The sequence below is a fragment of the Rhipicephalus microplus genome, chromosome 2 (assembly GCF_043290135.1).
Source record: "Rhipicephalus microplus isolate Deutch F79 chromosome 2, USDA_Rmic, whole genome shotgun sequence".
In the NCBI taxonomy this organism is placed as follows: domain Eukaryota; kingdom Metazoa; phylum Arthropoda; class Arachnida; order Ixodida; family Ixodidae; genus Rhipicephalus; species Rhipicephalus microplus.
In genome coordinates, this window is record NC_134701.1 from 250,834,909 (window position 1) to 250,977,203 (window position 142,295).

The 142,295-nt window shown below is 44.6% G+C and overlaps 5 protein-coding genes and 1 pseudogene across 13 annotated transcripts; 4 read left to right on the plus strand and 2 right to left on the minus strand.

Annotated features, from left to right (window-relative positions):
- The first annotated feature begins 758 nt into the window (after positions 1-758).
- Positions 759-36,565, plus strand: LOC119170142 (uncharacterized). Of its 3 annotated transcripts, none has more exons than XM_075879350.1 (12): positions 759-868; positions 1,664-1,786; positions 4,644-4,754; positions 5,771-5,912; positions 17,305-17,432; positions 22,330-22,383; positions 22,838-22,948; positions 27,243-27,444; positions 28,955-29,134; positions 30,047-30,247; positions 34,514-34,738; positions 36,302-36,565. In XM_075879350.1, exons 2-12 carry the CDS (start codon positions 1,679-1,681, stop codon positions 36,484-36,486), a joined length of 1,647 nt encoding a protein of 548 aa, XP_075735465.1. In that variant the 5' UTR covers positions 759-868; positions 1,664-1,678; the 3' UTR covers positions 36,487-36,565. The 3 variants fall into 3 exon arrangements, with proteins under 3 accessions (XP_075735465.1, XP_075735458.1, XP_037277097.2); XM_075879343.1 differs by lacking the exon at positions 759-868 and adding an exon at positions 901-1,088; XM_037421200.2 differs by lacking the exon at positions 759-868 and adding an exon at positions 901-1,088 and having other exon boundaries at positions 34,514-34,734; positions 36,298-36,565.
- Positions 36,566-38,713: 2,148 nt separating this feature from the next.
- On the plus strand, positions 38,714-71,585 carry LOC119170141 (choline/ethanolaminephosphotransferase 1-like). 3 transcript variants are annotated; one of them, XM_037421198.2, is made up of 10 exons: positions 38,714-38,853; positions 41,615-41,765; positions 42,710-42,839; positions 48,190-48,334; positions 63,944-64,085; positions 66,288-66,372; positions 66,740-66,880; positions 67,562-67,708; positions 68,232-68,366; positions 71,027-71,585. In XM_037421198.2, the coding sequence occupies exons 2-10, from the start codon at positions 41,623-41,625 to the stop codon at positions 71,324-71,326; spliced, it is 1,368 nt and encodes a 455-aa protein (XP_037277095.2). In that variant the 5' UTR covers positions 38,714-38,853; positions 41,615-41,622; the 3' UTR covers positions 71,327-71,585. The 3 variants fall into 3 exon arrangements, with proteins under 3 accessions (XP_037277095.2, XP_075735488.1, XP_075735496.1); XM_075879373.1 differs by having other exon boundaries at positions 38,718-38,857; XM_075879381.1 differs by lacking the exon at positions 38,714-38,853 and adding an exon at positions 40,130-40,403.
- A 7,265-nt stretch (positions 71,586-78,850) lies between these two features.
- Positions 78,851-109,182, plus strand: Nf-YA (nuclear factor Y-box A). 5 transcript variants are annotated; one of them, XM_075879392.1, is made up of 10 exons: positions 78,851-78,869; positions 78,937-79,001; positions 89,375-89,592; positions 90,936-91,073; positions 92,395-92,442; positions 94,070-94,181; positions 94,279-94,394; positions 97,460-97,705; positions 106,511-106,708; positions 108,265-109,182. In XM_075879392.1, exons 3-10 carry the CDS (start codon positions 89,428-89,430, stop codon positions 108,355-108,357), a joined length of 1,116 nt encoding a protein of 371 aa, XP_075735507.1. In that variant the 5' UTR covers positions 78,851-78,869; positions 78,937-79,001; positions 89,375-89,427; the 3' UTR covers positions 108,358-109,182. The 5 variants fall into 5 exon arrangements, with proteins under 5 accessions (XP_075735507.1, XP_075735524.1, XP_075735528.1 ...); XM_075879409.1 differs by having other exon boundaries at positions 97,469-97,705; XM_075879413.1 differs by having other exon boundaries at positions 106,511-106,699; positions 108,265-108,469.
- LOC142776201 (uncharacterized) lies at positions 99,267-100,611 on the minus strand (annotated as a pseudogene).
- A 483-nt stretch (positions 109,183-109,665) lies between the features above and the next one.
- On the minus strand, positions 109,666-111,639 carry LOC119170140 (bifunctional peptidase and (3S)-lysyl hydroxylase Jmjd7). The gene is made up of 2 exons (XM_037421196.2): positions 110,826-111,639; positions 109,666-110,501 (listed from the first exon to the last, which is right to left on the minus strand). The coding sequence occupies exons 1-2, from the start codon at positions 111,502-111,504 to the stop codon at positions 110,239-110,241; spliced, it is 942 nt and encodes a 313-aa protein (XP_037277093.2). The 5' UTR covers positions 111,505-111,639; the 3' UTR covers positions 109,666-110,238.
- An 18,259-nt stretch (positions 111,640-129,898) lies between these two features.
- On the plus strand, positions 129,899-132,414 carry LOC119169288 (uncharacterized). Its single transcript, XM_037420400.2, has one exon. The coding sequence runs from the start codon at positions 130,368-130,370 to the stop codon at positions 132,285-132,287; it is 1,920 nt and encodes a 639-aa protein (XP_037276297.2). The 5' UTR covers positions 129,899-130,367; the 3' UTR covers positions 132,288-132,414.
- Positions 132,415-142,295: the final 9,881 nt, after the last annotated feature.

The following is a 142,295-nucleotide window of genomic DNA, read 5'->3' on the forward strand; positions in this document are numbered from 1 at the left end:
ATTTTTGCACATCTTTGCAGCTGTACCCTTTTAATATAAAACTTTAATTAGCCGTTTCTGAGCACCCCCCCCCCCCCCCCATTTTTATGCTTTCTTTTATAAATACACTTGACTTGCGTGTGTGTGTTTTGATGGGGGAATCTTGAAACCCTTCTGGGGCAGTAAAACAAACCCTGGTCTATGGAAATCAATCCATGCGAGTGTCGGGTATGGAACACTGAAATTCTTGCATGGTCCCACGTGCAAAGAAGAATGGAGGGGGGGGGGGGGGGGGGGACTTCTACTTTTTACCTGTGCTTGACAACAATATACATGGCAAAATGTCTGTGAAGCTGGTCTGTCCATGTAAGTTGTTTTCTAAGATGTCCTACATATTTACTTCTGTAACTGCAACTTTCACGCATCTTATGCCGCATAACTTGGCACCGGCTTGTCCTGTCCATTCTGTATTACAGTCACACTGGAAACTGTTTTTGTGGAGCATTTTAGCTGGTTGGCTGCCATGACATGTCTTTTGACCCTCACCCACGAACGCAAAACTATCGAAAACATCGCGAACACATTGTTGCAAGGAACGACGACAACTCGACTGCCGCACCTGCGATTACGCAAGAAAAATCGCGGGCACCGCTTCAAATGGGAGGCAATCGCCGTATGCAAAATGAGCCATTATGAAGCCAAGGTTTTCTTGCCGTGACAATTAAAAAAGTAGTCCACGCCAGCATTGTGCAGACGTTCAGTTTTCTGAAGCTGCTTTTCATATCTGTTCAATTTTGACAGCGGCCACCGTTTCGGCAGCTTCGCCTGGCCACACTGATGAGGCTGCCCTGTCGCCATTTTCTTTTCGCTGTGCATGGTGGGCAGGCAGGTGAGTTCCCAGTGTTCAATTTTTTACCCAAGATTCTTCGAGTGTCTTCGAACGCGTAGTTTCGCGGGTGTGGACCGTGGAGCGCGTTGAGGCGACTAGTACGGTCGATTTCCGGCAGGAAATCACCGATAACAACCGCTTTTATCACCGAAAATGCTCGAAAAGTGCTGGGAGGTCGCCATTTGCCGAAACGGGATGTCGTCAGCTCGTACTTTAAATGGTAAAAATGTGCTCGACTAGTCGCTAGCCCTGCTTCGTCTTGCACCGTGCGCTCAAAGTGCACCATTACGTTTGCCGGCACGCTGGGCAGGTGTAACGCCGCGTTTTTGTAGTCTGCGTCGTCGTTTGGAAGCACTTGGTCCATGTCAGGCGCGTAGCTTTGACAGCTGTACTACCGTGCCTCGCCACTAGTTGTGCTCCCACTGCAGGCTTTATCTGCCAGCCATGTTCTGTATGTTCTCAAATTTAATTCCTACTAGTTTTTATCGACGACGTGGATAGCGCAGCTGCATGTAACGTCGAGCACCTTCTACACTTGACTTTTTCATCCTCCGTATGTTTTCCATTGTTGTAGCACAGCCGCAAAACACGCGCAGCAAGTGGACCGCTCGTTGCTTTGTATATAATTACGCTCAGTGTCAACAGTGCACGAACTTTGTGTATGTCCTGCAGCCATGCTCCGCAGCAATGCCAATCCGCTTTGTGCGTCGTGTGTTTCAGAGGCGACAGTTGTCGTTTGTTTAATAAATATATCGAACGGACAATTAGTGTGTGGTCTTTCCTTACGTCGTGCAGGTCTAGCATCTTCGAATGGATGAGCAAGATAGCAATGAAGGCACCATTGGAGGGGACAATTCAGTGGCCGACAGTAATGTGCACGAAGTCGTCCGCTTACTGCTCACACCAAACGTGACCTTGGTAGGCAACGCATTTCCCCATAGCTGATTTGTTTACATTTGTAGTCCATTGATGTGCTTTTGTTCCAGAATGAAGTATTTTCTCACTGTGAATGTACTTGCCTGTCATTTTCAAATGTGCACCTATTGAGAACCACTGGCAATCCCACAACACATTTGAGAAAGGTTTTCTTTTAAAGAAATAGTTCATTAAATATGAACATTCATATAGAATGTGTTTTCTGCCACAAGTATTCTCTTTTATGCTATTTAATACTGACCATCGTCTGCTGTCATATTTAGTTACTAGTTGGCACACTTGAAAGCTCAACATAAACTTAGTTATCTTATAGAAAGTGCAGTAACTTTATTGAAGCAAAAAAGAGTGTTCACAGATAGATGGCGGTCAGGTCATGTCTGGCTGCCGCCTTGTCGGCTCGTTTTATGGTCCAGAGCTATATCTCCGCAATCCCGAGTCTCTAGCTATATTGCAGTCTATTTACGTGATTACAGTGTACACAAAATAATGTAGGAGGCTTGCCACTTATTTTTTAGGCAGCGATGGCTTGGGCCACTTTTAATATTACTTCAGCTTTTGCCAAGACATTTTTGAGAAGGACCAGGGTGTTTACATGCTACAGTTGAGGGCCACCACATTGCAAGCAAACTATGCCTTTGTAGTTTTGCAGCTGAGGCATATTGCTACTGTGCTATATGGCAGACTGTGGCCTGACTGATAGTCGGACTGTGGTCTGCCTCTAGTCATGGCAGCCACGTGTCGATAGGGAACACACACAAGAACACTCCTGTAATTTCAATCAAGTGCACGTTGAAGAAGCACCAGGCTGTCGTATGCAGTGCTCCAGTGTGGTGTGCTATGTCAAGTTTTGGCACATAAAATGCCAGAAATAATTTTTTTTTATTGTACAGAAGGAGGAACTTAATGTACATGATTGTTGAATATTCATTTCTTTTCAAATATAAGGTCTATATAAACATTCAAACAGTTCACGGAGCCTTGGGGGAAATATAATGTTCGGAGTGGATAGAGTGCAGGCATAATTTGTTGAGGAAAAGCCTGTTGCTCATATAGTCCAGTAAACACGCTTGGCAGGTTAATCCACCTTAGGAGCTATATCATTGGGTGGCTGAGTATAAAGGTGGTTGGGTTTAATTCCCAGTCACGTACAGTAGCCACATTTGAATGGTGACAAGCTGTGATAGTGCTTACATACTTGTATTTAGGTGCATGTTGGAGGGAAGTCAAAATTAATCAGGCGTGCCCCGCTATGGCATGCCTTATAATCCTATTCTATCTTGATTTCGGCGTGGGCAAACCACACAATTTAGTTTTACGCACATAACAGATAAGTCCTGCTTAATAATTTTAAAGTCATTCAATATTTATTTCTCATTTTTAGGAAGGCAGTGCAGTTGTCTTGTGGAACAGGTTCCTGAGGGAACATGTGTGTCAGATAAATTCTGGTAGTAAGTTCCCATCTCTTAATCATTACACCTTGCACTTACGGAAGCTAGAAAGTGGTTGCCTCAACTTGTGTTAGGCAGTATTTTTTTAACCACCCTCTCTTTTCGGCATTGTTCTGAATTGGTGCCTGATGGGGCTTCTCCAACCAGTGCGTCCTATACTTTTTTTCAATGCCAGCCAGATGCGCCCGATCCAGGCGTCCACCACTTTCTCCTCTCGCCCTTTCCTGCTTTCGTCCATCACCTAGCCTTCACGTGTGCTCTGCGGTCATGGGGGAGAAAGCCCATCATGTGGTGCCTCAAGACAGAATTTATATGAAGCAATCTTTTTGTTCAGTTGTGTACAGATCCATGGGGTGGCATCTTGCATTCTTCGTGTTCACAATGTTGGTGGTCTCGTTAGCTCTGTAAGAGAACGGTGTTTTTCGATAGCGTGTTACCATTCATGGCGCTATGCGAGCAACCACTGGGGAAGCGTTACTGCAACACTGTTGCATGCACCGACATCAAGAGCGGTGTGGCATTGCTTCGAGCGACAATGAAGGAGCACGAAGGAACAAATATGACACATGTATAATATTGGAGAGAGAAACACGTCCATCAGATCTCCATGGGAATGCGCTCGGACGCATGCGTGATGCAAGCAGCCCTAGCCTACATGGGGCGTCACATCACGACCACTCCCTGAACTAAGGCGGACCGATGGATACCGTTGAGAAGCGCTCATATGCCCCAGCATTGAAAGAAATAAAGGGGGCATTGCTTCTACAAACACTGCATTCCACTCTTCAACATGAGTGCTGTACCTCTGCTGATGAAGGAACCCTTGTTTTATTGATGCTTTTGTGGTTTGTTGTGTAACTGAAAAGAGTAATTTGTAATTTTTAGCTCCTTTATTAATTATATTACACTTATACATCTATGAATGTAAATGAGCTTAGTAAGGCTAGATAGACTGGCAGAATTGACAATTTCATCAAGTCGTGTTTTCCTTCATTTCTTTTTATTAATTAACCCTTTGTTGTCTAAAACCTTTATCCACCTTCCATCTGTCCCACTCTGAATCTAAAAGGAAGTATAGCTCAAGTAAAAAAAATTATTGTTATTGGCTCATAATGCAGTGAGGAAACATGTAGAAATCAATTATAAAGGGCTTGTTCAGCAGCACCTGACAACGGCGACTGTGGCCATGTTGTGTTGTTGTGTCCCTCTTAACAATGGCCTACACCGGACGAGATCATACAGCCTCCATGAATAGACTATTTGACCTTTCTGTCTGTGTGTGTGAAAGAGATATATTTGTACTAAGTTTTGTACTCAAAGGTTGTTTTTCTCCAACATTCGTATATGATTTGACTGGGAAGCTTCGATCACTGTGCTTTTACATTTATTAGGATGAAGATGTCGCAGAGGCGGAAGAGGAAGACGATGTAACTGACCAAGGCTTGTTAGACCCAGGAGGGGCTGAGGTTGCTTCAGCTGTGGCTACTCTTGGTCTCTCACAGGTCAGTGGTTCACCTGAAGTATCGTCAAAATGCAGCCATATCATGCTAATAGATAACAAAGCCAAGGAAAGCTTTGGGGATGCTGTTTGTAGCGCTTAATTGTGGTGTAGAATTGTTTCGGCATTGGTAAGTCGAGGTGGTATAATACAGAGTTTAATTGCTCAGCTCCCTCTAGCTGCAAGTCGCTTTGCCCACCTTGATTTTCCTTTATCTTGCCCATCATAGGTGCCTGTGGTGTTCCAGCGCTGAGCATGACAGTCTGGGTTCGATTTTTGGCTGTGGTAGCTGCATTATGATGGAGGGTGAAGTGCAATCACGTGCATGTACTTAGACATGTGCCCGTGAAAGAACTCTAAGTAGCCGAAATAAATGTGAAGCTCTCCGCTAGCATGTACCACAAATTTTAATTTTAAGTTAGGCGTGTAAAACTCAGAAATTTTATTTTTTTCTTCTTTTTTTGTAAGGCTTTTTACCCCTTTCTGCAAAGTGCAGTTAACTTTTCCACATTTTTTTTTTGGCTTCATAAGGCCGTGCCTAACAAAAATGAATCACAGGATCGATTGCATGTCTCATGTTTGTTTCAAGTATTGTTTTATTTTGTATTCTATTTTTTTTAAGTAGTCAGAAAAAGGTCTATTTGTTTACGGGGCATAAGAAAAGCGGCCCTGTTCCGAATGATGGGAGAAAAATATCAAACCATGAGTTGTGTGTCTTTATTCATGTCTGCGAAACTCGGCAAGTTGCGAAATGGGAGAGTTAGTATTTGCTACTTAAATATTTCATTGCATGTGTCAGTGATACAAATAATTGTGGTGTTCGTAGTTCATTTGCTTACTGGTTCCCAATTTTTTGTTATTTTTACTGTGTTCTGCGCATGTATAGTATTAGTTAACTGGAGCAACTGCCGAAGCCCTGACATTCATGGTGCTGGATCATGAACGCTGTCTTTTTGATTTCTCGTTGGTGTCACACTTATCTTCAAAAAGTTCTTTATTTTTCTCTTGCATTTGCTGCAGGAAGTAGACCCATGTGGCCTTGGAGTCAAACTGGAAGACGGTTCGACTGCATTTCTTCAGGGACTAGGTGGAACTACGCATGCCATCACGCTGGAGGATGGCTCCACAGCTTACATACAAGCCGGACCGAGGGGAGCCATAGGTTGGTTTTTTTATCACACGCGCCCACACACAAGTCCGTGTGGGATACATGTTAGTGATACTAAAGTGACACGGGAAGAACTTACAAACATTGTTATCTGCACGTGGCATATGCAGTTAATAACTGAAGGAGAAGTAAATAGCTGATAACTTCTTGTCATTGAATTTTGGAGACCATAAGCCTTCACGTTTCTGGTACTGAAAGACCAAAACAGCTACTTTTTAAAGCTTTATCAGCGTTTAACCTAGAGCATCATATAATCATTCGCAGCACAAATTTAGTGACACGCCGTGTACCAACGCGGCTATGGACAATTATATCATACCCTCCTTCTCACCTCTGCCAGGCCTCCTCAACTCATGAGGCACGCTGGCATCGCTGGAGATCGCGGAGCTCTCATGAGTGCACGAGATGATTTGAGCTTTGACCAGTCTATACCTCCGAGGTCGCGCGCAGTTTCTGAGGCCATCCCATAGTGCGCCCGGCAGCATGCACAGTGTTTGGCAACAGACACGAAGATCAAGAAGTGATTCATATCTGCTCCAACAGGTGCCGCCATTCTTACTTTCGCGCATTCTACAGCCCATGACAGCCAATCAGATCAGCAGCCACAGTGTCGTCTAATGGCCAGGGTATGCCGTTCTATGAATGGGTGGTTTAAAACGGGAGTTGCAGCGATCTGCAGCGATTCGCAGCTTCAAAGCATTGTAAGAAATTATACAGTTTACGCAGAGAGCTCATAATCGGTCTCTAAATGGCCCTTAGAACCTGGTCTACCAGCCTAATGTGTTCGTACAAAATTGCCGAAACCATTCCAGGGTCTCCTTAATTTAGTCTGCTACAACCACACATGCTATAACAAAAAGTATAGGAAGCCAGCAGCTGATTTTATTATAGCTCATGACGTTGTCCTAGTTGCTCCCACTCAGTGAACAAAAATTCACTTCGATTAGGATAACCTTTCAGAATTATATTTGATGTTTTCTATGACACTGTTAATACATGAAGCACACCAGTTAAAACAAGCTGAAAACAAGAAGCGAAAACGAGCTGTTAACACTGTTTGTTATAGAAGCTCTGTTACCATAGAATTGCTCTGCTGTGCCTGAAATCAGGGATTTGAGTCCCGCCTGCAATTTAATGGAAAGCGATGCAGAAACACTTGTGCGCTGTTTTAGGTGTGCAAGAAAGAACCTCAGGCGGTCCAAACTGGTTCAGAGCCTACTACTATGACTTGAGTCATAACTAGAGACTCGATTATAGGAAAATGCCTATTTTGTTTCTTGCATTTCTATTGTGCCACTGTGATATATCAGCATGAATTAGAGGTTAAGAAGAGCTTTTGTAGTATTTTTATTGTGCCTATAAATGCCTATTTTCGAGATCAGTGCCTACATGTATGCTATTTAACATCAAATTTTGCTCTCGAGTACAGTTGAAGACACGTATTCATGTTATCAGCCAAAGTTGAGCTTTCATAATTGTATGGGGTGCAACCTATATTCAATCTCATAAGTTCCTTTTAGTAGTATCAAGGCTACAAGGCTTCTTAGTGAATAGAAAGGCAAATTTGCCTCTACATATACCGTAATTACTCGAATCTAACGTGCACATTTTTTCCGGTTAAGCGAGTTCATAAATCACATTCGCGTTAGAATCGAGTACGGAAAAAAAATTAATACGGTCATTATATTGCCATCGGCATTTTCAAAATGGCCGCCCCCTACGTGCGTCGGCATGGCGCGTCGGCCATTTCTGCCTATGTGTTTCCCATGTGCGGCACTTTGTACCTGTGCTGAGGAGTTCGTCATCTTGTAGTGCATTAGCATCGATGGCATGGAAGGGCCGACTCGAAAAACTCGACAAGTGCACCACGATGCCGCTTTTAAAAGAAAAGTCATCGCGTGTGCCGAAACGGACGGAAATCTGGTCGCATCGCGGTTGTTCGGAATTCCCAAAACGTGCGTGCGGGACTGGCGGAAACAAAATCAGAAGATTGTCGACAGCAAAGATTCACGCAAAGGCTTCATTGGACCTGTTGCGCCTTTGGGTAGCGTGGTGCGGACTCGGGCCATCCGAGTCCCCGGAGAGGACGAGTAGGGAAGCCGGAGAAGGAGAAAAAAATGTTTATATACAGTATTTACATGGTAGCGTGGTACAACATGAAAAGAGAATCACCCACGAGCGCCTCTGCGCTAGCGTTTTTATACATCGTCCGCCTTCCCAAGATCCCTTGCAAAGAAAATTTATGCGCAGGATACTCCAATGAGATCGTCGTCTTCCTCTCCGTCCCCGAAGAGGGAAAGCCAAACACCGCCTCCCTCTGAACCTAGGAAAGGGGCAAGACATGCCCAGTTCGCTGTTTGGTGAGGGAGACCCCACGCGCCAGCGTGGCACCACAGTGAGATGACGTGGAATCCCATGCGCAAAGTCGCTCCCTGGTGCAGCCAGGTTGACTCAAGCAAGGCAGAATACCCCGTACAGCTGCTGGGTCGACGCTGCTTCGGAGTGTTGCTCTCGGCGGCTGACAAAAGCTTGGCCAACGACTTTTGTGTCAAGAGGAGCCGGCGACGTGGTTTTTCCAGATTGTCCGCGTCCGTCGCCGTCCCGGTGCAGGGTTGACTCATCAACAGCTGCCAGGTGCCAGCAGGCCGCGAAGACCACGTGGAACTTGGGCGAGGCACAACAGCACCCCCGCCGCCAGATGATACATCGGGAGGTCGAGTTGTTCCATGCAGCTCGGCCGGGTCGATGTCGGCGACGTTCCGGCAAGGCTCTTGCTTTCTCGAAGGGCCTGGTCAAACTGGAATGCTCCAAGAGCTGGCCTCTGCGCCCCGCTTCGGTGAAAAGTGGGTGACAAGCTCCAAGAAACGACCTTTGTCAGCCACACACAATGCGACAAGCACCGCGTGCACGCCACTCTCATCGCCAGGCCTCCGATTTTACAAAGCAAACATCTTATCTTAATAACTTAAGCTCAAGGAAACAATGTGCATACCAATCGGGACAAGTGTTCAGTAACTCTTTCATACGTAACTCCATTTGGAATCGAGATAACATTATAATCAAGCTAAACAAGCAAACTGTAGAGCTCGGGACAACGAGGGAGTCATTGAAAAATTTCTCTACGCCCTCACTGTAACACATTGAAAAAAAAGGTACACATAAACTAGGTAAAGGTAAACAAAAAAATCAAACAAACCTTCCGCGTCTTTTGACGAGTCAAAACGCTCGACTTAGGGCGTCTGCATTTGTATGAAGGCCACCTCTCTTGTAGCGCACCTCGAAATTGTGCTGCTGCAGTGCTATGCTCCATCTGAGCAAACGACCATTCTTAGGTGACATTTGGTGTAACCAGGTTAGTGGAGAGTGATCAGTTTCTATAATAAACTTAGAGCCAGCAACATAGCAGCCTAGTTTTTGTACGGCCCAAACAATGCAAGCACATTCTTTTTCCGAAGTGCTATAAGCCTCTTCCCTGCTGCTCAATTTGCGACTCAAATACAAAACCGGCCGCTCCTCTCCACTCTGGTCCGTCTGACATAGCACTGCTCCTAAACCGCGTTCGCTTGCATCACACTGAATAGTGAAAGGTTTTGCAAAATCCGGTGCCCTCAAGACGGGTTTCTCACTCAATGCGTGCTTCAGCTTCTGAAAAGCGTCTTCCTTTTTAGAGTCCCATTGAATGTTCACAGGTTCGGTCTTGCGTAAACTATCTGTCAAAGGGCTGGCAATCTCGGAGTAATTCGGGACGTAATGCTGATAGTAACCTGTGAGGCCGAGGAATGCTCTCATCTCGGTCTTAGTGCTGGGACGACGATAACCGACCACCGCGGCTACCTTGAGTTCGGACGGTCGACGACGCCCATTTCCTACAATGTGCCCTAAATAGCTTACTTCAGCACAGCCCAAATGACATTTCTCTCTCTTTACCGTAAGACCTGCATTTTTGACCCGTTCCAAAACCATCCGAAGGTGTTCAACATGGTCTTCCCATTTGTCCGAAAATATCGCCACATCGTCTAGGTAAGGCAGCGCAAATTTCTCGAGCCCGTGGAGAACCTTATCCATCAGGCGGCTGAAACAATACGGCGCGTTCTTGAGCCCAAAGCTCATCATCAAAGGACGAAAAGTGCCCAGGGGTGAGATAAAAGCAGCGTATCGACTCGCGCGCTCTGTCAAAGGGACCTGCCAATACCCCCTAACAAGGTCTAACGTAGAAATGTATTTCGCCTTAGACACTGTCTCTACCCTCTCTTCAATGTTAGGAATAGGGTAAGTCTGGTCGACTGTTACAGAGTTCAGGCGGCGATAGTCCACGCATGGCCTTGGATCACGGCCCGGAATCTCAACCAAAATCAAAGGCGAGGTGAAATCACTGTCTGCTTCGATGATAACACCTAGGTCGATCATGCGGCGAATTTCGGCCTCTAGTATCTCTCTCTGTCTAGGTGACACCCGATACGGCTTACAGCTGATCGGCTTGTTAACCGTCAGCTCAATGTCGTGCTTAATCACATCCGTTTTGCCTGGCTTCTCGGAGAAAACGGTAGCGAATTCCTGTACTAAAAGCTCTAAATCTTCCTCTTGAGCCTTACTTAGGGTGTTCCCTGTGTCTACCCTATCGGACAATGTGCTGCTGACCGTGCCATCGGAAAGACAAAGGATTTCCGCGCCCTCATCCTCAGGAACATTGAGTGCAAGGTTTACTACTGCTTTTCGTCGCATGTAGGGTTTCATTAGGTTACTGTGATACACTTTGGGGCATTTCCGGCCCCACTTTACCTCGTAGTTGGTGTCTGAAAGCACTGACAACACTGTCGCTGGTCCCTCCCATTGTACGTCCAGCTTGTTTTTTCTTGAAGGGCACAACAGCATCACCTCATCGCCCACTCTAAAGACTCGCTTTCGAGCTGACTTATCGTAACGGGCCTTGGAAAGCGCCTGTGCTGCGCGCATGTTGCTCTCCACCACTTCGCGTGCAGTCCCCAGTCGCCCCAATAAATCCAGTACATAGGAAACCACATTAGGGTCCTCCCCATATCCAGTCCATGACTCTCGTATTAAGTGCAGTGGACCTCTCAAGTTCCTGCCGTAGACAAGTTCAGCCGGACTAAAACCCGTACTCTCGTGTGGGGCTGACCTCAGAGAAAACATCGCAGCTGGTATACACCCCTCCCAGTCACTTTTATGCTCAAAGCACAAAGCTCGCAAAACGCGTTTCATGACCGAGTGCATGCGTTCCACAGGGTTCGACTGTGGATGGTGAATAGAGCTATGCGCGATTTTTATCCCGCAGCGTTCTAGGAATGTAGTCGTAAGGCAGCTTGTGAACACACTTCCGTTGTCACACTGTATCTCCGAGGGAAAACCCACCCGAGAAAAAATAGACAACAATGCGTCCACCACGCATACTGAACTCAACTCTTTCAGTGCGATTGCCTCCGGGAACTTGGTGGCAACGCACAGCGCGGTCAGGACGTACCGATATCCTGATTTAGATGGAGGCAGAGGCCCCACGATGTCAATCACGAGCCGACGGAAGGGTTCTGTGACTATTGGCACTAGTTTCATTGGTGCCTTCCATTTGTCTGTTGATTTTCCTATCCGCTGACAAGTGTCGCATCCACGGACAAACATCTCTACATCCTTCCAGCACCCGGGCCAGTAGAACTCCTGAGCCAGCTTAGCTTTCGTTTTCTTTATACCTAAGTGGCCCGCCCAGGCGTTGCTGTGGGCCAGGTCGAGAATGTTCCGCCGGTATTTTAGTGGAACTACCACTTGGTTGTAGACCCGCCCTTTAGCGTTCTCATACCTGCGATGCAACACCTCGTTTTGGGTGTAGAACGAAACGTTCTTCCTAGAGTTACCTTCCTTATGTATGGCATCTAGCAGCATAGAGAGTGCGAGATCCGCCTTTTGATCGACCACTAGCGTTGCACGGTCGGTTCTGGCTAGCTGACACCAACTGGTGGACGCGGGTGTTAACACCGAGCCTGTCACCAAGTCCTCGTTTTCGGGCGTTAGAGATATTTCCTCGCTGTTGTCGACCATAGCCCCAGTTTCCGTCTCGACAACTCGCATGGCAGACTCATTTTCCGTCGCAACTACCTCAGGTTTTCCTACACTGCCCTCGGACGTCTGTTCCCCAGAGGGTGAGCTGCTCAGCTGTTGCGTCAGCTCGCGCGCCTTCGAACGGGTAAGGGCCATGCAAGCTATTTCGGTGGCAAATGATTCTCCACGTGTTTTTAACATTTCCTCAGACTTATTTGAAAATAGGTAAGGGAAGTGCTCCGGAAGGTTGGCTGAAATTGCTGCTTCCGTACACAATTGGCCGAAAGGGCCCTCGATTACAACCCTCGCTATCGGTAGGCAGACGCTTTGCTTTTCTGCCACTTGCCGAATCCAGGTACACTCTCCTATATAGTCTTCGGAAGATACGCAACTTGGATGCGCTACATCCATTGTGGCCGCCGAGTCCCTCAATACCCTACACATTCGGCCGTTCACTGAGAGTGTCCTCATGTAAGGCTTCAACAGCTTTAAGCTATCCTCTGACTCCTGAATTGTGGCAAATGCCATGTGCCTCTTACAGCTCCTGGCCATGTGGCCCTTTTCTCCGCAGCTGTAGCAAACAACTGGCTTCCGCGCTTCTAACGCATGCGCTATGTCACCAGGCGCCTTTGAACCTGATGAAGGTGCCGCCTTAGTCCCCTCACTGTCCTTTCCCTGCTGATTGTCTAATAACTTGGAATTTTCGGGTTTCCAGTTATTTCTTGCAAACCTCTTGCGTCCCTGGTTTCCCGACCAGCTTTCTACCTTTTCATTTTTTTCCGAAGTTCGTGGTGTACTGCGGAGACTACGGCGTGAGCAGTAATCTTCGGCGAGTTCTGCTGCCCTGTTCATGTCTACGTCTTTCATCCTATCCTGCACCCAAAGCCTTACCTCCTCGGGAATTCCCCGGTAAAACTGCTCAAGTACCATCAACTCAATGACCTTGTCATGGTTGCCATAGACTTGCGCGCTTTTGAGCCACTCTTCAAAGTTGGCTCTAATTTGGTAGGCATAGTCTGAATGAGATTCGTTGCCCCTCTTAGAGTGCCTGAACCGCAGGCGGAAAGCCTCTGTCGATAGGCGACATTTTCGTAGCAATGCAGCCTTTACCCTGTCATACACCTCGGAGTCCTCTTTATTCATTCTTGCGATAACATCGGACACTTCGCCTGGTAGTACGCATATCAGTTTTTGTGGCCAAGTCTCCCTACTAAACCCTGCATTTTCGCATGCTCGCTCAAAATGCACGAGGTATAATGCAATGTCGTCACCCGCCTTGAAGGTGTGGATTAGATCCTTTATCTTTGATTCTCCACCCCCTGAATTTTGATTTCCCACGGACATACGAAGCTCCAGTTCTTTCAGACGGATTTCATGTTCTTTATCCTCGCGATCCCTCCTTATTTCCTCCTCTCTTTGTTCACGGGCTAAGCGCTCACGCTCCTCTTTCTTTGCCAAAATGGTTTCTCTGGCCTCAATGGCCTCTTCTAAACTCACTTCCTCTTTTCCCAAGTGCTCCAAAATTTGTTGTTTTCTTTTAACCGAGCCGACCGAAATATTCAGCTCCTGACAAATTTCGAGGAGTTCTTGGACCTTAAACTTCTCCATCTTAGATATGCACACCGTTTCTCTTCTAAGGTAATTTTGCCCACGAGCCACCCAATTCTTGGTCTGCGAATCAAAATTTACCAAAATCACCCTACCACGTTACCGACCATCTGCGCTAACGAGTCTGGCGAAAAGAAGAGCAAACACGCGGCACTCACCACTTCGATGCAGCCGACGCAGGCGAATCCCATAAGCTGCCAGCCACTGTTGCGCCTTTGGGTAGCGTGGTGCGGACTCGGGCCATCCGAGTCCCCGGAGAGGACGAGTAGGGAAGCCGGAGAAGGAGAAAAAAATGTTTATATACAGTATTTACATGGTAGCGTGGTACAACATGAAAAGAGAATCACCCACGAGCGCCTCTGCGCTAGCGTTTTTATACATCGTCCGCCTTCCCAAGATCCCTTGCAAAGAAAATTTATGCGCAGGATACTCCAATGAGATCGTCGTCTTCCTCTCCGTCCCCGAAGAGGGAAAGCCAAACACCGCCTCCCTCTGAACCTAGGAAAGGGGCAAGACATGCCCAGTTAGCTGTTTGGTGAGGGAGACCCCACGCGCCAGCGTGGCACCACAGTGAGATGACGTGGAATCCCATGCGCAAAGTCGCTCCCTGATGCAGCCAGGTTGACTCAAGCAAGGCAGAATACCCCGTACAGCTGCTGGGTCGACGCTGCTTCGGAGTGTTGCTCTCGGCGGCTGACAAAAGCTTGGCCAACGACTTTTGTGTCAAGAGGAGCCGGCGACGTGGTTTTTCCAGATTGTCCGCGTCCGTCGCCGTCCCGGTGCAGGGTTGACTCATCAACAGCTGCCAGGTGCCAGCAGGCCGCGAAGACCACGTGGAACTTGGGCGAGGCACAACAGACCACAGCAGGGTCGGTTTCCACAAACTGAAGAGCTGCTCGGCGAGTATGTGATTGAGCAGTGAGCCGCACAGCAGCCCGTGACGACAGGACTGCTCCAAGTGCAGGCTATGCAGTTAGCCTTGGAAAAAGGGCTAATGCGGAGCCAGTTTAAAGCGAGAAGGTGCAGGCTAACTAACTTTATGAAGAGGAAAGGCTTTTCCTTCCGAAGGCGAACGGGCATATGCGAAACGTTTCCGAAGGAGTACGATCAAAAGCTTCACAGTTTTCAGAGGTTCGTCCTAAACTTGCGTCACCACAACGGCTACCTGCTTGGGCAAATCGGGAATGCCGATCAGACGCTCCTTTACTTCGACATGCCTGTCACCACAATCGTCGAGAAGAAGGGCGCGAAGCAAGTTCGCGTGCTGACATCGGGCCACGGTAAAACTAAAGTGACGGCAATGCTCCGTTGCACGTCAGATAGGCACAAGCTTCCCCTGTACCTCATATTTCAACGGAAGACGCTCTCGAAAGGAGTCGTTTTCCCGAGTGGTGTGATCGTGCGGACCGAGAAAAATGGGTGCGCGTTGCAATCAATGTCTTACTTTTCTTTTTTTTTTTTTTAGTTGCGGAAACCGGGTGCGTGTTACAATCGAGGGCGCGGTAGAATCGAGTAAATACGGTATATTCATCCGCATCACGTCGTCTGCTTCGACATCTCCCCGGCATCTGCTCGCATGCGCATAGGGAACAGGAGGTGCTTCTGTGCAGGTACAGGATGATGGAGAATGAATGCGAAACCATGGAGCGTCATCCGGGGAAAGTATAGTGTAGATAAAAAGTAGCGACATCTTCTCAAAGATAACTCTGACTGCATGCAAAGCAGCAGCATTTCACACGGGTAACGTCACGGGTTGAATGGCACTAACGCCGGTGCTGCGTTGAGTGCTGGAAGATTTGTTTGTAGCGATCGGCCAGAAGACCGTTAGCTCGATGTACACTCGAACGTTGCGAGCGATGGAGAGGGTGAGGCGAGAACGATGACACGCGGCGACTAGCTAGAAAGAGAGTGATGTCAACATGCGCGTTTGTGAGGGAAGGCGTGACCTACACTGCACTGCCCCCCACACCTGCGGCCAGAGGAGCGTGGTGTGGACGGAGGGACAGCGTTACACAGGCTAGTCGAGCTGTTTTGCATCTAAAAATAAAAGGGTGTGGATGTGGGTTTGTTTTGTTTGTCATTTACTTAAAAGGTGCTTCGCTAGGTCACATAATAAATTTTACTTATACCTTGGAAGTGATTGTGTCCAATGAAATGCTTTGCACTAGTAGAATTTTTAATTGGTTTATTACAAGCCGCAAAAGGATGATGTGATGAGTTGAGCTTGAAACCTTTGCTAATTGCCCAGTGTAGACTTCGCAAGAACAATTCCTTCTTTGCCTTTTTCGGTATCGGAGCAACTCCAAGCCGGAAGATCACAGGATGCAGACACATCAACACATCATGTGCGCACAAGATTACATTTGCAGGACATGCCCATGCCAGGTCGTGCTCTCAAGCGGTGTCGTGTCGTTTCGATATTCTCGGCATTGCACTGCCTGTTACCGTGCGATGGATCCCTCCACTTGGCCCGCTTGGAGAGGCTGGCATGGGTCATGTATCCTTACCATAATACACAGCGTCGCAGTGCTGGAACTGGTGTAAAAGGCGATGCACCAAAAACACACCACGCTTGTAAATGCTGGCAAGGGCACGATGTGAAAATGGCAAGAACACCAATGCAAATGAAATAAAAGCAGCTTAGCCTAGCATCTCACTCAATACAAAGTTAGAAAAATAATGCACATAGATTTTATTTGACTGTTTTAATTTTTCTGTCAACCTTCATAGTACTTCCATTCAGGGCAACAGATTGCATTAATTGCACACGTCACCTTGAATGATTCTCGCTGTGTCACCTACTATTTTGACGTACGGAGGACCATCCCTTGTCGTGTACATCAACTCCACCATGTTGGGACACGCGCTCGTGAGATGGTCAAGCAGAGTTCAGTCCGGCATTTCACCTCTTTCCGGGGCGTGTAGCATTGCAAATCTTGGCAGATGAGATCGTGAGCACCCAGTGCATGTATTCCTCTTCCCTACTCGAAATTCTCAAACCTGGTGAAAGGCCCTTTAAGGTGTTCACAACCAGAAGAGAAGTCGACTCTGTGCGGTGAGACCAAGTTAATACGAGGTAAAAAGACCCTTCTGGCCTATTAGCGCTCTGATCATTTTGCTCCTGTGTTGCTCTTCTCAGCTATGCCGAAAACAAAGAGACCAGGAGTGTGTTTATTCGACCTTGAACTCTCAACTCACCATGCTGGACTAATAAGAGAGGGACCGTATTCTGCAAAATCTGCGAGAAAAAAAAAATGCATGGCCTCGCTAAACCATTGGCACTTTTGTACCATTCCAAACTGAAACATTTCTGTTGGCTTTTCCGTTGTAGACACAGATCCCACACGTATTTCTTCAGAAATGGGATTTTTGTCAAAGTTTATTGTGCCAATATATATGAATGGGAGGCTTAAAACAGTGTTTTGCCCTTCTGTTCCTGGCGCGTGAAGCCCGATTTTTAGTGCCTATAAATCTGGCCTCTAGTCATAACCCACTATTTAGTTTAATTTAATTTTTAGACCATTTAACAATATTGTGTATATATTGCCGTTTAGGACTTTGCGCTGAACTGCTTAAAGGGATGCACTGGTTTAGATATATTAGTCGGTGGTGCCTTGCATTCTCTTTCAAAACCATTTCTTGTTTAAACAATGAGTCTGTTTAATTCATTTTGTTTATTTGGTGTCTACTGAAATTCGCCATAGTCTTTAATTTCATTTTCTCCTTCTAGAGGGACTCCAGGCGGTAACCTTAGAAGATGGCACAACTGCCTACATCTCCACGACGACAACTGCTGAGCAGTTGTTTGGTTCTGATGTGTCCGAAGCTACCCTTGGTTTAGAGAGCATCACTACTCAGGCATGTCCTGCTTTTACCCGTTTCATTTAGTTGCATTCCCATGTTTAATGTAAGCATATGTATATGTTGGGGAGTTTTGTTAGCCACTGCTCGTGGGTCATCGATTGCATTGCACACGAAAGGGTAATTTACACGTGGCCAATGGCAGATTCTACACACTGGCCAGCCTATTGGTTGAATCTGTTGAGTAAATACAATAACAGAACGGATAATGCAGTAGAATTCCAGTGTAACAAACACACACACAAGCAACAAAACACACAATTAATCACCAACGTTTCACCTGCCTCTGGAATTTGCGAGAACGAGCTGCAGTATAGTCCCCACAAACACCCTGTGAAAGGCTACTGTCAACAAGTGTGCCAAGCCTCAAAAGAGAGTAATAGCTGTCCTGCGTGCGTTCGCCTAACTTCGCCGACAGGGTGCCGCTATAGACGTCAGACTCTGAAGTTTTGCAGACATGCAGTGCTGTTGGCGCAGTTTTGGTAGCGCAAAACCCGACTCTGTTGCACAGTTTGCTGCGCAACGAGGCGCAACTAGTGCGTGCGAAACAACGATTGAGCTGAATATTAGGTGTGTTGGCGCAATGAATCCTCATAAAAAGAGCTACGAATTTCTCCGCGAGTCGGACGCGTCACCGAACCACCGTGAAGTGCTTGCTGGTTCACTCGCCAGAAAGACGGTGAAAAACAAGAGCAGACACAACATCTCTGTGCTCTACGAAGAACGACGTCAGTTGATGCTACTGTTGCTTTGTGAATTGCCACGGACGTAAAGGACTTCAGCTTTATTGATTTTCGTAGCTTACACGAAGCAGAACAACGAAAGTGCTGGATACGGGCCGTTGCGAACGTGTTGGGTAAGTGAATTATAACCCGCGTTTTCCACGGCTGGTCATGTGAAAACAGTGTCATAATGTAGGCCTTCTGCTGTTGTTTTGAGCAGCCTTTGCGGAGAACTGGGGTAACTCTGTTTATGAAGCTTAACAGAGCGTCTTACCGCGGTGCGTGCTGTGCAACAGGGGACTGGTGACGTGTGCGATGACGATCGCACACGTCGCGACTACCGAAAATCTCACGTGGTCGCCACCACACAGCATCTCACACGTAGGCTTTGAAGGCTCTAAGTTCGGGCTTTAACTAGCAAATGTGAACACGCACATCATACAAGTAAATCACAAAATGTTGGTCGTGACAACAATCGGGTTCTTCCTGCCGTAGGTTTACGCGATTGCTGGACCTATAACAGAGGCCTCGGTTTTGCATTTCATTGTACAATCAGAAAGTGGACACACGTGTATCCCCATTTGCAGTATATGCAAATTTAAGACAACCGTCAACGGAACATTCTAGGATGCGTAATAAAACAGTTCAATGCACAAGAAGCAAGAGATGAATAGCGAATGCTACTGCAAAGGCGCTAATCGCTGGGGTCATTTATGGATAAAGCGAGCTTCGCACCACTGATTGTAAGGCACATTTATTTATTTATTTATTCATGTACCCTAAAGGCCTGAGGGCATTACATGGGGGGGGGGGGGGGGGGGTAATAGTATACATATTTAGAAACTAACAGGAACAATAAAGTAATAAAATGTATGAAGAAGTAAATAACAACGTATAAATAATGTACAAAATTGCGGAAAATCAATTATGAAGACAAAAGTACACTAAAAAGGAAGGCGTATAAAAAGAACAAGCGAGGCTGAACATTTATATGCTTAACAATGCTGATCATAGTCAAATAAGCGAGTTATACAGCGTGCTAAAAAACCGTTATATAAGCACATTTACATCTGGGTAGGTTGTATTAGATCATTCAAACACCAAGATCAAGCTTTAATTTGTGAGTGAATTCGTCAAGGTTTTTTATACAGACAATATCGTTGGGAAGTTGATTCCAGTGATTAACAGCAAGAAGTAATGGTGAATGTAAAAACAGGTTTGTTCGGGCAAATAAAGGTTCTAATTTGAATTTGTGGTCCAGACGAGCAAATATTCTATGAGCAGGTTTAATAAGTGCAGACAGTTGCAAATGGTTATGGTAGAGATTGTGAAAAAGAGACAGAAGGGAGAACAGTCTACGTGACTGTAGAGACAGCAAGTTTAGAGACTTTGCTCGTGTATGCCCAAATTGAACACATTTAGGCATTACAGAACACACATTGGGGTACTTGCCTCGAACATGATGTCATGCGATGCTCGCATGCACTTCAATTGCTAGTTGCAGTGCGTCGAAATTACTGAAACATCTTTTGTGTTGTACCGGCAGTTTCCTTCGATGAACTTTTTTTTTTTAATTGAGGTTGTATTGACAAAAGAAACTCGCCAGGTCTTTTATTTTCAGGAAACCGCGCCTCAACACCAACGAAAGAGGAGGGCCTATGCACAATCGCTTGCGGACGACTATTTATTTATTTATACTTATTTATTTATACTTATACTTACAGCGCCCTCTGGGGGCATTGTTGTAGGGGGGTTTACAAATTCAAAGTACATTTAAATCAGTAGGGACAAGGTGAATTGCACGGCACTCAAAAAATAAAAAACAAATCAAAAATACCAAAATCACAGCATACAATATCATTGTGTGGCCACATACTCCTTTAAAAGGGAAGGAAACGCTGTGGAAGGGGCGGTCACAATGTTTTTTGGAAGACTGTGCCATTCGTGAATAGTTTTAGGAAAAAAAGTATTTGCATACGTTGATGTTCGGCGCATATATTCACACACTTTCAAAGGATGGTCCCGTCGTGATGAGATGTATGTTGGTGGTCTGATGTATTTGTTTTTATCGATTCCAGTTTTGTCGTTTATTAGGTTGTAGAAAAGACATAGCCTGTTATATTTACGCCTTGAGGAGAGTAGGTAACGGCCAACCAAGTGAACTAACAATTTCGCTAGACCTTCTGGTGAAGTCGTAATCACCCATCACAAACCGGCCGGCACGTTTCTGAATGCGCTCCAATGCATCAATATTTAACTTTGTGGCCGGGTCCCAGACAGTGCAAGCATATTCTAAAATCGGGCGTACATTTGACACGTAAAGAACTTGTTTAAGAACAGAGGGGGCGGTTCTGAAATTGCGGCGTAGGAAGTTCAGCACGCGACTGGCTTTAACTGATACCATGCAAACATGATCATTCCACGATAGTGTGCTGTTGATGACAACGCCAAGATACTTGTGTTCATTTACCATAGATAATGGTATCTTTTCCATGAAGTAATTGGTGATAAAAGGCTGCTTTTTCTTGGTAAACCTAACGACACAGCACTTTGACATGTTAAGCTGCATTTGCCACGTACTGCACCATGCTATTACTGAGTCAAGGTCTTTCTGCAGTTGTTCGGAATCTTGAGTGCACCTAATTTCATGATATATGCAGCAGTCATCTGCGTACAACCTCACTTGACTTTCCACGCATTCAGCAAGATCATTGATATAAATCAAAAAGAGAAGCAGCCCCAGGACGGAGTTTTGTGGCACTCCTGAAATGACGTCTACATGTAACGACGCTCTATCGATGATGGTGCATTTGCCCTACCTGGCGATAAGGGCACTGGGGGCGGCACTTTTCGAAGTGCCACCTGGGCAGAGTTTCATGTCTATTGCGGGAACAGTGCCATCCCACATCCCATGCTAAAGATGCCGCAGGATGTACTGGCACCATGAGGCGAAATAGACTTTCAAAGGGGTGTAAGCACACCCCATCCCTCTATAACATAGGCAAAATATCAATGAACGCATGCATATGGCATGCTTATGGTTTTATGCTGCCTAAATGAGTCAACACTTCATCTCTCTTGCATACTCAAATTTAAAAAAATGGGTATCATTTTAAGGCTTTGCTTTCAGCCCTTGCAGTTGCTTAAGGGGCACTGACGCAAAAATTTCGGCCTCGTGTTTTTTTTTTGCTACAGTGTGTTTCTTGGGGCTTGTTAGTCATACATGGCGCATTGTTTGCTGCAGCGCATGACAGATAATTACAAGCTCTTCATTGCAGAACAGTGTTGGTTTGAGAGAGCTCCACAAATGACAAGCTGCTGGGTGCAACTGCAGAACTGTGATGCATTTCTGCACAGCGCGCACCAAGAAGTCGTTTCGAACAGAAAACTAGAAAGCAATGTTGCCAAACACAAGACTTTCAATTTGTGTGCTACGGCCATGGGTCGCGAGCAGTCACCGAGACATAGTCTGCCAATTCAAATGCAGCAAAAGAAAAATGGCAGCTATGACGTGGTGATGTCGGGGAAGTGGGGGATCACTTGGAGTCACTTCTAAGGGTGTCAATACCACGAGGCTCGACCGAACACGGAGCTTTTGCATTAGACTAGCATTGCCGGTTTTATTGTATATTCATGTAGCTATTTGTAACGAAAATTACTGCTGCTTTGCGAATCGTGGGCCGTGTTACTGATTGCGTGCGCTTGTGTGTCGTGACAATCTGTAAGCTTACTGCATTATTGCTTCCCTGTGTACTGCGGACCGTGTTACTGGTCACGTGTAAACTTTGTGTTCAAACTCTGCACTGTACCACTCCTGCCCTGGCTGCCAAAGGGTGGCTGGCAGTATTGAATAAATAAAAACACAAACTCAACCTTCCAAAATTAATGTAAAATACTTTCCAAGGTACATGCACTGTTGGTACTTTGCAGATGATATACGCATGTTCACGAGAGTCGATCCCACAGGCTATCTCGCCCGGGAAGTTGTGTGTCAGTACCCATTTAAAACTTTTTCTGTTTATCGGAGCTGCCCATAATAAGTTTCGCATGCATTTCAGCCGAAGCTATGACACAGATTCGACGTTGTTATCCCTGTTGGGTCAGAATGTCATGAAGACCTGGTTTTTCTGCGAGGGAATGGGTTTCACTTACAAGACCGTTCTTTTGTGCAGGCATCAGGCGACGACAACTGTGAGGAGGATGAGACTGGTGCAAGGTCTACAAACGTGAGTGAATTGTTTTTGCGAATGAGCAGTACAGTATGGTATACAGTCACATACCATAGATGAACACTTTTTAAAGCATGATTAACTCGACTTCTACTGTAATTTTGAAAGAGGCATACAAAACAAACTTCTTACCGTTAGTTAATCAACCTTTTGAGAACTTAATATGCTCATAGAATGGCAGCTCAATCGGTTTTTGTACTGTGGGGTATACTGTAAACGTACAAGTTGTGTCACAAGCTGTTGAAGATGTCTGTATATCGTGCATGTCAACTTCACATGCCACTGTGAAAATCTTGCATGCTTAATTTGCTTCTTTTTTGACAGCCATTTATTGACCGAAAGTGTAATGCTGAAAAACACACCGTGACGACTACGTATATGGTTTGTGGCGGTGTGTTTTTTTTATTATGTTTCAAACCTACCCGCACATGTGTTGCGTTCTCCTCCCCAGATCGTTCACATGTCAAATGGGGGCACCAACAATGGGACGCCCACTGAAAAGGCATTTATGTGCCGTGTGGAAGGCTGTGGAAAAACGTACACTACACTCCACCATCTAAAGGTAGGTGTATGTTTGTGGCTTTGTTTTTTATGGCAGTGCTATTCACCCCTAGCCCATGAATACTTGGGGAGTAGTGTGTGTGGCTCACGTCTGTATATAGTAGACAAAAGTGGAAATGGTAGACCAAGACAACATAGCTGGCTGAACACGCTCACTCCGAGGGAGAGGAGAGAAGAGAAAGGAGAGCAGAACGACGACTGCTGAATAACAAGGTGCGGCCTGTTGCATGCCGCCGAAGTGGCTGGACGGGCGTAGTTCTCCTCGAATCCTCTCTAGCCCCACCACTCCTCCCAGGAGAAACGCTTTCACACGCGTTTCTACACGGGACAGTAAGCCTTCAATAATGCGTTTCGTAGCTGCACATCACAGATTCGGTTCTGAATCGTTATTAGGACCACCTATTACAACACATATGTGAACAGTTTGCCCTAGGAGGGCCAATCATCCATAGAGTATAGGCCTCAATACTCTCCATAAATGCTCCCTGCTTGACTCACCTGAAATGAAGAGGGTCACTGAATCCGTTCATGGGGAGGCAATCGCTGGGCAGATTCCAAGGGCTGACATATCGGCCCACCGAAACGCACCGCGAAAGCACGTACAGTTTAAAGTAGGTTTTTTTAGTGCACCGAAAAGCCGGTTGTGGTCCAAAGGCCAAGTTAAAAACCAAGAGCTTATGACACAAACAAAATATGTATTGTCAGTAAAGGCAGCACACAAACTTGCACACTCGGCAGGTACCGATTGCAACTCACAAAATCACTTAGAAGGTATTTAAATCAACGAGAACAAACTTACCGGGCTACAAATGCAATCTCACACTTTTTAAACTGTGCAAGAACACTTGGCGGCCCCAAATATTCACCACACGCATCTACTCCACAATTCTTCGAACGTGTCTTAAACGTTTCTTTTCAACGAAACACTGAAACGAACTCCAGAGCTAGTCGTCGTCCAGGCGACAGTCTTCAACAAAGTACTCCAGCAGCATCATAACTCGATTCTTCAACATCGACGGACTGCACTCTTCCCGGACGCGCTCACTCATTGACAGCAACGCAGCGTGACATACTGCACCTTGTTTTTTATACAGCGGCCGTTACAGAACACGTCCTAGGAGACAGGTGGCAGCGCTGTTTTAGCAGTCAACTTCAGGTGTGTTGCTGTGACACCACAATGAAAGTACGATCCACAAGTGCATAATACTAACTACTGCCTTCCAGCGTGAGACCACATTAAACTGTGGACACCTTAAAGGAACACTATTTGGAACATTCACGACCTATACGATGGGTGGCGCGCGACTGTACATCCAATCTGGTGGTCGTTGAGGTGATCCTTCCAAAAGAGGCGGTATCGCAAGGTACACTTTTGGCGATGAGTGAAATTCTTGGCGCTACGGTGGCCCTTTAATTTATGTTTTTGAGAAAGTAGGGGAGCACTAACATGCTATATTAAGTAATTAAATGCCGGAGTAAAACTCAACCTTCTGCCCACTCCTTCTGTTCCCTTGAGCAGAGCTCTCTTGGATACGTAGTGGCTATTGCTATAGAAGGGAGTGGAAGGTTGGTTGCTTGGTGTCCGTCTTGTCTTGTCGTAGCTGCTCCTGCTTGTAAAGGATGGAGACCAGCGCCTTTCAATACGTTGCAACAACTTGACTTTATGTACAGGAACTCATGTACATATTTACAAGACTCTTTCACTGTTGGAATCGCCGCATGTTGCCTCGGCAGAGGCGATGATGCAGAGCACTCTTTGCTGCGACCAGAACCACCGTGAGGAATTGGGAGCCAGGTTTGAACCCCTCGGTTGCCCCTCCCGATCCTCCTCACGGCCAACCAAAGCAATTCAGTCTGTTTATTGGACAGACTAAATACTTGTTTTGTGTCCTCTCCTCTCGCTCTCCTATTCAAGCACTCGACTGCTCGGTCGGAGAGAGAGACGAAAGGACCGGCCTGCACACTACGTTCCGGGAACTGTGCGAACGCATGCGATGGTGTCACCGATTGGCTGCAGGCCCATGCCATTACTGCAGGATGACTATGCTGTCCAGCGTGACAGCCGTCCCGTGTACTCTAATCCAGATGGATGGGTGTCTATACACTGTCCTCACGTCGCCCGCCGGCAATCCGCTGGCCGGGGACCACCTAGCTGGTTGTTAAAAGCAGTGACCGACCACGGTCTTCTTACCAGAACAGTCCTCCTTAGGCCGGGATTATCGTCTCCCGAGAATCGGCTCTTTGGGAAGCGCGCCCTGTTGCGACAAAAAAAAACTCATCCCCCTTGGCCTGAGACGCCAGACCTTACAGCCGTGTAGCACATTAGGACATTGGGCAGATCAATATGCGCAAAACTGTAAATAAGGCCAACACGTACGCTGTTCACAATGCTGGCTGTGCGTAATTGCATGCAACGTTGGTGTCATGTTGTAAGAGTATTTTAATGGGCGCCTCGGTACAAATTTCTTAGTAATATCAGAAACATTTTCGGGGAGTCGCTTTATTTTAGTTTTGCTTGCATTGCATTGTGTGCGAAGCTGGTTCAGCTTACCTAAAACCACCAAGTAGAACAAACAGACAAAAAATTGTTCTTTTTCAATACCGAAGCACAAGAAACAACTGAGGCATGTCATAATACATCGGAATATGATTTCAGGGTGCTTTTTTGATAAACAAAAACAACAGATATATGAAAAGAATGAAGTCGCAAGCAGCGAAAGAAACCAGTGGTAGTATGCAATTTTCACGTTTAAGACGTGACGTTCCTAATACTAATTCTATGTTTTGGCATTTGAGAAGTATAAAAGGTAGCATGGTGCTGGGCAGAAATGACAAAAACAAAGCACCATAAGCAAGTTAGACAGAAAAAAAATTGCTGCAAGTGTGAAGGTCATGGAGGCACTTCGCAGACACCTCAGATGTGTGATGATGCAATGAACGTTTTGAAACCAGTTCCTTCATTCTATTCTAGAGACAGAACACATTGCCAATTTAGTTCTGGTACTGTTTGCACAGCAACTGTGTTGAGCAGACGAACTAAGTGCGAAAACTGCAAACCTGGAAGTTACTGTACTCGTACACAAATGGGTGCTGCATACATTCACGGACCTTGGTTATTTGCCTGCTAAATTTAACCCCCCTTAACCACTCATGGCCTTTTGGGGCACTAATTTGAACAGAAGGCTTACTTTTCCTCCCAATGTATATAGGCTGTGAGTATCGAGTCTTGCAGTGAAATGTCGGCTTTTTCTTTTTACACTTCCTTTAACTCTAGAAACTCAAAGGGTTACGGTAATATCGACGCCGTTCACAACGTTGAAAAAGGACCACAAACATGGGGAAACAAGCAGCAACATATGCTGTTTGACGCATTTCCAAAACTTCAGTCATCTCAACCAAGCTTCCGGCTGCTACAGCTGAGCGACGCCGCGGTACCTGGAAGTTGTGAATAGCGAAACAGAAAACTACTTTAGACGGATAATTTCTAAGCTGTAATTGGTGGTGGGGTTTATTTCACAAACGTAAGTTCATTATTAGAAGAAATAATCAGTCAAAAGTAGCACTTCACATTTTGCATCAAAATCTCCAATGGTGATGTCGGAGATTTAAAACTGTATTTTATTTTATTTATTTATTTTTTCGTATTTTGGCTGCATTCATTCAGAAAAGTTTTCTAAAACTAGGTAACTCCCTGGTTTACCCAGAAGACAGTGCACTTCATCTTTACTGATTACGAACTATGCTGGACCTAGCCGACGCAATCAAAATCTATGATGTCACGACTACTGCTGTAGGAATTTCAGGGCGGTGTTGCCATCTGCATTTTCTTTTGGTGTGTTTTCTCTCTTACCAAATGTCTTCTTGCTGCAAGCCTGTTTTCGGTCTTATGCCCCGCCGTGGTGGTCTAGTGGCTAAGGTACTCGGCTGCTGACCCGCAGGGCGCGGGTTCAAATCCCGGCTGCGGCGGCTGCATTTCCGATGGAGGCGGAAATGTTGTAGGCCCGTGTGCTCAGATTTGGGTGCACGTTAAAGAACCACAGGTGGTCTAAATTTCCGGAGTCCTCCACTACGGCGTCTCTCATAATCATATAGTGGTTTTGGGACGTTAAACCCCACATATCAATCATGTTTTCGGTCTTATAAAAGAGTAACTTGCCAATGCGAGAAAAATTGTTTCTCTTTAGTGTCCCTTTAAAGCATTGTAGTAGTTTTCTCGAGTACTGAATGGAGTGTTGTTTCGGCAAGCCTGTCCAAACTGTTCTTCCGATTGTAATCTATTGTACCTTATGGGGCAGGTACATGGGCGTGCACACACAGGCGATCGACCTTTCAAGTGCCTTGTGGATGGCTGCAACAAGAGCTTCGTGACCGGCTATGGCCTCAAGAGCCACACACGTGTCCACACAGGCGAGACTCCGTACCGGTGCACACACGATGGCTGCATTAAGACTTTCAAGACGTCGGGAGACCTGCAGAAGCATGTCCGCACACACACAGGTATGCCTCTATTGCTGCCTTGCAGTGCTCTTCCACCTGAATCATAGACGACCATCTTGGAATAATGCATAAGAATTAGTGCAGGACTAAAACTGGTATTTAATTGCATCTTAGACAATGTTCGCTCGTGTCGGCGTTCATTTTACTGTGCAGTTGTGTTCGTAAAATTAATTGTAATGAAACATAAATTGTACGATATCATTTCTAGTGGGTCATTTCTAGTGAGATGCTACAAGCTTGCTACGATTCCTTACATTTGCAGTTCCTATTGCTTGTTATCGGCTCTCATGAACGTTTGAATCTTGTGAAAGTCAGTAGCCACTCCACACAAGTGACCGTAAAAAAGTTTTTGAAAGGGTTTAAAACGACTACCGTATTTACCCAAGTAAATACCCACCTGACTTTTTTTTTTTTTTCAGCAAAGTTGACGCCAATTTGGGAAGAGGTTTCATTACGTTGGACCAAAAAAAAGTAATGGGGGCTATAACGGCAAACATTTTGCATGACGGTAATAAGAAACACGCTGTCCAACCGATGCTGGCAGGAACTTAGTAGTGGCAGGAATTATGAAGCACCTATTCGAGAACTTCGCTCTCCACAAGAAGAGACTGTCCTCGTTTTCGCGCACAAAATGCATTACGAACCTTTTTTGTTGCCCGATGCTTTTTTTATCCCGCAACGAACACACACGTACTGACGCCGAAGTGTCGTCCAGCCGCTCGGTTCCCATGCTACTTAGCATACTTGATAAACTTTAAGTTTAAAACCTGCCAATCGTGCCCTGCGCAGCAGATTTCCAACGAAGTTCACTACGACAAATCTGACATCAAAAATGCAGCGTCGGATGTTGGTGCACGCATGCTGCGGCCTTGTGGGCGAACTTTGTCAATGCAGCAGGTTGCGCTTTGTTTGTTGCTTTGTTTTCACACCGCTGTGCTTGTGTGGTGCTACTATAAGCAAAGAGGTTTCTTCTATGCTCAACAGATGGTGCGACTTTTAAATTTTGATTGACGCCGTGCGTGCTTGCGCTGCTCGCAACTGTTTAGCATCGATATTAAACTATGTTTTTATTTTTACTGTGTCCTTATTTTGTGATATAATAGTGTAATGTAACGTTGTTTCGATCGTAAATGGCACTAGTTATCTCACTGAAATAAAATGAACATACATGAATAAGTACTTTTTTTTTTTTTTTTTCAAGGACCAAGGTGGCGGTGGGTTCATTATGTGAGTGGGTTCATTAAGCGAGTAAATACGGTATATTACAGAATGCTTTTTTAGTATTTCTCTGGTTGTAGGCATTTCTTGGACGCATAAGTGCACCATTTAATGCTATTTTCACTTTCACCTTTTACATAAATCGGATGTTAACTGTATTGTTTGCAAAGTTAGTGCCGGGTATGTGTTATCTAATCAACTGCAGATGGTGTTTATTTAGGTTTGCTTGCACTTCTGAGCGGCGATCATTCATTGTGAATTGCAAATGTTGTGTCACTGTTTACTTTTGCAGGGGAACGGCCTTTCAAGTGTCCTTTCGAGGATTGCAATCGTGCCTTCACCACATCGAACATCCGAAAGGTGCACATGCGCATGCACACAGGCGAGCGACCGTACGTCTGCAAGGAGGAGAACTGTGGTCGTTCATTTGCCAGTGCAACAAACTACAAAAATCACATACGAATTCACACAGGTCAGTGTTTCCGGAGGCCTGTTTCACCTTTTACACCTGTGACAGGCTTTTTCCTGGCCTAACGGTGTGCAGTGCAGTCAACTCTCGTCAAACGAAACATGAAAGGACCAGGAAGATACGTTCTGTGTAACAGGAGTTTCATCTACTGAGGGAGGAAAATGGATACGAAATCCAATTATGAAACCAATCAAGTTACTAGCAGTTTCATTTAAGAGATAACCGTGAACTGAAAGTTTACTATTTATAGAATTTAGAAAGACGAATGAAATGAAATTCCGGAGTTTTGAATGCCAAAACTACAATTTACTGATAAGGCCATGTTGTAGCAGCGGCGTCCAGCCTAACTTTAACTGCCTCGATTTATTCAAATGCACCCAGGTTGAAATGTGCAGCCATTTTTACGTTTCATTCTTGTTGAAATGGGCCAGCATTTGATTAGGGCTATTTTACGTAACATTAAAATAATCACTGTAATTGTTGTTCTCTGCGTATACTTGGTCGATTAAAGCATTATTATACAGCTGTAAAATGGTTGGTTTTTGTAGCTGTGGTTTGTGTGTTTATCTAGCCCTTCTGTTGCCATTCAGGACAATATTTTAGTTCCATAAAGTGCTTGGAAGACCGCATGAAAAAGTTCTTGAAACACGTTCAAGCATACGGTAGACTCCTTTTAAATGAAACCTGAAGGGACCAGGAAAATGTGTTTCCTTTTTGAGGAGTTTCCTTTATTGAGAGATAAACAGGAGTACAATATTCAAGTACCAAACCAAACATATTACAGGCAGTTGTTCCATTTAAGCAGCAATTTCATTTAAGAGAGTTTCCTTTAATTAGGTGTCTACTGTACTTGGGCAAGCTGTATCACGGGCGTCCTGGCCAACTTTAGCCATTTGCTTTGTGCTGCACGTGCAGGTGAGAAGCCTTACGTGTGCACAGTGCCGTCCTGTGGCAAGCGCTTCACCGAGTACTCGTCCTTGTACAAGCACCACGTGGTGCACACGCACAATAAGCCATACATGTGCAATCTGTGTGGCAAGAACTATCGCCAGACCTCCACCCTGGCCATGCACAAGCGGACAGCGCATGGCTTGCTAATTGACGACGCCCGCCTTGGTGAGCCATGACTCACGCTTTCTTTTTGTCTCCCTAGATGCCGTACATTACATTGTGCATTACTCTTCACCTTTTTGAAAATGACTCTGCATATATATGCATGCAAGGTGCATGCATATATATTAAAAGGATCTTAAGTCGAGCTTATGTCATGAGCTTGAATTGAAATTGACGCTTGTGTAATGTACGTATTCCATTGTGTCAGTGCAGAAATCAAGAAGCAACCACAAAATTCATTCTAAACACAGTGAACAGCAGTTACAACAGACCATAATTACCTAGTGGGACTGGTTCGTTCTACGGTTAATCCTCAGTATAATAAAATTCTCTACATAGTAAGGTACCTGTTTTAACTTTTTATAACTTCATATCCAAAGAACACCGTGTAGCTGTAACCTCAATATAGTGAAGCATGTTTATCCACAGTTGCAGTGTACAAAAGTTTCACTGCTATGGTTGGGTAAAATGGAGACAATAAATTGCAACTTCTGTGAATGCCAGTCGTTAAACTGCACATGATTTTCACAAATACGTTTATTAAAAATGAGTGCCTAGCAAGAGGGAGAGGCTACTGAAGCAGAGCAGCATCCTTTCCAGCAATGGCTAGGTGGGCAAAGCTTTATATCGGTGCTCTTCCTGCCTTCAAAGCATCGGAGAGGCAGGGCATGCGGGAACGCTGCCATGTCGTGTTGCTCACTATTCTACTGTCTCTAAACAGTGTAGTTCTGTATTTTGTACCATGTATGCCATGCATCAGTGGCCGATTGGGTATGTCTATTATTATCGCATGTCAAGTTACAAGCACAACTGTGAAAGCTCGTTCACACTGAAAGTGGGGCATTCAAAGTGGCAAGGCGGCAAAGCGGAAAGCAGCGAAAAGCTCCTCTCCAGGCGGTGAAAGCGGGATGGGAAGCGAAGCGGCAAGGGAAATCGCTCTCTGAGCAATTTTTTGCCATCTGCCGGAACTCGCCCCTTTGCCGCCAGCCAATCACAACACACACACGGCATTTGCGCTGGTGTACCTTGTGGAAACCCGTTGCCGTTACGATTATTCAGGAAGCAGTTACGATTGTTCAGGAAGCATATGTTGAGACGTCCCCCGCTACACCACCGATTACCAAAGAGAGGGAAGACCACTCAGCCCCTTGCCTATCCAGTTCCCTCTTGGCTATGTGTCTCAATCACTTTCCACATACAGGGATTCGTGCTGGGGCCGGGAAGTAAGAGACGCTACGACCTGTTTCTGTTTACTGATTCATTAAATTTAATACTAACTGCAAACATCGTATACCCGCATACATCAACCACTACACAAAATTATAACACATGATTTAGACACTCGGGACGTTCGACACAGAGCAGGCACATGAAGAAACTGCTACAATACAAGGGTATGCATATAAAAAAAACACACAACGACACAAATGATAAAGTCATTAATTAATAAAACTGTGCAATGTCTCAATATGCCGCATCCCTTCCTGCAAAGCTCATTTAAGTAAGGGAGATGAAGTTCGTCTCACAGAATGTCCATGTAGTTGGGGCCTCGGAGCTGGCTGTTCGAATCGGGGCCGAAGGTTGGTTCTTGGCATCGAGGTCTGATCTGTCCAATTCGTCAGCGTCTTCATCGTCTTCGTCATCGTCGCCTAAGTCGTGCCTCTCAGTGATTTCCATCTTAGCCCTCTTTCATAACGCTTCATTCACTCGCCTCCTAACCCTAACTGCCATTCCTCATCGAACCGTCCTTGCCCCAGTCATCATCTCATCGCCTCTCATCTCTATCTCTTCGCTCCGTTCTGTTTCTTCTCCATTCTGTCTCTCTACCATCTCGAGCTCATCGCATTGTATCTTTCTGACTCCCTTCACATCGTATCTCTGACCCTGCTCGTATCGTCTCGTAGTCCCTTTTCGTAGGACCCGACTCCGCCCTACCGGGGCACCAAACCAATCGCCACTATCGACGCGGCATATTTTCTTGTCTGTCGGAGTGTGTCGTCTTCGACGGCCGCTCCCGTGGCCCACATCAGTAGAAAACCCTTTCCCAAACAAAGCCGAGCAAGTAACAATATACAAACTCAAGCCTCGTGGATAGAGATGGGCGAGCCGTACGAAGACACTTTAATTACGGGCGAACAATGGTCCTGATGCTTCCGGTACATGGTGAGCCGCTGTCCAGACCAAGTCTCAACGTTTCCATGCAGCTCGGTGTCTCCCGCGAAATTCTGCGTAGCCGCCGCTTCTTCGTCATTCACCGCCGCGGGCGGCCATCCGCGCAGAGCGCAGTAATGAGTCCTGGAGCCAGGGAGGCTGACGGAAAGTCATACTGGACCCGGCACAGGCGCTGCGCTAGCGTCGCATTCCCCGAACCAACAAAAGGTGCTCTGCTGCTCCCCCATGCCACAAATCTGAAGGACGCGCGCGGATTATCTCCACTGTACACTGTCACACGGTCTGTAGACGACAAGGCGCCGCCTGGTCCTCGTGTTTGCGCGGGGAAGCCCGTGAGAATAGTAGAAATAATCCTTCCAGGTACTCCACTCCGGAATGCCTATTCGTTACACCGAAGGTTGTCTTTTCCCCCTTTTTTTTTATGCGTGGGTTTGAGAAACGAGCGAAAACATCTTGAAAGGACCGGGGTTCAGTCCGTGTTTGCGGGGACGTCACAATGTCATTAACAATGCTAGCATCTAGCAAGCGATCTCAGTTGGCAAGAAAAATGACATCACTGCTTGTTTCGAGTTAACATGTAGGGCTTCGCTGGCAGCGCTTGACCACAAAACTCACTTTAACTGCAAGTAAGAGAAAATGCAGTCTGTGTAATGTCATCGAGTCGCCTTCCGATGGAGTGGTGAAATGAAACACAATAAACTGGACAGCAAAAGTGAGAAATATAAGACGAAGTGCTACAGCTTTGAATATTGGCCACTTTACAAGCTAGTATCCCCGTCTGTAGCACTTTGTCCTGTTTGCCTCCACCTTTTGTTGTCCCATTTATTGCACTTCATTTCACCACGTATGCATCACCAAACGGCCTAACTTCTAATCTACTAAAGTTCATCTTTCCGATTATGCTTTTGCATTTTAGGCATATTTGTAGGCAAAAAATAGTAGCACTGTCTGTGGGTCTTTAATAGGCAGTGAATGCTTGTGCATTGTTATTCTGTTGCTTGGAGGCATGCGAATTGGATTTAATTTGTATTTGTGTGATTGTGCAAAAGTCAAATGATGTTCTCATATGGAATATTTTTTTTTTGCATGAAAGCTGGGCTGTTAAGTTTTTGAAAGAGTACTTTAACAATGTACATTGACTTAATATTCATCAGTTGTGTCCTTTGAAGAAATGGTGCATTTTGACACATTGTGTAAGGGGCTTGAAGTAGCTTCATAAAGCGCACTGCTGCACGTACATGTCACCGCAGTACCGGACATTGTGCTAAAGCCATTTCAACTAATTTTGTTACGAAACTTGTATATTGTAGTGGGTATCTACTAAAGCAGAGTCTATCAAAAGTTAATTTGACTGGAAAAGTAAGCAAACCAAATTGAAAGCGATAAAGATGGTTGGATGCATTCATAAGTATATATTCTATATCGACTCAATCCAACAGGTACAGTGTACGATACTAAATAAAATGATAGTCCAGTATGCAGTACCACCATGTTAACCCATCACATAATGCATATTCATCTCTGTGTTTACATTGTTGCAAAAAATCAAGGCGAGTGAAAAAGTTATTGCTGCCTCTAATGGCAACCATGGTAACGCCATCTATAGGCGTGTGTACGGTGGAGACAAGGTGGGTAGTTTTTCCACCTGTAATCACCGTAGGAGGGCGCCAAATCTGCCCATTACTTTATGCAGGTTCATGATGATAATGGTTCCTGAAGACCACTCATATTATACCAAAACTGTTTACTTCCAACTTTTATCACAAGAAAGCAATAGTAAAATTGGAGGTGGAGTGTGCTGTGCTAAAAGCTCTGCCACTTCCCTCCCCCCTTCATCGTTAATGAAAAACCCTGTGCACATTTATGGCCATTCCTCTAATATTCATATCGCTCACTTTTTTAACGATGTTCTTTTGCAGCAGTACATTCTCTCATGTCTATGGATGTGTACGTCCAGCCTCTGTACATGGTCTTTCATGCATGGTTTCTCTTTTGCTGGTTTCGCTTTACTTTAAGGCTTTTCTTTCCCATTCCTTGAAGCACTTGTGCAAGCTTAGTGATTGATTGTTGCTTCTATTTCTTCCTTATCGCGTTCAGAGCTCGGAGTGGAAGAAGAAGAGATGGAAGGAGATCTGGACGAAGCAGGAACGATACAAGATGCAGCAGGGATCATGGAGGAGACGAGCCCGACAGGGAGACGCCGCCGGGCAGGGGGCATGTCCAGCATACCCAGCACTACAACATTGGTGGTACAGCAGTCGCCAGCTACAGCCGGTGACAATACTCTGCGCCTCTCATTCGACCCACAGACATTACAGGCAAGTTCTTTGCGGATTTCACCGCTTTTTACGTACATGGCAGTGCTTCTGAAATATCAGCTCTTTCTATGGCAATAAAGATATGTTGGGTGAAGCTGTGAAACTAACATATGCTGCTTGTGAAAAAAATATAATAGATTTTCATAAGTAGAACTGCTACAGTGCATGAAGCATTTACTAGTATGAGGCATATGCATAGGAGCACACCTACATAATCTTAGTAATATACGTTGTATTTAGTCTGGATGCCAACATTGCCCAACAGGTCGAGTACAACCAACTTTTGGTTATACAGTTACACCTATTTATAATGTACTTCAATAGTATAATGAAATTCCCGATATAATGTGTTATATCACTTTACACAACCTGATGTCCATGCAACACCGTGTATTTTGAAGTTCTCTATAATGAAGCGTGTTGATCGGCAATTTCGATGGAAGGAAGTTTCATTGACGTTACAGAAGAATTTCATTGACGCTAAGGCGACTGACTGAGACTTCTGCTGGAGCCTGTGATTATATGGCTAATACGCATGTAGTTACGGGGCAAACACATTTTTTCAATGTGCGCTGGGTGATAGTCAATGACTGTTGAATAGTAGTCGCTCGCCACCCCAATTTTTGACAGCAGTTTCAGGGCATGCTGCGAAGTAAATGGGACAACTTCGAAGCGGTGAAGTGGAAAAAAAGAAAGCATACGGCTAATTTGTCGCATGCGAGGACTTGTGTTCACTATTCTGCATTCTCTCTGCAGTGTAATTTTGTATTCTGTGCCACAAGTGGCATGCATCAGCGCCCGACATGGTGCTTTGATTTTCAGCAGGCGCGGTGGCTTTGGTTTTTCAGTGTTACTACAACGCATTGCGACTGCATTTTTCTCAGGTTTACTCGCGATATTTGGCCGCTGTGATGAAGGCTTTGCCAGTACGTCATCAAGCAAAGCATGCTCACTGGATCTTAGATTTAAAAAATACTTGTTTTTCAAGCGAAACTCATTTTATTGACTGACCTGGTGGTAGCTGGTGTTCATCCTTTTGTTTGGTTGTTCAGCATGCTGATGAACAATGGAAATAACATGAATGACGCTGATTCCGCCAGAAAACAGCATTCAGGGGATGGCCGCTACCTGTAAAGAGAGAAGGATAGGACAAAGAAAAAAAAGCAGTACGTCAGACACGCACGTGCCAAGCTTTGCATACCCTAATTTTCCTGGTTGGGGAAGAGCTCCTGAATTTTTTTGGAGGGGTTGTTGAAATTAGTTTTCTTTACCGCTGCATTATTAAAAGATTCTTCTGCCGCTTCCTAAGCACAAATGAAGCAATCAGCGACTATACTACCTTACTTAAAAAATCAAATTTCAATTTAGCAATGTTTTGATGGGACATAGTATTGCTGTCATCACTTTCTTTGTTATATCGAGGTTTAACTTCATGAGGCTCATCCATAAAAAAAATCACTCAGACAACTCTTCTCAGACTGCTCATCTCTATTAAAAAAAAATTTTTTTAAAGGACTTGGGAGAGTGAGCTTCAATCCGGCTGTACATTTTCTCTCACTCCAGGAAGACGGCACGCTGGTTCAGACGCCATCCGGCCAACAAATCCTGCTCGTGGCTAACCCTGCGCAGTTGTTAGCACTGCAACAACTAGCACTCCAACAAGACCAGACATTAGCCTTAGCCGACCAGCAACAGGACAGTCTTGAAGGAGAGGATGTCGTCATCGCTACAGCCTCCCTGCCTGACAACTAAGCAGTCATGCGCTCTCTGTGTTCATCATCTGTGTTCATTTTTTTTTAAATCTCTGTACATACATTAGCCAGGCGTTTCAGTGAAGAGTTCTCACTAGCTGCAGATTCCTCTTACGAACGATGAGAGAACTGCTGAAAGTAAGGAATTTTGAGACTGGGTCATAATTTTTGTTGCTAAAACGCTGTAGCGGGAAGAATGCAATAGTCGTCATAACTTGACTAGAGCTCGTAAACTTGCCTAACATCACAGGGATTATTGCAGTTGCAGAATTGAAGATGATCGGTGCTGAATGCACATCCATTCAACAGGAACTCGAAGGTTAGATTGCGCTTTAAGATGTCCATGTCTAAGCTAATGACAGAACTCGCACGTGTCACTCCTATAAGTTAACAATACAGAACTTTTCTGAGGATAACGGGGTGAAATTATGCGAAATATTTTCATGTTTTGTGTACAGATGTCTGGGACAGGTGTTCTAAACCATTCGGTACTGTTAGCTGCTTAGCAAAATAGAGCATTTAATGGTCTTGAATTATGTAATTGTAGTACATGCAATACAAAAAGACCCTCATAAACATTGGTTAGAGCTTACTTACTTTATTGAAGAATTATTAGCAAATAATTTTCAATGTAAGCCACCATAAAAATATGAAATTACAAAAATTATTGCCTTGTGTCAACTTTCCCTAGTGAATTCATTCACTGTAGGAACATGTCAACTGTAAATTTATATACAGGATGAAAAAGTGCTCTTCAGCACATATTACTGTATGAAAGTTATGTTGAATGAGTGACTTGTTTTGTATAAAAATGCTGAGACATTGCTGATGCTGTGCATCAGAATGCATCTCTGGATGTAAAAATAAAGAGCATAAGCTAACAATCTGTCTGTGTATCTTCGTGTTATCTTTATTTTTCTTAATTGTCCTGTACAAATTTCTAAGGATTACATTGTGTTGTCACTGGGAGTGGGTGCACTGATTTCTTTGCTAGATGACCTCTGGGATTGTTGGGATGCTATGCTTAGTCTCAGAAGTGATTAAGTGATTGCAACTGTATCGTAAATACAATGCCAGGAATATGCCACACTTATTGACCTGCACGGAATAGCATGTAGTATGGTAAAATAGTAAATCAATTTAGACCCACAATTTTATTTTTAGAACTGTATTGCTGCCGATTTCATGGCATTGTTTCATTAACACACAAAAAAAGAAAAGTTTAACTTCATGATGCAACGCCAATGCTGCTACTTTGGCGGGATGCCTCACATTTCAATGGTATACTATTATTTTTTCTTTGGTCTGCTTTTGCTTGGTAAAAGCAACCAAAACTTGCCATGTTCAGTTCTCTAGAGAACCAACTGTCCTTGTATCAGTTGTTTTATTTCCCTGTCCTTTCCATCTCTTGTTCACTATACAAAGAATTAAAAAAAATGGATTGCTCCCTGTAGAAAATAATGCAATCCATCACTGGCACATAATGAATATGGTGTAAAAATTTTAGAGGCTTTGTTGCCACCTCTGTTTTCTTCTTTTTCTGGTCTACAAATGTCTTCATTAGTAAGAGCTTAGTTTTAGCATTGTGAAAGGCTGATTTAGCTGCTAATACATGTGAAATAATTTTCTCTTGGGTATTTATTTAGGTAATGATGCAGTACCTTTGTGTTAATTGAGAAGATTACATTTATAGTGATGCCTAGTGAATATGTGCAGCTGATAAGGTGTGTTACAAGTTACTAACACATCTGTCATACTGTCTGAGCCATTTTAATGCGCTCACAAAATCAGAAATTTAATGGCCCGAACAAAGCAGATCATTTGATTGTGATCGGCATGAAAATCGAACTTGTGCACCAGCCCCGTAGCGTCAATTTTTCTTTGGTCGCAGGATCATTCTGGGCAAATTCAAATGTGTTAATCTCGCGCTTTTTTTTTTTTTTTTTTGCTTTTGCAAAAAGCCACGGCTACAGAATCCACAGCGCAGCTGCGGGGACAAAATGCATAAATAACAGCCGACCGAATGTACTATCTGTTATCTAGTCCGTCCCAGTGAACGTATGCCTGCCTGTTTGAGCCATATTTGCCTTCTCTTTGAAGGAATATTTTGTTAGAAGTCCTTTCCGCAAGGAGCGCTAGCCTCGCCGATGCTCTCTGCCTCTCTCCGATTCCATCTTCTCTCAACTATCCTCTACCTCCTCCTCTATGAATCCGCCAGCCAGTGGAAACGAAACCTCCGAGTGGCGTGCAGCGTGTATGAGCGTTCAGAATTGTATATGTTTACGTCGTGTGGTCATTCGTTCGTGTCAACTGCTGTGATCATCAACCAACGGTGGAGGATTGTTGCTTGCGTGGATTGTACTACTGCGTAAGTGCGTATACAAATATTTTTTGCTGTATTGCGGGGCACGACCGAATTTCGAATTTGGTACCACTTCGAGTTACGTTTTCTGCAGTCGCCGTTTGTAGAAACTGCGCGTTTAATTTTACCCGACGAATGTGTGTAGCTGTTTCTATTACCCGAACTGCAGGAGCACATTGACGTTTTACATCAGCGTTTAATGATCGGATTTTGCCAGAATCGTGGCGAGGAACTTGCGTGGAGAGCTGTGACCATCGCCATAAATAAAAGCTTTCGATCGCTACTGCGGCGCGTTTTGTAGCTGCAAATTTATGTTGCTTCGTAGCATGTCATGGTATTTGTAAGTTGTCAGCCTTACGAGTTGCTTGGAACGCGTTTCATATATGTGCTTCATAATTTACGTTTTCTCCATCGCGAGAGCGATCGTTCTTGTTTCCGGCGAATACGCGCGAAGTCGATCACATGTGAGATACACGGATACCTTGACCCGGCAGCAGCAGTTCGCGTAACATTCGCCAAAGTGTTGAATAAAATGTAGCATAGCGAGTACTTCTGTCCATTGAACTTCAGTTAGTGAAGGGGGATAGCGCGCGCCATTTAGATGGGGTAAAGATCGTTATAAAATGTGAACACGTTTGTAAAAACGCTGTTGTCTTTTGGCAAACGGGTCAGAAGAAGCGACCGTCGTAACGCCTGCAAATGCTGATGCAGGCATCTCAAGCTAGCGTATATCGTTTCTACCATCGAGGTCCACATTCTGCAGTCCGGGACACTGCGTGAATAGCCTTGGTAGCCTTGAACGCGTGCTTGTTTTTCATATTGCGACCGTCTTGCTTCGTGTGTTGCGCAAGTGTTTTGAGAAATCTTTCCGCGCACGTCACGGTTTGGCTCCTGCCGTTCGAGTACGCACACGGGATCCAGAGAGAGGTGGAGTTTGTCTATCCCGGCAGTCCGCCCTCTCTCTCCTCCGAGGAAATTTCACATGCGTGTCCCACGTGAGCAGACGAAATGCTGAGCCCGCGGCTACTTTCCACGATAACACGGCCGCTCGCGTCGTGCCAGGACTTGCGAGATAGAGACTACGCGATAGTTGCGACTAGTGCCAATCTGGTTGTGACCTTTCCTTCGTCCAGTTGTGCGCTCTTTGCACGCGGAGCGGCAGGGCGGATGTCGAGCTGTGATCTGTGGAGCGCGCATTCGATAAGCCATTGAGCTCCTGTGGTGCCAACCCGAGATAAGACGGTGCGCATTGCCCCGCGGCGACACAGTTGGGAACCGATAGCGAACGCTCGTCATTAGAGGTTTTTAGCAAGCTACCGAAACACGTTACGGAAAGGAACCGGCTGACGAACGCGCATGCGCGAACATTGTACGCGCGCACGGAAAGGAACCGTGTCGTATTTCTGTGAGGTTTCCGTAGCTTGACAGGAAACGGTTTATCCTTTATTGCCGTTCGCCGTGCGCGCATTTTTCGCAGCGCTGTTGAGCACCTCTAGTTCTGAATCGCATTTGGCTGCGTTGCTCTTTAGTCTGGGCTCCAAAGTAGCTTTTATTCGGTAAGCATTACCAGAAAAAAAAAAGAAAAAAATTAGGCAGAACCCACGCCTTGTGGGAATCAGTGTCATGTAAAGCCGGCCAGTAGTTCTGTGCTGCATTTTTTGGCTTAAATTGTATTAAGCGGTCCGAGGTGGATTGAGATGTGTGCACACTTAGGTTTTAAACACGCCGACTACAATATGTTCAAATGGTAACTTATGAAACATTGGTCTGACATATCAGCACTCACGTTAGAGCACGGTCATCGAAGCAATGTGCACGCTACCGGGCGATAATGAGAATATTCATACATAATTTCTGTTCATGTATTATTGCTCTGCGGTCAAGCAATGCTTGGATATAGCTTGCTGAATCATAGGAATGAAAATGATAAATTTATTAGACTGCAATAAAAGCATAACAAACAAACCCAACATGAGTGCTTTATCGTAAGAGTGCATATAGTGTTTATTACTTTCTTATGAAATTATATAGCCAGCACTACAACCACAGTTAAAATTGCACCGAAATGCCGCCTGCATAAGGTCTTTTTCAAAAGCAGTCACTAGACCTTGCGTGGCCTTGTGATGAATACCTGAATGCCATGCTGAATACTTGGGTTTGATTCTTGCTAGGGCCCTAATTTTTATTCTTTGCATTCGTCATGTCTGGGGTTACGATGTAAGCTCTTCTTAGCGCTCTCACACTTAAATTGCCAATGTCTATTCTCACTGTTCATGGGTAGGTATAAACTGTCAATCACCTGTAGTGCATACCTGTATACCACAACCCGTGGGATATGAGTATGTGTCTGGAGGAAAGAGTTTGGTGACAGACGCAGCAGGATTTTCACTTTATTCATGTTGTGACCAGACAGTCACATTCGTCAAACTGTCTTACCCTCCCATGTCAATTTCGGTCTACATCATGTTAAGTAGGCGATCGCGAGAGCACTCCGGTAAAGGTGGCTAGATACATAGATTGGTGTGTAGATATAAATGTGCAAAGTTCCTTAAGTTTGCTAAAAAATGCCTTGCATTTAAAGTAGGAAACAGCTGAAGTTTGCTAAAAGTTTTACTATTGAGATCCTGGGAATATACAGCATATAGGGGACAAAAAAAATATATTCCTAAAAAATGATTATTTATTTAGCATGGTCTTCTCCTTTTCCCTCGCATCTACATTGACTTGATACTAGCCATTAATTTGAGCTATTTATTTTGCATTGCAGCACTCACCATGCATCTAGAAAAAACAACGAAGACCCGAGAGAACTTTGGTGGCTGGGTGCTGCCCGTGGAGCAGATGGACAATCTTAAAAAGAAGCCATATTTGTATAATGCAAGTGCTGGCTCGGTATTGGAACTTCTGTTCCTACAGAGGTTGGTGGCACCATGTGACCCTTGATAAGTGCCAAATACAATTTTAGGCCAGTTTATGCACCTGTATATCAGTAACTTTTGGGTGTGCATTTGCATTGCATAATAATGTTTGGCACAACGTCCTACAGGAGCGAATAAAGTCCCATCTGCTGGCTATTCAGTTAATCAGACAATGAAAGCAATATACATCAACAAGGTCAACTGAAAATATAATCCTGAGTAGGACCTTGTTCGTTTTACAAAGGCTGGGAAGGTATAGCCAAATTATGGTATACCATAATTTGGCTATGGTATACCAAGGAATAGTTTTTCTTTGTCACAGTACACTTAGGGTTGTACTGCTTAATTTTTTTGTGGACTTTAAGCATTGTAGTGTGCACTAAACTTTGTGCTTTACATTTCTAGTATAACTTTCAGCAAAGGTATCGACATTCTCATGCAAGCATCAGCTTAACCGCACTGCAGCATCACTTTGTCAGTCCATTAAACCTTGAGAAACTGATTTTCATAGTGGTATCACGCACACTGTGCTTTGTGTGTTTTGCGTTTTTTCTAATGTCATACATGCTGTAAATAGAAGATGACATATTGCCTATCTGCTCTAAATTTAATCTCCTCATTAGAAAATTTCGAGCCACTTTATGTCATGTAATCTGATCTTAAAAAACAGCACAAGCTTAGTAATGGAGTCAGGAAAGTCATCAGATAAAAAGCCAAATTAGTGGTTTAATATCACATGATTTTCTTTTTGTATAATAACACCGTAGATACTGAAAATAAAAGTATGTACATACTTAACCGTAAATTTTTGCGTTTTGGTGTGCGAGTACTGGACATAATCTCTGCTAGCATTATTAATTTCAGCATAAAAAAAGTTCATCGTACTAGCAATGAATCAGCATCATATTGTTTTACTAAGCAACATGTTCAATATACCAACATAGGTTCTGGATGTGGTGCCTGAAGTTTGTGCCTGAAAGGACGGCACCGTGTCTTCTCACGTGTTCAGGACTTGTAATAAATGTGTGTTGCTGTTTACTTCTACTAAGCTACAGCAGTGATCTTCGCTCAGAGGTAAGCTTTATTCTTTCTCTTTTTTTTTTCTTCCCACGTAATTCTGCCTGTGTTCTTGTTAGCTAGCTACCTTGCTTTCATGGAGTAGACTGATCCCAACGAAAAGTTGTATTCCTCTACAAAAAATCTAATGCTGTAAAGAATTTTAGAATAAAGATATGATCAGGTTGTTTTCTACTTTTTTACTTTTTTTAGTTGTCATAAAAAAGCGAAATCTAGTTTTTTATTTTTTTCATTAGCGAGTGCCTGCGATCAATGGCAAAAATTTTCCATTTGATAAAATTCATTGCCTACCTTGTACTCTTTAGGACTCTGCAGTTTTCTTTTAAGATATTTTCAAAAGCAATTTCCCAGCAGTAAAAATTTTGTTTAGGGGATGTCTCTTGAATACTTATTGCTTTTACCTCACTATATGTGTTGTATATGATTGCACAACACTTTTTCTTCCATAAATTACACTGAAATAAACCGCGCTGTTTTTCTTGCACTGCCCCGCCGTGGTGGTCTAGTGGCTAAAGCACTCGGCTGCTGACCCGCAGGTTGCGGGATCGAATGCCGGCTGTGGCAGCTGCATTCACGATTGAGGAAAATATGTTGTAAGCTCGTGTGCTCGAACTCGGGTGCACAGTAAAAAACCCCAAGTGGTTGAAGCTTTTGGAGCCCTACACTGAGGCGTCTCTTATAATCATATGGTGGTCTTTGGAGGTTAAATCCCAGATATTATTATTATCATTTTCTTGCACCGATGTTCCAAAACAATTCATTACAACTCAATTATAACATAAAACAGCATAAATTTGTTTCTGTGAACAGATGCTAAGTCTTGTAACACCTATCCAGGCTTATAAACATTGAATCGTCGCGAGTATATCATGTGCTGTTATTAAAAACTTAGTTGTTTCCTTCCAATTTTTCATGAGAATACCATCGGAAACTCTTGCTGTATATATATACACATATACAATGTCACTGCTGACAAAGCTTTGGGCTGGATTTCTGGAGTCTAAAAATAAAATATATAACTGTGACAACAGGACTTGATATTGCATGGATATTGCATGGAAGCACGCACCTGAACTCTCATTAAGCAGCAACTGGGGGGGGGGGGGGGGGGGGGCAAGAAATATGCTCGGTTATAGAGTTTACTGTTTAATGAGGGGCAAATATGGGTGCAGAACACAAGTACAAAACCAACAATATCAGAGACAGTTGTTTCATTTCAGCACAAGTTATGCTTAAGAGATTTTTGTTTACCGAGGGTCAACTGTAATAGGCTTTTATAATGGGCATGCACAATTATGTGAGTCTGTTACTTAGCTGACATATTATATCATATATCTTAGCTAACATAGACATGCTGTCAAAATCGCATAAAGCTGCACCGACAGGTTTTGTAAGTGTGGAAGAAAGTAGGCGCCAAAAGTGTTAAATTGTACTATTTGGGCTTGGCATTCTTCCGAAGTCCCCGAGTTAAATGGCCAAAACTATTGCCTCAACTAAAGCATACACAAACACTTGATATGCGATATGATATATGTAGTGCAAAGCTTCAATGTCTACTTTTATATGTGTGTAGTATGAAGGGAAAGTTCACTCGGCCTCATTTGTACAAGGAAAGGAGTGGCTTTAAGCTGTAAAGTTGGGTACAAAAATATTGCTTTCTCATTTGTGTACCTGCTTCTTTTCTTTATATGTGTGTGTGTGTTTGCCCATGTGTTCACGCACCGTAAGTAGAGCCTGACCACCTTTAAATAATAATAATATTAATAAAGAAACCTTTGTACTTGAAATTGGCAAGAATAAAATGAAAGAGTGTTGTGAATACCTTTTTTTATTGTTTATTGTATGAGTAGCCTTTTCTTTTCCTGCTTTGACCACTTTTTTTTTTTTTTTTTTTTTGTTCTGATACTGTTGCTTGGTGGGGGGCTTGCAGCTTGTTATTCCTGTGCGATGTATAAATAACCCGTCGGCCTCTCTGTTTGTTGCTTATGTTCGCAGCACGTGGGTGTTGTTTGCAGAAACATGTGGTTGATGCATAGCGTGCTGTGTTTGCCGAGGTTAGTTTTTTTAGATTTAAGTGAACATTTGAAATTACGTGGGCTGAAACTGCAACAACTGGGGGCATCGCTTCATTTCTGTGCATGAAATTATTTAGCGCAAATTTGTAATAGTGAACAAGTAGCAGCATCGTAAGAAAAAAAAATGTGTCGTTCACATGAAGTCATTGGATTTGGCTGTAAATATATAACTGTGATGCCTTTGAGTTTAGAACATGGTGCGTATCATCCGAGGGGATCAAAGTTGTGCTTTATTGAAGCGATTGTCTTCACTCACGGTCAAAACTAAGCAACAGCTGCTTATAACATCACGCTGATCTCTCAAAGATAAGATGTGAAAGAGGGAATTGCTGTTTAATTATTCCCTTTCAGTGTGACCCATATTTCTAGCAACTTTATAAAAAGATTATGCAATGTAAAAAAAATAAAGCTGTTTTCTCTTGCTTGTGTGTTTTTTTTTTTGCTCTTGTGCATGAAGTGGCTTTTTGCTGAGGAAGTGTAGTGTTATCTTATGTAGTGTACAGAAACAGTTCTGCATGTTTTTATTTTAATGCATAGAAACTTTGACATATTTCCACTTAATATGCTGCAACCCTTAAGACTGTGTTAGTCAAAAGTGAAATTTTACCTCTAAAAAAAGACTCAAGATGTAAACTATTTTTGTCATGTTACTAAGCTTCTCTTTCATACTTACAATATCACCAATCTTGCCATGGTAAGATGTTTGGTAACTGACTAAATGCACTAGAAGAAAATGTGGGTGGCAATACCACCTTGAAGTTCCACACCAATTGTTATGTTGTAGATTTGGACTGCGTGACTAATTCTTGTGTAGTTATTAGTAAAAATATATACATTGTCCCCTGCTGGGGTCATAGACATAACATACTAAGTTTCAAGAAATTTCGTAGAGCCAACATTGCCAAAATGCAAAAAATACACTGTAGAGTCTGTGATGTCACATACAGAGATTTCTATGAAAAAATTTTAAATTAGACTTTATGTACTTGATTCTAACCAGACTGCAATTAAAATGCAAGGGGTAACTTTTCATTGTACCTAGGGAAAAAAAAAGATGATATTTTGGCATTCGATTGTAATGCGAGAATTGACTGCAGGTCACAAAAGTACGAGAAAAAAACTTTTGCTATCTTGATGTAAATGTGGTAATTTTACCTTGAATTTCTCCTCTATTAGCAAACCTATGATGGTGAAAGTAACAAGTTCTCTGAGTACAATCAATCAATTTAAACCAATTGAGTGTTTTGATTCATTGTCCCCTTTATAAGCTGACAACTTTTATCCTATCAAAATCCATGTTAATTGAGCTGGAATCATCCTAGCTGATATAGATTGTGACATCTCTATGGAGATGTGATTGTTCAAGGTGGTAATTGCTATACATTGTACATGGTAATAGCAGCTAACCTTGCCAGCATCCTCTCGGCAGAAATGAAAGCTGGGCAATTCAATTGTTATGCATTTCATGGGAATTTGAAGGCAAAAGTTGTCTGCGTTATATTAACAATAGTGTTCTTGCATGCCTGTTACAGTTTTGATATTGAAAACCACTGATAAGAACAAATTTTAAAAACCTTTATGGGGGTTTTGCTCGCTTTTACCATTCTTTTATTGGTCCCCATGCTTTCATTTGTCTTAGTGAGCACTATTAAAGATGTAAAAAAAGTTCACTCAATATTACTCTGTGTTAAGTAGCACGTACGGCCACCATATTTTTTACAGTTGCTGCTTTTTATTTATATAAGCAGTGGCTTGCTAAGCCCAAAATATGCGGCACATGTACATACAAGGACATAAAGGAAGGCACTTCATTAATGCATCATTACTCAATGGAAATTCCTGTCACTGTTTCTAACTGCGGTTTGCTTTTCTTTTGCCAATATGTCAATGTTTCATGAGCCATTGTTAACTTTGCCATTTCTCCCCTGTTCTAACATGAACAAACCAACGAGACATTGTTGTGCTCATTTGCTTCTTGTGCTCGTTTTTTGTGCATCTATCATCACGCTGTACCCTAGACCAGCCATCAGTGCTACTTTTGTATCTCATTGTAGGTATAGTTGAGGGCAACTATTGAAATCTGTCTTCTTATCATGGCCAGGCAAGCAGCAAAAAAGAGTGAAAGAGAATCGATTGCATTGTTCATCTTAATCGTATGTTCCAGCGAAGTAATTGTTAAACTGCCGTGCTCTTTCTTTCTTATCATCTTGCACAGGCTTGACAATGTTGGGGAGATGTAGATCTGGCCATAATAACTTAGCTTGGCTCACTTAACAATCCTATTTCACTTGCAGAGCAGGTTTTAGGAACATGATTATTTATTTATTTATTTATTTATTTATTTATTTATTTATTTATTTATTTATTCAAAATACCTTACAGAGCCAACAGGGCATTGTGTAAGGGGAGCATAAAAGGAATAAATACATGAATTGGTACAATTTTCATACGTACAATAAAGATAAACTAATTGTCAATTTTTATACAAGTCCTAACAGGAATAACAATGACAAAATATGAATATTAATTTTAACAGGAATAGAACGGCAAGGAAAATCCTAAAAACACTGGGTCATGTTGGTTTCTTTAAAAATTTAGTGGAGTGCCACTATTGATTGAATCATGTCATTAAACTGAAAAGCCCATTTTTTCCTCCAGTGAACTGTCACATTAGGCATCATGATTTTTTTGTAAAAGATGAAGTTAGTTCCGACATGGGCCTTTTGCTATATATATGTGACCTAGTGCATACATTTCAAAAGGCACACAAACATGCCAATCTTACAAATGCATCTCAATAGTCTGTATTTTGCATTTTTTGATGTTACAACAGCTTCATGTATTTCCATTTCTAGAGCATTCCATTTAATCTTCCTTTTATCCGCAGTTGTATTACAAACTGATTAAACTAGTTGGTCAACATGCCCTTTAGAAGAACCCCCTTACATTGTCAAGGAGATTGAAAAGTATAGCTTACTTTTCTGTACTTATGTGCTTCAATAAAAAGAAATGTCACAAGATGTAGCATATTGTTGTTTGCTGCAACCAGCACTGGTATTAGCTTGAGCAAAGAGCTGTTGCGTAGACACATGTGCTGTGGAAAAGTCCTGCTGCTTCCTGCCTCTGAAAAAAAAAATAATAATTAAAAAAAAAGTGGGCTTCACAATATGTGATCTAGGGAACAAAGCAACAAGTTTGACTTACAAGCAGAGGGCTGCTGTGTGTTCTTTTTTTCTCTCTACTCTGCCCCTCACCGTTACTCTGGTAACTAGGCACCATGGTGGACCTTTGTGCTGTGTGCATTGTCTTTGTTCCTGTATCAACTGTTGGACGCTTTAGATGGCAAGCAGGCCATCAAGGTACAGAATACCCCACTGGAGGAAGTTTACGACCATGGTTGTGATGCCCTGTCTACTTGTAAGTGTGCCCTCCTTTTCACTCAGTGCATTATCAATGCTTCATTGATAGAAAGAAATGTGCATGTTTGTTTTAGTTGTAGTCCTCTCTTTTGGCACTAAGCATTGTGCCGAGCACTGTATCTGCGTTTGATTACTTTGGGCGACAGTTGCACAGCTCTTTGTTGTGCGCGCCCTGCCGACGTGGTCTAGTGCCTAAGGTACTCGGCTGCTAACCCGCAGGTCGCGCGATCGAATCCCGGCTGCGGCGGCTGCATTTTCGATGGAGGCGGAAAGGTTGTAGGCCCATGTGCTCAGATTAGGGTGTGTGTTAAAGAACCCCAGGTGGTCAAAATTTCCGGAGCCCTCCATTACGGCCTCTCTCATAATCATATGGTGGTTTTGGGATGTTAAACCACACATATCCATCAATCTTTGTTGTGCGCATAGTAAAAGTGATGGAAATGTCTTCCCTAGGAGTAAACATCTGCAGTTATGTTCGATCTTGCATAGTTCGGCCAGCTAGTGTACGTGAAAAGCGATCAGTTGAAAATGTGGCCCCTGATTTGTGTTGAAACGTGCATTTCATGAGGTAGCTCTGAGAAATTCCTTCATTTACATCTCTGCCACGTTTACTTACTTATGAATGTTACATGTCGACCAGATGCAAGAGCTTTTTAAATATGCCTTCAGCATTGCACACATTGCTGTAAAAGTATTGGAGTTTCACTGCATAGTGTTGCAGATTCGTTATAGTGGTAAACCCTGTGACATTCAAAATTAACCAGCTTAGTTATGTCCAGTACTTCCGTATGTGAAGTAAATATGAAACTGTTCCTTCTTCGACTCAAAAAAAGTGAACATAACCAAGTCTTTTCACTGGCACTGCCATTTACAGAGACAAAATAATATATTCAGGACGTAAACCAGTAGAATAATAAGTCCTTGATCATTACTTTTTCTAGGCTGGACAATACTAGTACAGTTGAACCCATTTATACGAGGCACTGATGTAATAGATTATTCAGCATGAGAGGCACCAGTGGGCCTACATCAAAAAAGGGATTGATCACGAATTGATAATGTGGTACCTTGATTATCAGAGACCCCTCATGTAAAAAAAAAAATAACTACTTTTGGGTCTGTTTCTCATATAAAGGGGTTCAAGTAAATAATGTTTCTGATTTGTTTTCAGTGAGCCTAATGCAAGCATAACAAGTGCTATAAAATCATTAACTAGGCTTCTTAACTAGCTTTGTATCACTGTGCAAAGTTTTCACACAGTCCAGATTATAAAAATTGTAACAATGAGTGTTTAGGTAACTATGTTTTCAGGTTTATTTTAATGTACACTTTGCCTTGAGCCTATATTTTTATACAAAACCAAATTGTAACAGCTATAGAAAGCACTTTTTGATAAGAAAATCACCACTTCTTTGTGCAGTTATAGTGGAAATCTTGCGTATAAACTGCTGTAGTGTTTCATGTTTTTTATTGATAATCTACCTATCAATAAAAACAGGCTTTACCTCTCATTTTGTTGAAATGTTCTAATACCAATCTAAAATGCTGTTGTTCTGTAAACGTGTGTGAATGTTATAGCACCGGATTTAACTTCAGTATGCAGTAAAACCTCATTAATTCGAACTCTGTTATTTTAAAATCTCACTCAATTGAATATATTTTGGCATTTTGCAATGAAAGTTTCAGTGGGTAATTTGAAGAGACTGTCAGCTCCAGTCCGGTAAATTCGAAAACTTCGGGGGGGCATGTGCCTATTCCCGATCCCGATTTCGCTGCTTATCCGTGAAACAACAGCTCTTAAGAGCCAAAAAGCAATGCAAAATAGTGATACTAATGAGTGGCAGCTAAAAAAAGAAAAAAAAAATTGTCTCATGGTCAACCGAAACGAGCTTCTTCAGAAAACAAGACATGTTTCACTGCAACACAGCAGTGACGCATGAGCAGCATATTGCATGTTTTTTGCTACGCCAGCACGTGATGATTTGCCTATTCTTACTGCGATTGTGAAGAAATTTAATAAACAGTTTGGCGGAATTAGCAATGTATGCAAACCTCTGATTGCTGGTTGCTCCAGCAATTTGCGCATTCGCACTGCTAGCTCAGTTCTTGCCTGCACCGCCTACTTCAAAAACTGACATCGAAAGTTCAGTGATCATGCTTGCCAGCCAAACATATTGCAAATTTCGTCACACTGGCCATCATTTAATTCTTTGTTTTACTAGAAAGATTAGGCGAACAGTCGCACCATGATGTGCTGACGCAGCGAGGAGCAGGCGTCGTGCTGCCCACATGCAACTACTGTCTTGCTTTTCGCAAGCGCACATTTCAGTTGTTGCGACATAGTCTTTTTTCTCTCTCTTTCTCTCTCTCTCTCACTTTTTTGTTGGTGGCAGCAGTGAGACCTGTCATTTCTCTGTCTTTGCGGCAAAGTTAAGACTGGGTATTGTGGGAAAACATAACCTTTGAAGACGCAAACTAGCCAGCACAGCAAATGACCAGCCCTGATTACTTTGAATGATTGCAAGTTCCTTGCATCCCACTTTTTGTATGTTCTGTTCATTCAAAAACCCGCCTAATTCAAAAATTTCTCGCGGTCTCAGTGACTTTGAATCAATGAGATTTTACTGTATCTGGATTTTTTCCATTGCTGCATTTAATGCTGTTAAACTCATTTTCATGTTTTGTATTTTATAAATGCTGTTAAGGCATGTTTTCTCTTTTTGTGCTTAATATGAAATTTGTTAGTACTGCAAGAGAATGAAGCTGATTATCATTCCATGTGCGGCAATGCTTGCTTGCCTCCTTTTCATAAGTTTGTTTTGCTACCATAGTCGTACTATGTTTAATTTTGGCAGTCGTAGGATACGAGTAAGAACAATATTTTGGGGGAGCTTTGTTTTAATGGTACTGCTATATTTATTGGAGCTTCTTCACCCAATGTTATCATTGTTGCCTTGCATGTGCCTCTCAGGCTCCATGGCATTTTCGCTTTCACAGAAAATGGTTTTCTGAGCTCACTGCTCCACAAGGATGAGGTGAATAAACAATTTTTCAGACTGTTGATATATGACTGTTAAAAAATTGCCTTGCATCTTGAAAGCTGTTGTACATCAATAGATTGAAACTTTTAAAACCTGTTCAGGTTATGGAGCAGGGTGTCTAGTGGCTTGGAGAACACTGAAAAAAATTTATCTTCGAGGTGCTTGGAATAGTGGCGTAATTAAGCAAGCTGTAAAAAAAAGGCCATATGGAAAGTCGAGTTAAACAGAGAAGCACTGGTTTTCTGAACCTTTGTGTTTCAGCTTTGTGAACTATTGTGGGAATGCAAGGGCATGCTGAGCATTCATTTCATTCGCGAATAATCAATTTTTTTTCTTTAATGTAAGAGCAGATGAAAACATTAAAGGACAATAAATCACTCTAAAGTCGCTTATCGTCTTTTTTCACTGCATACTAAGCATAAACTGCTTGGCATAATTGTCAGAGGAAAGATGATGGTCAGGATTTCTTAGCCATGTTATTGTCTTATCTGTGCTCGTGAATAGCAGCCGATAAAACTATGCTTAAAGTATGCACACTTTTCGAAACTGTCTGTTCTAAAATCACCGGTAGTTGTATTAAGATTGTTGACAGAAAACCTCGAAAAGCAATGAAATATTCAAAACTGGCGATGGAACTAAACACAGCTGAAAGAAGACAGTGCCAAACATGTAGCACAAAAAAAAGAAAAACGCAAACAGTGCTGACCTACAACAAAAGTTTATTTGTTCATAATGCTCAATACTATATGTTTGCAAAGTACTAAACAACAAAAAAGCAGGAATGGTAGGCGCAGAAAGTGCTTAAGAGTGCAAACGGCAGAAGGGGCGCTGTCGTTTGCGCTGTTAAGCACTTTCTTCGTCTACCATGCAGCGTCAACCAGCCCAATCAAGCACTTTGTTAAAGCATAAATCACAAACAAATATTATATGAACAAAGTACCAGAATTATCAATGTAAATTGTGTACATTGCATGTATAGCCATCTGAGAGATAATCAGTCTCCTTAAGGAGCCTGCCAAGGCATATTTCTTTCTTCTTATTTTTATTTTGGACAGCACAAGTAGGTATTTATTCCACATTGTTGACAAATGTATCTTTTTTTAAAGTCAGCGCTGTTTTTTATGTTTTTCTGTTTATTTTGCTCTATCTTTTGTGCTATTTTCCTTCAGCTTTGCTGTACCAACACACCCAAGCATTTACTTTAGCAACTAAACACCCTGCAAACATTTTCAACATGGTGGTTACTGAGCATCAGCTCAAATACCTGACAGTTGTCTCAAAAACCCTCGGCAGCTTGTGAATGTGGTGTGATGTAAGCCATGAGAGGGGCAAAATAATGTAGTGAGTCTCTGTTTTTATATGTTAGAACACAGAAACCTAGGCCATGTCAGCATTACTTATCTGAAAATTGTGAATGCATTACTCAAGTAATAAAATAAGCTAAGAAAGAAAGCATTTGGAAGTGCTATACATACATGAATTCGAGAGCAGAAGTATTGGCTGTGGTAAAATTAACAGCAGGTGTCAATACTAATGACCAGCTTGCAAAAGATATTAAATGGTGGATACTACCATATAATCTCAGATGAGAGTTACTAGACTGTATGGGATATTAAAAATTTCTCTGCAACTGTGAGATTTGTTGGTTTCTCAGTAAATTTTTCCGTTGATCATGGTTTCGTTGCGGAAGCCCACTGTCACTAAAACTAGAATTGTAACTGATATTTGCACATCACTACACTTGCCTGTAACACTTTCTTTTTATATTTTAAACAATTTATTTTGTTTGATATCTCCTGAAAGCAGTTATTTGGATTGCGAAATTTGAGGCATTAGCTGAAACTAAGCATTGCTCTGCATGTTATATTTCATTTAGAATTAGCTTTGACCACACATTTCAAAGCCAGAACAGCATTTTTTTTTTTTTAATTCGTGAGTAGCCCATCATTTCTATGTGCTGTCATAGCTATCATACCAGTTTGCATGTCGAAGAAGGTGCCAAACTTTTGTCTAGCACTCTGATCTTGGCATTCTGTAAATTAATCCTGGTGAGTTTATGGTCATAGACAGTTGCTACATTGTGACATTTTTTTTCAATTGGAGAAAACTAACAAATGCAAATACTTGTCATGCTCTCTATTTTGTATAGTAGCCTATAGTGGTTTGAGGCTATGAGTGCTCATTTATGCAATTCATATAACGGAACATGGCCTAGCGACATGGCAGGGTGGGGGCATGTAAAGGGAATAAAGAAGGGAAAAGGAAAGAGATTAAGAATACCATTCGATGCTTGATCTCTTTATGAAGTTGAACCCAATACATTTCATACAGGAGGAAGGGGCTCTGCTACTTTACCATAGTTGAAGCATTTTTTGTGAGAGGGGGAGGAAAAAAAAAGAAAGGGGGTGGACACCCAGAAAGAGGGTGAGAGAACAGTGTCCACAGGTGACTGAATCGATGCTCTACAGGCTTCATAATTATTTTTCTGTATATAATTATGAGTACTTAATTATCTGATTGAGGCCACTTATCGCGTTAAGTCATACATTAAGCAGCTCATAGTTAGCTTAACTTTATTCTCAAACATTGGTAGTGGTTTTATGCTTTTGTTTGCACTTGAGGCAAAAAGAAGTGAAAAAGAAACCTTTATGTTTTTGTTAGAACATGACATGGAATACAGATGGTCGCTGTTGACTTGCTTGAAATTGAAAATAGCCAGTGCTTACTACTAAATGCTGTTGCTCATATGTGTGGGACGTGGCAATGGGAATGGCAAATTTGGCCAAAATTTTTCAATTTATTTTTTTTTCCGCAATTTTGACACCATGTTTTACATCAAGGTGAAATATTAGACAAAAAAGCACCAGAATTCGAGAAAAAAGCATTTTACTGGTAGGCTGTCGTCAAAAGCTACGTGAAAATTGGGCTTCAGAAAATGCAAATCTGCAGCTTTCCCTTGGCACAGTGCCACCATATTAACATCATCGTAAAGAGGACAGATCGAACCTCAAGGTTGCCAAAAAGCTGCATTTCTTGAACGAAAAAGTCGGCTCCCTTCCGAGTTCTGTTTTCTTAGATTCTAGCTCTATTTTCTCAGCTTTCATTTTTCAAGCAGTTGCTGTCAGTCATCATTGTGCAACGAATGAGGATATACTGCACTTAGATCATAATCTTTGGTGAATGCTGTAAAGCTGTCCATATTTGTGTGTACGTCATAGAGATTTTTATAATTGGCATTTTTGTTAGAGTTGTTAGTAAGACAATATGCCCAGGACATTTCAAAAATATTTTTGTGTGCTTACTTAAATATTAAAAATAAACCAATAGCATTAAGACACACAATGAGCCTTTGTGAATATCCTTTTGCAAAAATGTTGATGAGCCTTTGTCTAATTAATTAATAATTGAAAGCGAGAGTCTATCAAGTTTTGTAACTCGAAAACTACATTAGATAGCTCAGAACTGATTTCGGTTATGATATGAGCATAACAAATGACATTTCTATACTGAGCTTTATCACTTCATTGTCATAAATAACAAAGATAGCTTTCATTGCCACGTTCCCTTTTAACATGTGCTTATGCTATTCATTTGCAAGTTGCCTGAATGCAAACTACCTTTATCACTTGCACATGCTGGTACTAAATCTAATTAGAAACATATTATATCATCATCACTTTTTATTATTTATGTCCACTGGTATTACTCAAATTATCAAGCTTTATATTCATCACTAGTTTAATGATACTGTACAACCTTTTTTCCGCAATCACGCTGAAGATAAATGTTTTTCTTTGCAGTTCTTGAGGTGCTTACAATAAATATTAAAAGGTGGGCGACCAATTGTATCTGTGTCTGCATAGGCCCCCTTTTGTACTGCGTAAGTGCAAGTTGTTATCGCTGAATGGGCAATTTCTTTACTTTATTAAACTAATAAAGGTTTATCATTATATGGCGAGGCACTACATGCATCGCCAAATTAAACTTACAAGGTAACTGAATGCCAAAATAAAAAATACCACTTGGGGTTGATAATATGTGTAGAAAAACTGTTTCTAGATTTTATTTCTGCTTCAGTGCTCAAACTTCTTGTTAAGGCTCTGCAGGGCTATCTGTGAGTAGCAGAGAATGTGTCTGGTACTGAAGGATGTCTCGTGAAACATTTTTTCTAGTTTTCATCGTATGAGCCCCTATAACTTATCAAACAATGCCCCTTCTAATACATTCATACTTTTGTTCCTATTTAAAATATTTAACGTGCTAGAAATGGCCTGATGAAACCATGCAGTATAAAGCCACCAGTGCAGTCTTCCATTGTTCCCAGCTTTGGCATTGCCTTGGCTTCCAAGATAGAGCAGCAAAACAACCTGTTTCAGTTTTCAAGACAACAATGTTGACACAGCAGTGTTATTGTTTCACATCAACAGGTTGTACCGGCTCCTTAAAGCAGCTGTATCATTTATCTGTGTTGTCATCTGCCAAATGCAGCAATTTTTTATCTAGAATGATCTAATGAATATCAGTCATATTTATTGGTTCACAACATACATGCAGATTATAGCTGAAAAATGCAGAGTGTATCTCTAGCTACAGTCAAACCTCAATATATCGAACACGGATATATCGAATTATCGCCTATATCGAACGGTTTCTATATCACGCGGGAAATTGCATGCATTATTGATTTTTTATTTCGAACAAAGTTTGACATATAATGGATATATCGAACTCAGCCACCCCAAACCGCCCGCGCTCTATTGACAGGCGGCGAGCTTTCCCGCAACTCTCGAATGTAGCGGTAGAGTGGCGGATGTTTACGAATGCTGCACACATCGATTGCGCCGAGAGCGCCACATTAACGTAGCGGCGTACGCGCGCCGCAGCCTTCCGGTAGAGGTTCTTGAATGAGGAAAGTAAAGAGAAAAGCGCAGAGCTGTTATTGTCTTTTAATACGAAGGCACCGACACAACTTCGCGCGGGGGAGGAGGGAGTGGGAGGTAAAGATTGAGGAGGAAAGTATAGGAGGGAAAGGACGCAGACGACTGTCTCGGACGCGGTCCGCGCTGCCGCCGGGAAAGAGAAAGCAGTCAGGCGAGCCGGCATGGGCGCGCCATGTGTGCGCCATGTGCGCGCTTTACACCCGGACTCACGCCGCAGCCTTGCAGCTTGCAGTCGTTGCAGTCTCTATGGTGGCAGCGGCACACTGCGCACTTGTTGCAAGCTCCTCCCCCGTAGCATCGGCAGGCATCGGTCGTTGTGCTCGCAGTGTTCGTGCATTCGGAGTTAGGCCTGTCGCGCGCTGTCGGTGCGACAGCGCGCGACAGGCCTAACTCCGAACGGCGGAGTTCACAACGGCGGAGCTCACGGATATGGAGATTGTTGCCGAAGCTACTGCTGAGCAGCCAAATGAAGACTCTGCCGAGGTGGATCCCGCAAGCGCTGATGGTGCCCCGCTCCCGACATCAGCTGAGGTCGTAGCTGCCTTGGCCGGCCTATCACTTATGGATCGCCTGGACAAAGCCTCCTCTAGAAGATGCCTGCTGCATGAGAAGAAAAACGGCTGCCACACCCTTTCCCTCCTTTATTTTAGAATGTTCTCGGTCGCTAGCGTCACCTGTGGCGGACGGTGCAACAACGCAACACTTTGCATAGCCTCCGAAATAGCGATGTACAGGTCTCGAACAACTCTCCGCTGACGCACCCCTATGGGCCGCAGATGAAGAACGCTTAGCTGGTACCGTCCGTCGCCGTGATAATGGATGCATGGATGGATGGATATGGCTGTACCCTTTAGATCGGGCGGTGGCAAGCGCCCCAAGCTGTAATACTTAATGAACCAAAAACTAGATTTTTTTTTTCTTTAAAAAGTGAGTTTGAGGATTCGTACTTTGCAGTGAAGGGTTTAATTTTCACTCGTGCCTTGACTTTAGCCACCAATCAGATAACCTCCTTCTAGTTAAGTCTACCCGCTTAAAGTCTATTTTGCCCTCCCGTTCCCTAAACCCCAGTGCATTGAAAAACTCTGTGCCATCATCCTGAACTATAGGGTGAAGCCCTTTACAGAACATTATCAAATGTTCGGCAGTTTCTTCTTCCTCTCCACACACACTGCATACTGTGTCTACCCCTTCGTATTTGGCCCGATATGTCTTGGTTCGCAGTGCTCCCGTCCTGGCCTCAAACAGTAGAGAACTACCCCGAGTATTATCATAGATCCTTTCCTTGGTAATTTTCTGCTTAAAAGTTCGATAGATCTCTAGTGCGGACTTCTTAATCATGCCAATTCTCAGCATATCGGTCTCAGCTTCCTTCACCTTCTTCTTAACCGATACTTCTTTTTGGTTTGGCCACCTGATGTTTTCTAAGTATTTACCGGTCAATTTCCTGGTTCGCTTCCTTCATTTTGTATCGACATTCTTCGTGTACAAGTAGCTGAAAACCTTCCTAGCCCAACGCTCCTCCCCCATTTCTCTCGATCGCTTCTCAAATTTTATCCTGCTGCTAGCTTCCCTGCCCTCAAATGATGTCCATCCCATATCACCTTGTACTCCCTTATTTGGTGTATTCCCGTGAGCTCCTAAAGCAAGCCTACCTATTCCACGTTGCTTAATTTCTAATCTTGCTTGAACTTCTGATCTCATGCACAAGACCGCATTGCCGAACGTCAGCCCAGGAACCACGACCCCTTTACATATTCCTCTCACAACATCATACTTATTGTAATTCCACAGTGCCCTATTTTTCATCACTGCTGCATTCCTGTTACCTTTAGTCGTCACATATATTTCGTGTTCCCTCAGGTACTCGGTCCCATTGCTTATCCATACACCCAGATATTTGTTTTTATCTGTTATCTCTAGCGTGACCTCCTGTATTCTAAGCTCACTACTTTCGTTGTCATTGAAAATCATGACTGCTGATTTTTCCTTACTGAATCTAAAATCTAACCTATCTCCCTCATTACCCCAGATGTCCATCAATTTCTGCAAATCTTCCTTGTTGTTGGCCATTAGCACTATATCATCTGCGTACATTAATGCTGGTAGTGCCTGATCAATAAGTTTTCCTTGTTTGACTAAAGAGAGGTTGAAGCCCAGTCCACTTCCCTCTAATTTGGCCTCTAATCTTTGTAGGTACATCATGAATAATAAGAGTGACAGGGGGCACCACTGCCTAAGCCCCCGTTTTACCTCTGCAGGCTTGGATGCCTGTATTTCCCACTTTATAACTACCTTGTTACCTTTATAGATATCCTTTAAAAGATTAGTGACTCCATCTTCTACACATAGTGCATCCAGTGTTCCCCATAAGTCATCTTGAACCACGCTATCGTACGCTCCCTTGATATCCAAAAATGCTAGCCACAGGGGCCTGTGTTCCTTTTCTACTATTTCGATGCACTGCGTCAGTGAGAACAGATTGTCTTCCAACCTCCTGTGTTTCCGAAACCCATTCTGCAGTTCCCCAGCACCTCCTCATCCTCTATCCATGCCTGCAGTCTTTCCTTTAAAATCTGCATCGCCAGCCTGTAGACCACTGATGTCACTGTTATAGGACAATAGTTGTTTATGTCAGCTTTGTCCCCCTTTCCTTTAGAGATCATGCTCATCCTGCTAAGTTTCCATCCATCGAGAACTTCACCATCGATTATTATTTTGCTCACTGCCTCTCTCAAAGCCTGCTTAGACTTCGCACCTAATGTCTTTATCAGCATAATTGGAATGCCATCTGGGCCTGTTGATGTACTACTAGGAACCCTTTTCTCAGCCCTTTCCCACTTTCGTTGTGAAAACGGAGTCATTGCACCACTTGATTCATCCTTGTCTATTGTGGTGCATAAAGTACTTCTTTGTTGAAGTTTTTCTGTCATCCTATTTCTTATATATTCAATAGCTTCGTCCCCTTTTAGCCTAGCACCTTGGGCTGTAGTTATAAAGCTCTGCTCTAGGCTCGTCTCATTTCTTAGGGAGTTTAGATGGTTTCGAAATTTCGCAGCTGCCTTTCTATCTTTTTTATGTACTTCTGCCAGCCACTGAGCTCCCTTTCTTCTAATCTTTTCATTGATCAGAAGGGATGCATCTTTTCTACAGCTTAGAAAGGTTTCCCATTTTCTTTCAACATCATCTGTCGGTTCACCCCGCTGCTTAGCATGCCTGTGTTCCCTAGAGGCTTCCTGACGTTTTGCTATGGCTCTCTTAATTTCCTCATCCCACCAACTTTTGGGTTTGTGTCTTCTTTTCCGGGGTGACTTGTCACGCGTCTTAGCAAGCTCTAGCTCAAAGAGTCTAATTAGATTCGTGTATGTCCACACTGTCTTATTATCCTCCGTGATTACTTTCTCAATTTGTTTAGTGGCTATTTCAGTTTGCCTTTCTGGATAAAAATTTTCCTGTAGTTGCTCATCTTGTCTCCTTCCCACTTTTACTGCTCTTCCAAAACTTAGCTTGATACGTTTGTGATCACTACCCAGACTTCTGGAGCCACCTTCATCTATGTGCATTCCCCTGAGCTTATCATACATCCTATGTGACATCAGTGCGTAATCTATCGTCGACTGCAGCCTTCCTACCTCCCATGTTATTTGCCCTTCACACTTCTCGGTACTGTTGCAAATGATCAAATCAAGCCTTTCACACATATCCATGGTCATTTTGCCTGTCGGCTCGGTATACCCATCTATATCTTCTATGTGCGCATTCATGTCTCCTAGTATAATTATCTCGCCCTCTCTTCCTAACTCCTGAATGTCCTTTGATATACTCTCTACCATTGCCTGGTTTTCCTTTCTGGCCTTTGCTCCCGTCCACAAGTACACGAAACCAAGGAGTGTCATTTGACCTGCCACTTTCCCTTTTAGCCATAAATGTTCTTTGCACTCCTGCTTGACCCTTTGCCAGTCTGTACTTTTATGAATGAATACCCCAATACCACCCCCCTTTCTGCTGCCTTCTGTTCTATTACAATATTCCCACGCATAGTCCGGATTGTTCGGAGGTTGTTCCATGACCCTGAGGTGTGTTTCTACAAAACCGTATACCATCGGCCTCTCTTCCCTTAGCTGTTCTTCTATCTCTTCCTTTTTCAGCCTGTTCCTACCACCCTGCATGTTAATATACCCTATGTCTGAATTGGCTCGGCGCTCGTGGCTACGTCTATTTTTCCCCGGACTCTACCTATCTTAGATATTGGTGCCACTTTGAAATCGTATCTGTCCATACCACCTGTCGAAGAGTCTCCCTGGTTGTTTTCCTCGTTACTAGCTATCCTGCACCCCGGAGGGCACACTTGCCCCCCAAAAAAGCTACTGCGCGTCCTGCAAGTCGCCAACCCACCTCATGACCTAGCCGCCCATCGAAGTGAATTCAGTCTCGTTGAAAACCATCCCACCTATGCACGTCTTTGTTTATTTCCACCACCTCAAAGCCTTTCTCGCGACTCATCCGCCATATCTCTTGGTTTGCGTTGACAACCGCTCTTTGCAGGTTGCTATCACGCACTGGTAGCTCCGGTATCGTGCATATCACTACCTGTACCTTAGGAGAAGTGGCGCGCATGTCATCGACGCCTTTCGCCAGTGTGGTTGCTAGTCCTGCTGTATCTTCATTTAAGACATTGTTTAAACCGCCTGAAATTATCACGAGGTTTCGTCTATCAGCTGTAGTTTTGAGTTTCGCGCTCGCTTGCCTCATGACTGCTTCAAGCTTGCGTCCTGGGAACGCCACTACTGCAACCCTCTTGTCGCCTCTTACCCTCTCTTTGATGGCTTCTGTGCATCGATTTAAATTCGAGTCCCCGGCGATTATCACATGCTGTGACTGTTCAGCTGGAGCGTCCTGCACCTGGGGGCTACTTGCACCTGTGACGCCAGCTGCTTTGTCCCCTCCCAGCCCCACCACTACCTCGCTGAAGCTGGGCCTTGCGACAATTGAACCAGCTGAACCTGCTTTTTCCAAACTTGCTTGCTCTTCCTTGTCCACCGTTCTGGTTGCCGGTTCCCTACTGTTCTCTCTGTAGGCCGCTTCTTTGTTCAGCTTCACTAGTGCTTCCTCGGCGGACTTTAGCCTTTCTCCCATTGCCCTCGTTTTCTCTTGCTCTGTCGCCAACGCAGTCTCGAGCTCGGCGATTCTCATCAGCCGTTCACTCTGGGCAACCATCATTTTCTCCATTTTTTTCTTGACCTCACATTGCCTACACTTCGCGTCAGCATCTTCTCCATCCGCTTCTACACTTGGGTTCACTTTCAAACCCACTCCACATCCTGAACACTTTACAGTCTTTTTAACCATGTCTTTCTGACATTAATTGTCCCTATACTCAATAATTACTAAACTCGAGCCCTGCACTACGAAAATAAAGAAATTCTAAGCCCTACTACAAAAATTTGCGTGTTCAATGTACGCGCACCTCCCCCACGGGGTTGCAAAAGAAAAAAAAAACAAAAAATTCAAACAGACACACCCGCACTAACTAATAAATACCTGGTCACTGGCCCCCGAAAAAGCCGTACCATAAAATAAGTGCTGCGAAAATTTCAACCGCTGCCTTATAATTATAAAGACAAGCTCAAAACATGCAAAAACACTTATCTGCGCAGTCGATCCGGAGCGCTCATAAAACATGTCCATCCACCGTGACAGCCCGAACTGAACATCGGTCTGAACATAACTGAACTGAACATAATAGTCTCGGTCGCGAGCGCCACCGCGCGGCGCTTGCTCAAAACTGAAGGCAGGCCAACTCCGCTGGGAGTGCGAGCCATTCCCCAGGCATTGTTTAAAGGAGGCGTTGGCCTGGACTATATTGAAGACGCAGTCGTCAAACACGCCATTGCCAACAAAAAGCAGGCTACTCTTTTTCAATATTTTAAACCAACACAATAAATACTATGTTTGAATCTTCAAGTGAGTATTTACTGCACCACGCTTGAACGGTTCGTTGGTTGTTTTCAGCAAGCTGTTGATGCATTTTTTTCGTGATTTTTTAATATCGAATTCTGGATATATCGAACTATTTCGCGATCGCCGCGCCGTTCGATATATCGAGGTTCGACTGTAGTGAAATTGTGCACTTTGACACGTGCACAGAAAAAATAGATACGAAAGCTCAGGACATAATTGTGTAGTGACCTATCACATTTATATATCATGTATAGCATTAATATTAGTTCTGCTGCAATACATGAATATTAATGTACAGACGCAGAGTATTACGAGAACTGCTTCCTTCTCACTGGAATTTCTGCATATTGTGGTGCTGTGAGAAGCTTGAGTCAGGTGTATTTCATTATTTATTATATGGCATTGATGTGTTGAAGTAGCAGAGTGCTAAAACAATATCAGCCAGGAACTCAAAGCACATTTTAATAATTGGGATAATCAGCTGCAGACTTTAGTAATCGGATGAAAGCTGTAGCTTTCTTTGATGCTTATGTTTTATTAGGCTCAATCAGTCAGGAGAGCCTAAATACGCTGATGTAACAAATACAATTTTTTTGGGTACCTCAATCAGTGAAAGCGAGTTCGTGACTCTGCATGATGCAATAAAGCAGGGAATGTTCTGTATTGGTTTACTTATATGAACAACCAGCTTTCCATGTGCATCGTGCATACATTAGGAGCTGCCATGGTCATGCCCTGCCTCCAGCACCAAAGTGGTCACAGCAGTAAATGTGAAGGGATACGACAGCAGACGACGCAAGCAATGACAAGCCCTCTGCTTGCGCTTTGGTGCTTCAATTGCTAGAGGTGTTTTAGTTTTCATTTGGTTTCAAAAGACGTTAAATTGTTAGCAGCCATCAGAGAACCATAGTGTTAGTGTGTGTGCTTTTTTTTTGCCAGACCTAGTGCACCCTCAGGCAAACGTGGCAACATAAAATGCACGAGCTAAAGAAAAACGTGAACAAAAGTGATGAGCCTGTTGAGCAAAACTGTGCGCGTATAACCTGGGCTGTTTCACTCACGAAACAATCACGGTTTATCACTCTCCGGATAACATGGCAGCAAACTCAGTGGCAGATTGAAACAGATTGCACCAGCCATTGCTCTGTCGTGGCTGTTGCATAAAAGAGGTTTTTCAGTTGAGCGACTGTGGCATTGCATTCACTGCTCCGATTTCAACCAGCCCAGCCGAGCTTGTCGTTACGGTGCATGTTTTGCTAGCCATGGCAGTGCAAAGTGTGCCAATTACTATTACATTTGGGTTCAGGGAGCTACATTCGCATTCTGTATTTGGAAACCGGTAAATTTATGTGCCCACGGAATGGGCGTAGATGCTACTGCCCCCAAAGAGGCAGCAATTATTCCTGGAGTTTGGCATTTCTACAAACAGAGAAACTGACACAAACGAACTGCCCCTGAGAATACCTTGCACTGTCACAGTGACATTGTGGATTGAGGTGGGGTGGTATCGCAGAAAGATGCCTTATAGTATGCTATTCTTATCATCCACCATTCGTGGCTGATTGCGTTGAACAAGTTTCGTCGAAGTTACTTGCAGTGCCGTCATATTGAGCGCACAGGACTAATTTTGGGGTGGCCTGCAAATCTGATGGGCATTTTCCTTTGCAGTTTTTGTCACTACATCTATTTCCATCGCCATGCAACTGGGTGATTCTCCCGCACTCTTGGTCACCTTTTTTTTTCTGTCTGTGGTGGCGTTCTACTCCACCCACTGGCAGGACTATGTGACTCATGTGATGATCTTTGGCAAGTGAGTTGTTTCACAGTTCTTACATACTTTTACCAATGCTACCTTCTTACCACTGATATATATATATATATATATATATATATATATATATATATATATATATATATATATATATATATATATATATATATATATATATATATATATATTGCTGAGCATAAGCTTTCTTTTGTTAGGCGATGACCGCCCTCTGGCCTGTTATCATCGGTAGAAATTTCTTGAGCAGCAATTTGAAACCATTGTTTTGCTAATGAAATGTGATATCAGAACCCACATTTGATGTTGAAACTTTCCTGACATATCTGGAGTAGAATAACATTGAATGCATTGTTTCAGTATTCACCTTCTGAGAGCAAAAGTAGCAGTCTTGCAAAAAAAAAAGTCTGCTGTGCACCGATTGTAGAGTCAGCTATGGAAAGGAGTATGATAAGCCTCTAGGTCTTTTTTTCTCTTTTCAATTATATAAAGGCAGTTTGTAAGTATTTCTTGCAGTCAGAATAATTGAAAGTGAGATTGACATGAGCTAGTCATGAACAAGAAAAGATTGCTGTTCTAGAAGAAATTGTAAAATGAAGTGTATGGTCAGGCGAAACATGTGATATGCACCTTAGTCGATTGGCCTCTCAAAGTTGCAAAAGAGAATAAAGAAACACAGGATGGACGTGATAGACACTGAGATGCAGTGCTGAGATGGAAACGTAAGATATATACTGTGTAGATGTTACTTTAGCTCGTGGGGTCATTCAACTGTAGAGAATCAGAAAGCCATACATCGGAACCAGAAAGCTGTACTTTACATTTGCCCTACTTTGAAATTATTAATAATGACAGTGCTGATATACAGGTTTATATAAGCCTGTCAAGGTACAATTACAGGAAATCCTACTTGTAGGATTTCATTTTCTGGACAATTAGGCTAGAGGTTCATTGTAAGATTGCACTTCTCAGATAACAAATCAACATAAAACGTAGCTGAGAACCACCCAACCGGAGGATGTAATACATTAGGATGGGTGTAAGATTAAGGGACAGGTAGTTGGCACTGTGCATTAAAATCCACATGGGAAGTAGGTGATATCTTGTTCAAGAATATAAAGCAAAGTGATGTTTGGCATGCCTTGGAATCTGTTAAATTAACTGACTTGTTTATGATAGTAACGTTAGAGCAACCTCCCAAGTTAAAAAAAAAAAATTAATGAGGATTCCTGGAAGTTTATTGATGTCATTTATGCCGGGGTTTGTATTCCGAATGTGAAAATAGAAAGTCTGCTGTTGTGTTTCTTGTAACTTTTCGTTTCGTTGCCTCTCTCTCTCTCTTTTTACTCCTCTGGGGTTGCCATTGTTGTCGCAAGGTCAGAAGAGGCGACTGAGGCAACACCAGAAGAGTGCTCTGTAGCCCACAAATGGGTTGCACTGGCAGATTGTGGCACCGAGGGTGGGAAGGGGCTTTCTTTAGGGGCACAAACAGGAGCGCGTGGCACTGTTCGGCCAGTTGCAATTAGTGTACCAAATGAACGGCTCGGTTTTTCTCTTCAACTCTGCCCAGCGTCTTTGTGTCCCTTAGCGAAACAGTTTTAGTCAGTCTTCTGTTTTTACATCGTTCCTGTTTACCCTAATAAACAGTTTTTACTATTTAAGACATTCAAGAACTGTTTTTATGCAAGAGTGTTTTATTCTAATAACCACTGCCACTTCCAGTTAATATAAGCAAATTAAGTTACAAAGAAGTATAGACAGCTTATTCATTCTTTGTGATTCCCTCTATCTTTATCATCAAGAGGTTTTAAGAGGATTGTAACTTTTGAAGAAGAGATATAAGGGAATGTGTAATAGAACAATGTGTCTCAGGAAGATGGTATATGGACCAACTTATGACACTTATTGTGCACATGACTCTGTTGGCATCATTATATATAAAAAGTGAACTTTGAGAGCCAGTAGAGGTGCAGACAATTATTTTTAGTGCCTAAAATGGTTGTCAGAAGCTCTAATAGAGTCAGTCCGTAAAAATTTGCAATGAAGCCTTTTCATTGTGTATTATTTGACCTCTTCGCAAATGTGCTGGTACCCCTATCTTGATTTTTCGATTCTTTGTACTGTTGTTCCAATGGTATAATGCATGCTTGATCAGCATACCAGTTCCAAGTGCACTTAACATAGCTCAAGGCAATGACACTGTGGTCATTTTCTTACCTTCAATAGGATTGATGTCTCCGAGTGCCAATGTTCTATGATGGCTGTGCACCTTTTGACAGCTATCTATGGCCAGAAACTATGGACGCAGAATGTAAGTAACCATGTCAAATCTGTAATAAAAGGGAACTTGTTGTTGTGACCATGGTGAGCATGAACAGCAAAGGTCACTTATAGTTTGGGAGCAAATAGTTTCCTCGGAACCTTTCACTTCAATTTGTAGTCATCCACTAACTGCATCGCATATTGAGGATTTTTGTGGTACACTCTTTCATGAAACATAAAAGAACATGAAAGGGAATTGGTAAGTCAAGTGAGGGATGCCTTCACACTGTCCTGCTAGAACTGCAAATACTTTTCTGGCCTCTGCTATTATTACTACATTGCTATTACCTTTGATCTATGTTTTTTAATATGGCTAACATTGTCATTCTAACCTAGTTATTTTCTTCATTGCTCAGGTATTTTATGGTATTCAACTACGTGAGATTCTGATGTTTACGTCCTTTTGCTGCCTGGTTGTTGCAATATTCGGCAACGTTCGTATCGTCCTTGGTGGGAAGACTCCTCTTGATGGCCTTGTTAAGATTCCTCGTCGTACGGTATGCAACTACATTCTAGTATCATTTTCCTTTCTGCTATTTTACCTTTATAAGGGTGATTGCTTGCTATTGTCAAAAGTTTGTGCTATATTGTGGCTTGTGTTATGAATGAATCTAGCTGAATTATAGCGAGTAGGAATTACGATGGTTGCATTATTTTGCCCAAAGGCGATGCACTAATTGCTTGCAAACTTATTGCTCTTTCTTCAAATTGAGTTTTGCTTAACACTTCACTGTTTTGGTATTTCTAGAAGTTTTCTCCTTAAAGTAGTTGTTTTTCTTTTTTCATTCGGTCGGTTGTGAGAGTTTTTCCTCTCAAATCAAGTTTTTTTTGTGAAAAAAAAAAAGAGCGCATATGAAGTCAAATTAGCTTTAAAAAGTTTATTGTTATTTACTTGTTGAATAATTACCAATAAAAACAAAAGGAAACGTGAATTTTGTTAGAAATGTTTTTCATTCTAAGAATGGCTTTATAATTCTTGATCATTCTGACAACAACAAAGAGCTCTTCCATCAAGCGGATGAGCTGCACTTGTCCAAAGCAGAGGAGGGGCTTATGCACGCACTGTTTTGCGATTCAAAGCAGAGTTGAGCTGCGCTTGAAATTATTTTTTACGTGGTGTCAACCAATGCTAAGCAGTAATGCAGCGATAAATGTCTTCGTTTCTTTGTTTGCTATAGGAGCGCACATTGTACCCTATGGCTGCCCTTCTGAGCCTGTCTACTTGTCTCTGGGCTACCTTCAAGACTGGTCTCATGATTGCCCACCCTGTGATGTTCCTGGTTACGTATGGTTTTGCTTTTGCAAAAATCACCATCAGGCTAGTGGTAAGTGAAATCTCTCTCTTACTTTGTAGGTCATTTTGCATTGTGTCCATGTCTTCAGAACCATTAATAGAATGTAATGAGATACAGAATGTTGAGCTTAGTTAGCAAATTGACCTTCTAAATTCTGAAAACAAAACAAACCACTTGTTTCATGTGAGGAGGCTTGCCAATTCAAGAAAAATTTCGGAACAAGATTGTGAAAGCACTGTAGGCTTGCCATGATGAAATTTTGTGTTTAACTTGAGAACAAGAGGTTACTTGCTTAGTTCTTTTCATAAAAGGGCAGGAACACATGAAGACTGACCGCACACTCACTGGTGTGATATAAAGGGGACACTCGTAGCATTCATCCATCGGTCTGTACCCAAAGCTCATGATGTGGCTTCGTGAGAGGTCCTTTAATCTTGTTTTCCTGACCTGCAGGAAAAGACTTGTTGGAAATGTATACCTGTATTTCAATGCTTTGTTCCAAGTAGTTGTACCTTGCAGGATTTGTTAATTTCATTGCATGGTACACTTGCAGCTGACAACGGTGTCTTACGGGGAGTTAGACCTTTGGGACAGCAGTCTGGTTGCACCACTGTTCCTCTGCCTCAATGCTCTGCTCAGTACAACTCCCCTTTCACTACCCATCTCTTCAGCACTTATGTGCGCTATGGTAAGGCTCCATGTGCTCAGCTATCATGTTCGTACACAGAAGCAGACACATTCACGTACACTCTAACCTCATTATAAAAAAGTTGCATAAAAGTTGCATCTTACACATCTTACACAAAATATAAGTTTGTTACTTCCGAAAATTTTTTTATGAATGTATATTCCTAGCACTATATTTATTGCCAAACTATTTTTTCACTTACTTTATTATAACTGATATTTCGTAATATCCGGGTTCATTAAATCAACATGCGCAGCATTACAACTACTAATAGCACTTTAACAGTTACTGACCAATTATTCAGACATTGGTGTTCTGGCATGCTTCATTATTTTGGCAGCTCTGTGCACCACCACTGTCCTTATAGACTTAAAGGGGCCCTGAAATACTTTTCAAGTAACCATGGAATGAATTCACCGGAAGAGCCTATTGCCTCATGAATTCAACGCTGCAGAAATTTTAAGAATCCGTTCAGTGCGAGGGGCAAAGATTTGCCACATGCTGCTATTGCATTCTCTCCTCTCGACGAAAACGCTGGAAGCTAAGCGGGAAGGGATGGCAAGAGCAAAGAAATATGTCACGTGCCCCCTGTGACCTTGAACACTTTTTCTTTTCTTCTTCGAATGCGCAACTTTTTCAGTGTGATCGCACGTGCACGCGTGGACAACTCGGGGCCTCCCGCGGCGATCTCTGTAACGACCAAGTGCGCCATGTTCAAGTCAGCTAATGGCTGATAGATGGGCTTTTTAGGAGTGATTTTAGTGATTTTTGAGTGTTTTTTGTGATTTGTCGAGAGAAGAGAAAGCAATTTGTAGCTGACTTTGATAATTTATTGTGAATTCAAGGCCACGTGCTGCGCTATATTTGGGTCGCATGTGGTCGGGAGCCTCTACATAGTACTGATCGGCAGCGTTTTCTGGCCATGCTCAAAAAGTGTTGCAGGGCCCCTTTAACGCCTATAGATGACAATAACTTGATGCACTTTACAATGAACCTTGCAACAATCCTAACTTTGACTGCACGACTGGGTAAACATTTGATCACGAAGTATAGGGGTATGCACTGAGTCTTCATCCGCAAGGCAGCGATGCCATCTCCACATCGTTTTGTAGGACCGTTTGTACGTGCTGTCTGTGCGTCGATGTGCAGAAGGCGTCTCAGCTGTTTATAGTCATTCTTAACACCGTACGAATCTTGAACTCAGTGCGTTCAGCGAGTTTCCTGTGCATACAAAGAGTGAGCGAACATGCAATATGGCAACCACACTGCTAGCACTCCTAGTAGATGATGTCAAGTGCATACCTCTTATGGCAAAAAATAGCACTGTCTTCCGTGCATTGCATATTAGCACAAAGTGACATAGCCGAGAAGATGTTCTGGTAAGCTTGAGCTACGTTCCTGGCTTATCCTCATAACTGAGAGTAATGAAGATTCCTTCTTCAAGTACTAGTCAGAGATCATGCGCTAACAATATGGCAAATGAAACCACTAAGCCTTAAAGACTGCATTTCTTACCTGTGCAATTTGTCTAGCAAGTTAAATTTTATGCATCCAGCATTAATTTGTGCGCTAAATACTAGCAACACAGTCCACATGTTTTCACATTAAATATTTGTAATATCATCCACCCAATGGGAATGCCTAAATAAGGGAAATACAAGGTGAAGGCACAGGCATTGCACATTAATAGAATGGTAGCTTGGGCTAGTTGGTCATTTAGCATAGACATAGTTTCACGATCGCAATATGAATGAGGACAGATGAGAGAACACAACACAGGTGTTGACTTCATTTAAATTTTAGTATTAGTGAAAGCGGTAGTAATATATCAACATTACACTGCACACATCAGGGCAATCACGTGATCCATTGCTCTATGGCCAGCAAAGCACTTAGCTTTTTGTGTGGGCAGCAGGTGTCATACTTATACAGAGGTCGCCCATCTGTTTCATGTGGCACATATTTCACGTTTGAGCTGCTCACGATGTTTGGCGACAACCGTGCACTTTTCAAAGTCCACTTTAAAGCCGCAATCACTGTAGTGAACGCTGAGGTGTCCTTGCATAGCTGTGTTAACATGACAACAATGCTCCTTTCAAATGCTAGTTCAAGCTCTGTCTGTCTGTCTGTCCGACATACTCCTTACCGTGAGTCAGTGAGATCACATAAACAATGCCCTCTGCACATGCCGCTAAGAACACTTACAGAGCACTGATTGATTTTCCGGAGCAGAGAACACAACCTTGCCGTCTGTTCTGTCGCCTATCTTTTTCAAGCTATGTGAAATGTTACGCAATTAGGGGAGCACCAGAACCTGCTTGTTATCGCTGGCAGCATAGCTTACTGCCGCCTCACCTACTTGTTTAACGATCCTAAGCATTATTTCTGCTACCGACACCAGTACGAGTTCAGAAAACCCTGCTCTTGTCAGACGGTGGTTAGCTCAATGAAGTTGCATTTTAAGGAACGGCTGCAAAATTTCTTAAGGCCATTGGTCAAGCAATGTCCCATTTTACCAGCTTTTACCGGGGTTTACTGTGTCCTCTTATCTGTCCTCGTTTATTTCGGCCCGTGCAAATATGTTGAGGCATTGTACTACTTCTAAATGCTAAATGTGAAAGGGTTTTCTCCTCTCTAATTTATTTATTCTTTATCTACAGGTGTACAGCGTGATGGACTTTGCCCGTTACTTCACCTACGCCAGTTGGGACATGCGGGATGCGTTGGACGTGTGGATATTTTCTCTCAAGTACCCCGTTGGAGACCCACGCTGTCGCAATGGCAATAATGGCGTCTACCTCACAGGCCTCAACAACGAGGAGCTACTTAAGAAGACACTTCCAGAAGCATCTGCCGCTGGTGTTGGAGCAGTGTCGTCCAATGGCACAAAGCAGAAGGGTGGCAAGCTGAGGCTACGAAAGTACCTTGGCCGTAGCGTGGGCAAGGAGTGCCTCAACTAATCAATCGAGAATGGTCATAGCACACAGAAAATAATGCAAAGAAGCGGGGTGGCATGATGTTGAGGTTCTGTGTAAGTGCTAGTCCTCAACATACTTTGCCAATGGCATGTGTACTAACCCACCAACTCATTGTTATCACATTGAGCCGGCTATAGGTGGTGCCCGAGCACAAGGAATCAAATCAAGTAGAAGGAATCAAATTGTGCCAACCTTAAATATTAACAGCAACTGTAGCTGTTGCCTCGCAGGTTATGCCAGAAGGTGTCTGAAAGTTTATTTTTGCAGAAAATAAAAACAAACTATTGCGTGTTTGTGCCAGGCCTAAAAAGCTCAGTGTTATGGCACTGGTGGGAATGACTCTATAAAACGAGGTTGGCTGTTTGTGCCATATACTATATATAAGCTGCACTGTAAGTATGTAAAAGCTAGCACTGTTGTGCCTCATTTGCATATCCTCCTCTCGGCGGGGGAAACCACATCTCCAGATGTCAGTGCATTCAGTTTGCCCAGCTATCCTGGGCAAACGGTGATGGACAGGTTCCTGTCGCTAGGTGCAATTTTCGAAAGTGACTGTTATACTTAAATGGGTAAATGCTGTCAAGTAGGGAAAGTTTCTGATTGAAGCCTTCAATTGGAGAAATGCATCATCAGGGCTTGTATTTTGCACCTTTTTGAAAGGAAACATCTGGTAGAGATTCATTTTACATGAATTTTCACTAGGCTTGTTCGAAGTGAATTCGAAGCGATAAGTGATTTTGGTCAAATAATTACGAATCGAATTCAAATAGCTTATATAATATCTTATGGAGAACAATGGGCATATTTGTGATGACCCAACCAACCTGCACAGTGTTTTTTGAGAACTGAAACAAGACGTGTGCAAATTCTTTTTTATCAGTTCAAAAAAAGTGCAAACAACTTTGAACAATAGCAGGATTTTACTTTTGGTAGAATGCAAGTGATAACCCATAAAATGTGTTACATTTTAAGATTTACTACAATTAGAGCATAAGCCACTATAAGAAGCTTTTAAACTTTCAAAATGATGGCTTGATGCCAGAGTATTGTGTTCATTTAACCTTGAAGTGGGGCTTTGTAGCAATGTGGATTTTTTCGGATAAGTGTCTTCATGGCTTTGCCCTCCTTTACTGTAGCAAAACCACCTTTACAAAAGTTGCATGCAAACTTGACACACATTTAAATATGTGTTTTCACGGCAAAGCACTCCTCCACTGAAGTGAAACCATCTTTACAGGGGGTTACATGTAATTACTAACATTTATTTGTTTCAAATACTTCAAAATTTCTGAAAATTTAAATTGACATGTGAGGTTTAACATCCCAAAACCACCATATGATTATGAGAGACGCCGTAGTGGAGGTCTCCGGAAATTTCGACCACCTGGGGTTCTTTAACGTGCACCCAAATCTGAGCACACGGGCCTACAACATTTCCGCCTAAATCGGAAATGCAGCCGCCGCAGCCGGGATTCGAACCCGCGACCTGCGGTGAAAATTTAAATTCAAATCAAAGCGAATTTGAATTCTGTAATATTCGTTTGAATATTCAAACCATTCGAATATTTGCACAAGCCAAATTTTTATGTACAATTTTCTTGGTCTTCGTTGTCTGTTAAGGTATGATGTTCTGGCAACTTAATTATTGCCTTAAGTTGAAGCATACAATCAAAATTTTTGTACTTTGAAGGAAATCAAAGACTAAATTAAAATGATCATCACATTGGTTATAATGCCCCACACAGCAGCTATGTGAAGCAATGATGAATGATTGAACCTTTGTTATGGTCCAATATTTTAATGGCATTGTCAACGAATCACATAGAGGCACGTTGGTGCACCATCTCATCCCATCATTGTTCATCCAGTCACCCCGGTTTGATTTGTCAGAGATGTCACAAGACATCTTTGACAAATCGAGCTGGAGTGACGAGATTAGCTTTTGTTGTTTATAAGAATTTACGTGTGCAACGTTTTTGTGTTCTGAGTGAAGTGCACAAACCAAGTCAAGTCTCTAGACGTAGTGAAAAACAATTCACTTTAGAAAAGTGATTCAACGGACAGTATGAACTAACGAGTAGGCTCACATGTTGAACACGCTCTAAACACTACCGGTTGAAGATCGTTTTCAAAATTTAGGTGTTGCATGTTAAGCATCATTTAATCAGGAAGTATATGGGGCCAAAGTATACTTCTACAGTAGTATTCATTACTTTCATTACATGACAAAATCCTGAATGGTTAGTGCAGATTATTACCTACAAAACTAAAGGACACCAACTACACATGTTACCTTTATTAATATCTGTGAGCACGATTTTCATTTGAGAACATAAGGGGCAGTTTTACTGTCTGTGTTGTAGCTAGCACCTTTTTCCTTTTGCTTGTTCATTATTTGGGAAGATTTGTAGTCCTACGGAAGCAGCAAAAAACTCGACAGATTGCCAATTACAGTGAGGTATGTTTTAGTATTGTGCTTGGTCTTGTAAACAGCTCACTATTTTGCTTATGGACCATCTGTTTCTGCCGCCAGTGAAGTATCGCGGGACAACGGGGTGAGTCGCATAATTTGTAACGTACTTATGCGCCCATCTTTCTTCTCATTATGGAGTTTAGTTTTTCTTATGCCCTTGCATTTCACAAATTGTTTCTCAGCTTGAAGTTGCTCTGGTGAAATGTTTTTGGTATTCAAAGTAGTGAGATGACGATTTGATCATCGTATGTGTTGTTAGTGTCACGCTGAGGTTTTTGAAACCACTGCCATCAGGAACTCTTCTGGCGGGCAAATCAAAGACATGCTGATAAATGTGACTCCCGGTGTATCTTACTTTCTTAGACCTGTGTTTTTGTTATCTGAGTTCATTACCACAGCAGTAGTGGCAGAATCGTGCCTTGTTTGCTTAATGTATTTACATGTATATACATGTTACTTTTTCATTTTCTGTTTCAGTGCAGCTTATCGAGGTTATATGCTTATTGCACCTAAGCAGTTTGTTTAAAATGATGCCAAAAGCGAAGTGCATCAAGCTGTGTTTTGATTACTATTGCATAATGTCTCTGACACCACATTAATTCAAGTTTTATAGGTTATAAAGTGGTGTAAGTAATACAAGGCTGATATTATCAACGTGAAAATGTGTATTTTACTTATGAAATGCGAGCATTAATATCATACAGCACTCTTGCAGAATGCCTGCTGTTCCTGATGTCCGTATGCTACATGGTAACTGGTGATTGAGGGGTGGTTATATTGCATTTCACCTAGAAAGACAAATCTAGTCTGGCTGAACTTGCCTAGGTTTGCCATTCGGAAAATTCATCGACATATTTTTCTCTGCACTGCTGTGCAGGGTCTCACTGAACAAGGGTGCTGCCCTCTTTGTGCACCTCTGTTGATCAGAGGCAATAGTGCTTGGCAGATCGCTGTTCTTTGAGACTGCCGGGCCATTTTTCACAGAGCTTATCATTTTTACCGGTGTCACGCTTGGGACTTCAGCAACATTATACGAAAGAAGTATTTTAAGTATCATTGTTGATTCTTCAAGCAAACGTGTGCCTTTGGCGATCCTCTAGTGCAAAGGAATATAGACTTGGCTGATAATGGTATGTGATATGTAATCCGTGTGGCATATGTGACTTGACGCAAAGAAAGCTATGGAAAGCCACATGTTTTGCCAGCAATCAAGTAGGCTGCAGTTTGTACCTGTGATGCTAGTTTGCAACATGCAGCAAAGGTTGCTGATAATGCTGTAGTAAGCTGCATGTTCGAGTTGGGCCAAGTGTAGCCCAAAGTCTCGAAACATTGCTCATACAGTGATTCCAAGTTGCTGTGGAGACTGGTTAGTTCAATTTGCTAGTCAGTGATATGTTGCAGCAAAATATATAGTGCATTCTTTTCATGAGAATATTTTTTCGAAATGTATCTACTGGTCAGAAGCCTGTTTAGATAATTTTATTCCTAGAGAAAAGACAGCTGCTATATCTGTAATTTAGCCTAATACATTTTTTCAGGTGCATGCTGCCCTGCCTTTAGCAGAAACTGTACAAAAGCAGCTGTAGTAAGCTGAAGTTGATAATTAAACTTAATACGTGCCACGGAGCTCTTGATTTGTGCAAATAGTCTAGGGTAATTTTAAGGTTCCACTGGGTGTTTAAACCAATGGATTGGATTTTTAATTTCAACAGTGAAAGGCAAAATTCATCTATTAAAGCAGCTTACCTTATTTCTAAATTAGCAATAGCAGTATGTACATTATTACTGCGCTCTGCAGTGATGCACAATTCAAAGAAAAAGGAGCTGCCAAAAAATCGAAGCAAGGCATGTACTGTGTGTGGTTCTGAATTTCATCTTATGGCCATTGCAACTTCATATCAGCCACTACTTGCGTGATGTCTGCTGCTTGAATTTTTAGCTCATAAGCTCTTTTCCGGCATTGTTCTCCCCTTCATCCTTTCCCAGTACAGGGTAGCAAACCGGATGTGCGCTTGGTTAACCTCCCTGTCTTTCCTAGCATCTTTATCTCTCTCTCTCTTGTTTTACCCAAGTGTTTTTAGTTTTTGTGTTTAGTTGTTCTTAGAACTTGTCAATAGTTTATGATATACTTGTTTTTGTTTGTCCAGAGATGTTAATTGTTCGCATTGCTCATTTTTCGTTAGTTGTTTACAACCTCCAGTCGTCTTGTCTGTATGCCCCAAATAAACGTGAAGAGTATTATATGTGGCAGGGGCCAGGTGTTTGTTACAGAGGGCCTTGCCAAAATTTTTTTTATTAGCTATTGTTACAGATGCTTCAAGTGCCAAGTTATAACGACTGGTGATAGGGAGTGTACCTGAACTTGCTTGCCTTTCCGATGCTTGCTTTTCTGATGCACAAGTGGCAGGAAAGATTCAGAACTGTCTGCATCAGCAATACTTCACATGAAAGTGCACACACATATGATTTCTCCTCATGTTACATGTCAATATTTGATATGCAAACACAGTATTAGCATAATATTTACACTCTTGCAAGATTTTTTGGCACATTAGAATGTAACAATTTGAAACACGTGCTGCAATAGCCAGACATGTGCGAAGAGTAGCAACAGCAGAAATGGCAGTACATATTTCGCTGCTGCAACTGGCTATGACACTGAAACATTCTTCTTGTGCTGAACCTTTGCTTCAAACCTAATTGTACAAAATAGCCCTATCATGATTGCATCCAAGCAAGGAGCAATGAAGGTGCATAATTATTCCAAGCAGTACCAGGTGTTTTCAAAGTAGCGCCACAAGATATCCGTGTTGATACTTCCACCTGCGTCAACAGTTGTTGGTGCACGTCTGCTCTATGCTGAAATGTTTGCCTTTGTGCGCAGTGTGCCAGGTGTCATTTGTAAGGACACGACGGATCTCACTCAAGCATGGCATACCACTTTTTTCAACAAACAAGCCTCGAATGCAGGAAGTTTCAATAAGGTTAACATAATTGAGAACTTCTCTGAAAGTTGCTGATCTGTAGATCAAGGTCAGGGCAACACCGTGGTCAGGGCTCAAGGTTGACGAATGTAATGTAATGGCAAGCTATTTAGGAGCAATGTGCAGTTGAGACTTGGATGTTGTTGTGATATATGCAGAACAAATGTTTTACATTTTGTACATGTGGTCACTTCACAAAAACAAGAAAAAAGTGTTTTTCTTTTTTTGAGCTTGCTGTGTTTGATTGTGCATTTGCATGGAGGAGGCATATTTTACTGTTCTTAGCTTCACACCGTGCTGCTGTGCTTTTTTTGTGTTTTTTATATAGTGATTTATTGTCAGTGCACAAGAGTGCCGTGTAAGTACTTGTTAATGTACTGTTTGAAATAAAGCAAAATGTCTGTTACTTGCTTTGCACATTCATTTTACTGTAACTACTACTACGACCTTGAAAACTGCATTTGTGATTAATGTTCGCAGCATAGTACACAGTGAGTGCACAGACCTGAAGTAATAGCAAAACAGTGAGATAAGTAATTTAACATAACTCCTGATAAATGCAGCATTGGTCTCTTTCTATTAAACTCTGCGACAGAGGTCCAGTTTGCTATTAAGACAGCGGCTAACTCGTCTGAGCAAAGGCTTGGCGATTCTTTTACATTCTATTAGGCAGGAACTTCAAACTTGGCAATACCATTCTACGCTAATGCAAAAGCCTCGCATTTCTGAGCTTGCAGCAAGAATCGGGTACAATGGTGGTTGGTTTAGGTACATTATTGTCGTAGGCTTATTGGCTTTTCTTAAATGATCGCTTACTGGCTCGCTCCTGTGCTAGTCGATTTTATTTTATGCCTGCCAGTTTTTTTTTTGTTATTGCTCTATGTAACCTTAAGCCATAGACTGCGCTACCCTTATTTCGATATTTATTACTACCCATTCATTGAATATATATCTGTCCTCATGCTGTTGCCTGCCCAGGTGTATTTATTCTGCCTATCAACTAGTATATCGGCTACTCCTGTTTTGTTCTCCGATTCTTTCTCCTTCCATCGCACGCTGAGTGGTCCTTAATTTGTAAGAACTACGTAAGAACTGGCACAGTTCACTAACTGCATTTGTGAAAACCTAGCTCTGAGGATTGCCAGTTCTAAGCACACGCATATGTATTTAATGCAAGTCAGTCATTTTTTTTTTTTTTTTTTTGATGGTTGCAACTTTTGCATACTGCCTTGCATAGGACGAAGATAATGGGCAACGTGGCACGGGCATAATTATTTTTAGAATTGAAAAATGTCGGGGTGGTCATGTACCGCCGCATCACTGCTACGGCTGCGTGGTACTACACGGTCACGCTGGGCCGTATCTATAGAGTAATTTATTTCTCCTATATTGGTATCTGTCGCGCCGATTTTAGAGCCTGGTTATAACGACGGCGCTCGAGACAACGAAACGAATGAGTAAAGAACCGTTTTAAAATTCACGTCTGAGAAGTTGTCATCTACCGCTGGACAACAGACGCTAGCGGAACTGCGTGCATTTGCATATATGCACAATTTCAGTGAATGATTACTATTTCTTTTCTTGAACAAAATAGAGCAGTACTACTTTGTTGCCGTTTCTTTACCGCGTCGGCTACAGAAGGCTCTACGCAAGAAAGCCGATTCCGCAAGGCGTCCTGAAGAATAAAATCTTAGAGCGTGTCGCAAATGACATACGTACATCTACTTCAAACTGCTTTCAGCAATAACGTATGCACGTAAATACGTATGTACACAGCTGAAAAGTAAAGGCAGTAAGGAAGCCCATGATAGCGCTACCAAGCTAACCGCGAACCATTGCGATCAACCAGTTGTTCCTTCCTATATGCCACCCTCCACGCGATCAACAACCGCAACCTGTGCGGCGCCATCTTGGCTGTTCCGTGAATCGTTGGTTGCCCCTTCCTCCGTGGCGAGCGCAATCTAAATCTTATTATACAAAGCTCAGGGTAATTCATGCTGCGCTGATCACCTTATTTTTATCGCAAAAATATTTCTTTTTGTTGTTCGCGCACGACCGAAGCCGGCAGGTTGGTCGCCAATAAAGACGAAGCTTCTTGTTTTTATGACGAATGATTTCGTTGTCCATTGGCGCAGGTTTTCCGTAGTCAACCGGAGCCAATCAAGAGAACCTCCTGGTGAACCAGTGCGCTTCTGCGAATGTAAGTTGGCAAATTATCTTCGATTTAGACCGCGGGTGCTTGGCTCGGGATTCGCTGGCGCCGTGTTTGTGTTTTGGTCCACGTTTTCACGTGTGGAACCGAGTATTTTGATCCGAGGAACCCGGTTTCAACTCCCGGGGCTAATGGCGTTGTTTTCCCCGTCTAGACAAAGCATGCGATGCGCTCACTTTCCGCAAACTTTTTCGCTTCCGTGCCGCTTGCTTTCGCGTGCGATCGGACTATCTTGCGCCGAGTTAAAACCCCCGGTGTTAGTTTTCCGTCTTTTCTGAACAACCCCGCGAGTCCAGGCTGTACCATCGAGTTCGTACGAAGACTTTGCGGAATCGGTGTGGCGAGATTTTTATCCATTTGCATGTTGTTAGGCCTACCTCTCCCGGGATATTTTTTTTCTCGCTTCGTGGCTACTACTGTGTACTTACGGAGCCGTTCACCTCGCCCTTGCGTTGGACAAGGTAGCCTTTTCTCGATCCGTAATTATCACCGACAAAGAGCGAAGAAGTGCTGCAATCAGATGATCACTTTCGATTGTCGTGGCGCGCTTTAAAACATAACAAAAACAAGTGACCCATCTCGGAAAGGCGACGTGTGCCGCGTATTGCCGTGTCCCGTTATGTCGCAAAATAACACCTCTTTGCGCCGCAGCTGTAATGTAGATGGAGGATCGCGGATCTGTTTGATACAGTTAAGGCGCGATCGTGCGAAAAGCGAATGTTTCCTGTACGTGCTAATCTGATGAGGAAGAACCACAACCTGGTTTTGCAAGTGGTGTTGAAGAGCGCCTTGGTTCGTCGTGCGTCGTATTTATTCTTGCTGCTGTTGATGCTCATCGGTGCGCGCTGTTGCGCCTTTGGGTAGCGTGGTGCGGACTCGGGCCATCCGAGTCCCCGGAGAGGACGAGTAGAGAAGCCGGAGAAGGAGAAAAAAATGTTTATATACAGTATTTACATGGTAGCGTGGTACAACGTACATGAAAAGAGAATCACACACGAGCGCCTCTGCGCTAGCGTTTTTATACATCGTCCGCCTTCCCAAGATCCCTTGCAAAGAAAATTTATGCGCAGGATACTCCAATGAGATCGTCGTCTTCCTCTCCGTCCCCGAAGAGGGAAAGCCAAACACCGCCTCCCTCTGAACCTAGGAAAGGGGCAAGACATGCCCAGTTCGCTGTTTGGTGAGGGAGACCCCACGCGCCAGCGTGGCACCACAGTGAGAAGACGTGGAATCCCATGCGCAAAGTCGCTCCCTGATGCAGCCAGGTTGACTCAAGCAAGGCAGAATACCCCGTACAGCTGCTGGGTCGACGCTGCTTCGGAGTGTTGCTCTCGGCGGCTGACAAAAGCTTGGCCAACGACTTTTGTGTCAAGAGGAGCCGGCGACGTGGTTTTTCCAGATTGTCCGCGTCCGTCGCCGTCCCGGTGCAGGGTTGACTCATCAACAGCTGCCAGGTGCCAGCAGGCCGCGAAGACCACGTGGAACTTGGGCGAGGCACAACAGCACCCCCGCCGCCAGATGATACATCGGGAGGTCGAGTTGTTCCATGCAGCTCGGCCGGGTCGATGTCGGCGACGTTCCGGCAAGGCTCTTGCTTTATCGAAGGGCCTGGTCAAACTGGAATGCTCCAAGAGCTGGCCTCTGCGCCCCGCTTCGGTGAAAAGTGGGTGACAAGCTCCAAGAAACGACCTTTGTCAGCCACACACAATGCGACAAGCACCGCGTGCACGCCACTCTCATCGCCAGGCCTCCGATTTTACAAAGCAAACATCTTATCTTAATAACTTAAGCTCAAGGAAACAATGTGCATACCAATCGGGACAAGTGTCCAGTAACTCTTTCATACGTAACTCCATTTGGAATCGAGATAACATTATAATCAAGCTAAACAAGCAAACTGTAGAGCTCGGGACAACGAGGGAGTCAGTGAAAAATTTCTCTACGCCCTCACTGTAACACATTGAAAAAAAAGTACACATAAACTAGGTAAAGGTAAACAAAAAAATCAAACAAACCTTCCGCGTCTTTTGACGAGTCAAAACGCTCGACTTAGGGCGTCTGCATTTGTATGAAGGCCACCTCTCTTGTAGCGCACCTCGAAATTGTGCTGCTGCAGTGCTATGCTCCATCTGAGCAAACGACCATTCTTAGGTGACATTTGGTGTAACCAGGTTAGTGGAGAGTGATCAGTTTCGATAATAAACTTAGAGCCAGCAACATAGCAGCCTAGTTTTCGTACGGCCCAAACAATGCAAGCACATTCTTTTTCCGAAGTGCTATAAGCCTCTTCCCTGCTGCTCAATTTGCGACTCAAATACAAAACCGGCCGCTCCTCTCCACTCTGGTCCGTCTGACATAGCACTGCTCCTAAACCGCGTTCGCTTGCATCACACTGAATAGTGAAAGGTTTTGCAAAATCCGGTGCCCTCAAGACGGGTTTCTCACTCAATGCGTGCTTCAGCTTCTGAAAAGCGTCTTCCTTTTTAGAGTCCCATTGAATGTTCACAGGTTCGGTCTTGCGTAAACTATCTGTCAAAGGGCTGGCAATCTCGGAGTAATTCGGGACGTAATGCTGATAGTAACCTGTGAGGCCGAGGAATGCTCTCATCTCGGTCTTAGTGCTGGGACGACGATAACCGACCACCGCGGCTACCTTGAGTTCGGACGGTCGACGACGCCCATTTCCTACAATGTGCCCTAAATAGCTTACTTCAGCACAGCCCAAATGACATTTCTCTCTCTTTACCGTAAGACCTGCATTTTTGACCCGTTCCAAAACCATCCGAAGGTGTTCAACATGGTCTTCCCATTTGTCCGAAAATATCGCCACATCGTCTAGGTAAGGCAGCGCAAATTTCTCGAGCCCGTGGAGAACCTTATCCATCAGGCGGCTGAAACAATACGGCGCGTTCTTGAGCCCAAAGCTCATCATCAAAGGACGAAAAGTGCCCAGGGGTGAGATAAAAGCAGCGTATCGACTCGCGCGCTCTGTCAAAGGGACCTGCCAATACCCCCTAACAAGGTCTAACGTAGAAATGTATTTCGCCTTAGACACTGTCTCTACCCTCTCTTCAATGTTAGGAATAGGGTAAGTCTGGTCGACTGTTACAGAGTTCAGGCGGCGATAGTCCACGCATGGCCTTGGATCACGGCCCGGAATCTCAACCAAAATCAAAGGCGAGGTGAAATCACTGTCTGCTTCGATGATAACACCTAGGTCGATCATGCGGCGAATTTCGGCCTCTAGTATCTCTCTCTGTCTAGGTGACACCCGATACGGCTTACAGCTGATCGGCTTGTTAACCGTCAGCTCAATGTCGTGCTTAATCACATCCGTTTTGCCTGGCTTCTCGGAGAAAACGGTAGCGAATTCCTGTACTAAAAGCTCTAAATCTTCCTCTTGAGCCTTACTTAGGGTGTTCCCTGTGTCTACCCTATCGGACAATGTGCTGCTGACCGTGCCATCGGAAAGACAAAGGATTTCCGCGCCCTCATCCTCAGGAACATTGAGTGCAAGGTTTACTACTGCTTTTCGTCGCATGTAGGGTTTCATTAGGTTACTGTGATACACTTTGGGGCATTTCCGGCCCCACTTTACCTCGTAGTTGGTGTCTGAAAGCACTGACAACACTGTCGCTGGTCCCTCCCATTGTACGTCCAGCTTGTTTTTTCTTGAAGGGCACAACAGCATCACCTCATCGCCCACTCTAAAGACTCGCTTTCGAGCTGACTTATCGTAACGGGCCTTGGAAAGCGCCTGTGCTGCGCGCATGTTGCTCTCCACCACTTCGCGTGTAGTCCCCAGTCGCCCCAATAAATCCAGTACATAGGAAACCACATTAGGGTCCTCCCCATATCCAGTCCATGACTCTCGTATTAAGTGCAGCGGACCTCTCAAGTTCCTGCCGTAGACAAGTTCAGCCGGACTAAAACCCGTACTCTCGTGTGGGGCCGACCTCAGAGAAAACATCGCAGCTGGTATACACCCCTCCCAGTCACTTTTATGCTCAAAGCACAAAGCTCGCAAAACGCGTTTCATGACCGAGTGCATGCGTTCCACAGGGTTCGACTGTGGATGGTGAATAGAGCTATGCGCGATTTTTATCCCGCAGCGTTCTAGGAATGTAGTCGTAAGGCAGCTTGTGAACACACTTCCGTTGTCACACTGTATCTCCGAGGGAAAACCCACCCGAGAAAAAATAGACAACAATGCGTCCACCACGCATACTGAACTCAACTCTTTCAGTGCGATTGCCTCCGGGAACTTGGTGGCAACGCACAGCGCGGTCAGGACGTACCGATATCCTGATTTAGATGGAGGCAGAGGCCCCACGATGTCAATCACGAGCCGACGGAAGGGTTCTGTGACTATTGGCACTAGTTTCATTGGTGCCTTCCATTTGTCTGTTGATTTTCCTATCCGCTGACAAGTGTCGCATCCACGGACAAACATCTCTACATCCTTCCAGCACCCGGGCCAGTAGAACTCCTGAGCCAGCTTAGCTTTCGTTTTCTTTATACCTAAGTGGCCCGCCCAGGCGTTGCTGTGGGCCAGGTCGAGAATGTTCCGCCGGTATTTTAGTGGAACTACCACTTGGTTGTAGACCCGCCCTTTAGCGTTCTCATACCTGCGATGCAACACCTCGTTTTGGGTGTAGAACGAAACGTTCTTCCTAGAGTTACCTTCCTTATGTATGGCATCTAGCAGCATAGAGAGTGCGAGATCCGCCTTTTGATCGACCACTAGCGTTGCACGGTCGGTTCTGGCTAGCTGACACCAACTGGTGGACGCGGGTGTTAACACCGAGCCTGTCACCAAGTCCTCGTTTTCGGGCGTTAGAGATATTTCCTCGCTGTTGTCGACCATAGCCCCAGTTTCCGTCTCGACAACTCGCATGGCAGACTCATTTTCCGTCGCAACTACCTCAGGTTTTCCTACACTGCCCTCGGACGTCTGTTCCCCAGAGGGTGAGCTGCTCAGCTGTTGCGTCAGCTCGCGCGCCTTCGAACGGGTAAGGGCCATGCAAGCTATTTCGGTGGCAAATGATTCTCCACGTGTTTTTAACATTTCCTCAGACTTATTTGAAAATAGGTAAGGGAAGTGCTCCGGAAGGTTGGCTGAAATTGCTGCTTCCGTACACAATTGGCCGAAAGGGCCCTCGATTACAACCCTCGCTATCGGTAGGCAGACGCTTTGCTTTTCTGCCACTTGCCGAATCCAGGCACACTCTCCTATATAGTCTTCGGAAGATACGCAATTTGGATGCGCTACATCCATTGTGGCCGCCGAGTCCCTCAATACCCTACACATTCGGCCGTTCACTGAGAGTGTCCTCATGTAAGGCTTCAACAGCTTTAAGCTATCCTCTGACTCCTGAATTGTGGCAAATGCCATGTGCCTCTTACAGCTCCTGGCCATGTGGCCCTTTTCTCCGCAGCTGTAGCAAACAACTGGCTTCCGCGCTTCTAACGCATGCGCTATGTCACCAGGCGCCTTTGAACCTGATGAAGGTGCCGCCTTAGTCCCCTCACTGTCCTTTCCCTGCTGATTGTCTAATAACTTGGAATTTTCGGGTTTCCAGTTATTTCTTGCAAACCTCTTGCGTCCCTGGTTTCCCGACCAGCTTTCTACCTTTTCATTTTTTTCCGAAGTTCGTGGTGTATTGCGGAGACTACGGCGTGAGCAGTAATCTTCGGCGAGTTCTGCTGCCCTGTTCATGTCTACGTCTTTCATCCTATCCTGCACCCAAAGCCTTACCTCCTCGGGAATTCCCCGGTAAAACTGCTCAAGTACCATCAACTCAATGACCTTGTCATGGTTGCCATAGACTTGCGCGCTTTTGAGCCACTCTTCAAAGTTGGCTCTAATTTGGTAGGCATAGTCTGAATGAGATTCGTTGCCCCTCTTAGAGTGCCTGAACCGCAGGCGGAAAGCCTCTGTCGATAGGCGACATTTTCGTAGCAATGCAGCCTTTACCCTGTCATACACCTCGGAGTCCTCTTTATTCATTCTTGCGATAACATCGGACACTTCGCCTGGTAGTACGCATATCAGTTTTTGTGGCCAAGTCTCCCTACTAAACCCTGCATTTTCGCATGCTCGCTCAAAATGCACGAGGTATAATGCAATGTCGTCACCCGCCTTGAAGGTGTGGATTAGATCCTTTATCTTTGATTCTCCACCCCCTGAATTTTGATTTCCCACGGACATACGAAGCTCCAGTTCTTTCAGACGGATTTCATGTTCTTTATCCTCGCGATCCCTCCTTATTTCCTCCTCTCTTTGTTCACGGGCTAAGCGCTCACGCTCCTCTTTCTTTGCCAAAATGGTTTCTCTGGCCTCAATGGCCTCTTCTAAACTCACTTCCTCTTTTCCCAAGTGCTCCAAAATTTGTTGTTTTCTTTTAACCGAGCCGACCGAAATATTCAGCTCCTGACAAATTTCGAGGAGTTCTTGGACCTTAAACTTCTCCATCTTAGATATGCACACCGTTTCTCTTCTAAGGTAATTTTGCCCACGAGCCACCCAATTCTTGGTCTGCGAATCAAAATTTACCAAAATCACCCTACCACGTTACCGACCATCTGCGCTAACGAGTCTGGCGAAAAGAAGAGCAAACACGCGGCACTCACCACTTCGATGCAGCCGACGCAGGCGAATCCCATAAGCTGCCAGCCACTGTTGCGCCTTTGGGTAGCGTGGTGCGGACTCGGGCCATCCGAGTCCCCGGAGAGGACGAGTAGAGAAGCCGGAGAAGGAGAAAAAAATGTTTATATACAGTATTTACATGGTAGCGTGGTACAACATGAAAAGAGAATCACACACGAGCGCCTCTGCGCTAGCGTTTTTATACATCGTCCGCCTTCCCAAGATCCCTTGCAAAGAAAATTTATGCGCAGGATACTCCAATGAGATCGTCGTCTTCCTCTCCGTCCCCGAAGAGGGAAAGCCAAACACCGCCTCCCTCTGAACCTAGGAAAGGGGCAAGACATGCCCAGTTCGCTGTTTGGTGAGGGAGACCCCACGCGCCAGCGTGGCACCACAGTGAGAAGACGTGGAATCCCATGCGCAAAGTCGCTCCCTGATGCAGCCAGGTTGACTCAAGCAAGGCAGAATACCCCGTACAGCTGCTGGGTCGACGCTGCTTCGGAGTGTTGCTCTCGGCGGCTGACAAAAGCTTGGCCAACGACTTTTGTGTCAAGAGGAGCCGGCGACGTGGTTTTTCCAGATTGTCCGCGTCCGTCGCCGTCCCGGTGCAGGGTTGACTCATCAACAGCTGCCAGGTGCCAGCAGGCCGCGAAGACCACGTGGAACTTGGGCGAGGCACAACAGCGCCGCATTCTTGATACGTCGTTCTACCGTGTGCTTTGCTCCAATAAAGTTTACGAACGCTTGTATTGTGAAAAGCAGTTTGTACGCACGCTTTTGTTGACATCACATTTCAGCCAACAGGTGGCTTGAGACATCTACGAAAGGTGAATACAGATTGAACACTTCGAAGGAATGGAAATAACCTTCTGCTGGTCATGCTCACACTTAATAAATTCTCAGAATTTACGTTTCCACAACTGTGCCCAGTGTATACCGGTGTACTTTGGCACTGGCGCACTTTGGCACCAGCCTCGTGATGCATTTTCTTTTTTTTTTTGTGCAAATAAACCGGCTACCACATTCGCAAATACTTAAGCAAGCTGTGCATTCTGAAGGTGCTTGCATGTGACGTTCATAGTAGAACTATGCAGCGTGAAGCGTTGCAAATAACGTGCCCATCAATCAGGCAAGTACGGCATGTGTCACGTTCTGCGTTAGAAACCCATTTCTAACTGTTTACAATGTTTTAAGTGCGTGAACAGTGACATTTCGCACTCCATCATAAAGTAGCACGTGCACTGCTTGTGAAGTTATTCAGCGGTGTGTAAAATGCAATATGTGGCTGCTGGCAGTTTAATTTATAGCTGTAGATCTCGCACAGCAGTACAAAGAGCTGTGAAATGGCCAAATATGTATGGTTGTAATTCGGTCTACCAAAAAATGTTGAAGGGCCCTTTCGAGCATATTCCTGTTTCAGTAGGTGTGTCTTGCTGATTATACCCATTGGTGGGTGAAGCACGTTGGTGCATATGCTCCTCTACAAAGTTAATAATTAGGTACACTTATTTAGTGATTACCGAGATGTGCTGCTTACTCTTATTTTTGTTCTTTGTAAGCACAAAGCACGAGAGAGAATGAGCGCTTTATATTACTTTCTTTTTTTCTAATTATTACTGTACTCATGGTAGATTGAACGAAAGTTTCCATGTGTCTCAAGAAGAACATTTGTCGTGTCGTGCTACTGCCTGCTGTAACGGGAGTGGTAACACCCCCCAAGTATTTTTCTTTTTTCATCAACGAAACATATGGTATTGTATTATTCAAAATCAGAGTTGATATCCAGCATATGTTCACATACATGCTACTCTGCTGGGAATGAGACAGAGGGGAAAGGTCCTAGGGGAATGTTGGAGGGCAGAAAACAAGGAAATCTTGATGAAGCCTGGTGGTTAACTGAAGAGACCACTGACTTCTCGTTTTAGTCAATTACTCCTTCGTGATACCATGAAAACCCCACTTGCTGCGAGACGGGGACTGCTAAGTGAGTAAAAAGAAAATGCCGCCTTGGAAGTTCTCACACCAGTTACTGTGACGTCATAGATTTCAATACTAGGGCCTATGTAGTTCCCAATCAGTAAATATAAAGTAGACTGTCTTCAATTTTGTTGAGCCAATGTGGCCAAAATATAAAAAAAAAACACTTAGAAATTCATAATTTTGCCATTGGAGATTTAAAAGTGAAGCTTTTGACATTCATCCTCTCATCTATTAATAAACCTATGGTGGTGAAATAATTACCCTAGAGTTGCATTATTTATCAGTCTAAATGAATTCACTGTTCCACTCTAATTTCCCTTAATTAAGCATACACTCACATAAAACATTATTTGTTGAGTTGGTCACTATTTACATGGCAAGTCTATTGATTAAGTGTACAAAAACAATGTCAGCACTCTTCACTATTTCAATGTACAAGGCGAGGTACCTAGCATCCGTGTGAAGGGGCCTTGAGCTTTTCCATAGTCAACTGATCAGTTGGGCACGCAAGTGAAGTGCACCTCAGAATCCACGACAGGGTCTCCAGTATGATTCAATTTATAAAAAAAAAGCAATTTGAAGGTGAAGACCTACGTTTAACTTTATGCATAACAGTAGGTGCAGCTGGTTTTGATCATTAGATAAATTTTATGCCATATTTTTCTATAAATTTCTCGATCTTGTGTAAAGTTTCTCCTCTGTTAAGAGTAAAATTTTGTCAGTTCTATGGCAGATGACTCACACTCATGTTTACAGATTTGTGAAACATCAACAGAACTTCTGTTGGCATTTGCACGTAGAGAATCCGGAAAACTGAGCTGCAGGCTATGGTTCTTTGATTAACATTGGGCCACATATTAGGGGTAGCATCAAATGAACCGTGGAATCTTAAAAATAATTCCTGCCCCTGGCCACACCGCCGTGGTTTTAGAATTTTCAACTTTTACTGCTGTAAACCCTCATTATGAACATAGCACTGCCCGTAAGTGACTTCATTATATGCATTGTTCCATAATAGGGGAGAAGCTAAAACACTCGCAGACTGTCCACAAATTGGACATTTTATTTGGTCCCATGGTTCATAATGTTTTAAAGGGGCCATGAACCACTTTTCGAGGTAATCATCCAATGTCTTCAGTATTGTGGTTTATTGCCTCATGAATCGACTGCCACTATAAATTTTTCAAATATGTCAAGAACAAGTAAAGAGGCAGAGTATTGTTGCATGCTTTGAGTGTTTTCTCTGTTCTCTCATCCCAACGTGTGCTGTGGGAGCTAAGCAGAGAGAGATGACACGGGGGAAGGAAGATATGTCAGCGACTATGAAATGCTGTTCCGTTGTGGGGTGGCAGTCCGTAGCAAGAAATGAATCTGATCCAAACGCTGTAGTTGATTTATGTTGACTATTGGCATACAGCATGCCAGCTGCTGTTCGACGTCAAACAGTGGGCACCAGCATTTTCAAACTGAGTGAGCATGGGCCTCTGTGTGAATAGGGAGCGCTTGAGAAAATAATAGATTTGCGCTACACTTGTTAGCCCTCCTTGCTGTGCACAACTGCAAGGTTTGGCTGAGATGTTTATAGCAGCATCTGCTAGCCTCCGAATGAGTGTTCTTGCCAAGCCTGCGGGGTGGTGCCTGACCTCCTTAATGCTACATGTATGTATCTCATACTGTTAAATGTGTGACAGTGTCAGGCATGTATGTTAATCGTGCTTTTACGAACTTGCAGCTGTGTAGGTGGGCCACAAAGAGCAGCCTGGCTTGACGGGCAAAGGGGCAGCCATGCAGATGGAGCAGTACCAGGTGGTGAGCTCGGTCGGGGCAAGTCCCTCGCAGGGGCAGCCTCTGGCTGTGGCCGCCACTGACCAGCAGCAGCAGCAGCAGGTGGCCGTCATGCAGTCCCTCTCGGGGACACCCATTGCCCACGTTGCCACTGCACAGCCACAGGTGAGGCTGCCAATGATTGTTGCTGTTGTGGATGTGATGGACTAAGGAAGTACTGGCGTACCAGTGCAAACGGACACTCCGCAAGAGAGATGACACATACATATGGGCGCTGACTAAAAATGTGCTTTATTGGCCCAGTTGTCAGCCAGCACTCGTGTGTATTACGTGTTGCCTCTTTTGTGAGTTTATGGTGGCATTTCCGTATTCGAAGACAAACCAACTCACCTGCAAAAGAAGTTTTGATGTGTATGTGTTAAATGCTTGTGCCATACATTGCCCTCACTTGGAGCTTCGAATGCTGTGGTGTGATACCTCAGTACGATTGTGATTTTTCAACGTTTGTCCTTTCTCACTTTTTAGCTTTCCATTCGATATAGCCTGCGCCTCATTAATCTGCATCGTGTTGTGCAATGCAGAGAAGATATGTCAATGCTGTGTTGCTGTTTGTGTGACATTTTAAAAATGTTCCTTATGAAGAGCTGCAGCAGATGGCAAAGCAGCAATGCAATTGATTTGTTATTTAGCACAGTATAGTAGAAAAAAATCAATTGTGGGGTTTAGTATATCAAAATCATGACCACATTATAAAGCATGCTGTGGTAGGTGACCGGTAGATACCAGTTTTCATTGTCTGCACTCCTTCTGATGTTCAGCTAAATCGAATTGCATGGCTCTTCTTGCATTTCAGCCTCGCTGGTACCTCCAGTGTCCAGTATTGTACCACAGCCTCAAACTTAGCAGCATAGTGCCATAACTATAACAGCACATTGAATTGTAATGTGAAATGTAGCTCGTAGCATAGTGGGTAATCTTGTGTCTGCAAGCTTGTATACTTGTTCACACTTTAGCTGCTCCACTAGTGAAATTATAGGTGCCTATTTGAATCATCGAGACACTAGAGGGAAAGGCAGTGGTTGTTTTTTCTTTAATGTGTGAGCGTATAGCTGATGCTGCACACATCTGTATACTAAGAGCATGGAATTTTGTGCTGTTATCTTTTATAAACGTGCTATATGCTGTGACATGGGTAACAGTGTGAGAATTTACATTGCCAAGCATAAATCAGAGCTCTTGTAACTTGGCTAGCTTAAAACCTCTGGTAGACCCCACTTTGTCTATGCACCACATATTTTCAGTTATTACACAACTGTTAAAGTCATGTGAGAATTTTGAATTTTCAGGTAATGTTATCGAGTGCAGAAGCACTTTGTTTTCTTAGGAAGATCTGTTGCCTGACCTGTAGATGTGTGACAATATGAAGTTGATATCATTAATTAAAAAAACTGTGCCCGACTTGTACATGTATGCAGGTTAACAAGTAAATGTCACTCTTTACTGCCCAGGTGCTGCAAGTCTCCCAAGGCAATGGCCAGGCCCAGCTGCTGCAAGCTGGTGGCCAGCAGATCATGGTGCAGACATTGCCGAATGGCCAGACTGCTGCTATTCAAATACAAAACCAGCCAGGCCAGCAAATACCACAGGTAATGTGGTCAACTCAGGCTTTTCTTATAGTGTCATGTTCTGCATCACTGTTTCATCTTGCATAAAATTACTTACTTTAGACAATATAAATTACTTGGCCAGCTTAAAACCTCTGGTAGACCCCATTTCGTCTATGAGATTTATGACAAAAAATTTGGGACTGCTTTACGGGCTTAACGTCGTGAAGACTGACGAAACAGAAAAGCTGGTGGCTTCTTCTTCAGTTCAGTCTCTTTTACTAAGTACTATTTTAGGTGTGGTAATGCGATAACAGTGAGATGCCATGTAATGCCATAACAATGTGATGTTACTAAAACATTCGTCGGCTCTGACATTAGCCACTCTTTCTCAAGTTTTTCAGGGGTCACAAATCATGATCAGATTCCCTTCAGTGATGGGTGGCCAAGCGATTTTTCCTTCTGATAAGCCTTTGTCGTAGTGTAGTTGCAACGCCACCTCATTAGATTGAAATTTGATGTCTCGGGCTCTTCGCTCTCACTTAGCCTCGGCTTCCTCTGTACAGAACCTAGGATCGGCATGTCGTCGTTAGGCCCTTGCTGGAATGGCTTCCCACTGTTTTCCTAGCCACACCGCTTTTTCTTCCAGACAAAATTGCTTCTTCATACTCGTTACCAAATGTCGAAATGTTGTGCACGGATAGTACACACTTTTACACTGCTCTGTAGACCGCCGCCCCGCATTTTATCCCTGGAAAGCGCTGTGCAGCCACCATCTCTCTCGTTGGCTGTGCCCACCTGTAGCTCAGTGCATGCTTTCCCTTTCTTATCCTCACCACTCCCCGAATGCCTGTGCCCAGAGCACACTTCTCATTCACTCTCTTCCACCCACATCATCTGCACCTTGCTCCCTTTCCCCTTTTTCACTCGCCTTGCTTGATTGTACTATGCTTTCTCTCTCACCTCTCTCAGCTATTTTCTTTCTATACTATGCTATACCTCCTCATTCTCTTCACTCTGCCCTCACCCAGCTGGGCTGAGCTTTTATGTGCGCTCCCAATGGTTCAATGTTCAACCTCAACAGCTCCACTCTTAAAAATCACGTGGTTGAGGACACTTGACTTCATTTTCGTGTGTGGTTTGCAGGTGTATTGCAAAGGCATGGCATAAAAGTAGCTGTAATTTCAGCAGATTGCTTTCACTACTGCACTGTGGGTAGGCGATGAATACAGCATGATGAAAAAGAGTGGCTATACAAAGGGGAATATGTTTGATGTCACAAGTGCATTGTTGACCCTTCTTAACTGAGAAGCAGCTAACAAAGTGTGAAGCAAATAAGTTCATTTCTTTATTCTTACTGCAGCTTCAAGTGATCCCTATCAGCCAGCTCCAGGGGCAACAGGGGCAGCAGGTATGTACGTCTCGTTGCAGTGAACTGCTGTTGCGTCTCTTGTGGCATTTTCTGCGCATGTTTTACGGCCGTGCCATTCCTGGTGCGTTTACATTGGTAGTTAACAGAGGTTGCAAAAATGTTCTGTATTTGGCGAGCCAGAGTGGTGTTCACAATAGCTAGTGGGACTTGCCTGTCACCACACCAAAGTGCTTGTGATTAGGGCTGTTCTCGTGGGCCCGCAGTGCCGCTGGCATGTGAAGAAAATGTTAGCGGATCCTGTTTCTGTCTCTACTGTGTGCTGAGCATATTTGTGAGTCGAACGACTAAAAAAAAATTAAGCAACAAAAGACTGTCAAAAAGTGGTTGTTATGTGACCTGCCTGACCTTATTTTGCCACACGACCTCTGCGAGTTTCCAGTGCTAGTGAGCCCTCAGACATAAGAATATGTTAACTTAACAGGGTGTTTCCGGAAAGTAGTAGTAGGACTGTCTACCTTAAAAAAATGTCTACTGACAATTTAGGCTCATCAACTCGATAGTTTTTGAAATATGTATGTCTATTCTGCATCAACACAGTGTTTGCAGAAGCTGTGCCAATCACCAAAGGCTCCTCAGAACACAGAAACTGAAATGCTTTTTAGCTCCCTCGTTACGACCTCTTGAATGGTCTGAACTGTGCTGTGGTGCTGTCTTTGGATAATCCTGTTAAATCTGGGAAAGAGGGAGAAGCTTGAACTAGCGGCATTCAGGCTGTAGGGTAGCTGGGAAAGCTGTGTGGAGCCATGTTTGGTCAGAAAGCCCACAACAGCAAACATGGTGTGGCTAGGCACATTGTTACGACTTTTTGCCATTGAAGGGCGTCCTGACTGTTGCTGATCATCAATTTGCTCTCTTCACCGCCCGAAACAATTTGTTCCACTCAAACACTTGATCGGCCCATGGCATCACTACCATAAGCAGCGATCATGGTTTGGGTCTCACTCACATTTTTACCAGTTTAAAGCCGAATTTCACTGCGCAATGTTGCTATAATAATAAATGGTATATTGTCTAGATGAAAAGGCATCAGAAAGGGGTTCACCTTAAACTCCGTATACACTCCAGGAATGCTAAAAGACAACTGGCGATTGCTGTGCTGGTAGCTAAGACCCTTTGCCACCTGACCAGTGCAGTGACATTTCCCTCCTTCATGTTTTTGGCGGTGAAAAGTCAGCCCTACTACTTTGTAGAAAGCCCTGCATGTTTGACAGTTTGCTTCAATAATCTGTCCCGCTTGACCGGCGTAACATAGTTGCTCCCTGCAAACTATACTGTGCTTTTTTGTGACTGAGTAAGAAAATAATGAGTACAAAGTGGCAGCCTTGTTGGATGAACAATTCTAAGGAAGGACACAACAAAATTTCATATAACTTTTGTAACTTGGCATTTCTTGGAAGTGTAATGTGTAGCTATGCACTTTTCAAATGTAGTGTGGCCGCAACATCAGTGTATAAGCCCAATTCGTGCCACTGTCACAACATAGGTGAGGTTAGGAAGCGCAATGCTTGGAATTTATTTGTGCATATTTTAACCAATTGCCTTTACTTTCAGCATCTTCATATGAGACCCTTTCTTCTTATTTACCATCATCTTATTCTTCCAACAGATTATCATTCAGCAACCCCAGCAAGGGCAGATTCTGCAAACGTCAGATGGCCAAACGCTTGTGTACCAGCCTGTCACAGTTGATGGCACAAACTTTGTACAGGGGCCTGGAGGTGTGTATCGCATGTGGTCAGTGTAGTCTGGTTGCTGCTGCTGCTGAGTTGCAGAGAAACAGGTGTGAAGATAATCATCTCTCTGTTCTGCTTTCAGGTATAATCCAGATTCCACAAGTTGCATCTGCGGGAGCACCACAAGTGGTACAGGCAGCACAGGCGCCACAAGCCATAACCCTGCCATCCTCTGTGGGAGGTGGAAACATTGTCATGGTGGGTGGCTTTTGTCTGATGTGCACTTTATAGCTTCTTGGAGGCCTGATGCTAGAAAGCTTCCCAGATTTGTGTACGTTCATTCATATTGAAGCTGAAATGCAAGTGGTTGTCTCCTCTGTCCCGCACGTGTAGGCCTTGTCACGAGCCTGCAGATTTCTTAATTTCGTCGCTCTGCTCAAATGACTGCTGCACTTATTTATTTATTTATAGAATACCGCAGACGAAAATCCAAGCAGGGTGAGCATACATGAAACACACTAAATAACAGAATAAAACAAGGTTGCAAAACGTTTTTTACGCAATTTCTTTGCATATAAGACAGAGGGGTTATGACTTTTTAAAAAAAAAAAAGTCACAATTGAACTACAAGGTGATAATACAATTCTAAGGAAGTCATGGAAGAATAGTATTTACACAAATGGTCAAGGGTGTTGAGGAAATGCTTCGGTTAGTTTATTCCAATCATCTATTGTTTGTGAGAAGAAGGAGTACCGAAAAGTATCAGTCCTTGCGAAGATTGGCATTAGGGAATGAGGATAGTGGTGCCGAGTGGGTCTGCTTAACAAGGGGGATACGTATGCTGCGGTGTCTAAGGATAGCCTGTGGTTTACTATGTCTGAAAGAAACTGTAGCCGACTTCTTTTTCTTCGAATTTGTAGTAGTTCTGTACCATTTTCCGTTAGTAATGCAGTGGTGGAGTCGGTTGACATAGATTTACTATATATGAATCGTACTGCTTTTCTTTGAATTCTTTCTAGGTTTTGAACGTTAATTTTTGTGTGGGAATCTCAAACTATAAAGGCGTGCTCAAGTTTAGGCCTAATTAAGGAAAAGTAGGAGAGTAGAGGAACACCAGGCGGAGCAGTCTTGAGCTTGTGGTGGAGAAGGCATAATTTATGGAAAGCGGCAGAGTAGATGTTATTTATGCGCAAACTCCAGGATAAGGTACTTGTTAACGTTAAGCCTAAGTATTTATAAGAGGCTACTTTAAGTAAAGGTGCTTCAGCTAAATTGTATGTATAGTCTAATGGGACTTTTTTGTGCATTATGGGGAGATACACACATTTGTTTGCATTAAGAAGCATTCCCCATTGTTCACACCATTTTGATACATTGCCTAAGTTAGTATTAAGGTCACATTGGTCACTAATGCGGGTTACATCTCTAAACAAAACACAATCGTCAGCAAATAGACGAATTTGTACCGGGGTGCTAATTACATCGACAATGTCATTAATGTAGACCAGGAACAGAAGGGGGCCTAGTACGCTCCCCTGCGGAACGCCAGAAGTCACCGGAAGGCAGTCCGAATATTTTTCTCCTACCTGAACATATTGGTTGCAATTGAGTAGATAAGCTGAGATCCAGGAGATAAATAATTCTGGTATGCCAACTAACTGAAGCTTTAAAATTAGTTTATCGTGTGGAACTGTGTCGAATGCTTTACTGTAGTCTAAGAGTATTACATCGATTTGGCCGTTAGCATCAAGACAAGCTGCAAAGGTATGAACGATAGTAACCAATTGTGTTATAGTAGAAAATCCTTTTCGAAACCCATGTTGATGATTTGTTAAAACTGAACTTTCTTCTTAGAAATCATTTAATTTGTGAGCTATTATGTGTTCGATAAGCTTACAGCATGATGATGTTAAGGAGATCGGTCGGTAATTTTGTAGTACTAGACGGTCACCTTTCTTGAATATAGGAACAATTCGTGCCGACTTCCAGTCATCTGGCAATTCCGCTAACAACAGAGAGACGCGAAAAATGACGACTAAGTATTTTGCAACAGACTCTGCAAAGTGACGTGTCTTCCTTGACTTCTTTCTTCCTCTTGTACTGATCTCATCACTTACTATAAATTATGGCTTATCATTCCTATGCAGCACAGTAAAAGCTTGTTCACTAAAAACCTCCTTATTCAAAAAGTCAGACGTGTTCTGTGGTGCTGAAAAAATGTGTGTTGTTTAATGATATCAAACTTTCGCTTATTTGGTCATATTTGGCCGCAACTCTGTAATTTCAGAAAATTCTCGGGAGTGTGCCAAGCACAAAGCACCGTAAATGTGTGGTGTAAAGAGGAATAAATGGTGTTTGCAAACAACCAAAACGAGCGCAAGCCTTCAGACAGGCATGGTTGCCATCCATGACTGTGCATTAACCAGCCAGGTTTATTCCAGCTTTGTTTGGAATTGGGGTAGTGCGGGCACAAAACTCAAACACAAAACTCAAACATGGTAAATACTGTTGAAGATGCTGAGTATCAGCTGCAGTCCGCATTTCAGCATTGAGCTGGCTTGCTATTTTACGATGGACGAACAATCATCTGCCGGCCATGTTTTTAGTTCAAAAAGTTGTCATCACGTGTTCATGGTGAGGCTGGTGGTGGCGGCGCATAATGTGGCATACATGCTTAAGACAAGGGGGCCTTGAGTGGTGGTCACATTGTCAAAGAAGTCGCTAGTGTCAAAAATTAAGGCTCTTACACTTCAACTGTGCAAAATAACTTTAAGAAGTATTGGATTTATGCGTTCATTAAGAAAATGAAAATGTATTGATGTAATAGACACTTATTATTTTCTTAATACTTTCAATAATTCAGCATTTGGTCATTTTTCTTGACTACTTGGCTTACGTGAATGAACTTCTCTACTTTGTGAACTTGGACACCAATTACAGTCCCTTTTCTTTTACTAGACTATGAGGAAGTTGCCTTATTTTTCTGTTTAAAGACCCCAGTCATGTGTTTCGACAGTTCTGAAATATATTGCTCACAGCAAATTATAGCACCTTGGGGGCTATAAGCCACAAAGTGGTCTGCCCTCTTAGTGTACAGTTCACTTAGCACATACCAACCAATAAAGGTCTAACAACAGATCGACTTCGGCACAGGCTGAAATGGACGGCCTACTTTGTGGAATTTTACAGAGTACTATCTCTGCATTTCAATGGAAACAGTGTTTGTGAGGCAAAACCCATAGAGCCTGTACTATCATACACAGTATATGTTTCGATAAACCACCTGGCTGAAGGTGTAATATATGACACTTACACCAGAGAAGTTCCAACAGGTGATGCCCAACCACAACGCCGTGGCGGCTGCTCAGGCAGCAAACGCGGGGGCAACCCTGCAGGCGGTACAGCGCATCCCTTTGCCAGGAGCTACCGCTACTGCCACCGCCGTCCCTGCTGACGTGGTGGAGGAGGAACCGCTGTATGTCAACGCCAAGCAGTACCATCGCATCCTGAAGCGGCGCCAAGCCAGGGCACGGCTCGAGGCCGAAGGTCGCATACCCAAAGAGCGAAGGGTGAGTGCCGCTGCTGGCCATCGAGAATTGCACTATCCACATTTACATATAAATAAATAAATATATCTATAATTAAGTTGTAAAAGCCACATTTTACCTTCCATTGTGAGGTGTGATTGTAGAGCATCACTACAGCTCATGATGCACTTGAGGGTTATCTGCCACACCAGTCTAGTGATCACGGTGGTGAACTGCTAACCTGAAGGTTGTAGGATCTAATCCCGGCTGCAGCGGCCTCTTTTCAATGAAGACGAAATGCTAGAGGTTCATGTACAGTGAAATCTCGATAGAACAAATGCCGCATTAATGAACTTTTCAGATGAGCAAACTTTTAAAAAATCCTGCGTCATCTGGTAATAGTTTCAATCTAAATTATTTCACTACTACATACTTCGGAATACCAAACTTTTCAGAACACCAAGTGCTAACTTAGTTCCACGTTAGACTAATAACCCCTCAATACTACGAACTCATATTCTGAAATTTGTCACGACCACCGGAGCGGTACACAAGCAGGCGAGACAGCGAATGGACGCCTTGCTTCTCGGAAAACGCGTGACGGTGCAAATGAAAAAAAAAACGAAAGGACTTTTCTTTTTGTTGAAACCCCGACGCTGCAGGTTTACAAGTGCAGAGGCGAGGGGCGAGAGCAACACTGGAGGGCAAGGTCAGCGAGGCAGAGTGGGAGTTGCAGGGCAGGAAGCATGCACGCGGAAAACCTAAGACAGCGAGGGAGCAGAAAAGGAAACGCAAGGAATTTTTTTTTTTAGCTTTCTTTTCTTCTGAAGAGGCTATAACAGCAGCGACGCTTCGGGTTTTTCTTTATCACTTCTACATGTGCTGTAGGAGGCCTTATCAGTCGTGTCAGTGATGGAAGTGCTGCTCCAATTGCTCCAAAAGTGAAATGCTGCTCCGTGCTGCTCCGAACAGTAATTTTTGTTAGTAATTGCTCCAAACCTGCTCCGACGGACAGACAGAAAAACTTTATTAGAGCAAGTGTGTTTGGACCCCCCAGGATCCCTGGACCACCGCACGGTCCCGCACCACACCTACAAGGCCATACCTAGAGAATGAGAATGACGAAGATTTACTGTTTGACCGACTCATAAGTTTGAAAGAAACTGAAGAGAATCTGGGTACTATCATCACACTGTGTTACTAGTGCGCAGAATTATTGGCTCTGATCTCATATGTGTGACAACGATTGGCATAACGAGCATATACCTCATCTGGCTGTCTTTTTTTCTCAGCGAGACATGCAGGCTAATATGGTGAAATGTTAAAATGAGCAGAAGAGACAAAATGAAAAACTTTATTATTTATATATATTATGGGCATTTAGTATACCAATCCTTTTCATCTGTGCATTATCATCATTATCATGTGTTGCTCATGCATCATCATCTTGGTTCGTTCATCTCAGCTGTCGGCTGCCGGTTCCTCGGGCCTAATAAAGGTCTTCCAAACCAAGACTTCATACATGGTGGAGGTGCTGGGTAGATCACCCGTCATACTCTCGACCACTCTACCCCCTGGAGCTACGTTTAGGTTGCCGCTTGGGCCAGGTGTCCGGAAATATGTTGCACCAAGAAGAGGATTGGTATACTAAATGCCCACAATATATACAGGAAATAGGAGGGAGATGGCCCTATGCGGGCCACCCCTCACACACACTAGGTGGGCTCCTCATTACAGAAGTCCATTGGCATCCAACGCAACTCAAGCTCGGTTGACCAGGTCCTTCTGGCTTGCCAGGTCGGAACAGTTGAGTAGGGCTGCCTCTCAGTCCTCCCGGGTGGGGTTTGGTTTCGGGGTGAGGCGCAGAGTTGACTGGCATGCCCACAGGATGTGGAAGATGTTGGAGGACTTCTCCGCACAGTGCGGGCATTTTCCTGTACAGGCAGGATCGAAATATTTGACAACTGGCGGGCACAGCAGTGTTTTGGTGTAGAGGTGGAGGAGTAAGCATTCCTCTACTTTTGTAAGACCCTTGCAGGGTTTATAATAAATTGCATGGCCGAATCAATAGAATTCAGTAATTTTTCGAAATGTTAAGGCCAGATTAGTTTCGGGATCTATTCCGGAAAGGTCCGAAGGCGTTACCCGAAGAGTGAGCGCGCGGGCAGCGGCGTCTGCCATTTCATTGCCTTTGAGGCTCGTGTGAGCTGGAGCCCATGTGACACTACGGGATGCGGGCGCCCCGACATAATTACTATTTTGTAAGATGCGGTACGCCAAGTATGGGACGTACCTGCGTTGAATATTTCTGCAGGCCCCTCTCGAGTCCGTAATGATGACGCGCGAGTCCTGGTCTGCAGCAGCTAGCACAGTGGTGACTTCCTTCGCATGTAAAATGTCCTGTGCTCTGAATGCAAGACCATTCATCGCAACGTTTTGGAGGACGACTGCAGCCGTGTACCACCCCCCATGGTGAGGGCTGGGGGCGTCTACGTAAAATATGCCATGTTTGTTTCCATAGTGGCGGACTAGTGCCTGCGCAAGGTGCCTGCCACTGTATTTGTCACGTGTCATGTTGGCCAGAAGAAGGCGCACGTGCAGGGCGTATCTCCAGACTTCTGGGATGCCTACGCGCTGTTCCCTCTCTGTTGGGTGGTGGATGTGTAGTCGGGCTAATAGGCAGGGACCCGACCGAGTGTTCGAAAGTCTCGTGTATTGGCTGGTCAAGTGTGCCTCCCGGAGCTTTGCAAAAGTGTTTACCATCCCCAGGCCTATAAGGTGCTGGTTGGACGTGGTTATTGGGAGATCGAGGGGACGCTTGTACATCTTCCTGAGAATCACCTTAAAGGCGTTCTCGTCAAACTTGCGCAAGTGGAGGTCAGGAGCCGAGTAGAGGACTTGACTGGTTACGAATGCATGCGCCAGCCGCAAGGCATCTTTGCAACGTAACCCCCCCCCCCCCCCCCCCCCACGCTTGTTGGGAACCCGGCGGACTATACGACCCACTTGGTCCCCCACCTTACGCAATTCTGTCAATGTTGTATCAACTCGGTGATGTTTATGAATAAACAGACCCAGTACTCTGATCTCATCGTGTTCTGGGATGGGTACGCTTCGAAAGGACAGTTTAAGTTTAAGTTTGGTAGTGCACTTTGCCGAGGGGCAGATGTGCACAAATTACGATTTGGTCGGGGAGGATTGAAGGCCGCAGTGGCAAGCATGGGCGTCCACGATCTCTGCCGCTTGCTACAGGTTGGCTTCTATGTCTCCTACCAATCCGTGTTTAGCCCATATGGTAATATCGTCGGCATACAGCGCGTGCTGTATGCCTTCAACATTATCCAGCTGAGCCAGGAGTTTCAACATAGCCAGATTAAAATGTAGGGGTGAGAGGACTGCACCCTGTGGGGTGCCTCTTGTACCTAATTGATATGGGCCGTGTTCTTCATCTTGTATTCGAATGTATGACTGTCGGTCAGAGAGAAATTGTCGAATGTATTAAAAAATGTTGTGTCCACAGTTAGCTTGGGAAAGGTGCTCCAGTATCATGTCTTGTGCGACGTTGTCAAAAGCCCCCTTCAAATCAAGGGCAAGTACTGCCTTGTCATTAAGAGGGTATTCGACAGAATTTAGAACTTCCCGGTCTCATTGTAGCAGGACATCCTGTGGGGACCGGTGCGGGCGGAAGCCGAACATTGTGTCTGCAAATGTGTCTTGGTTTTCCAAAAACTCGGACAAGTGATCTCGCACCATAGTCTCCATCAGCTTTCCCACACTAGACGTGAGAGATGGGGCAAAGGTTGTCCGTGTTTATGGCTTTGCCAGCTTTCAGAATGAAAGTGACCAGGGCCATCTTTCATTTGATTGGAAGGAGTCTCCCACCAAGCCAGATTGAGTTTGAGTTTATGTACGTGAGGAGTGCGTCGTAGGTCAGGTCGAAAATGTTGGCAAGTAATTTCACTGTTACTTTGTCTCTCCCTGGCGTCGGTCCTCGCTTCATTTTAGTCAGGGTCACCTTCATGTCATGGAGCTGGAACGGTTGATCTAGCTTTGCGTTTTCGAAACCTGCATATGAGTACGCTGGCCCTTGGGTGTCATGTCGGACTCAGAGGTATTGATTGTGTAGTTTGCATGCTAATTTTGAGGTGTCTCCGTTGAAGGCATGGATTGCCCGTTGGAGAGGTTTTTGCGTCTCGGCTCTGGTTTGGGTCGGACCAATCAAAATGCGAAAGAGACGCCAAGTGTTCCGGTTGGACATTTGTCTAGCAGCCGTGTTGCATTGGTTCACTCAATTCGAGTCGGCGAGATGGGCCGCATACTTGGCCTCTCGTTAGGTGAGCTCGGCAATGCGAATTTTGAGTTTCCGAATGTGTTTTTAGCGGCGCCATCTGTGGACGAGGCTGTGCCGCGCCTCCCAGAGGTGAAGGAGGTGATTGTTCACCCCCGGCGTAGCCTCAGAGAGTCGAACTTGAGTTTCCGTCAAACGAAGGTGTGTAACCAAGTCTTGTGACCGTGCGTGGTAACCTGTTTCGCGAATAGGGGCCATATTAGTGTGGGTTTTCTGAAACTTTGTCCAGTCGGGTATGCGGGCTTGGGCATAGGGTCTTGCCAGTGGTTTGCTTGCGACGGTAGTGTTGAGTATGCGGTGGTCACTGTTTAGGGTTTCTTCGGTGTTGGCCCAGTCTGCATGTCTAATGTTTTTGGTGAAGGTAAGGTCCGGACACGTGTCCCGAGTCATGGAGTTACTGTATAAACTGGAATATAAGTCGAGATATTTTCAATAAAACAATGAGCTAAAGTCGCCCCTCGTTTTATATAGCGGTGTCTAGCCGACAGTGCACCGCTGTCTGGCAACATGTGGCTTGCGTGTGCGTGAGAAGCTGGACACAGCCATATTCACATTCAAATCCAATAGCAGGTTGTTTTTTTTTTCTCTTGACATTGTGTTTCAATTTTTAGTGGTCTTTTTTTTTGTTTACTGAATATGAGTAGCGGTACAAGAAGGCAGTACTCAGCTGCGTTCAAACAAGGGGTTGTTGAGTTCGCAGAAGCGAATGGGAATATGGCTGCTCAGCGCCCACCCCTTTGGTGTATCAGCGTGCTCTATTGAAGGGTGCAGAAAGGGAAGCTGCAGATGTGCAATCCTCGGAAAATGTCATCTCGTGGAGGAAGTGTGGCTCATCCGCAGCTGGAGAATAGGCTAGGGAACTTTCTGTGGGAAGTTCATGCATGCTCGCTGCCAGTGACCGTGGATACCATTCGCAAGAAATCTCTGGAACTAGCTCGAGAAGCTGGGCTCACGAGGGAAGAGTTTCGTGCACCAAACTCTTGGGTGCATCGATTCATGAGACGCAAAGGATTTTCTTTCCGGTGGTGCACATCCATCTGTCAGAAGTTTCCAGATGAGCTCGAGGACAAGCTTATAAACTTTCAGTGCTTGGTGAACCGGCTTCGGGAGCAGAACATTTACATGATGGGGCAGATTGACAACGCCGATGAGACCCCCGTGTGGTTTGACATGCCTTCATTGACCATGATCATGCAGTGTGGCGCCAAGGATATGAAGCTGTTGTCCACTGGCAACGAGCACTCGCGCTTCACCGTCATGCTGGCATGCATGGCAGATGGTAGAAAGCTTCCGCCCTTCATCATTTTCAAACGTGAGACAATGCCAAAGGAAGTGCTCCCGCCCGGTGTTGTCGTTCGCGCCAACAAAAAGGGATACATGGACGAGGCCATGATGCTCGAATAGATACGAGTAGTCTGGAACCATCACCCAGGTGCACTGCTGCGTCTTTGCAGCATGCTGGTGTTAGATGCGTTTTGTGGTCACTTAACCGACGCTGTGAAGCGTGCACTGGACGATGGAAAAACGGACCTCGCCGAGATACCAGGTGGTATGACGTCCGCCCACCAACCGATCGACGTTGTGCTAAACAAGCCGTTCAAGGCCCGAGTGCTGCTGGAGTACCAAAAGTGGATGTCCGGCGACAACCCAAAGACACCAACGGGCCGCCTACAGAGGCCTTCGCTTGCGACTGTTTGTGGCTGGGTGCTTTCCGCTTGGCATTCCTTGCCAGATTCCATGGTGGAAAATGCTTTTAAGAAATGTTCCATCAGCAACTCGCTGTATGGCACAGAAGACAACGCACTGTTGGAGGCGGCCAGCGACAAACTCTCATCTTCAGAAGACAGTGGCGCTTCGTCTTACGAATAGGAACAGTTACGATGGTGGTTGAGGGGAGTTCCAACGATTGGGGTGCGGTGCCCCCAATTCGCAAACAAGTGTCGTTCAGCAATTTTGAGTCTTTCTTTTTTTTTCTTTTTTGGTAACCTGAATTTGGGGGCTCGACCTATATTCCCACTCGACCTATAGTCCGGTTTATACGGTACCTACCCGCGTTGTATGTACAGGGTCAGTGTGAAGAGTGAGGCCCAGCGTGGACACAAGTTCCGCTAGCTTGCACCCTTGCTTCTCATCACGCACATATCCCCAGAGTGTGCTGTGGGTGTTGAAATCACCCACTATCACCAGGGGATACCTGCCGGCAGCCTTCAGGGTGCGACTGAAGAGTGCTGCGAAGGTTACATTTTTAAGTCTGGGAGAACAATATATGTCAAGTACGTGGAGTGGCACATCTTGTTTCTTGAGCGGAAAAAGTTTCACCATCACGTAGGAATAAATAGTTTGAAGTTCCAAGTTGACAAGGTTAGCTGTATAATTTTTATGCACACAGACGCAGGAAGAAGGGTCCTGCTGGAAAGTGATGTAATTTGTAAGGGTGGCGCCACTCCCTGGCTCCTGGAGGGCAACCAAAACCGGAAGCGAGTCAAGAGTTGATAGGAAAAGTCAATGATGTGAGCGGGACCGAAAGCCTCGACAATTATACTGGACAAAGTTAAGGGTGATGGCCGAATTGGTTTTCGGGACGCGCCTGACCTTAGGGCTGCTCGCCATGGTGAGTTAAACTGAGGCGAGATTCTAGTGACGCTGCTCCAGAGCGAGCATTCGTAGCGAGAGAGGGGTCCTCAATACTGTAGAGCGAGCAGCTGTCATCATCATCTATCTCGATGTTGCGTCTAGAAGTTTTAACTGAGCGGCCAGATACGTCCTTGTAGGGACTGCCAGTCCAACCCGAGGGGCGCGAGGAATGCGAAATTTGTTGGACTATCATCACAGGGATTGTCTCCTGCAATTTGGACAAGGCGGTGACCATTACTGATATTTGGTTTTCCATGGCGGCAAATCGGGCGTCGGACACGGGCCTCGAAACGTGCCTCGAATGCGGCGTCTGCGCTTGTTGCCACCTTTGGGGCCACAAGCTCACTTTCCATTGCTTTTATATGATGCCGATTATCTACTGCTTCATCCACATCACCTTTCGGACAACCTGCCACTGTTTGCTACATGAAATTTACATTGATTGTTGTCTGTTAAATATATTTCATTAGAACTATATTTAGGAGATGCTTCAACAATGCTCCTGAAACACCGATAGCTGCTCTGAACTGCCTTTTTTTTTCTGCTCCGAAAACACCTATAGCTGCGCCAAAGCAGCACTTTTCCTGCTCAAAAGTATGCTCCAAAAAGTAAAAAGCCACTTCGATCACTGTCGTGTTCATCTCTTTTCGGTGATTAAGGCATCTGCAAAGCAAGTCGGCGTTTGCGCTGCGATGATACTACAATGAGTTCATCTATGCTTGTGCTGAAAAAGCGGTAGCAGTTTTCACTAAGCGAGGAAGTGGATATTCTTCGGCAACTGGAAGGCAAAAGCTGGATGCCCTCGCACTGCAAAGTTAATGCTGCAAGCATAAAAAAACAATCATGGACTTTTTTAAACAAATGTGCATTTTTTGGTGTTCACTTGTTCATTAGTTTTTTTTCTCGTGAAAAATGAGTTCAAGGACCCACCGTTGTAAAAGTAAGTCATATCGGTCGGTGTAAAATAAGTAGTTAGGTTAATTTATGGGCTTTCACTATAACAACTTTTCAAAATAAACGAATTTCCATGGCCCCCTAAAGTTTGTTCGTTATACCGAGATTTTACTGTACTTATATTTAGGTGCACATTAAAAAACCTCAGATAGTCGAAATTTCCGGAGCCCTCCTCTACGCCATCCCTCGTAATCATATTGTCATTTTGGTACTCATGCAGTTTTTTTTTTATCATTGCAGATTTAAAATTTTCAAAATGACCTCTTTAGAAAAAATATACTGTTAACTGTTAATAGCAACCATAAAGTTGTAAAAAAATGTTTTGCATTGTTTATACATAAGTAATAATTATGAAAATAAGAAACCTAGAATAAGTGTAAAATACTGTAGGTCCACTGGAATGAATATTGATCAAAACCACTTGAGAAATGCACACAGCAGACCAATTTCACATTATTTTTATTAGCAACATTGTGCTGTGCACTCCTCTAGTAAATAATTATTGTTTAAACTCGGAGTCTGAAGTACGTATAATAGCGATTCCCATTCAGCAGTTGGGCATTGGTGATCTAAGTCATTTAGGACACGGCAATAGTTAGCTGCAAGTGTAGTACATGTGGTGTCCCGGCTCGTTTGTTTTTCAAATTCCTTTATTGTTTGTACTACAGTGCCTTAATTAAGTGGCAGTCGCTTGCCAAGAAGCTGGATATTTTTAAGCTCACTTTGTTTCAAACCTATACAAGCTGACTTAATGTCACCAACTATGAAGAGCACTTGTTTGTGGAATACTGCGCATCATCTGCTGTCATACAGTGGTGCAAGTATGTATGTACACAGCAGGCTAATGCAGTGCTTGCTTACAGCCCGACGTTTGCGATCTCACGACTCGATTACTCATTCTCACATTACAGAAATACCTGCACGAGTCTCGGCACCGACATGCGATGAACCGTATTCGCGGTGAGGGTGGCCGATTTCACTCGGGTAGCTCGCGCAAGGACCATGGAGAGAACTCGCCTGGCGACACTGGCAGCAACCAAAATTCTGTGGACGGCTCCTCGCAGCATGACGATGTCTCCAATGGTCTTCACTCCCTTGAGGTACTCGAGGTGTGCCAAATTAACATTTATCTGCTTGCTAACATAGTGGACTCCCATCGGAGTTCTGCTTATGCATGTTTGCATCCGCAGCACCACAAAACACTGTTGCAGTTCTTTGATATTACAAAAAAGTCTGCATGTGATGGCTGGCTCTGCAGTGCTTTGTGTTGGTGGTTGATGTGTGTCACTGGGAGGCCAGGTTACATAATGTCAGCTGCTTTACAGGTGCACCTTTGGTGTACTGCTCTGATAGTGTTTTCAGCGCCTCAACCACTGACATTTATGCTCTATTTATTATTGCACCTCTTTTAGCCTGCAAAACCTGAGGTGATGTTTTGATGCTGTCATAATATCACAGCAAATAAAAAGAATAAAAAAATATTTATCGATAACATAATCTAACGTGGATCCTCACATTTGTGAGCTTGAACCTTTGACAGCACACCATGAACACCTTAACAATGTAATGTTGCTTTTAAAGGTGTTTATCACAAGTTGAGGACATCGCATGCAGCAGGTGCCTGGGGGTGGTGTCCTGCCAGGAACAGAGTAGCTGACCCAACTGTCAACCTGCTTAACTTTTCTGCTTTTCTTCTCTTGTTCTCTCTCTCCTCCGTCTTGAAGGTTTGTGAATACTTTGCGAGAAAACAACTTCATTAAATTTGCTATGGTGCTGCTAAATGAGATTGCTGAGTGTACCTAAATAAGGACAGTCTTCAATAAGGCTGGTACCATATAAAATAGGACATAAATAAGCGTTCTTTCTCAGTGTACACTAACGTTTGTCACATCTGTGCACAGCTCTATTCGATTCACACTAAATTTGCATCACTTGTATGCCATTTAACACTTACACTTAAAGGGGACCTGAAGCACTTTTTCAAGTAACCATGGAACAGATTCACTAAAAGAGCTTATTGTACCATGAATTAAACGCCACAAAAACCTTAAGAATCCATTCAGTATGAGTGAAGTTAAAGATTTGTTGTACGCTGCAATCGCATTCTATCTTCTCTCGTTCGGACAAAAGCACTGGAAGCTAAGTGGGGACAAAGAAAATACGTGATGCGCCTCGTGACTTGAGAACTTTATTTCTTTTTTTTTTTTCTTCGAATATGCAACTTTCTTTAGTGCGATCACGCGTGGACAAGTTGCAGCCTTTTGCAGCGATCCCTGCAACGACCAAGCACGCCGTGTTAAAATCAGCCAATGGCTGATAGATGGCCTTCTACTAGTGATTTTTGAGTGTCATCTGTCATTTTTCGAAAAAAATCAATTTTTAGCTCGCGTGTTATCAGGAGCCTCTACTACGATCGGCAGCGCTTCCTGACCGTGCTCAAAAAGTGTTGCAGGGCCCCTTTCATACCCGCAAACATCTAGGTTTTGGCATCTCTATCTTTCCTCTAGCGAAAACTCAATGTACAAGCCTTCTTCAATAAATTTGTTGCTCAAACTGTCAACATTCCTTTGAATATCAACAACCAGAGAATTCCGCTGAGCCAGCTTTGTTCACCTTGCTTGTTACCGCACATCGCTAATGGACCGCTCTTCACCTCTTGTTGCAGAACCAGACGGCAAAATACACCTTCACCGTGCAGAACGGTCTCATCAACGTCATGCCCTCAGAACTTATGGTGGCAGGTGGAGACTCAAACTGACAGACAGTGACCAGCAGCAACCATCATCAAAACTTCATTGTCCTTATCATCATCATCACCGTCATCAGTCTCCTTTTTCATCTGTACAAAGAATACCAGGAATGCACCATAACCATGTGTACATATCTCAAAAAGCTGCCGACGTTGTTGGTGAAAGACGGGCATCTGACGGTACCTCTCGTGTGTTTGTTGTCATCAACAGCCGATACTAATAAGTCTGCTACTGCAAGAGCTGCTGCCCCTCTTTTCCTTCGTGCAGCACAGTGAGACAAAACTAAACAGAAGAGTTTCTTTTTTTGGCGTTTCATACTTCAAGACACTTGCCTTAATTTTGTGTGTGAGAGTGCGTGTGAACATGTACACCTTGAAAGGTTGCAGCGTATTCAAAACATATCAATGCTAGTTAATTATGATTATTAAATGCATTTTCGTGTCTGGCTAAAAAATTTGCAGTTGAACTTATATAGCATCCATGCACATCATTGCCAAATAACTACAAGAATCATAATGTCAGAAAATGTACTAAAAAATAAGATATCTTTTTTTACCACATGAACCTTTCTTTTGCGTATTGCGGTAGTTTCGTGCTCTGTGACTAAAACTTTTCATACGGTCTCATTCATGATGCAGTGAATCTAGTTGCAATGACAGATATTTTGTGCCAAGCCGAAAGTGAATGAAAGTTGTGCATTCTGTGAAGTGCCACGTACTCTGGCACTATAGATGCAGCACCACTGATGTTGAGTTGGAAGTCATTCCGTTGCAAATTTGAAAGTATGTGACGCACATGATGGCAAAACATGTATATAAATGTTTAAGTAAGGATGCATATGATAGTCTGGGTAGCAAATGTGAAAGTATGTGACGCACGTGATGGCAAAACATGTATATAAATGTTTAAGTAAGGATGCATATGATAGTCTGGGTTTCGCTTTTTAATGTAACGATGTACATGATAGTCTTGGTTTTCTTCTTTAATGATCAACACACAAATCTATGTTTGTCGAGGGGCATCTTACTGATTGTGCCCCCATAACTGGCATCTCATTTGTATTGGCTGAAACTGTTGCAAGTTGTACAGACATGTTAGTAAGAACAATTTGTGAATGCCCATGTGCATTTCAATTGAACAACTTTGATGTTTACGCATTAGGAATGGATAAGAAAATGTGAAGTGCTGTTTTGTGTGATCAGTTAATGCAGCAAAACACATTCTGAAATCGCGTGACTACTATTTCCAAGCGTGTGCATGTTAATGCAAGGTATGTACATGTGCATGTAAAAAAGGTTTAAGGAATAAAAAATATGTAGGTGGAGCATGTTTACATTTTTAATAGTACTAATGTTTGACAATGTTTTGTGAGCACAGGTTGCATACTTCTGCAATGCCCATCATTGAAGTCATGTCATTTTTTTCTCAGCATTAATAATTTATTTTCTGGGAGAAAGCTTTCATGAGTTGTTGGTGCATCTGTTCGCATTGCCAACAGAGCTGGTACTTAATGCAACGAAAATACCAAGCAAGTTCCGCTTCTCCGGAGGCGTAATCACAGCTTGGTTTTGGTCAGGGCTGCTTTGCCAAATATGGCCCGCACGACGTATCTCTCGTTCTTAAGCCCATTGCATTGGGTTGCCTTTGGAGGCAATGTCATACCTACTAACATATGCACTTTTGTACTTGTACAAACGGATTTGTGTTCCTTCTACTGGTCCTAAGACATGCAAGGTGTTCTTAATTTTTGTGTTGTGTTGTTGCAATAGTCTGAGGTGTGCCCTTGTTGCGATTAAATTTCTTATTGATTCGAATTTCTGCATTTTCCTTGTTCAGTAGTCTGGGTGATTACACTCACTACAAAGGTCAATGGGAGATGGGAAACTATTTCAACAGTTCTTATTTCTTGGAGACAAATCTTCCAGAAGCTTGTAATAGCAATACTTGATGTCAAATTCCATGTCATACCAGTAATTGAGCGCAATACAACCATGGCTTTGTCGGACATGGTGGAACCACAAGGAAGGAAGGTAGAGTATATCACCAGCACCGACTCTACATTTAACTGGTGATGCTCGTCGATAGTGTGGGTATCTGTCGAAGTCCGGATTTTCTGGATCTAAGGGAATCCATGGCACCGATGAACCATCACCTGCACAGGTTGGCAGTAATGGCCAATTGTGACACTGCTCAAGTGGCAGCAAAGCGGAATACTCGAGGTTAAGTTAAGGTAAAGCAAAATTAAAGAGCTTCCAAATCGGGGCGCTACGTGCAATGGGCGATTTATTCTCGCCGGCTACAAAATGTGAAAGCGCATCCTAAGGCAATGTCCGCTAAACAGGTATCTGTTGCGACTATCGGCACATTCAATGCAACGATTGTTGTTGGAACATTTTCAGAATATATTCCGTATATTTAAACTTTGAAGTCCTACACACCATAAAAAGCTTCAAATTATAGCGATAAATCCAAGTACCTGAATCGATTACGTCAAACCGACCGTTGGCAGCTTGACGAAATTGTCCAGTTTTGTAATTTCCGTAAGGCACCCACGGTAAATCTGTCGGTGGCAGCAGGATGAAGTCTTTGTAGCCCGAAACAACGCAGTAAATGTTCTCGTAGTGGTCGCGGTGCATCGAAGTGACGGCCCTCTCGTCGCCCATCCAAAAGTTGACCGCGTCGGGCGCTTTGCCGAATGCTGCTGTCGCCCAGCAAACATCAGTCTCAACGTCGTCCGCAAGCTCCCTAAACTCGTCGGTGAAGTTGGAATTCTGCTTCTGAATGTAGAACACCGCTTTGGGGCGTTCGCGGGCTTCGAGAATGTCCAAAAACTCTCCGAACTTCATGACACGTTCTTCGGGTGTCACGAACACACCTGCGTGCACGGCGTCCGCAAAACCATTCGGAGTGACAGCCACGGTGACCGCTAGGTCCCCGACTTTTTCCCTCAGGTAGGTACGGGTCCATTTATTTACCGCAGTCCAGTGAGACACACCGCCTCGTATGATGACAGGCAAGTTGGGTGAAACCCAGCGCCTGTGAAATTCAAGCGGGCTCGGCTGCTCCGTGATTTCAGTGAGGGCGCGCGGGTGAAAGAAATCCTTGCAGTTGTCGTTGAATCGTCCCAGCGCATCCTGCAGTGGTGCCGATTCCATCCCATTAATCTAACGACAGAATTGTGCCTTTATAACACGTCTCCAACGGCATGCGCAGAGGACTCGCATGTGCTCTTCACATGGATCGCTTTTCTCCATCTCCTCCCGCCTCTTCGATCTGCGGTACAGTACTGGAAGGGGACAGTGGAGTGAACGAGGCGGTCGCGCCGCAATTCGGCCGATTCTCCAGCGGGTGACAGTAGCGGCGGCGCTGTAGACTCATGGTACTGAAGATCTCAGAAGCGTCTGCATTAGGAGCGCGCGCGCCCGAGCCTGCGAAAGCATGTAATTGCTCGTTTTTAGCGCGTTTGATGCACTTCTGAGCCTATATCAGTGGACGCACCTACTACGCGCCATGGTGCACGAGTGAATATGCAGACACGCCGAAATTGCGTCGCTACATTCACTGTTTCAAGAGCCTGACGACCCAGAAAAAAAATGTTAATCGGTATTTGCACGGATCTGCCTAGCGTCTTACTCTATCAGCGCTTTGAGTTGCGTTACATCAAATGTGGCTTCTGGCGAACTACAAAGGGAGAAGAAGTATCAAAACCATGATTAAATCATACGCTTGTTTTGTCGGCAGTCGCTGCTATATTCACTGCACACTGTTCCTCATATGAGCCTACATTCGCTCGAATGCTTCACGAGAAACCCGAGTATAAGTAACGTTGTCACAACATTTATCGGTGACAACTCTGCTTTATCATGCCAGTTTTGCGGAAGATAATAGTTATTGCTTTCCTAAAGACTTATTACATATTAAACTTATTAAAACAACACACAAACGTATTAAAAAGTGCTAATTGTATGTATAGCCCATCTGTTAATGTGCGTAAATTTATTGTAACCAGTTCTAATTTTGTATCGACAGCTTAAATTGTGCTGCTTTCTAAATATTTCATTGCCGTAACGCCATTGCGAGCGAGCAAATTTGTGGGGATGTTTTGTATTATAAGCGTAGTTTTATTATTAGGTGTCAAAAGTGTAGACAAGAAGTGGTGCATCTTGTTTTGAGAAATTTACCTTCCTTGTATATGTACACAGTAAACACACACACACACACGCATATATATATATATATATATATATATATATATATATATATATATATATATATATATATATATATATATATATATATATATAAGGAAAAGAAGTGGATATTTAAGGGCTCGTTCTCCCGTGTTTTGACACAATATTAATGAAATCTAACAGACAATAATCCCAAGGGAAGTATAAGCGAGGTTATTAGACCAAATTGTAAGGTAAATGGGAAGAAAGAAAAAGTGGGTGACAAGATAACTTGCCATGGGCAGGAACTGAACCTGCGACCTTCGAATAACGCGTTCGATGCTCTACCCCTGAGCTACCACAGCGGCTATCCTCCCAGCCACTTTATCGGGTATATATGTCAATTTAAACGTGGGAGTGTCAGTCAGCGCCATCTGTAGCCATGGCGCGAGTGTGGCACACTCTTTTTATGAGTCTGTGTGGCGTTACGTAGCACGTGAACTTATTACGACCTGGCAGCTGACCAATAGTCCCTCGTATACAAACTAAGGTACCAAGTCTGCCAGTACGAGAACCTCGTTAATGAATAAGGGAAAGAAGTGGATACTTAAGGGCTCGTTTTTCTGTGTTTTGACACAATGTTAATGAAATCTAACAGACAATAATGCCAAGGAAAGAATAAGGGAAATTATTAGAGCAAATTGTAAGATAAATGTGAAGAAATAAAAGTGGGTGAAAAAATAACTTGCCTTGGGCAAGTTATATTTTCTAGTTTTGAGACCTCATACTGTCGAAAAGGTGAAATATACAATGCGCATTTGTAGAGACACGCTACGTTCAGCTTCGCCAACTGTAAACTATTACGCAGGGCTACCCAGGTTTTTTTTTTTTTAGATGCGGAGCATCTAATACTCGAGGCTTGTAGTGCGGCGCCGTCCGCAAGCTTCCTCCTCCTTCTTCCACCATCTGTGCATCCCTTCCTCCTCTACACACCGCGCGCGCTTCACTCCTCCACCATCTGTGCACCCTTCCTCCTCTACACACCGCGTGCGCTTCTCCTCTTCACGAACATTCGCTAGCTGTATAATGTAGCGCGCATGCGCCGTCACGCTTCGAGAACATCGGCAGCTGACGCGCGCGCATGCGCCGTCGCGCTTCGAGAACATCGGCAGCTGACGCGCGCGCATGCGCCGTTGCGCTTCTCCCCCTTCTCGAACATTCGACAGCTGACAGTGCATGCGCCGTCGCGCTGTATATATACTCAAGGTCGGCGCTCGCTCGCTCAGTTGCCGCTCGTCGGTTGGTTTGTACGGCGCGTCGACGTCCAAGGTCGCGGTGAAATGAATTCCAACGAATCCACAAACACAATGATCGACGTCCCTTCGACCAGCGCCGCCCTTTCGCATACGTGTGTACGTGTTCACTCATTTAACACCCCCTCCTACAACCACGTTAACCAATTTAGCCATCGACCCAAGTAAGTCGCAATTTAACACCCCATTTCACAACCACGTTAACCAATTTAGCCATCGACCCAAGTAAGTCGCACTTTAACACCCCGTTAACCAATTATATGCTCCGCATCCTCCTCAGTGTTCCCCCGAGGGAAGCTGCGGGCAATTTTTTGAGGGGGGTGGGGTGTGCAGCAGGACGCCTAACTTTGGCAATTGGTGGTCGCTGTGAATCCGTATAAATATTTTAGTATACCCTGAAAAGTTAAATTACGAAAACATTTCGTGGTGTAGGGGATTCAGATTCCCTTCCTGTCCCCTCTTTACTTGTGTCTTTCTGGTTCTGCACGCGTGTGACACAATATTTGTTTTTTTTCATCTCACTGCTTTCTGAGCACAGCTAACTTCTAATAAATCAACTCAGTTATTATGATTATTGTAGACGCCTAACCAACGAAGAAAGAGTTAAGAGATAATAAATAAGTCTAAGACACACCCTTTCTGAATTATTTTCGAATCTTTCACAAGGGCTTTTATGGAGCTCAAATTCAGTAGATTGGCGTGTGTGTCATACTTCAAGGGCTATGACATCATGTGCTAGACATGATTTATTGGCAGGTACAAAGAAACCTGCATCAAGCAAAGCGCGACGGAGGTGCCGAAGTGCATAGCAGTTCCTGCACCTGGCGCGCGGCTCTCTTAGTACTAATCGATTGCAGCGCCGCCGCTGCAGACAACTGGTAGGTTTTCTGTGGCGAGGCCCAGTCACGCCACTCAACACTTCTAGTACTCTCTATCCGTGGCCTCCACAGTGGCCTCTAAGAATTCGCGCTGGCAGCGTACAATTTCAGAGGCCATGTTCAGTCTTTCATAGTTGTCATTGTTCCCAACATGTAACTACACGTACTCTAGAGTCCATCAAAAGCTAGTTGCCGCATAATTTCTACTAAGATTTAATTCTCCTCTTTCCTATGCGATATTAGATATATATCTGTCGAGGAGGGGGGGGGGGGTTATACTTAGAAGAAGGAAAAGAAGAGAAAAGTGAGCCCCGTAACTGTCTGCACCAGGGTGCGACACCTCAACAGTAGCTCACAAGAAATGGGGGAGAGGAGGGAATCAAAAGGATAGGAATAAAGGTGTAGAGAGAGAGAGAGAGAAAGAGATATGCGCTAAGTCAGCGAGCGGGGACATATCGAGGGGATAGGAGAAATAAGAAAGATGGAAACACGGTCACAGGAGTCCGAGGACGGGGCACCACTTGCGAGAGCTCTTGTCGGCGTCAGGAGAATGCGTAGAGCAAGTCCAGTAGGTCAGAGCAGATAGATATGTGAGGTTTAACGTCTCAAAACCACCATATGATTATGAGAGACGCCGTAGTGAAGGACTCCGGAAATTTTGACCACCTGGGGTTCTTTAACGTGCAACCAAATCTGAGCACACGGGCCTACAACATTTCCGCCTCCATCGGAAATGCAGCCGCCGCAGCCGGGATTTGAACCCGCGACCTGCGGGTCAGCATCCGAGTACCTTAGCCACTAGACCACCACGGCGGGGCTAGGTCAGAGCAGTGCCTCCTCTATAATTATAGAGGAGGCATTGGTCAGAGCTACGCTGTCGTCTGGGATCGGCGTCAGGAGATGACGTAGGGCGAGCCCAGGCGGCCAGAGCTACGCTGACGTCGGAGATCGCGAGGGCACAACCGGTCGGCACGGAATCCAGCGAGAGGAAAAGAACACAACATAGGTTTATGGGATGGTTTGTGGCATAGTGATTTATGGGAAAGAAGTTAGCTTCTTTCTTGGCTCAGCAACAAAGCCAAGCAAAGACGTTCTTCAAATTTTTTTACGCGGGACCGCCGGAACAGTTTTCAGCGCAATGTTGCAATTATACCAAAGTAGGAAACAGTAGCGATTGATTATTCAGCTCGTTTTGTTGATTAAGTGGATATCAAAGTATTTACCGCCACTCTCAATGAGGCTCGAAGCATAAAACACCCCACTAGTAGTTTTTTAGTGGCAGGCGATAAGAAACGTACAATCTTTCTGAATTCATGAATGAACTTGGAAGAGAATTAAGAAAGAGTGTTTATTGAAGAAAAAAAAAGTTTGAGGTGGGTGGAAAAAATAAGCAGGTGGGTGGTTTCCTTAGTCCAGAGCTCCGCTGGCCTCTAGCAGCCCGCCGTGATTTTTTTGTTCAACGATCACCAGTGACACAATCCAGAAAAATCACAAGGGGGCAGTGGCGTAGCCAGGAAGTCATAGAGTTAATATATGCAGGAAGTGGCCCACCGGGCCCATGCAAAGTTTGTTTTCGCCATGGCATACTGAGCAAAAAATGACCATTTTACGAAGGTGCTCTCCCTACCCACTCCATCCCGATATCAAGGTGGGGCCTCCCCGCCCCCCCCCCCCCCCCCCCCCCGCCCCAAAAAAAATTGTTTACGCTTCTGCTAGCGGAGACACAAATAAATATATTACTGCCATTTCCTTCTTTACGAATTGTTTTTTTCTTATCCACATAAGAATTGAAACGTGTGCTCTGACATATTTTATTTTAAACGAGCATGGCGACCGAGCTCGAGTAACGTTGTTTTTTTCAGTCTTCAGTATTCTTTGAACAAATGCAGTGCTTTTGCGATTCCTTGTCTTACACAGCTGACAGGTACACACTAAAAGACTTGCATCTGGTGTCTCTGCAACCGGAACGCAAGAGATATCGGGAATTCCCCATCTCATTATTTAGATCACACTCCGTCGATCGACATGGATCTTGTGTCTGAGCTTCTTGAACCACTTTTCCAAGTAATCATCAAATCACTTCAGCATTGGAGCATGGCTGCTCTCTCCCGGTGAGATTTCTGCGAACAGGTGTGGCTCTGCACGGAGAACGGCGCCGGAACCTGGTGATTGGTTTATGTCAATCAGCTAACGGTAAACGGGAGCAAGTATGTTTTTTTGACGACATAAAGCAGGGGCCCCACCCACTGAAGTAAAAGAGGGCGGGCTTGGGAGAGGGGAAGCTTGGGAAAGTTGCAACTTCGCGCTTCGCATATAAAAGCTCCTTGCCACGCAAATTTAGACCCCCCTTTCCACCAAGAAAAAAAAATTCTGCCTACGCCCCTGGTTGTTGCTGCATTGAATGCATAAACGAAACCAGCCGTTGCTTTAAAGTTCAGCATGCATGCATGCTCTAGGTCTATTTACAAGTCTTTTGCGGCGCCACAGGTTTGTTGCGCGTGATGTAGCGCGCAACAAAGTGAGGTAGCGACGGAACGTTTGTGGCAAGCAGGATGATACCCCTGTCACAAGGGCACCCGCGAAGACCGTTTAACTCCCTCGTCCTTACGACAACGAAGATGCGGTCCATGTCACACGGCCACCCTTGCCGAAACGAAGGTAAACGGAGCGTTTCGCAAAGGATGTTCAACGATCTCCCTTCGCAGTGAAACGAGGTGCTCTCGTCCCCAGCAGTCTAGAGGTCAGAGAAAAATTTCGAGCACTAAGTGGCCGCAGTAAAAGAATAATACATTTTGGCAATCTTAAACGTTCTTTCGTTGTAGTACTCATTCACAACGCGTGTTTGTTTACATATATTTACGCCCGCCAGAGTTCAATTACTCTCAACACCGATGCTCTACACTCCGTGCCTCGCACGTGGTGCCTCGCGAGTCGGGCTGGCTGGCGCTATTGAAAAATATTTCGTCCATGCGTGTGGTTGTGGTCGTCGCTGTGTCACTCATGGCTGAAGAACACAAAATGTGCGCTCACGAGGCAAGGAAACACAAGAACTTTCGTACACAAACATGAACACAGGCAACAAAACAACTAAAAGCACAATGTGGCCAGCGTCACTAGCAGTATCGCTACATTTAGCAAATTTGTTTTTATTTGAAAATATTTTTATGAGGTAAGAGGCTAACAGTGTTTTTTGTTAAAACCCCAGAATGAGGATTCACAAAAAATCAATAGAGATGAAATTAGAATACTTTTCCGAAAATCAAACAGCGCCAGCTGAGCCCCCTCGCGACATTTGTTACAACCTTTTCATTGCCGTGTGGCACTGCCACAACTCCTTCTCCGTCGAACCACCTAGGGGAGATTTACGTTGACTGTGTTCAACGGAGTTTAGTGGTGGCCGTGTTGAGGTAGCGTCCATTGTGCGTTGTTATGAAGCGCGCCTCCGACGACGTTACGAAGGGCATCACGAAATCTCACCGCTGCAACCACTTTTACGAAAGACGGCGACACTGCTTCGAACTCCGCCAGGAAGGTCACCAGCCGTTTGGTAGCGTAGGTATTTCAGCTCGTGACTGCTTCTGCGCAGAACTGATAGACGAGCGGACGAGACAACCGGGAGTTAAACAAGGTTCATGCACAGCATATATACAGAGGCGTTACAAATTCGGCCCTGGGGCCGACAGCTTAGAGACTCAGACAGCCGAGCTCTCTCCTCTGACACATAGGTCTACTGCTCGCGACGCCAGTTCTGTGGCGACGCGCCGCAGGACTTTTTTTATATGCACCGGGAGGATTCTTTGAGTAACCAAATGTCCAACCAGAAGCGCCGCTGGCCGTGAGGTCAGAATCCTCCAATGGGGTCGCCGCTGGGCCGCGTCATTCTAATCGAATCCGGAGCCGCTGCGCTGCACGTGGCTGCACCCAAGGACGAGTGACGTCGCCACGCATTGCGTCAGACTCGCCAGACAGGAAGGCGCCGATTGCTTCAACGGGCTCGCTGTGCGTGCGTGACAGAAAGGCACCGCCGCATGATGACGCCGTTGAGTTGTTCGCGTCAGGCGGGCTCACGTGCTGGCCTTGACACAGATTGCCTTTTTCAGAGGCATGGACGTTCGGTGTGGACTCTCAGGCATAACAGCACCCCCGCCGCCAGACAATGCGCCGGAAAGACGAGCTGCTTCCACGTGGCTCGGATGTCAGGCGCGCTCGTTCGCCAGGTCCGTCCAGGTTAGCCTCCAGGGCCATGGCGAGAATGCAGCTCCAGACTATGTTCCGGGAACACATCACATTCTTGAGGACGGATCCCAGCTCCACTGGCTTGTCGCCACAACTTGTCGACGAGCTTCGCTCGTCTCTTCTGGCGATCTTTGGTCTCAGCACTTGTCGATGGTTCTGCAACTTGTCAAGAACGGTTCGACAACAGACAACACACGACACAAGCAAGTGCCCTCGGTCACCCGACAGAACACCAGACAAAGTATATTTAAACATGTACCTAGCTACGTGTCTATCGGAATTTCGTTCCCTCTAGATCAAGAGGCACATGCGGGACACAAGGCTCTTAAAATGAGAACTCACATTTTCACACGTGCAACAACGTAACGAAATAGAGTACAACATAAAGTTGGCTCCTTGAGCTCATTCTGGACGAGAGCGCTCAGATAAGGCCGTGATGAGGACAAAATTTTGCACCGAATCGCCAGCGAGAAACCGAAAGGTGGAGAAGGTACTAACTAAACGCACGGCTCAATGCGCCTGCATTAGCGTTTAGCTTTCCTTTTTTTTTTAGCGAACGTCAAAGTTGTGCTGTTGGAGTATCGTGCTCCACCTCAGTAACCAGCCACTTTTAGGTGACGATATCTATGCGGTAACAACAGCTGCTCATACTTGCGACGTTGCACAGCTGTGTGACTACAATATGGGAGTCCAGATTTCTCATAAAAAATACATTCCTTCTCAGGTCCTCCTTCTGGACTTCACTTAACCTAGGCTCTAGGTTCAACTGCTCCAAGATTACCTCCAATCCCCTTTCGATTACATGACTAGAACTCAAAATTTCTGCTCCCTCTTCCTCTGAAGCATTCAACAGCAGATTCACGACCGCTTGACGTTGGACGTATGGTTTCAATAGTTGGCGACGATACTTTTGTGGCACCAAGAGCTGCTCATACTTGCGACCTTGCGCATTCGTGTAGCTCCAATACAGGAGCCCTGCCTTCTCAAAAAAAGAAACATTCTTTTTCTTTTTTCCCAAGTTTACGCTTTCCATTATTATTATTATTATTATTATTATTATTATTATTATTATTATTATTATTATTATTATTATTATTATTATTATTATTATTATTATTATTATTATTGCTTTAATCGAGAGGTCCTCACGCTGCTCTCGAATGAGAGTTTCTTGATCAACCCTCGTCAGCTTACTCCAACTTTCCGCTACAGGCGAGAGCGTTGCACCCCTCTCGCTCTGACTCTATGGCGCCATGTCGTCTCCCTCTGCTACGCATACCGCGCCGGTCGCTTCGGCGACGGGCCGCTCGAGTGACGGCTCCAATGACTCACACGGAGAATTTCCTCTCTGAGGTTCCGTCGACTCGCCGCCAAGGTCACTAGATAGTTCACCACATTGAACGAAATCAAGCTCCTGCGAAAGCTTCCGCGCTTGCGATCGCTTGAGGGCCATGTACGCTAAGTTGGGGAAGAACAATTTACCCTGCTCTTTGAGAAGCTGTTCCGAGTTGTTAGAGAAAAGATAAGGAAAACGATAGGGAAGCTCGGCAGACACAGCCGCTTCGGTGCGAAGCTTACCGAACGGGCCTTCAATGACAGCTGTAGCGATTGGTAAGCAAGCACTCTGCTCCTCGGCGACTTGCCTGATCCACGCGCATTCTCCTGTAAAGTCATCCGGAGACACCAATGAAGGATGGACAACGTCCATGGTTGCCGCTGAGTCTCGAAGTGCTCGACACGTTTTACCATTCACACTAATTTCTTGGAGATACGGCTCCAACAACCGCATGTTCTTTTCCGATTCTAGGATTGTTGCAAAAGGAAACTTTTGCTTACAGTTTATCGTGATGTGCCCTTCCTTTTTGCAGTTGTAGCAGATTCGTGGCTTCCGTTTGTTTTCCGATTCTCGAATAGCTGCAAACTTTTGCTTACAGTTTATCGCGATGTGCCCTTCCTTTCTGCAGTTGTAGCAGATTCGCGGCTTCCGTTGATCAGGTTTCTTTGAAAAGCCCTCTTTCCTTTCATATTTTTCAATGCGCACTGCCCTGCTATGCAACTTTCGGCGAGTATAATACTCCTCAGCTAACTCTGCTGCCTTGTTTAGCTGTACTTCACCAAGTTTGTCCTGCAGCCAAAGCTTGACATCCTCCTCGATGCAGCGGTAGAATTGCTCCAATGCAATGCATTCTACCACTTTATCGCGATCGTCATAAACACCTTCACCCTTGAGCCATTCAACTAAATTGGCTTTAAGACAAAACGCGAAGTCAACGTGGGACGCATTCCTCTTTTTAGCATACCAGATTTTTTGCCTGAAAGCCTCGGGTGACAACTTATAACGTCTCAAGAGCACTTCCTTAACCTCGTCATAACTCTCAAACGCTTCCCTCGACAAGCAAGTTATCGCGTCGGACACTTCGCCGGGAAGAAGAGCTAACAGGTTTTGCGCCCAAAGAGACCGCTCCAAAGCATTTAGCTCACAGACGTGTTCAAACTTGACGAGATACTTCGCCATGTCCTCACCTACTACGAACGGTGGCAGTTGGTCGCGAATTTTCCGACCGCTGACCTGAACTGTCGCAGAAGCTACGCTAGGCGCCTGCGAACACTGTAGAATTGCCAATTCCATTCGTTTCAACTCAAGGCGCTCCTGTCTCTCGGCCTCCTCACGGCGTTCTCGCCTTTCAGCTTCTTCACGTTCGCGAACTTCTCGCCTTTCAGCATCCTCGCGGCGTGCTTTGATATTTACCCAGGCCTCATCGACTTCCTCAGCCGACACTCCTTCATCCTTCATGATCTCAAGGATCGCTTGCTTTCGTTTCGCACGGCCCAAAGTAATGCTGAGTTCCTCACAAATTTCGATGACTTCCTTCACTTTAAGGTTCTCCATCGTTCACAGTAGCCTCTTGCTGTTTGCCCCTGTTAAGAATTTACTTGCCGTACCCACTATACGTCAACTAGCAAGACGCTCAAGCCATTTTAACACTGCCGTGTTTACACCCTCCGCATTAACGTTGGTTTCAAAGTGCTTCGACTTGACTTGAAACGATCAAAGCTCACTCTAATGCTTCACACAGCCCTTCTCTAAACTACTATAACCTGTGCTAGAGTAGTCTGGTGAACTGAGGGGAAAACATCAAGCACTCACCGCATCAATGTCGCTGACGCCGGCCGATCCCGCAGCTGTCAACCACTGTTACGAAGCGCGCCTCCGACGACGTTACGAAAGGCGCCACGAACCTCACCGCTGCCACCACTGTTACGAAAGACGGCGACGCCAACACGGTCCCGAAGGCGCCACTGCTTCGAACTCCGCCAGGAAGGTCACCAGCCGTTTGGTAGCGTAGGTTTCTCAGCTCGCGACTGCTTCTGCGCAGAGCTGATAGACGAGCGGACGAGACGACGGGGAGTTAAACAAGGTTTATGTACAGCATATATACAGAGGCGTTATAAATTCGGCACTGGGGCCGCAGCTTAGAGACTCGGACAGCCGAGCTCTCTCCTCTGACACATAGGTCTACCAACTGGTAGGTGTTCTGTGGGTCTACTGCTCGCGACGCGCCGCAGGGCTTTTTTTTTTAATATGCACCGGGAGGATTCTTTGAGTAACCAAATGTCCAACCAGAAGCGCCGCTGGCCGTGAGGTCAGAATCCTCCAATGGGGTCGCCGCTGGGCCGCGTCATTCTCATCGAATCCGGAGCCGCTGCGCTGCACGTGGCTGCACCCAAGGACGAGTGACGTCGCCACGCATTGCGTCAGACTCGACAGACAGGAAGGCGCCGATTGCTTCGACGGGCTCGCTGTGCGTGCGCGACAGAAAGGCACCGCCGCGTGATGACGCCGTTGAGTGGTTCGTGTCAGGCCGGCTGGCTTTGACACAGATTGCCTTTTTCAGAGGCATGGACGTTCGGTGTAGACTCGCAGGCATAACAGCGTATACCCTTTCGATACACGCAGAAACGAGGCCTGTCCTTCTCCACTTCAACTGTTAAATTTATACAGGGTGTCCCACATAACTTGAGCCAAGAATTTGAAAAAGAAAGACACTTCAGAGACGAATTGAACCAAACGCGTACTACTCGCACTAGCCTGTAGGTACTCAGGCTATTTTTTTATTTCTCCCCATGCTAATTACTATATAATTCTTAATTACCTATTTTTCGAAATCATGGGCTGGAAACTCAAAATATGAACACTGAGATGTAGAGCACTTTCCGAAACCACCGACTAAATTGTTTGCTGTACAATACGTCTCACGCTCTTAATTTTTCCACGTTGTAAAGAAAGCCCGTGAAATGTGAAAAGAAGCCGTGTGGCGGACTGCGAGCGCACTGCTATAGTGCTGCTATAGGCTTTCTTTACGACGTGGGAAAAATAACAGCGCGAGACGTATCGTACAGAAAACAATTTAGTCGGTGGTTTCTGAAAGTGATCTACATCTTAGTGTTGATATTTTGGGTTCCACCCCATAATTGAAAAAAATAGCTAATTAAGAATTATTTATTAGTAAGTATTGAGGGCAATAAAAAATAGCCTGGGTACCTACAGACTAGTGCGAGTAGTATGCGTTTGGTTCGATTCGCCTCCTAAGTGCCTTTCACTTTCAAACTCTGCTCAAGTTATGTAGGACACCCTGTATATGAATGGTTCAGTTTACTTTGTGTGACGAAAGCGCATCCAGGGCGGGGCATAGCCAGGGTGGCACACCGGGACCATTACCCCCCTTCCTTAAATTTTTTTTCACCATGGCATAGAGAGAAAAAAATTACTATTGCACCACCTTAAATCAAGATGGTGCCCCCCCCCCCCCCACGCACAAATTTTTCTGGCTACGCCCACCCCCGATCCAGAGCATCCTTCTTTATTACGGAGAACCAGTCATCCACATTGTGAAGAAAGATGCTTGGTTGAGTCATAAATTTTGCCAGGCTTTTCGACTAATTCCATTGTTAGGTTTGCAGCGGTAACTGAGAGGGCGACTTCCATGGGCGTTCCTTCAACTAGCTTATGGAAACAGTCTTGGAAAAAACGAAGTACGTACTTTCCATATGGAACTGCATGAGCTTGCGTGAGTCCTGAACCTCAAACGGTGTGCTCTCGGGTGCTGGAAGGCAGGAGAACGCACTTACACAGCGACTCCATAACGTACTACGTCGGACGACACCAAGGTGTCATCGTCAAGTTTAAGATCGCGCAATCTGTCGATGAAGCTGGACGAGTTGCGCGTGCAATCCCGTCTGCCTATGAGTACCTTGTCAACTCCCACATAAACGCGCCGCGACACCATAACTACTGGAACCAGTGAGGTCCTGCATGCCCTAGCATGTGGGCTTCGTTCATATGATGTACTATCGTGAGCAACAAGGGCTCGAACACGCGGACGCGTGGCAAATAGCCTCAAAACCGTATTAGCGTGATACGTGGATGGCGCTGCCGAAACCAGAGGTATAGTGCCTACAGTATATTCTAGGCGCTATATCGGACCGGACGGGGAAAATGGGTGCTCTTCCGCTTAATGTTGACACTCCTGCTTCGCTAGCGTTGCTGCAAAACAGCTGCTGATTGCGTAGCATAGGCCTCGAACACGTTCAAGAAAACTTTAGGTGAGCTAACACTGCAGAGCGAGTGCTTGGTGGGGAGGGACTGATTATGTTCTCCCATGGCCTCCGAGATTGCGAGTGCGTGGCGTGGTTCTCTCCCCGCTGCGCGCCCGCAATCTCGGAGGCCATGGCTCTCGTTTGCTGGGTACCGATAGATGGCTCGCCAGACTGAGGACCGTGGCGGCCTGCTGACAAATTCCGCAAAACACATCCGGCACGTGGGCGAGGGTTTCCAAATCTGAGAAAACCGCGTTATCGCGCAATATCAACCACGCGACACGCATAGAGCGGCCCCGCGAAAGAGAGGGTGATAAGGGAGGAAGTTGATAGCGCGGCGAGAGTGTTGTGACAATGATAAATGAGCGCTGCTATTTTCCCAAGTCACGGGGCTTTCCTATACCGAGAGGGGACTGGGAAAGCGGGGCAAAGGTCGTAGCGCCATTTGGTCTTCTTGCAGAGCACAACATTATCGGGCAGTGGATAGTCCCGGAGTTCGCTCACCTGAAGAATTCTTCCACCCTGGCCTCGAGCAATGATAACGAAAAAAAAAAGAATTTCCATGAAAAAGAAGTAAACAAGAGAGGCACATCTAAATCCTCAGCCAGCACTACCTATAATACAAGCATGGCCTGTGCATGAAGGCAGGCTATGTCACAGGCGATATCTCAGCTGCTACGTCATTGCGTCGGGCTGGGTGCGTTAAAGTGAAATCATTTAGCGGCCATTAGCGGCCGCTGACAAGCTCCCGTTTTGCAGCAACGATATCGAGGTGGGAGGGTCAACAGGTAGCGGAAGCGCGGCACCCTTTCCACTTAGTTTCCGACAGTGGCCGCTGAAAATCATCCGCCGTTTTAGCTCATATTGCTCACGATAGTACGCGTGTCACAACTGCTGGTGGAAAAGCTGAAAAGCGTGCGCACAGACGTCAAGGAGAGCCTTCCCTAGGACAACTTTCCTGGTGCCGTGTACAAATTCATTTCCTGCGTAGACTGTGACCATGTGTGCATCGGCGAGACCGGCGATTTTCAAAGGCGCTCGAAGGATTACTTTTGCGATGGGCACAAAGAAATAAAAGTGTCTTCTAAAGCTCCTGCTGACTATTCTGTATCAGAGGTATGTACGCAACAACCAATGAACTTGTCTTTAGGAAGCTTGCCCTTCAGGTTCATATAAGCTTAGCGAAAAAATTCGGCAGATCCCACGTACCTTGGGAATCGATCAGTGTTATGCGTAGCATGCGGAAGGAAGCTGAATGTGTTGTAATTATTTCTTGAGCTAAGCATTACGAAATGACGTGAAATATATGTACAAATGTTTTAAGCACAGACATGTGTTACACAGTCGCACGTTTACTGTTGCGTGACCATGCCAACAGCAACGTGGGTATTAACAACACCAGAAGCGGTAATCTGATACGTAGCACTTGTGCCAGCGAGCCATGGTGGCCCTGGACACTGCTAGATAAATGAGTTTCAGAGGATGGCACTTTAATACAATTGTCGCTAACCCGACGTGACGATTGTATGATAGGAGTACGTATGCATTTATAAGATTTGATAACCAGCACTGCAACCATAATTGGCGTTTCACGAACATTACGGTCTACTTGAAAAGCAGTTCTGAGACATCCATGGCTCTGTGGTAGTATTCATCTGTCCATTCATGCATCTGTCCATCCATCCCTACGTCCACCCGTCCACGCGTCTATCTGACCGTCCTTTTTACTAGTCGGTGACTTCAACGTAAACATTAAGGATTTCGGGACCGCACTCATCGTCCACTTCGTGGAAATGCACCTTTTTTTAACGCCCTCTAATTAAAATTACCGATGTTTGTTCACGCCGTTCATTGGTAATATAAACTTTCAATCGCCTTCAGTACATTTCGCTTAACAACAGTTGATCTTAACCCGACGTGACGGCTGCATCGCAAGAGTACATATGTAATGTTTACAAAATTGGATAGCCATCACTGCATTCCCGGTTAACGCTTCACGAACGTCATGGTCTATTTGAGAAACAGTTGTCAGCCTGGCGTAGCTTCATGGTGGAATATTTGATTGCCAGGCAGAATGCTGGGGTTCGATTCCTGCTGAATCCTCTGATATTTTTTTTTCTTCTTTACAATCGTCGGGTCAACGCTGCCGATGTCAGCTTTTCTTAATTCTTTGGCATTAAAGTTACCCATGTGTGTACTGTTATGCCCCAGACATGATCCTCGTTCGGGAGCGCTTCTTACCACGAAAACGAGCGCTGTTCCGGTGAACTCTCTCTCCCCCCCCCCTCTCCCAGCGCCACCTTCCAAGCAGACGGCAGCGAGACACCGTGCAGTAACAGGGAAGGCTGCGCCTCCTCTGCCGAGCCACCGTGCAGCTCTGGGGAAGGCTTCGCCTCATCCACCAAGCACCGGGAACTGGTCTGATGTTTGAGAATAATTGCCCCAGCCTACTTCGTCGTGCTGGCCGGCTTTGTACAAACTGTAACCTGCTGTAGTAAACGTTGCTGTTTTCAAAACGATTGCCTCCCTCTTTCGCCCTTGAGCGAAGGCTTCAGCTACGTCCGTTTGGCTGGTCACCACTCTCGGCTACTGCTACCACCGCGACACAGCGAATTCCTAACAGTGGTGGCAGCGGTGGGATGTCATCAAACCGGAATTCCTAACAATGGTGGCAGTGGTGGGATGCCATCAAACCCGAATTCCCAGCAGTACTCACCGTTCATGGGTAGGCATGAAGTGTCATTCACCTGTGGCACATCCGCATATTATTGGCACATACCCCGCGCGTGTAGGTGCCACTGTCTGGCGGAATGTGTTTGATGACGTACGCGACGAAATTGGGACATTATTCATGTTACGACCAACGAGTCGTATTTGTCAAACCATCTTACCCTCCCATACTCATTTGGATTTACGCCAAGTTGAGGAGGTGATGACGAGAGCACCTAAACGTGGGCGAGATAGATAGATAGATAGATAGATAGATAGATAGATAGATAGATAGATAGATAGATAGATAGATAGATAGATAGATAGATAGATAGATAGATAGCAAAAGTGCTTGCAGTACATAAAAAATGCTTCGCATTTAACACAATAAAAAAAGCTGGATCCTGAAGTGAGTGATTGACACAGCTCAGGATTTTGCCCAAACAAATATCGGGCCTGCGCAGAAAACGCAGCAAGGCCCTTGCTGCCGCTATAATAAATTTCGCTATAATAACTTTTAACTATAATAATAACTATAATAACTTTCGCTATAATAACTTTTATAATAGAAATGCCGCTATAATAACTTTCGTTTTTGAGTCAAAACGAAAGTTATTATAGCGGCATTTCTCTAAGCCTGAGCAAAAAACAGCGTGCCCAAGCCCTATCTATGGGCGCTGTTTCTCGCTCAGTACGGACCAACTGGCCCACCAACAATCTGTGTTCTGTAACCCGTTGTAAACTATATTCGGGCTACTAACACAAATACGCTTGCAAGATATGCCTACTGCGCCATTAATTACAATTTTGTCAAGTTAAGAAGCATCCACTATGCTGAAGATAACGAGACTACTTTTTGGAAACTGGCAGTCAGCCCACTAGCAGTAGACCACTGGATTGTGGTCGTTAGCATTGAAGGGAAACAATTTATTCACATTCAAGTCAAACACTCCATGTCATCAACTGTGTTTATGAGTGTACTATTTGTGTGCTTACGTACGCATCATAGTGATCCCCCGACGCCACGAGTCTCAAGCCAGGCGACAAACCAGGTTGACCTCTCCGGACATTTCGTTAATTATTGTTATCTATCTCTTATTTTTTAGGCACCGTGCATACGTTAGCAGCCGCTGCAGTCACGCGCTGCCTGCAGCTCCAAATTGGCCGCGGCAGCAGATCTGGCGGGACACGGGAGTAGACGGTGCGCGAACGGCAGCACGCCACTGCACCGTGCTTTGATGCTTCGCTTGAGGCGTTTTCGTTCCCGTTTGATTTCATAAGACGATAAATTATTAGCAGTCGTTAGAGAACCGTAGCGTTAACGCCGTGGGCTTTTTTCTTCGCTAGACTTCGTGCACCCTCAGGTGAACGCAGCCACACCTAATTCTAGGCAAAAACAACAACGGAGGCCGACGAGCCCGTTTAGCAAAACTGCACGCGTTTAGCGCGGACCACTTGGCCATGGATTGGCTCACTAGACGATCACAGCTTATCACCTTCGGACTAACGTGGTAGCAAACTCGGCGGCAACTCGAAACGTATGGCAGCAGCGCTTGCACTGTCACGACCGCCGCAGGGGTGCTATCGCGGAGCGATGATGTGTTATGCTATTCTTTTCGTCTAACGCTCGCGGCTGGCTGATGGCGTTGATAACGTGGGACGACCGTCGCACTGACCACTGGCCAAGCGCGAGAAGCACGAAGAACATTAGCATCGGAAAAGGCGTTGTTCCGCGATTGCTCTACTCTGCGAGCGGCTGCGAACATCCTTCCAAATCTGCGGTTGTTGTCGCTAGAGGCGCCTTCATGAGTTACATTACGTCTGCGTTCGGGAGCAACCAGATAAGATGCATCAAGCTTGCGATCCGGCATTGACGGCGTTCATCGGCCATGATACCTCTGCGATAGCTACATGCCGTCTGCGTTTGTAGGCTAATTCACGGATGTATTGAAGAATCGCTTTTCGTTGTGGAACAGAACGTACCCGAGACCCTGAGTGGATCATTAGCAGGACGCCTCAGTTTTATCTGTCGCACCCAAGACGTTCATGAAGGAGGGTTTTACTTGGCAGCACAGCCGTACGCAGATGTCCTCTCGTATGTCGGTATCTAAAATGCGTGCACTACACTACAAAGCTCAAGCCCGATGCCGTGGTAGTCGTCATTCCGGCACGGAAAGTCTCGGTAGTGCTTCAAGACAAGGTGGAAAAGGAACTACACATCCGCATGGAAGACCAAGGAGTCATACATAACACAGGTAACTGGCCGAGCCAATTGAGTAGTTTACCTACATGAACACTGTTGTAAAGAAAGTAAAAAGTTCGCGTTCCTTTGGTTCCAATTGCCCTTAACAAAGTGCTGCATGAGCTGCATGTAAATTACCCCATGTTAACTGTTTAAGACGTAATGCCAAGGCTAGATGGAGCGATGGTTTATTTTTTTTATGGCTTGACGCGGCGTCAAGCTTTTGGCAAATCGAACTCGCAGGTTCGAGTTTGAAGCTTCGCCCTACGAGGGCAACATATATGGCCGCCATCGCTTCTTACGCATGCCTTTTGGCATTGTTTCTGGCCCAGCGATACTCGAGGCCATGATTCACCGTATGCTACAGGAGCGTAGCCAGAAATTTTTTTCGGGGATGTGGGGTAAGTTTGGTTCGACCATATTTCATGCATGTTCGTGCATGCGTTTGTACATGTGCGTGCATACTTAAGCTAGCAAAATCGAAAAATATTCGGCGAAACTTTGAACTTCTACCTCCCCTTATCCTGGCTTCGTCCATGGTATGCTAGAAGGATTGCCAATGTCTATTCACATAGGTCGCGAAAGTTCGGGCTAAAAGTGGTTCAGCAACTTTTGCCAGCGGCGTTAGCATGGGGAGTTATGAGAGCAGCGATTGAAGCGCGACTATGTGTGGAAGGAACAAACAGTAATAGTTAAAAACCTAGTTTTATTCAAGGTCGAAGTAATCGCTATGTTTTATAAATATTTCTTTCCCCCAACAATATTATTTCTTTCGTTAGCTGCACAACATTACGTCATATACATGACGTCGCATAGGTTTTCACCAGTAACACCGTAAGTAGAAGCGGAGAAAAACGACGATTTCGATTGGCCATGTCTGGCTTGCGGTTTAAGCTTACCAAGAAGTCGTTGTTTTATCTCTGCGTATACGTCGTATTCTGTTGGATTTTTTTCCACGCCGAAGTGGCCCTGCTGACGCCCATATTCAGTGAGTCGCAATTGTTTTTTAATAAATATCTGCTACGCATTCCGGGTTGTTCGCTTCCGCTCTACGACTCGTACCACTGGACCCTCGGCCTGTCGCTGTCCGAAGACGTGCCGTACGAACGGTCGTGCTCGGGCCAAGAGCCTGATATTCTTGCCCAGCACTTCGGTCGGATCGTCATGAACGCCAGTGCGCTTCGACGCCTTTACAACGTGTCCGAGCTGGACACTAAGTGTTACTACCGCGAAGTACTTCGAAACGAAAGTGCTCCGGGGCCCGACAACGCGCCGCTGCTCGGACCACGTGTGCCGTTGGAACTAGGGGATAGGCTTAACGCTGAATACGTGCAAGTGATGTGCGAGGCACACGATAAACCTCTCTTCAAGGAGTACTTTCTTCTGCCACTGTCAAAGCCCCTTGCCACAGTTAATAGCGACGCGAACGAAGAAAAGCCAGCACGGAACAAAAAGCCGATAAGCGTTTTGATTCTCGGGATTGACTCGACGTCCAGGATGAACTTCCATCGTCACATGGTCAAGACGGGCAGATATCTTGAGGCAGAACTGAATGCGTTCGAGTTTATCGCTCTCAACAAGGTGGATGACAACTCCTTTCCTAATCTTATACCTCTTCTTACGGGAATGTCCGGCTCCGAAGCAGAAAGTGTGTACAGACGATATGGAAAATTCGATCAACTCCCGCTTATTTGGAAGGAATACAAGCTGCGTGGTTATACGACGCTGTACATGGAAGAATGGCCGTTCGCAGGAATTTTCGTTTACCCAACTTTTGTCGGTCTTATGAAAGTGCCTACCGATTACTACCCAACTTCTATCCTTCGAATGATGGACGATGGAGACTTGCAAAAAATGGAGTGCATGGGTGCACGGTTGAAGACGAAAGTACTGGTTAATTACTTAGCTGACATACTGAAGCTCAATCACGAGAGGCCAATGTTCTCGTTCGTCTGGCTCTCGTACGTCACCCACAATAACGTGAATGGGCTGCAGCTCTTGGATGAAACGCTGGAGCGTTTTCTCAGAGAATTGGCAACTTACGGCGTTTTGAAAAACACCGCTCTGCTGTTCATGAGCGACCACGGCATGCGCATGGGCCGCATGAGCGCGACTGAGATCGGTCGCTATGAAAACAAGAACCCGTTCTGTTTCCTGGCGCTACCGAAACGCTTTCTGGCTGATAACCCGGTGACCGCTGCCCATCTAGAAGTGAATCAGCGTCGCCTAGTCACCAATTACGACCTGCACGCCACGCTGATCGCCCTCTCTGAATGGCCCAAGTTTGGCACCAACTCGACGGACAAGGGTTTGAGTCTGTTTGGCCCCATCCCACCGGAGAGGACGTGCGCGGACGCTTTCATACCACGCCACTTTTGCGCGTGTCTTGACGATAGCCGGAGTGTTAACGATCCCAAGGTTTCGCTACATTTCGCATGGCACGCTGTGGATTACATCAACGCTTTAGCCAAGGTACACTTCGGGAAAAGCTGCGTTGTCTGGCAGCTTGGTACAGTAGACCGCGCCTGGATGCTCGCAGGCTTCGCGGATGATGCGGTGCAGCTCCGAGTGCAGATCACCACCGTACCAAATGCGGTCTTCGAAGTGTACGGCACGCTTGGTAACCTTTCCTCATCAGTGAAGAGCGTGGACTTGGTACTGAGGTTGGACAAGTACGCTAACCAAACCACTTGCCTGCCCAGGAGCAAGTGGCAGAAGGTTTGTATGTGCAAGTCGTATTTGCTGACCTCGACGACGCGGGAAACGTTTCCATTTGGCCTCGGATTGTGGTAGCAAAGCTTGAGGCTGAGTGGCTAGATCGAGATTGTGAATGTAATTTTTAATGACGGCTACAATTATAGTGATTTTTGTTTCTGCCTATGAAAGACATATATAATGTTCGATAAATATCTGGAATGGATCGTTCGTTTTGCAGTGGTTTTCATGACGTTTCTAGCCGAAGATGTCTACCATTAAGTCGCTTAGCTCTGATAACGCTACCCTTCAAGTTGAATACATGAAACGGTTATTAGACATTCCTAGAAATTTTCACGGAGGTTTACAGCAACGTGGGGTACGTCCACAGTTGCAATTTATTTTCTATGAGACAGAAGCGTCAAAAAGTGTTTATCGCGGGAATGGTGACGAGTGGGCGAAGCCGTGGGATCGTTCGGTGTTACAGTAAATCACCCGGGAAATTTACAACCGACGCATGTAAAAATGAGTGACAAAGCGGTGTACAGTTGTATACAATGTTTGTTGGTCATAAATAGTGTGATGTGTTGAGGGGTAAATTTCGTTTTGCCTTCGTTCGGCGTCATCGTCGTCACGTTTAGTGGGTACATTGCATGTGCCATGCCGTGATGGCCGAAATGTCGTCTGGAACGCGCTTGTTTTTGATCAGCGTAATTATCATCTAGGCACGATGGTGGACGTGGCTCGACTCTATAAAGAGTCTTGTGTATGGAAAGCAAGCGAAATGGCCGCGAGCACACGATGAGCGTGGCATGTAGTCGTGTTGTTACATGACACACCTCATGGTTATCATGTTTGCACCAGCCATATACTTTCGTCATGCTTTCACGTCACGTAACACAAGATTTCGAGATGCTTTATTGATATGTGGGGCTTGACGTCCAAAAACAACCATATGATTATGAGAGACGCTGTAGTGCAGGGCTCCGGAAATTTCGACCACCTGGGGGTCTTTAACGTGCAGACAAATCTGAGCACACGGGCCTACAGCATTTCCGACTCCATAGGAAATGCAGCCGCCGCAGCCTTGATTAGATCCCGCGACCTTACCTTAAACACTAGACCCCGGCATATATATGTGACGTATGAAGCGATGATTGGTAGAAGCCGAGAAGGAAGATGTGAGAACAAAATAAACATGGCGTATGAGCCAGGCCACGTCACCCATTCATCATAGCGTTACACGAGTCGGCAGGATGAAGACCTCCGAGCCACTTCATCAGTGTCTCATCATCGACGCAGTTCTACACAAGACGCCCTGACCATACATCGACTACGGAATCATCTCCTAGCCGCACACAGCGACCAGCACCATGACAGAATCATCGACCGACCTTCCCATCCCCAAGTACACCGGAGCAGCGGACGATGGACTTGTACAGGACTGGTTCGACCTGTTCGAGTTCCACGCCGCCGCTGCATCATGGTCGGAACGGGAGATGATCACCAACTTTACCGACTACATCTCCGGTGAGGCATTTAAGTTTTACCTGATACACATATTCGAAAACGACGAATCATGGCAAAAGATCAGAGAAAAGATGATTGCCCGTTTTAACGACTACGACAAGGACTTCCTCATTACCGACCATCTGCATGAAACCACACACGACCGTCGCAGTCCACGCTTATTTCTCAAGTAACGTAGCTTTCCACTAGGTTTATCTTCACGAAAGCCGGTATTTTCAAAGTCGTCGCTTCAGCACACGACACGAGACGTTGTTTACCCACCTCATGCACTTAATTTTTCGTCTCGAATACGTGGTCCACCACCCGGTTTTCCATCATGCGGCTCTTCAAGCGTTCCTGTCACTCACCGTTTGCCTCATAACGACACCATGTTCACGATACACGAGTCGACAGGATGAAGACCTCGCAACCACTTCATCTCCCGGCCATCATCATCGAAGACCTCAGCGAGACGCAGTGACCGAACGCGGACCACCAAGACCACCAAGCATCATGAGAGCAGCATCAGAAGACCTTGACATCCCTAAGTACACCGGATCAATGGACGATGGACCCGTACAGGACTGGTTCAACCTGTTCGAGCTCCATGCCACCGCTGCATCATGGTCGGAACGGGAGATGATCATCAACTTCACTGACTACATCTCAGGTGAGGCATTCAAATTTTACCTCACCCACATCTTAGAGAACTATGAGTCTTAGAAAAAGATCAAAGAAGAAATGATCACCCGTTTCAAAGAATACGATGAAGACCTGTACATGCCTCATCAGCTGAAGTCTCTTCAACTCAACCATCACAGTTACGCGAAGTCTTCCCGCAGTAAGCGTATTTCCCAAACCAGACTTCAGAGTGAATATTTCACCATTGTACCATCGTATGACTCGTCCAAATACACTTCACGCATTACAACACCAACTAGGGACTTGCACGTCGCAGCAGAGAAGGTAATGCCACCGTATGCCGATAGGAATGTAGACCATTTTGCCAAAAGACCGGACTTACGGTTGGGTTTTTCACGGGCAAATAAATCGGCATTTCCAATGTATTTACGGCACCATAATACTTCAGGTATTACTGAACAACCCGAATCACTTTATGCTTCATGTCGCCCACATGGCCCACACGGCTTCGGACACGTGACGGCATTTACGCACGACGAGTTAGTAAATCCACATGAAACCAAACCAGACAACGAATGTTCACAGAAACATCATTCGTTCAAAGTATTCAGCTCAGCAGTTCCATCTCCTGTCATCAACTTTACTGATAAACCTGATGAAGCACCTCACAAGATCGTAGCATTTACGCATGATGAGTTAGTAAATCCGCACGAAACCAACCCAGACAACGAATGTTCACAGGAATCTCATTTGTTCAAAGTATTCAGTTCAGCAGTTCCGCAGAGACAGAAGCATTCACAATCAGCATCTTGTGAAGAAACGTGTTATGCAGAAGAGTCGAGTGTTCATCAATCACAAGATCGAAGCGACGTGAATCCAGTATACAACCTCACTGCATATAATGAAAACGAAACCGCAGGTGCGACTTCTGATGACATAAGTACGCTTCAGGCAACGACCAACAATGAACGGTTTATAAATACAGAAGATTCAAGTGCATCAAACCCGCCACATTATCTTGCGCCGGAAACAGTTGCATTGGTTGGTGTCGTAGAAGCCTGCGGAGGACTCGCTAAGAATCCTGGTGCAACAAGATCATTGTCACACCACAAGCAAGTTGACGAAACGAAGAAATTACAACGTCAACGCATACTTAAACATTGTCAACGGCGAAACAAAACTTCATCGAGTGCACTCTTAAGGCTTGAAGAACATTGCAAAAAGGCCCATCGTGGTGGATACATTCTCCACCAAAGATCAAGAATGTGCCTTCCATCAAACCATGTGCGACATCGCCATAGAAAAATTTCCAAAAGCCACAAAAGCACCCCTTGTACTCGGCAGAAACACAGGCAGCGCCCAATCAACCTCGATCAACGCGCACGCAAGCTGCCTGCACGACCCGTGCCACGACGAAGAATTCGATGCCTACGATATCTGAACTGTCCATTCTGCAAGGTGTTCGAACCTCGTTTGTTCTTCACAAGAATGCCGGCTGCGATTTCCGCTATCTCCACGTCCAAAGCATTCTTGTGTTATCCAGGACGCAACCATCAGCCTCGCCCACCAGAACTCCTGCGTTAACCGGACTGCTGCACTCTTTCCTGAAGTTTTGCAAGTTTACGGAACACCACGGAGCCATGAAACCAATTGTGCATTTTGACATTTGTGACTTCTCAACCTCTCCTTGTGTGCTTTTCCTTGTACGTAATCCATGCCTTCTTTCGGGGGGAGGGGGAATCGTGTGACGTATGAAGCGATTATTGGTAGAAGCCTGCGGAGGACTCGCTAAGAATATATATATATATATATATATATATATATATATATATATATATATATATATATATATATATATATATATATATATATATATATATATATATATATATATATATATATATATATATATATATATATATATATATATTGTCACGACGTCGAAACAGAGGTCTTGCCGCAGAAATTGAGACCAGAAGCAGGTAGGTTCTTTTAATAAAACGCGCAAGAGAGTTTTTCATCCATTTCATTGTACTTCATGGCACATGCACAACGGTCATTGTCTTTCTTTTTGACAAGCACGTGACATTTGCCTCCCTCCGAAAGAGGCATCGTCGCGATGCGCAACTTAGGCGCTCTACCAGGCGTATAAGTGGTCGCGTCAACTGGATAAATACGGTTTCATACGCACGACGTATACGACTTCGGGTAAATGCTTTTGGCGCTTAGAACTACAGTCAGTGTCGGGAACAACTTCATAGTTCACGTCGTTCAAGCGTCGCGTGACGCTGTATGGGCCAAAGTAACGTCTTAGCAGTTTTTTCGACAGTCCACGTCGACGTATCGGAATCCAGACCCAGACCTCGTCGCCTGGTGTGTAGCTAATAAACTTGTGTCGGGGACCGTACCGTTGTGCATCTTGATGCTGTTAATGACAGATGCGCACACGCGCGAGCTGTCTGGCTTCCTCGGCACGCTGAGTGAACTCTTCGGCGTCTACATGGATGTCGTCACACTCATGCGGCAACATGGCGTCCAACGTTGTCGTGACTTCGCGACCATAGATCAGACTGAACGGCGTCATTCCAGTGGTTTCTTGTCGAGTGATATTATAGGCAAAGGTCACGTACGGCAATATCTGATCCCAGTTTTTATGTTCCGTGTCAACGTACATGCTGATCATGTCTCTGAGGGTCCTATTGAGGCGCTCCGTCAGTCCGTTTGTCGGCGGATGGTATGCAGTTGTTCTCCGGTAAGCTGTACCGCTGAGTCTGAGAACCGACTCCAAAAGCTCTGCGGTGAAGGCAGGTCCTCTGTCTGTGATCACTGCTGTCGGAGCGCCATGCCGAAGGACGATGTTTTCGATGAAGAACTGAGCGGCCTCTGCTGCTGTGCCGCGCTGCATAGGTTTAGTCTCCGCATAACGGGAGAGGTAATCGGTGGCCACGATTATCCATCTGTTCTCTGTTGTGGAAGTTGAAAAGGGGCCCAAGAAATCCATTCAAATCTGTGTGAACGGCTTCGCTAGTGCTTCGACTGGATGTAAAAGACCGGCTGGCTTGCTGGGAGGTGCTTTGCGTCTTTGGCAGTCGGTGCAAGTTCGCACGTGATGGTTAACAGCAGCGGGTAACTTTGGCCAGTAGTACTTGCATCGTAGTCGGCAATATGTTCAGGTGTAGCCTAGATGACCAGAAGTTGCTTCATCATGGCATGCTTCCATAATTTTTTTTTCGAAGAGAGGCAGGCACGACGAGCAAGTGCGGGTTGCCGGTTGGTGAGAAGTTTTTCTTATAGAGAACATCGTTTCGCAAGCAAAAAGATGGCAGTCCTCTTGCAAATAACCGCGGCACGTCCTTACGTCGTCCTTCTAAATATTCAATGAGTGGCAACAGCTCGGGGTCACTGCGCTGCTCCCGTGCAATAGTGGCCTTGTTGACAACTCCCAAGAATTCCGCGTCGATGTTTTCGTCATCACGAGCGACAGTCTCCACTGGCGACTGTGAGAGACAGTCGGCGTCGGTGTGCTGCTTCCCAGATTTATAGACGATGGTCATGTCGAACTCTTGAAGCCTTAGGCTCCAGCGCGCCAAACGGCCAGATGGATCTTTAAGGTTGGTGAGCCAGCACAAAGAGTGATGGTCGCTAACAACCTTGAAAGAGCGGCTGTACAAATATGGACGAAATTTGATGACCGCCCACACCACGGCGAGACACTCCTTCTCAGTAGTCGAGTAGTTCTCCTCCGTGCGAGAAAGAGTTCTGCTGGCGTAGGCTATTACTCTTTCACAGCCGTCTTGCCACTGCACCAGAACGGCACCCAGACCTACATTGCTGGCGTCAGTGTGAAGTGCTGTAGGGGCTTCCTGGTTGAAGTGCGCGAGGACTGGAGGTGTTTGCAGGTGTTGTCGTAGTTCATTGAACGCCATTTGCTGTTCACCCCAAAAGAAGGGGACGTCCTCACGTGTGAGTCGTGTCAATGGTGCCTCAATAGACGAAAAGTCCTCGATAAATCGCCGGTAATAGGCGCACAACTCTAAGAAGCATCTCACGGCCTTTTTAGAGGCGAAGCTCCTTATAGCGGTTCCCGTTCGTTCCCCGTAGTATGTAACAAGTATAACATTTTGATTTCCAAGGTGGTGCCGGTGAGATACTTCTTCTGTGCGTTGTTGAACAATAAAAAATAGTGCTCAATGTACATGTCAATGACTGCTAATGGGGAATGAGAGACAGGAGCATTCGGCTTTTAGTTAACGCACAGGCTGCGATCACCATTAGCAGCCATTGGCATGTACATTGAGCACTATCTGACAAAAAAGGGTTGCAACGTTATACTCGCTGGGTGTAACCTCCTTAGCTTTAGAAAGGTTTAGCGACCGTTGAGCCGCAGTGCCATGAATAGAATGAACTTGTATATACCATGAATGAACTCGAGGTGGTTAAAAATGGGAAGTAGATACGAAGCGCAAGCCGTAAGAAAGTAAAAGCCGAATTCTCCGCCTCTCATTTCCCATTAGCAGCCATTGGCATGTACATTGAGCACTATCTGACTGAAAAAGTTTGCTACGTCATACTCGCTGAGCGTAACCTCCTTGGTTTTCGAAAAGTTTAGCGAGCGTTCGACCGCAGTGCCATGAATACAGTGAACTAGTATATACCATGAACTCGAGGTGGTTAAAGGTGGGAAGTGGACCCGAAGCGCAAGCCGTAAGAAAGTGTGCGTGTGCCACCTCTCGTTTAGTCCTTGGAATGTCCGCTGTATGGCGATGCTTCTATATGGGGAATATATGATGAAAAGATGCGAGATGGTGGTACTTGGAGTGTTGAATAGATGGACGAACAGACACATAGACAGATGCATGGATGGACGCATGAACGGACGCAGGGACGGACGCACGAACAGACGCACGCACGGACGGGCTGATGGACGCATGGACGGTCACACTGACGGCCTCATGGACGGACGGATGCAAGAACGAATGGACGGACGAATTCTTCGCCCCACTCTCCATCATTCACTCCATGGATATGCTGCCATTTTTTTGTTGCGTGGTGCAGGAAATTGCGCTACGGCGTCTATTTCGGCCGGGTCAGGTCGAACACCCTCGTGACTGACGACGTGGCCTAGGAAGCTGAGTTCGTTGAAACCAAAATGACATTTTTCCGGTTTTAAAGTAAGGCCGGCCGAACGTATGGCTTGGAGGACGGTGAATAGACGGCTGAGATGTTCCTCGAATGTTGCTGTGAATACAATAACATCGTCCAGATAGACCAAGCATGTTTGCCACTTCAGGCCTGATAGTACGGTGTCCATGAGACGCTGAAAAGTGGCTGGCGCCGAGCACAACCCAAAAAGAGGCACCTTAAATTCGTATAGGCCGTCAGGCGTCACGAAGGCCGTTTTTTCACGATCTCTCTCGTCGACTTCTATCTGCCAGTAGCCGCTCAGGAGGTCCATTGAAGAGAAATAGCGCGCATGACGCAGCCGATCGAGTGAATCGTCTATGCGGGGCAGTGGATAGACGTCTTTCTTCGTGACTTGGTTCAACTTGCGATAATCAATACAGAAGCGCAAGCTGCCGTCTTTTTTCTTCACCAAAAACGCGGGGGACGCCCAAGGACTTTTCGAAGGTTGTATGACGTCATCTGCGAGCATCTTGTGTACTTGCTTCTGAATCTCCTCGCGCTCTTTCGGAGCCACACGTTAGGGGTTTTGCCCAATCGGTCGCGTGTTGTCTTCAGTAATGATGCGTTGCTTGGTCAATGGTGTTTGCTGGACCTTTGACATACGCGAAAAGCAGTCTTCGAATTGGTGTATAAGTTCAAGCAGGCGCTTCCTATCAGAGGGCGGTAGCGTAGAGCAGATATCCACCGACAAAATTGTCGAGGCGGGGACAGCCGCGTCATCTGGTTGCAAGGTAAAACAAAATCCCGGCTTGGTCTACATCGTCGTAGTAGGCAATTGCGGTACCCTTCTGGATTTGACGGCGCTCGTTGCTGAAGTTTGTGAGGAGCATTTCTGCCTGTCCACCAGTAAGCGCCAGGACGCCCCTCGCGATGGAAATGCCTTGTCTGAACAAAAGAGTGACTATGTGCTCCGCTATCACATCTTTATAGCAAGGACACCCACTGGACACCGACACAAGGCAGCAGGATCTCGGTGGGAGTGTCACATCGTCGGCTATTTGCAAACGGTGCTAAATCTAAATTTATAAACATATTTATTTATAATTTATAAACATATTTATTTATAATTTATAAACATATTTATTTATAAACCCTATGCAGGCTTAATGTTGGTGAAACGTCAACTGTGACCGCAGTGCTGCCAATCTAAATTTATAAACATCACATATGTACCGTTACATATATACTCCCATGATACAGGTATTACCTCTTCAACTTTAGGTAAGTGCAGGCGATGTAGTGAAGTTGGTCTACGAAGCAGTATCAAAGGCTACCACCCTCGGGAGCACAAGCGCTACATATCAGCTTGCCGCTTCTCGTCTTGCTGATACCCATGTTTCTGTTGGCATCGTTATACAACTATAAACAACTGCTTATATATATGCGTCTGTTCAACATACATGTCCGGGCGTATAACATTTGTATTTATATTTGCGTCATTCGGTAACGTTTCGCTCAACAACAAAAAAGAAAATTCACCACAGTCACCTTCCCTCCGCATGCTTTGCATGGTACCATGGTACACGGGATCTACTGAATTCTTTAGGCACGACGCACCTGAAAAATTTCTTGTGAAGATGTAGCCAGTGGCATCATATATGCCGCGTTTACATGCATATAGAGCCAATCATTACGGAAGGTGGATAGACGGCCTAGCTTAAATGGAATAGTTGCGCACTTATCGTGGGCTTATTAGACATTCACTGAGGTTTGAAGTACAAATGTCTATTTTATTAAAACGAAGTTCACGTTACGGCGCGCTCATGTCACGAGTGGCGTACTTTGATGTATTGTCGCGGGACCGAACAATGTGGGATCATAGCCTGCGAATTATATATGGGTACATATGTAACGTGACGTCAAGTGGCATGACGTTGCAACGACATAAGCGGGCATACGCAACGGGCGCATAATTTTCATGAAACAGTAGTATAGTCGAAAGCTAAGCGAGATGGCGTATACTTGGCATCGGGGCTCTTCTTGTTAATACTAAAAAAAATAGTAGGGCAGACTGGCTTTGATCACATTTTCGATACGATATTCACGAGTTACTCGCGGGTGCATCTTACATTTGTTTATATGGTAAACACCATTGATGTACAGTGATGTATAACTTGAGAACAACGCAGATTGATATATAAATGACAGTCCAGATGTTAATACCGGTGACGTCATGGTCACTAAATCGCAAACGAAACTACCTATTTCGCAGCTACGGCTGTCATTTGCCGTGATCGCACAAGTACGTTATGAGGAACACGCATTCGAGGGACTATAGTTACACTGGGAATGACAGAGTGAAGAGGAAACAACGCACTCTGTCCCCAACAGTGTAGGCTATAACTCTTACGATACGGTACCGACTAACCCACCAAACCATCCTCATTAGCCATTACGTTTCACCAAAGAACCCTTGAAAAATGACATATCGGCGCGAATGATCAATAAGGTTTTAAAGATTAAACAACTCCTTGTATGGCACTGTATGAATGATTAACAGTAAACTGATATTTATGTGCATGACAAGCCATTATGCAGAGCTTATGGGGAAATCTATCTATCTATCTATCTATCTATCTATCTATCTATCTATCTATCTATCTATCTATCTATCTATCTATCTATCTATCTATCTATCTATCTATCTATCTATCTATCTATCTATCTATCTATCTATCTATCTATCTATCTATCTATCTATCTATCTATCTATCTATCTATCTATCTATCTATCTATCTATCTATCTATCTATATATCTATCTATATATCTA

What these genes read in the sequence shown, in the direction of transcription:
- LOC119170142 (XM_075879350.1), top strand. Translation starts at nt 1,679, where the DNA reads ATGGATGAGCAAGATAGCAATGAAGGCACCATTGGAGGGGACAATTCA. An exon ending in GCATGTCCGCACACACACAG is followed by an intron (nt 27,445 to 28,954) that starts GTATGCCTCTAT and finishes TTACTTTTGCAG; the next exon opens with GGGAACGGCCTTTCAAGTGT. An exon ending in AATTGACGACGCCCGCCTTG is followed by an intron (nt 30,248 to 34,513) that starts GTGAGCCATGAC and finishes TATCGCGTTCAG; the next exon opens with AGCTCGGAGTGGAAGAAGAA.
- LOC119170141 (XM_037421198.2), top strand. Translation starts at nt 41,623, where the DNA reads ATGCATCTAGAAAAAACAACGAAGACCCGAGAGAACTTTGGTGGCTGG. An exon ending in CATGTGATGATCTTTGGCAA is followed by an intron (nt 64,086 to 66,287) that starts GTGAGTTGTTTC and finishes TACCTTCAATAG; the next exon opens with GATTGATGTCTCCGAGTGCC. An exon ending in CAGCACTTATGTGCGCTATG is followed by an intron (nt 68,367 to 71,026) that starts GTAAGGCTCCAT and finishes CTTTATCTACAG; the next exon opens with GTGTACAGCGTGATGGACTT.
- Nf-YA (XM_075879392.1), top strand. Translation starts at nt 89,428, where the DNA reads ATGCAGATGGAGCAGTACCAGGTGGTGAGCTCGGTCGGGGCAAGTCCC. An exon ending in CAGGCCAGCAAATACCACAG is followed by an intron (nt 91,074 to 92,394) that starts GTAATGTGGTCA and finishes TTCTTACTGCAG; the next exon opens with CTTCAAGTGATCCCTATCAG. An exon ending in CTTTGTACAGGGGCCTGGAG is followed by an intron (nt 94,182 to 94,278) that starts GTGTGTATCGCA and finishes TTCTGCTTTCAG; the next exon opens with GTATAATCCAGATTCCACAA.
- LOC119170140 (XM_037421196.2), bottom strand. Translation starts at nt 111,504, where the DNA reads ATGGAATCGGCACCACTGCAGGATGCGCTGGGACGATTCAACGACAAC. An exon ending in GTTTGACGTAATCGATTCAG is followed by an intron (nt 110,502 to 110,825) that starts GTACTTGGATTT and finishes CAACCTGTGCAG; the next exon opens with GTGATGGTTCATCGGTGCCA.
- LOC119169288 (XM_037420400.2), top strand. Translation starts at nt 130,368, where the DNA reads ATGTCTGGCTTGCGGTTTAAGCTTACCAAGAAGTCGTTGTTTTATCTC.